The following is a 142,320-nucleotide window of genomic DNA, read 5'->3' on the forward strand; positions in this document are numbered from 1 at the left end:
AGAGGCAGGCCTTGGCCTGTATACCCTGCTGTGAGCCCTCCAGAGGAACTATTTGGCTGGTGTGTGAGAACAGATTCTGGTCTTTTGACCTCTATGCCCCATCATTGGCCACTGTGTGAGGCTTTCCCCACTACAGAAGGGAGCTAAGGTCGACTCGGTTCCCTTCAGTGGAGGGCGATTCCAGGCTGTCCCCACAGCAACTGAGTTGGCCCCCTGGAACCGAGCTAAGTGGGCGGGATCATCTTGGTGCCTGTTTCGCTCCTCGATCGTGATTGGCGCTTGTGTTACGGAGGGAAACGGGAGCGTTCTTTTTTTCTTCAGTTTTTACAGTTTACAGTTACATGCGCTTTCTGCCCGCCACGACTCTCCCGTTCTGCGCATGCCACAAAAGCGGCTCGTGATTGGTTGAACGGATGAGGTGTTGTTTCGATGCTTCCCCGCTTCGAAGCGGTATCGACCTTGTTCCGGCAGAAAAGTGTAGTTCATAACTGTGACATGGATGTCGCAGTTCTGAGGGGGGGAGGGGAGGAACTGAGACAAAACAATGTTGAGCTCGGTGGCAGTGGGGATTCACTGAGGCGAACCTAGGTAGAAACCAGTTCAACTCTGTCAGTGTGGAAAGCCCCTGTGTGAGAGGATGCTGGACTTGATGGACCTTCACTGGTCTGACCCAGCGGGGCTTTTCTTACAAAGGCTTGTCCCAGCTGACACCACTTTGCTGTAAGAGATTATAATGAATGTGGGTTGTGTGTTCCTGCATGGCAGGGGTTTGGACAGTGGCCTTATGGTCTTTTCCAACTCTATGGGACTTTCCCCACTGACAGACTCTGACAGGCACCAAGATGATCCCGCCCACTTAGCTCGGTTCCAGGGGGCCAACTCAGTTGCTGTGGGGACAGCCTGGAATCGCTTTCCACTGAAGGGAACTGAGTCGACCTTAGCTCCCTTCTGTAGTGGGGAAAGCCCCTATGGTTCCGTAATGGGAAGGTGACCTTATATTATTATTATTATTATTTTATTTATTATTATTTTATTAAACTTATAGGCCGCCTATCCCCGAAGGGCTCAAGGCGGCTTCCAACATGGCTGTTACATAGACAGCAATCAACAACATAAAATACTAAAATCATTAAAACCTAAGAACTAAGCAGCAGTTTACTACAGAACTATAGGTTAAGCAACCCAGTTCATAAATTAATTAAGACAGGCGCCCCGCCGAAGGCCATTAAAAGAAGAAAAAGGGGAGGGAGTAAGTAGGGCCTGGGATGGAATTTATAAGTAAGACAGGCCCAGCTTTAATAGAATGGAACGGCAGTCTCAGTTTTGATTTCAATTCCAGTGTCGATAGGGGGCAGTAGATCCACGGCCGGCCTCCCCGAAAGCCCGGTGGAAAAGCTCCGTCTTGCAGGCCCTGCGGAACTCATTAAGGTCCCGCAGGGCCCGCACAGCCGGAGGTAAGGCATTCCACCAGGCGGGGGCCAGAGCCGTAAAGGCTCTGGCCCGGGTTGAGGCCAGCCGTATCATTGCAGGACCAGGGGTCACCAGTAGATCTGCCGTTGCCGAGCGCAGCGACCTATGTGGGACATAGAGAAGCAACCAAGACTGATATTTCCATACTGAGGAGGTGGACAAAAATTCATTCCACAAAACGAGCAGATACCAAGGGGCGCGTCTGTTGGCGTTGGCGAACTGATTTGTGTTTGTATTTGAGCACCAATATTGGACATGCATTGTTTTCTTGCAGAACGTCCATGGCTGACTGTCATTGTGTACATGTCCATGTAGACATTAAATATACCGGCATGTTGTGCTGTCACTTTGCTATTCCTAAAAACACACCCAAGGTGTGGAATATTTTTGATGCTGGTTTGCTTTTACTTATCTGTACCCTGTTGGATCTTTTCTGTTTACCTTTCTGGCCCTTAAAACAGAATGATGGACAAGAGGGGCCTTCACCGGTCTGATCCAGCAGGGCTCTTTTGATGTTCTTTGGGCCGCTGTGCCCTGTTGTTGGCCCCCTCCCCTTCCCGAGGAACAAAATCAGCCACTGTGTGAGAGAGGCTGGCCACTGGTCCAACCCAGCATGCCTCTTTCTATGTTCTTACGCCACAATGGACCTCTGACTCCTGGAGAAGGGTTCCTATCTTCTCCTTCTCCCTGCCCCCACCACATTTGGGCCGAGTTGATGGAGATGAAAATAAGAGCATAGAACATAAGAACATAAGAACGAGCCTGCTGGATCAGACCAGAGTCCATCTAGTCCAGCACTCTGCTACTCGCAGCGGCCCACCAGGTGCCTTTGGGAGCTCACAGGCAGGAGGTGAAAGCAATGGCCTTAAGAACATAAGAACGAGCCTGCTGGATCAGACCAGAGTCCATCTAGTCCAGCTCTCTGCTACTCGCAGCGGCCCACCAGGTGCCTTGGGGAGCTCCCGTGCAGGAATTGAAAGCAAGGGCCTTCTGCTGCTGCTGCTGCTCCCGAGCACCTGGTCTGCTAAGGCATTTGCAATCTGAGATCAAGGAGGATCAAGATTGGTAGCCATACATCGACTTCTCCTCCATCAATCTGTCCAAGCCCCTTTTAAAGCTATCCAGGTGAGTGGCCATCACCACCTCCTGTGGCAGCATATTCCAAACACCAAGAAGTGTTTCCTTTTATTAGTCCTAATTCTTCCCCCCAGCATTTTCAATGAATGCCCTAATTCTTCCCCCCCCCCCCAGCATTTTCAATGAATAAGGGCATACGGCAGAGGACTGATGCCCTCTTTCAGTGATGGGACCCCCAGTCTAAATTGAGGCCATGGTGGTCTTGGGGCACCTGCTTCCTGAAGGGGCCTTGAGATCTCCCGGAATTATCGTTGATCTCCAGGCCCCAGAGGTCCATTCCACTGGAGAAAATGGCTATTGTGGAAGGTGGTCTCTACGGCACTATACTCCTCCCTGGATTCCACTCCCAAAATCTCCAGGGATTCCCCAGCCTGCAGCTGGTAACCCTACCGTGGCTGCTTCTAACCCTTTACAGAATTCAGCAGGGCATGAACGTGGCTCTCCCTGGCTCTCCTCAGTTCTTACTCTGAATATGGGAACGCCACAGGGCTGTGTGTTGAGTCCTTTATTGTCCACCCTTTATACATATGATTGTACCACTGTCTATCCTAGTAACACCATTATCAAATTTGCCGATGACACAACGGTGGTGGGGCTCATCTCTGGAGGGGATGAGTCTGCCTATCGGAGTGAGGTGGACCGACTGCTCTCATGGTGCAGGGGAAATAACCTGGTTCTTAATACCAACAAGACAAAGGAGCTTATAGTGGACTATAGAAGGAATAGGTCAGAAATTCAGCCCTTGACTATAAATGGAGATCAAGTAGAGCGGGTGGCTAGTTTTAAATTTCTGGGCGTCATGATTAAAGAGGACTTGACCTGGGGCGTTCAGACTGCCGCGGTGGTTAAGAAGGCCCAGCAAAGACTGTACTATCTGAGACTGTTAAGGAAACAACAACTGAATGGAAAACTCCTGGTGTCCTTTTACCGCTGTGCTATAGAGAGTGTCTTCACCTACTGCATCTGCGTATGGTTCTCCAGTTGCACAGTGGCAGATAGGAAGGCGCTCCAAAGGGTGATCGCTCCTGCACAGAGGATCATCGGCTGCCCTCTCCCCTCCTTGGAAGAACTCTATAATTCCCGAAGCCTAAAGGAAGCCCAACATATTCTGAGAGACCCGTCTCATCCAGCACACTCTCTTTTTGAACTGTTACCATCCGGCAGATGATACAGGTCTATCAAAACCAGGACAAAGAGGCTGAGAGACAGCTTCTACTCTAGAGCTGTGGCGATGCTGAACTCCGCGGCTTCGTGTGGATGTGTTTGGGGCTGTGTAGGGATGGGTGGAGGAAGGGGAAAGTGAGGACGGGGTATGAGTCTGAAATTGTGTGCATCGAGGAATGCTGCTGTAAATTTTTGTTGTGCATGCACAATGACAATACAATGCTTATGCTTATGCTTTTCCCTTAGCTTCCTCTTCAGTTCTAGAAGATTACCGTTAATTTTAACCGAGACTAGAATCCACCCAGTGGAAGGGTTTTTCCCAGAACAGATCACAAAGTGTGCTTTGTGGGACCCACGTAGCAGCAGTCAACAAACAGCCTGCAAACGGTTTTTATGGCTAATGGATTTCTTCCACCCTTCCTTGTGACACCACATGTCTGAACACGCTGCTCACAGCCCCGCAGCTTCCCCCTTTGCTCTGCCTGCCTCCTGCAGACCCACCTTCTCTGCTCCTTGGACTTTGGGTTAGTCCGAGAAGCTGCCAAGAGTCAGTTGGGGTCACTGGTTTGCTGCAGTCTCAGGGTGTAACCCATGTGCTGTTGCAAAACTCGTCCCAAACTTGTACTTTCGTTTTTTCAGGCTCTCTGTGGATAGCCTCGTTGGTCTGCAGTAGAAGAGGGAGACGGTTGCACCTTAAAGCCCAAAATTTCCAGGGCAAAAGCTTTCACCACCATGGTGTAGTGTACTTGGATCCCATGTACTTGGATGGGATCCAAAAAATTATGCCTGGGGTAGAAAATGTGGACAGAGAGAGATGTTCACCTGTTATATATGTGTAGCCTTTATTGATTTACTTCATAGGTATCTCACCTTCCTCCCCAATGAGATGTGTATGAGCAGCAGTGGCGTAGGAGGTTAAGAGCTCGTGTATCTAATCTGGAGGAACCGGGTTTGATTCCCAGCTCTGCCGCCTGAGCTGTGGAGGCTTATCTGGGGAATTCAGATTAGCCTGTGCACTCCCACACACGCCAGCTGGGTGACCTTGGGCTAGTCACAGCTTCTCGGAGCTCTCTCAGCCCCACCTACCTCACAAGGTGTTTGTTGAGAGGGGGGAAGGGCAAGGAGATTATAAGCCCCTTTGAGTCTCCTGCAGGAGAGAAAGGGGGGATATAAATCCAAACTCCTCCTCCTCCTCCTCCTCCCCCTCCTCCTCCTCCTCCTCCTCCTCCTCCTCCTCCTCCTCCTCCTCCTCCTCCTCCTCTTCCTCTTCTTCTTCTTCTTCTTCTTCTTCTTCTTCTTCTTCTTCTTCTTCTTCTTCTTCTTCTTCTTCTTCTTCTTCTCCGCCGTTTTATCCACACTGCAACCCTGTAAGGTAGGCTAAGCCGAGACCCTGTGACTTTCCCATTGGTCACCCAGCGAGCTTCCGTGGTAGCGTTGGGATTCGAACTCGGCTGTCCCACATCCTAGCCCAACACTCTAATTGCTACGCCACGCCGGCTGCTCTTTCACGCCTCACCTGCCGCATCCCCTCTCTAATAAAATTACCTGTCTGCGAGGCTAAAAAGCGCTGTATCGTCTGCATATCTGTGGATGAAATATTACGACTAAACATTCACAATTCTGCTCCGTAACTTGATCGATATTTTGCACTCTGCGGTGATAAAAAAGCTTTGACGGATTTCACTGTGATGATTAAATGGATTACAGCCGGGGTGGTATTCCGCAGTCGGGATTTTGGGGAAGAGGGCAGAGAGGAAGCCGGGCCCGTTCGGCGCTCTGTCCAAATGGCTCCTTCCACTAACACGCACCCGTGCACTTGCACGGATTCCCGTGCAAGAGAACGTTCCAGTGGATTGTGGTCCATCGGCAGATTGTGGCCACCACATGCTCTTAACAGTGTGCCAGTTGTCGGGGTAGCCTCCTCGTCCTTCTGCAAGGCTTGGCTTCCGATCCGGAAGAAAGGCACGAATCTGTCCAAGCCTTCGCAGTCATGTTGACGAAAGAGCCACACACAAAAAATCCCACGATGAAGACACGTTGGACTTCCCCTTTCGGCTTCTCAGGAAGGAGGTTTGGTTAAGAAATCCTGCTTTCATTTTCCTTTCGCTGCGCTGCAAATGGCTTGCTGGGAATCCCATGCACTTGGGGGTAACTTCCCCCTGAACGCCGCAGTCGCTGCGGCCGTTGAGCAACCGCACGCGTTTCCTCCTCGCTTTAATTCTGCTGCTCCAGCAAAGCTGTAGGCGAATGGTTTGCCTTTCGCCTTTTTGCATCCCTCCCTCCCCCATGTTGATTTCACTTACGGGTTTCTGAAGAATTGTGCCGAGTTTTCGGAAGAGGCGATGTGGCAATATAACAAGGAGTCTGTTCTGTAAAGCAGGAAGTCCTGAGTTCAAACTTGGCCGCAAACTAGGGTTGCATCTGCCAGCTGGGGGCTGGAGATATCTCTGAATCACTGCTGATCTGCATATGGCAGAGATTACCGTGTTTCCCCAAAAATAATAATAATAATAATAATAAGAGTTTGGATTTATATCCCCCCTTTCTCTCCTGCAGGAGACTCAAAGGGGCTTACAATCTCCTTGCCCTTCCCCCCTCACAACAAACACCCTGTGAGGTAGGTGGGGCTGAGAGAGTTCTGAGAAGCTGTGACTAGCCCAAGGTCACCCAGTTGGCGTGTGTGGGAGTGCACAGGCTAATCTGAATCCCCCAGAGAAGCCTCCACAGCTCAGGCGGCAGAGCTGGGAATCAAACCCGGTTCCTCCAGATTAGATACATGAGCTCTTAACCTCCTACGCCACTGCTGCTAATATAAGACAGTGTCTTATATTAATTTTTGTTCCTAAAGATGTGCTATGTCTTATTTGCAGGGGATGTCTTATTGTTCTGTTCGTCGGGCATGCTTCCAAACAAAAACTTTGCTACGTCTTACTTTTGGGGAATGCCTTATATTTAGCACTTCAGCAAAACCTCTACTACGTCTTATTTTCAGGGGATGTCTTATTTTCGGGGAAACAGGGTAGTTCTCCTAGAGAAAATGGCTCCTTTCGAGGGTACACCGATAGCATGATGCTCGGCCCCAGGAATTTCTCAACGTGGAGTCGGCAACCCGACCGGAAACACGCCATGTTAGCACCAACTTGATCCGCCACCCAGTTAAAACAGAATTCATGCCAAAGTGGTTGATCGAGGGACCCCCTCCGTGCGCCCGCCCCACAACGCCCCTGCTAAGATCTGTAAGACTGAACACTCGAGATGGTTTTATGCAAATCGGACCGTCTTCATGTAATGATTCTTAACAGAGATAATGCCTCACATTTGGGGAGCGTGCTTTCAAGTCTTGAAAGTGCTTTGCATGCATTATCTCGTCGTCGGGCCTATAATAACAATCCATTTCTCTGCTAAGGAGCACTGAAACCATCTCGTGAGTTCCTGCAAAAGACGAGACTCGAATCCAGAGCACTGTGGGTTCCTAGCTGTCTCTTTTGGTGCTCTCTGCTTACTTGCCGGCTGAGAGCGCTTCAGGGTTTGTCCTACATTTCCCGGGGCGTTTGCCGAACAGTCCTGCAGTGTAGATCGGCGTAGTTGTGGAGAAGGGATCGGAACTGAGAACACAGCCTGTGGATTTTGTGGCAGAGGTGTGGTTGGGAAGCGGGGGTTTCCACTTGAGGGCGTTTCCTAACAAAGAAGGGTATTTCCATAAGACGTGGGCATCTCTCCTGCTCCCATAAAACGTAGTCTTCATGTAGTGCTTTAGAAGGTTCGTGCATTTCGCGTGTATTACCGGCTCGGTAGTTTTTGCAAAGATCCCACGAAGTGCATTGCGATTATCAGCATTTGTAATAGCTTCCCCAATGCGTGTGTGTATGTGTAGGGGGGAGATTAACCCTTTCACCCCTACACAGTCCTGTTAATTGATTCCTCCCCCCATTATTAGCCTGGGAAACAAAAAGTGTGTGTGTGTGTGTGGGGGGGAGTTCAATTAGAACAACCATGTGGGCGTAAAAAGGCTAAACCCTTTACCTTGGCCATGTTGAGGCCCTGATCCAAATTTGAGACTACCGAGAACAGCTCTTAAGCCTGTGTGTGTGTGTGAGTGAGTGTGTGTGTGTGAGAGAGAGAGAGAGAGAGAGAGAGAGAGAGTGTGAAGATGTATACATCTCTGTGAAGATGGTTCTCCTGGGCTTGTTTTGGCTGTTTATTTATTTTTTTTATTTTATTAAACGTGTTACCCTGCACTTCTCAGCCAAAAGTCAGGCTCAGAGCGGCTTCCACGCATTATTAAAATATGCAAGAATACAGTGCACCAGTCAGCATGAAAATAACCACAAGCGAGCCCAATATTAGAAATTGCATTGGTTGTTTATCCAGCGATGGCGCCAGACGGAGGTCACCTCGTGAGTCAAGGTAATTGGCTATTGTCTAGCTGCCGAAGGCCATCTCACGAATCAGGGTGACTGGCTATTGTTGGGCTGCCGAAGGTCACCTCGTGTGTCGGAGATTGTGCTCAAGGATTCCCTGATTGGCGAGGCTTACTTGTAATTGCTGTGCGGTCTGTGTTCTCCTTGCCGTGGGGAATCCGGAGTATTTGCTCAAGCCGATTTCTTCTTGCGATGGAGGCATTGTCTTTTCCTCACCCAGGGATATTTTGTGATTGGGAAATGGACTCAGCAAATTGTTGTGCATTATCGAAGGCTTTCACGGCCGGAATCACTGGGGTGCTGTGTGGTTTCCGGGCTGTATGGCCATGTTCTAGCAGCATTCTCTCCTGACTTGGGTGCTGTGTGGTTTCCAGGCTGTATGGCCGTGTTCTAGCAGCATTCTCTCCTGATGTTTCGGCTGCATCTGTGGCTGGCATCTTCAGAGGATCTTCAGATGCAGGCGAAACGTCAGGAGAGAATGCTGCTGCTAGAACTCAAGCATTTTCAATGTATGCCCCCTGGTTCTAGTATTGTGAGAAAGAGAGAAACATTTCTCTCTGTCAACATTTTCTACCCTATGCATAATTTTATAGACTTCAATCATATCCCCCCTCAGACATCTCCTCTCCAAACTAAAGAGTCCCAAACGCTGCAGCCTCTCCTCATAAGGAAGGGGCTCCAGTCCCTCTATCATCCTCGTTGCCCTTCTCTGCACTTTTTCTATCTCTTTGATCTCCTTTTTGAGATGTGGCGACCAGAACTGAACACAGTACTCCAAGTGCGGTCGCACCACGGCTTTATATAAGGGCAACCAGCCGTAGATTTGAGAGCCAAACTTTATATAAGTTCTACCAGCTATAGATTTGAGAGCCAAACAACTTGACGCCTCTGCAGACTTTTCAGACCCGATAGAAAATCCAGGCAACGCGCTGCCACTCCCTCGTGGCGTGCGCACGTTGCTAGGTGCTGCTGTTTTACTCTCCCGGGGGAATTCCTCGCACACAAATAGTTGTTCTACCTGAGCGTGTGTTTGGAATCCTTGAACGCCAAAGACAAGAAACGGGGGCCAGAAACAGGAAGAGCCGGTCTCAGAAGTGGTCTGAGCTCCCGACGTGACCTTTTTCCCAGGAAAGCGGAGAATAAACGTGTATGAATGCAGTGGCTCGTTCTGAGAGTTGCAACAACCCCACTTATGGAAACAGGAAGGTGGCTGGTACTGTGTCACGCCCTGAGTCAGTATTGCCCGCTCAGACTGGCAGCTGCTGTCCAGGGTTATCAGAGCGAGCTCTTTCCTGTCACTTGCAGTCTGGCCTTTTCAACTGGAGAAGCTGGGAATTGAACTCACGGCCTTCTGCGTGCAAAGCAGACGGCCTGCCACTGAGCCACAGCTCTTCCCCACCACCTTGTTAAAGTCGAAGAAAGAGCGTGGGGATACTGTGCAGCTGTGCGTTTTAGAGGCACGTCGGCCGAGGCCGTCCTTGTGGCTCACGGCAAGCGATGTTTCCCTGGCCGCCTGCCTGGGCCGCTTCCCGTCGGTCTAGTTCGCCTGCATTCTGTCACCCGAGGTCAAGGAACAAAAGCACGGGGGCGGGGGAATGCCACGCCGTGGCGCTTGCAGGTATCTTGGGATTGCTTCCTTCTCAGGTTGCTTGCAGGAGCTGGTGCACGGCCAACCACCCCGGCTCTCTGCCGGCTGCCGCTGCTTCCTGTTTCCTGGAAAGGCCCGCAGGGGTTTTCCCCAGATTGTCCTGTTGAGGAACAAAGCGTGGTGCAGGGGGGCGCATCAAGTGGAGAGCTGTTCCCTAGGGCCGAATCCCCTCCACACCTTCCTCTCACAGGAGTGTGCATCCATGCGCACACAATAGAAAGGCCTGCCAACCGCCAGGGGTGGAATGGAGGTCTCCCAGTATTACTTCCTCTAGAGCAGGGGTAGGGAACCTGCGGCTCTCCAGATGTTCAGGAACTACAATTCCCATCAGCCTCTGTCAGCATGGCCAATTGGCCATGCTGGAAGGGGCTGATGGGAATTGTAGTTCCTGAACATCTGGAGAGCCGCAGGTTCCCTACCCCTGCTCTAGAGCAAACGACTGCTTTGGAGGGTAAACTCTATGTCATTGTGCCCTGCTTAGGTCCTTCCCAGATTCCACTCTTCTGCCCCTTCCCAGACTCCACTCTTAAAATATCCAAGTATTTCCCCACCCAGAACTGGCAATCCTGTCCCAGATACCCCATAACAATAAAAATTGGTGCATGTTCAAAGTTCTTCACAGACCCGAGCTTGGTCATCTTTGCATCATCCCTGCAGGGTAGGAAGACCAGCGTTAACGATCTCCATGTTATGAAAAACAGTGCCCTGCCTAAAGGTAACTAGAAATTTGGTGCCAGAGGCGGAGTTTGATTTTCTGGATTGCTGCTCTCAAATTTGACTCACCGTGCCATGCTGTGTCAGATAAATGAGCCAAGATTCAATGCAGTTCAATGTAGCAAAATGTAAAGTGATGCACATAGGGGCAAAAAATCCAAACTTCACATGCACCCTACAGGGGTCAGTGCTATCAGTCACAGACCAGGAAAGGGATTTGGGCGTCTTAGTTGATAGTTCCATGGGAATGTCCACTCAATGCCTGGCAGCTGTGAAAAAGGCAAACTCTATGCTGCGGATCATTAGGAAAGGAGTTGATAATAAAACTGCAAAGATTGTCATGCCCTTATATAAAGCAGTGGTGCGACCGCACTTGGAGTCCTGTGTTCAGTTCTGGTCGCCACATCTCAAAAAGGATCTCGAAGAGATAGAAAAAGTGCAGAGAAGGGCAACTCATACTCTCTCTCTCTCTCTCTCTCTCTCTCCCCTCCCCCCCCCCAATTTCTGTCCCTTTCCTAACCCTTTTCTGCAATTAGGTTTGGGATGGATCCACCACCATGATTACTCACATGGCTAAGAAGGATAAAGTCATGGGACACTCAGGGGCATCTGCTACCCTTCAAGTGATTCTCTCTCTCTCTCTTTTGCTTTGTTGGCAGGATTTGTGGTGGGCCAGGCAGGACTATACCAGTCCCTGGCGATGTTCCTGGTCGCCTATTTCATCATTGGCATGACGGTCCTCTCGGTGTGCGCCATCTCGACCAACGGGGCTTTGGATGCCGGCGGTGCCTACTGTATCCTTACTATTTGTGTTTGTTCAACTTTTTAAGAAACAGAAATAAAATAAAGGTGCCAGTGCTCGGCTATAAGGTTGGCCTGATTTCCACCAATTTCCCACTCTGGACTTGGGAAAGCCATTAAAGAAAGGTGCTGATACTCAGCAGGGGCGTAGGGGGAGAAAATGGCGCCCGGGCCAAAATGGTGCCTGGGCGCTACCCCCCTGTGGCTGGCAGCCCCCACAACTTTTTCTGAACGGGCCAGGCTGGTAGGGTGGGGCCAGGCCGCGTGGGGTGGGGTGAGGGGAGGGGAGGGGGAAGGGCGGGGGGCGATTTCCCACCACCACTGGCGCACCCCCTTGTCCCCTTATAGCTCCGCCACTGGTACTCAGTACTATCTGGCGAAGCACTGAGCAGCCGATCATTCAATCATTTGTTAGTTTGTAATTTGATTGATTGGCCCCCACAGCAGGCTCAGGGTGGCTTACAACAATAGGTCCGCAGTGAAAATTAAACCATCAATACAACACCATACAATAGTACATCATACAAAAATCAATCCCTAACTAAGAGGAATGAATAAACCAATCCAGAAGAAAAACAATCTATAGGAAAACAACGCAGTACGAAGAGTAGGCTTCAGGCATGCAAGCCCCCTACAAATCCCAGAGGTCTGCCCCCCCCCCCCCCGGCTGCAATTTCTGCTATCTCCCTGCCCCCAAGCCAAACAAAACCTTGATTCTTTTTGAATTGCTGCAAACCCTACACTGACCCCACTGATCTCCCAGAAACTGGAATGCCACCATGGCAGAATGAGACGGGTCCTCTTCTTCAGGCCTTGCAGGGTAGAAGGAGGAGGAGGAGGAGGAGGAGGAGGAGGAGGAGAAGAAGAAGAGGAGGAAGAGGAGGAGGGGGTGGGGGAGGAGGAGGAGGAGGAGGAGGAGGAGGAGTTTGGATTTATATCCCCCCTTTCTCTCCTGCAGGAGACTCAAAGGGGCTGACAATCTCCTTGCCCTTCCCCCCTCACAACAAACACCCTGTGAGGTGGGTGGGGCTGAGAGAGCTCCGAGAAGCTGTGACTAGCCCAAGGTCACCCAGCTGGCGTGTGTGGGAGTGCACAGGCTACTCTGAATTCCCCAGATAAGCCTCCACAGCTCAGGCGGCAGAGCTGGGAATCCAACCCGGTTCCTCCAGATGAGAGTGCACCTGCTCTTAGCCACTACGCCACTGCAGTGTTGTCTCTGTGCCTCCTTGACCCTGCTTGGCGCAGATATGATCAGCAGGGCGCTGGGACCCGAGTTCGGGGGCAGCATCGGGATCATGTTCTTCTTGGCCAACGTTTGTGGCAGTGCCCTCTACGTCCTGGGGCTAGTGGAAGCTGTCGTGGATGACTTCGGGGTCCTAGCAGGTGAGTGCGATCCCCCTGCACCGGTTAGCCCAACGTGTCCATTAGCCCACAGAGCTTATTCCCACCTTGGCTGAGGCTGAGCCGGGGCGTTGTGCTTGTTGCTTCCGGGTTTTCCAGACTGCTCCTAACATTTGCTCCTAACATTTCTACGGCTGGCATCTTCAGAGATATGTCACTTTGGTCGATTCCACACTTGCGTTATCGACCTAAGTTCGAGCTGCGTTCGACCTAAGTGCTCCGCACAGCCACCGGGATCGGCGTGGTTTTGTACCCGCTTCGCCCCGTGTAACGGTCAAATTTCCGACTCCAGTTGGGAACTACTTCTTTTTCAGGGAACCACGCTCAAACTCAGCTCGATTCCAGTAAAGTGCGGAATCTCTGGTGCCAGGAGTCCCCCATTCAGCCAATCCCAGCTGAGTGTTTCGGGCATGCGTACAGCTGGCCAATCAAAAAATGCTGCCTTCCTCCCTCCATTCCTGTGGCAGTTCTTTTTTATAACGTGTGTGGGGATAGATGGAACATGGCCGTAGAACAGCAGCCAATCGGAACGGAGCGGCGAAGAGGCACAGGATGATTCCGCCCTCCAAGCTGGGATCAAGCTGGTTTCAGTGGGGAGCAACAATGGCTTCGACCTAGGCTAGTACCCTTCTCAGGGAACTGGGTCGAACCTATTTTACTCATGTGCGGAATCGCCCCAAGATGTGTTTCTCTGTGCCACAGAGAGAAACACATCTCTCTGTAACAGGCCTCTGAAGATACCACTGGGCAAAAAGTTGGGAGCAAAAACGATCAGGGGACGGCCACACGACCTGGAAAGCCCACAACAGCTACTCCAGGAATGTCCCAATCCAGACTTGCCCGGGCATATTTAGGGTGGGGCAAGCCAGGGTATGAGTCCCGGGGGCTACTCGCTTAGGGGTGGCGAGGCTGTCCCAAAGCAGAAAGCCACGACACTTGTAGGGCTGGTCTACCTGCCATTAAAAAGCAGTGGGTAGATAGTCTACCAATTCATGAGAGGCTAAGGGAGCTGGGGATGTTTCGCCTGGAGAACCAAAGGTTAAGGAGAGACATGATAGCTATGTTTAAATATAGAAGAGAGAGGGAAGAGATGCAGGAAAAGAGATTCCACCTAAACATCAGGAAGAACTTCCTGACCGTCAGGGCTGTTCAACAGTGGGATTCACTGCCTCGGAGGGTGGCGGAGTCTCCTTCTTGGGAGGTTTTTAAACAGAGGCTGGCTGGCCATCTGTCAGGAGTGCCTTGATTGTGTCTTCCTGCATTGCAGGGGGTTGGACTGGATGGCCCTTTGGGGTCTGTTCCAACTCTATGATTCTATGATTCAATTCTTTGTAATGGCAGGTAGACCAGGCCTCTGGAGAGCTGCTGTTCCTACGGTTGAAAGAAATGGGTAGACCTGGCCACCAGAGAGCTGGTCTTCCAGGATGGGGAAGACCTGTTGGATTTGGGGGGGGGGGGGGGGGGGGGGGGCGCAATTTTAGTGCTTGCCTTGGGTGCCATTTCTTGTAGATACACCCCTGCGGAGTTGTGAACCCCATGCCCCTCCTCCCAGAGTTTGATAACCACAGTGGGGTCCCCCTTTATTTTTATTTATTTATTTATTTTGAGTTTTTTATACCGCCCTACCCCCGCAGGGCTCTGGGCGGTGAACAGCAGTTTAAAACGTACAATCAAGTGACCGGAGAGGGGGACACTTATAGAAGATTCCATTTTTGACTGGCAACAGAGGTGGGATCCAGCAGGTTCTCACAGGTTCCCGAGAGTAGGTTACTCATCATTTGTGTGTGCCGAGAGGGGGTTACTCATGGGTGGTTTTGCCACGTGATTTTTGCCTTAGTTACGCCCCCTTTCTCAGCAGTAGCGCGCAAAACTTGAAGCAGTCTAGCAGGAGGACACCGGCGTGCGTGGCAGCCTGCGCCTGCGTGCATTCGTTTCCCGCCCAAGGACCGGCGCAGCGGCTGCGTCCTTGCCACAGCCCCGCCCAGGAATGCCCCGCCCAGGAATGCCCGGCCACGCCCCCGTCGTGCCCCACCCAGCCCCATTGGCGCTACGCCACAGTTTGAATCCCACCCCCAAGGGAACCTGTTACTAAAATGTTTGGATCCCACCACTGACTGGCAACCTAACCTTCCATTGGTTCTCATAGCAGACGGCAGTGTGGGTAATGGCGTTCACGTCCTGAAGACAGGATACTGGTATGAGCTGCTGTATGGGACGGTTATCTTGCTCCTGTGCCTCCTCGTGTGCCTGGTGGGCGCCGGCATCTACGCTAAGGCCACCTTCCTCATCTTCGTCATCGTCATGGGAGTCCTGGGAACCGTCTGCCTCAGTTTCTTCTTGGTGGGTCCTCGCACGGTGCTGCTGCCGGGCGGCAACGCCACGGGCCTCATAAACGCATCCTTCACCGGCTTCAGGCTCCACACCCTTCGGTCGAACCTCGCAGGTAAGTCGCGCGGCCGTCCAATTCTTTCCCTTCCGTCCTCCCACGACCGTTGTTGCCTCCCTTTGTTATGCTGCCGACTAGACATCTTGAGCAGCAGTGGCGTAGGAGGTTAAGAGCTCGTGTATCTAATCTGGAGGAACCGGGTTTGATTCCCCGCTCTGCTGCTTGAGCTGTGGAGGCTTCTCTGGGGAATTCAGATTAGCCTGTACACTCCCACACACGCCAGCTGGGTGACCTTGGGCTAGTCACAGCTTCTCGGAGCTCTCTCAGCCCCACCCACCTCACAGGGTGTTTGTTGTGAGGGGGGAAGGGCAAGGAGATTGTAAGCCCCTTTGAGTCTCCTGCAGGAGAGAAAGGGAGGATATAAATCCAAACTCCTCCTCCTCTTCCTCCTCCTCCTCCTCCTCCTCCTCCTCCTCCTCCTCCTCCTCCTCTCTGGCAGTCTGTAAGCAGCAGTTGGACAAACACTTGTCAGGGATGCTCTAGGCCAGCAGGGGCTGATGGGAATTGTAGTCCGTGAACATCTGAAGCACCAGAGTTGGACACCCCTGATCTAGGCCGATCTTACATGGAGCAGATGGTTGGACTGGGTGGCCCGTTTGGCCCCTTCCAACTCTATGATTTTTATTGCTTCGGCTCTGGGGAGGTTGAGCTAAAGACTGGAGCTCAGTGTGACTTCCAGGCACCTCTGGGTCCCAACGCCTCATCTCTTGCGATGCTCATGCCAGGACTTTGGAGGGATAATGCCTCAGGGTAGGGCAAGTCTGATTGGCTACAGTAGTTGATACCTCTTCCTGTGCCTTCAATAGGTGCACAGAAGAAGCGGGGAATCTTAGCAGGTGCCGCTTTTCTCCCCTTTGTGGCCTCTGACAGGAGAGGCTGCTCCGGCTGAAAATTCCCCATCTTTTGCAGAACTGTTGACAGAACTGGGCCTGTCTTCTGGTCCTCCCTATGTCGTGGAGGGTGGGGCTTTCTTCTCCCCGGTTCTGCCTGCCGCCTGACCTGTCTTATTCCCCTGCAGCTGACTACACTGTGGATTACACCACCGGGGTCCTGATGAGCTTCAGTACCGTCTTTGCCGTCATGTTCAACGGCTGCACGGGCATCATGGCTGGGTCCAACATGTCTGGTGAGTGTAGTATTATGGGTCCAGCCGGGGAAGCCCCAGATGGGAGCATGCACTAAGGGAGGTGCTCTCGGTATGCGCATGCAGAGGTGGGATCCAGCAGGTTCTCACCAGTTCCCGAGAGTGGGTTACTAATTATTTGTGTGTGCCGAGAGGGGGTTACTAATTGGGTCTGCTTTTCTGTTAGAAATTCCATTAGGTCCAAAAAGCATAAAGTCCTGTTGTCTCCTATGTGGCTGGTTAGCGAAGGTAGAAAACGGGATCATTCTCCCTGTTGGGCTGTTTTAAAAACATGTTTTAGAACTATGGTAAAGTTCCTTGTTGAAGGAAAGTCTCCTTCTTTTGATTTCTAGAAACAAAATTAAGTATTTGAAAGTATTAAGTATTTGACAGGCAGTCAATTAGAGGAGAAGTAGTTGTTTCTGTTGGCAGTAGACGATAGGACTTGCTATCATGAGTTTAAATTATGGACAGAAAGAGACCAGCTGGAAATTAGGAACTTTTTTTTTACAGTAAGAGTTTTTTACAGTAACAGAGAAATTATTAATGCCCCGCCCCCGGAATGCCAGGCCACGCCCCCATCGTGCCCAGCCCAGCCCCATTGGCGCTACGCCACTGTTTGAATCCCACCACCATGGGAACCTGTTACTAAAAATTTTGGATCCCACCACTGTGCGCATGGGTAGGTGTGTGTGGGGGGTCTTTGGATTTATAAATTAGTGAGTGAGAGAGAGAGAGAGAGAGAGAGAGAGAGAGAGAGAGAGAGAGAGAGAGAGAGAGTACTTCATTTTGTTTGTTTCTACTCTGTTGATTTTCTATTTGGATGCCTAATAAAGGTTTCTGCTCTGATCTGAAATTAACGTAGATTTGATCATTGAATAAAGAGTTAGAAGTCTTCATTAATAGATATTGACTGGTTAGAGGAAGAAAACCAGTTCTGAAGAGAACTGGCGAGAGTGTTTCAAATATGGAAGTTAGAGTGGGTTTAGTGAGAACTGGCTTAATGTTAAGTTTTGGATTTATAAATTAATGTAGATTTGATCATTGTAGAGTTAGAAGTTTTTATTGTTAGATATTGGCTGGTTAGAGGAAGAAAACCAGTTCTGAAGGGAGCTAGCTAGACTCAGGCGCTCCAGGTGTCATTGGACTACAATTCCCATCAGCACATGCCAGCAGGGCCAACTGGCCATGCTAGCAGGGGCTGCTGGGAATCGTAGTCCTTGAACATCTGGAGGGCCTGAGTTCGACGCCTCTGGGCTATAGTATTTTAGATACAGTCATTTTTCCTTGCCCTCCCCCCTTCCATTTTTATATTTTTATTTTAAGTTAATTAAAGTAATTTAGAAAGGAATGCGAGACAGACTTAAGGCCGAGGAAAGGAGAGGCGAGGCGCCTCCTGGCCCCGGGTATCCATATTTTGTTATATTAGGTAAGATTGAAAGTGATTATCTATTATTATAACCTGCGCTCCTCAGAATAGCCTTGTTCGATGTCAGGCCCCGACCTGATCCTTGGGGGGCTCTGACCTCTGTCTCCTCCCACAGGGGACTTGAAGCGGCCCAGCTACTCCATCCCGAGGGGAACCATCATCGCCGTCATCTTCACCTACATCGTCTACAATTTGCTGGCTGTCCTGTTGAGCTGCACCTGTGACAGGTATGTGCCGAGCTGGCCACCAGGGGGAGCTCCCTTCCCACCTTATTTTGCCAATACTTCTCTCGGCTTCCTTTTGGCATTCTGGCCTGCTTCTTCCCCCTAGGTAGAGAATTGCAGTTGTTCCCATTTTGCAGGCTGGGAAACTGAGGCACTTCATCCAAGGGCCTTTTTGGGTGGCAGGACGGGGAGGGAGGGTGCCCGAACAGAGCCCTTCTCTTGACTCCTGCCGCCTCCATGGTTTTCAGACAACGGCTCAGATATGCGTGAGAATGAATGGTAAACCTCTTCCTGGATTGTACCAGTTCAGCATGATGATGGGGGTTTCTGTTTTTGAATGAGTTCCTGTAGCAAATGGGTGAAACATCCCCCCCCCCAAATGTTGACAATTGGGGGGGAGGAGGAGGACTTGTTGTTATTGTTTGGATTTATATCCCCCTTTCTCTTCTGTAATGAGACTCAAAGGGGCTGACAATCTCCTTTCCCTCCCCCCCAACAAACACCCTGTGAGGTAGGTGGGGCTGAGAGAGCTCCGAGAAGCTGTGACTAGCCCAAGGTCACCCAGCTGGCGTGTGTGGGAGTGCACAAGCTAATCTGAATTCCCCAGATAAGCCTCCACAGCTCAGGCGGAAGAGCTGGGAATCAAACCCAGTTCCTCCAGATTAGATACACGAGCTCTTAACCTCCTACGCCACTGCTTCTCTCGTCTTCATGCTCGATTAAAATAGGCTGCCCTTGATCCTGGCAAAGATGGCCAACTCTGGGTTAAGAAATTCTTGGAGCTTTGGGGATAGAGTCTGGGGAAAGTAGGGTTCAGTGAAGGGAAGGACTACAGCGTGGTGTAATACCAGTTCAGCTGACAATCTCCTTTCCCTCCCCCCCCCCCAACAAACACCCTGTGAGGTGGGTGGGGCTGAGAGAGCTCCAAGAAGCTGTGACTCGCCCAAGGTCACCCAGCTGGCGTGTTTGGGAGTGCACAGGCTAATCTAGTTCCCCAGATAAGCCTCCACAGCTCAAGTGGCAGAGCGAGGAATCAGACCTGGTTCTCCGGATTAAAATGCACCTGCTCTTAACCACTACATCATGCTGGCTCTCTAACTGGGGTTGCTAACCTCCAGGTGTGGCCTGGAGATCTGTAGACTGCAGAGATCAGTTTCCATGGGAAAACAGGCTGCTTTGGAGGATGAGGTGTCTAGCATAAATGCCCTGATGACGTCTCTCTCCTCCCCCCACCCTGCTCTTCCCCAGCCCCCCCCCCCCCAGCTCTAAAGGCATTTCCCAGCTTCGCACTGCAACCTTCGTGCTAGCCCCCCTTTCTCCCTGACATGCTGGTTTTCTGTGCAAATTAGGATTTGTAAAGTGAGGAAGCGTTGAAATTTACAGACCCCCCTCCCTGAAATCGTGCCATCTGCAAAGGTCCAATGATCCAAGATGAATTGTCGAAGGCTTTCACGGCCGGAATCACTGGGGTGCTGTGTGGTTTCCGGGCTACATGGCCGTGTTCTAGCAGCATTCTCTCCTGACGTTTCGCCTGCATCTGTGGCTGGCATAACAACTTCATTGTTACTCACTTGCCAGGCGACTTCTATTCAGATGCCCTCACCTACTGACCTTTACTCACAGGCATATATACTCCACTTGCTTTCCTTTCCTACTATCAGATCCTCTGAAGCTGCCAGCCACAGATGCAGGCGAAACATCAGGAGAGAATGCTGCTAGAACACGGCCATACAGCCCAGAAACCACACAGCACCCCAGATCCAAGATGGGCTTGACGTGGGCTTTCATGGCTGTTCTGTGTGGCCTGTAAGCTGCTAGGCGCCATTCTGACGACTTGCAGAGGTTTTATTGACACTTTCGTTTGTGTCAATAAACCTTTGTTTGTGCCAACCAGGAAGGAGTTTGTAAGCTGCTTTGAAACTCCTTACAGGACAGAAAGGTGGGATATAAATCCAAACTTTTCCACTCTTCTTCACGGTCACGATTGTGTATTTACAGTCGCAGTGGCTCTCCACGGTTTTAGGTAGAAGTTTTTCACATCGCCTGATCCCTTTAAATGGAGATACCGGGGACTGAACCAAGAACTTTCTGGCTGGGATATAAAAAATGGGGAACCTCAGTTCCTATTTGCATCTGACGAAGGGAGTTTTGCCTCTCGAAAGCTCACACTCGCAAAATCTTCTTCATCTAAGAACATAAGAACTAGCCTGCTGGATCAGACCAGAGTCCATCTAGTCCAGCTCTCTGCTACTCGCAGTGGCCCACCAGGTGCCTTTGGGAGCTCACATGCAGGACGTGAAAGCAATAGCCTTCTGCTGCTGCTGCTGCTCCTGAGCACCTGGTCTGCTAAGGCATTTGCAATCTCAGATCAAAGAGGATCAAGATTGGTAGCCATAAATCGACTTCTCCTCCATAAATCTGTCCAAGCCCCTTTTAAAGCTATCCAGGTTAGTGGCCATCACCACCTCCTGTGGCAGCATATTCCAAACACCGATCACGCATTGCGTGAAGAAGTGTTTCCTTTTATTAGTCCTAATTCTTCCCCCCAGCATTTTCAATGGATGCCCCCTGGTTCTAGTATTGTGAGAAAGAGAGAGAAATGTCTCTCTGTCAACATTTTCTACCCCATGCATAATTTTATAGACTTCAATCATATCCCCCCTCAGACGTCTCCTCTCCAAACTGAAGAGTCCCCAACGCTGCAGCCTCTCCTCATAAGGAAGGTGCTCCAATCCTTCAATCATCCTCGTTGCCCTTCTCTGCACTTTTTCTATCTCTTCGATGTCCTTTTTGAGATGTGGCGACCAGAACTGAACACAGGACTCCAAGTGCGGTCGCACCACGGCTTTATATAAGGGCATGACAATCCTTGCAGTTTTATTATCGACTCCTTCCCTAATGATCCCCAGCATAGAGTTTGCCTTTTTCACAGCTGCCATGCATTGAGCTGACATTCCCATGGAACTATCAACTAAGACGCCCAAATCCCTTTCCTGGTCTGTGACAGATAGCACTGACCCCTGTAGCGTGTATGTGAAGTTTGGATTTTTTGCCCCTACGTGCATCACTTTACATTTCGCTACATTGAACTGCATTTGCCATTTCTTAGCCCACTCACCTAATTTATCAAGGTCCGATTGGAGCTCTTGGAGCTCTCCGGTACTCCTGGATTCGAATCTTACAGGCACAAACAAACTGCCGGAGACCTCTGGCCTGTGTTTGGTTGTGATGCTTGCTTTGTTAGAGACCCCCCCCCCCTTCCCCGCACACACTTCAGTTATTGCATCGTTATTGGAAACCTAGACATTTGGCCCCCTGCGAGCAGCTGGAGCGTTCGGAGCGGCTCAGATTGCATTGACCTGCCCTTGCAACCAATTCCAAGACGTTTTCCAGGTGGACAGCCCAGGTCAGGAATACATCGAAGAGGCCTCAAATCAGAACTGACACGCCAGAACGCCAGCCGGGCTAAGAAAAGAAGCTGTAGCCGCTTCGCCCTCTTCCCTCCTGCCCTGAATTCTGCCTTCCCCTCTGCACACACACAGAACCAATTTGCTAAAAAACTCATGATTACTTCCCCAGGTGAAGATCCAATTCTTTCACAAGTGTGTGGGTTGATTGATCATTTATACCTATTAGCTTCCCGCTCTACCCCTGGATACAAAGGGACTCTTTTGTCTCTTTAGTGTGTGGTTGTTTTTCTGCCGCTCCTGTTTATTTTATAGATTTTGCATGGGATCTGCCGGCTCCAGCAGGTTCAGACCCAGGATCCAGCTAATACAGAGTTCCCAACAAGGTGCCCACCGATACCATAGCACCTATGGCAGTGGTGGCGAACCTGTGGCACGGGTGCCAGAGGTGGCACTCAGAGCCCTCTCTGTGGGCACGCACAAACAGAGTCGCCCCCCTCCCCCCACAAATCTAGGCTGGCCTGGGCCGCTGGGTTCGATTATTAGCATTAAACCTAATTTTGGGGAAGCAGTGTAGGTAACCCTGTTAAGCGCTGTTAAACCCCACTGATTTTCATGCAAAGAACTAAAGCACGATGCTTTACCTAGGAGTAAGCTTGTTTGCTGGCAATGGGGCTTGCTTCTGAGTAAACCCTCCTAGGGTCGTGATTCACCCGTTGGAAGAGTGGCACGGTTGCTTCAAAGCCAAGCCACCCACTACCACCAAGCTTACTCCCGAGTAACGCACGCCTCGGAGCCAACTTTTTTTTTTCTAAACTAAAACCTCGGTATTCAGCTTCAATGGCCGTGTTGGCACTTGGCGATAAATAAGTGGGTTTTGGGTTGCAATTTGGGCACTCGGTCTCGAAAAGGTTCGCCATCACTGACCTGTGGACACCTTTTGTGGCACCCACCAAATGGTTTTAGAATTCCACCTGGGAATTTTGCCCAGGAAGCTTTCTTAGTGGCCACTGTGGATTTGATTGGAGGTGTACCGTATATACTCGTGTATAAGTCGACCCACATGTAAGTCGAGGCACCTAATTTTACCACAAAAAAACTGGGAAAACTTATTGACTCGCGTATAAGTCGAGGGTGGGAAATGCAGCAGCTACTGGAAAATTTCAAAAAAAAAATAGATATCAATAAAATTACATTAATTGAGGCATCAGTAAGTTAAATGTTTCTGTCAGGGGGAGGAATGTTTATGTTAGCAGTACCAACGTTTCAGAGTATCTTTAGGAGACCCTCCTGATGATACCACCCAGGTTCAGGGGGTCCAAAGTAATGGACCCTCTAAAGGGTAGCCCCATCTACTATTAGCTCCCATTGGAAACAATGGGGGATGGGGGCACCCCCTTTGGAGGTCCATAACTTTGGACCCCCTGAGCCAACCTTCACCAAACCTGGGTGGTCTCAGCAAGAGATTATCCTGATGATACCACCCAGGTTTAGTGGAGTTTGGTTCAAGGGGTCCAAAGTTATGGACCCTCAAAATGTAGCCCCATCTACTATTATCTCCTATTGGAAACAATGGGGGATGGGGCACTCCCTTTGTGGGTCCATAACTTTGGACCCATTGAACCAAACTTTACCAGACTTGGCTGGTATCATCAGGAGTGTCACCTGAGGATACCCTGTAATTTTGGAGCCGCTAGCCCAGGGGTAGGGAACCTGCGGCTCTCCAGATGTTCAGGAACTACAATTCCCATCAGCCCCTACCAGCATGGACAATTGGCCATGCTGACAGAGGCTGATGGGAATTGTAGTTCCTGAACATCTGGAGAGCCGCAGGTTCCCTAACCCTGCGCTAGCCTAAAAACTGCTCCCCCTGGAGGCCAACAAAGTAAAAACCCTAAAATATTTTTTAAAATACACCTGACTCGCGTATAAGTCGAGGGGGGCTTTTTCAGCACAAAAAAATGTGCTGGAAAAATTTGACTTATACACGAATATATACGGTAGTTTTAAAAATATTGCTTTGTCCGTGGCAGCCAACACAGTAAAAGATTTTTTGCTGTGTGACTGAAGGTAAGCTGTGGCAGCTATTTTGTGGCTTGCTGTGCTTCCTGTGGCTTGTGCCCGTTGTGTGGCTGTGCCCAACATGTTGCGTCAGGATAAACAGGTGCCTGAAAGTCCAAGGTATACTGTCTCTCCACCAGGAGGTTCCATCAATCTATATATATAAAAAGCTAACAGTGTTTTTGTTGATGATAGTATAACTCAGTAACTGCTGGGCCAATTCCTCTGAAAATTCCCAGCCGCTATAATCAGTCAGGTGAGAGTGTTTTTAGATGTTCACATACCTGAAATTTCACACCTGGCCCAGGTAAAATGCCTTTTTCCTGGCACTCCATGGTGAAGGACATGCAGCTGCCTGTGTGTAACTGTCACCCTTAGAATGTTCGTGCTGTTTAGAATGTTCGCTCAGATGCCCAGATATTAGCAGTGGAAACAGTACATAGGCAATAACTCGAGTGGAAGTGAAACACATACACACACATACACACGAGGGAGAGGGAAGGGAGGGAGAGGGAGGGGTGGCATGCAAGGGAAGAGAAGAGAGAGAGGGGAGAGAGTGAGGGGTGGCATGCAAGGGAGGGGAGGCAGGGGGCCCAGCATCTTGATATGACCCACCCACCCTAGCGGAGGAAAAGGGAAGGGAAGAGAGTGAGGGGCGACATGCAAGGGAGGGGAGGCAGGGGGCCCAGCATCTTGATATGACCCACCCACCCTAGCGGAGGAAAAGGGAAGGGAAGAGAGTGAGGGGCGACATGCAAGGGAGGGGAGGCAGGGGGCCCAGCATCTTGATATGACCCACCCACCCTAGCGGAGGAAAAGGGAAGGGAAGAGAGTGAGGGGCGACATGCAAGGGACGGGAGGGAGGGGCCAGGCACCCTACATTCCCTGAATACTGCGATTACAGTTAAGAAAACCAGGCACACATTACTCAGGAGTAAGCTCGGTACAGCAACCGTGACATACTTTGAATGGCTGCGTCACGCCCCTCAGAGGGTTTCCTCAGAAGCGACACCCATTGCCACCAACCAAACTTACTCCCAGGTAAAGGATCATGACCAGCCAGCCTAGATGTGTGGAGGGGTGCCTTTCCATTCCCCCCCACCAGGAATGCGGACACACACATCAATGACATCACACAGTATCAGGCTGCGTGTTTGCATGAGCACGTACTGCTGGTCTCTGCAATTGATTTGCTGCTACTGTTCCTTTCCCATTTCACCATAATAAGCCACAGCAATGCGTGGCTGGGCCCCGCTAGTAGTTGATAAATGCATTCTCTGTTTGTAGCAAAAATCCCTTTATGGTCTCCCCCTCATCCATACAACAACAATAATGTAGGATTAGCATTTTTTGAGCACACAGGCAGCTTTGCAGGGGTTATGTTCCAACAGCCCTGTAAGGCAGGCCAGTATTGACTCCATGTTGCTCATGATACTGAGAATGACTGAGGTCACTTTGTGTGTTGGTGGTTGAGGTAAGATTCCAGTTGACCTTGCATGACATCTTTAAGTGCTTGGGTGGTGCCAGATTTTCCAGTATTCTCCTATATCCATGGTGGCGAAACTTTGGCCCTCCAGATGTTGTGGACTACAATTCCCATCAGCCCTTGCCAGCATGGGCAATTGGCCATGCTGCCAGGGGCTGATGGGAATTGTAGTCCATAATATCTGGAGTGCCAAAGGTTCGCCACCACTGTCCTGTATTATAGACAGAATCTGGATAGGGATGAGCACCATCTTTTTTTAATTCGGTAAAATTTCAGGATTCAGGAAATTTTCAGTAAAACCAAATAAAACCGCTAACCGTTGGCTTCATTCGGCTTTGCCGAAAATTTCCAGAATAAGGTTTACTGTGCTTTTGACCAACAACTTTCGGGTTTCTAAAACCTGAACTTGAATATTACCAAATAAAAAAGATTGGGCTTCCCCCCGCCCCACCTATCCCGCTTGCTTCCGTGGTCGATGTGGGGACTCAAACCCAGACTGCCCAGGGCTCTAATTCACCACTTTATTCACTACACCACACTGGCGCAGGGGTGTACCGCCTAGGGGGACATATGGGGTCCAATGTCCCCAACCTGCGGCCGTTTAGTCATGTGGGGGAGGGGTGGGAAATTGCCCCCAGGCCCCTTTTTATTTGCCCCAGGTTCATACATTGAGCAGCAGTGGCGTAGGAGGTTAAGAGCTCGTGTATCTAATCTGGAGGAACCGGGTTTGATTCCCAGCTCTGCCGCCTGAGCTGTGGAGGCTTATCCGGGGAATTCAGATTAGCCTGTGCACTCCCACACACGCCAGCTGGGTGACCTTGGGCTAGTCACAGCTTCTCGGAGCTCTCTCAGCCCCACCCACCTCACAGGGTGTTTGTTGTGAGGGGGGAAAGGGCAAGGAGATTGTCAGCCCCTTTGAGTCTCCTGCAGGAGAGAAAGGGGGGATATAAACCCAAAACTCTCTTCTCTTCTTCAAGACCTGGTGCAAAAAAACGTTGTTTGGTTGTAGCGGGGGAGGGCAGCAGCCCAAAAGGGGAGGGCCGGAAAACTCAGATTTCGCACCGAGTACATTTTAACCCTAGATACGCCTCTGCACTGGTGGCCTCAGTGGGCACTGGATCGGGACCAGTGTACGGGTGAGAGTAAAGGCTGCGGATTAACCTGTGCCTGCTGTTACTGGGGGGATGGGGAGGTGAATTTTCAGGTTGGGGGCTGGAAGCAGTTGCCGTCAGCCGTGCGCACGTGGGCAACTTGTTCTGGGAGAGCGCAGGCCTTTGTTAATTTTCTGCTCAGGAAAGTGCTGCCATAAATCCCCACCGTGCTGGGGCAGGCAGCGGGAATGGGCGAGAATTATAGCTGTCATGTTCTAATACCTTAATGCACAGCCATTGCTCATAACGACAGGGGATCGGGGCATCTGGTAAGGACCGTGCCTGACACGGAGCCGGCCCCTCTCCCTCCCTCGCCGCTCATCCCTCCTCTGCACAGAGACTGCACTGGACAGGGAAGCTGCCTGATACTGAGGCAGACCCTCGGTCCACCAAGGTCGGTATTGTCTGCTCAGACTGGCAGCCTCTCTCCGGGATCTCAGGCTGAACTCTGTCACAGCACCAACTACCCGATCTCAGGCTTGTACCCTGGGACTTTCTTCACCGTGGTGTAGTGGTTAAGAGCAGGTCCACTCTAATCTGGAGAACTGGGTTTTATTCCCTGCTCTGCCACTTGAGCTGTGGAGGCTTATCTGGGGAACCAGATTAGCTTGTGCACTCCAACATGTTCCAGCTGGGTGACCTGGGGCTAGTTACAGTTCTTCGGAACTCTCTCAGCGCAGTGGTGTTTCCTCACGTTTCTCTGTTTACATGCAAGGAGGCACCCCACAGCCTGCAGCACAGTTTGCCTGCTGAACTCTGCCGGCTCCCAGTTCCTGGTTCTCTTAACTCTGCCCATCAAATCAGCCTTAAAGGCACAGATCTCCTTCCCTCCCCTCTCCAGGGCAAATCTGTGCTCACGGGCAAATCTGTCCTGCTCTGACGGCAAAGCAAATTAAAGTTGTGGTTTTGCTTGCCATGGAGAGAATTAAAAGTGAAAGCGGGATCCGGAAAATACGTCCATACGAGAAATCTTGCTGCAACGGACATTCGCCCCCATTGCACAGCAGACACATTGTGCATAATCGGCATAGGTTTCAATCACTCCTTGCCGTGGAAGTTAACTGGGTGACCTTGGGCCTGTTGCATGCTCTCAGTCTGACCTACCCCATGGGGTTGTTGTGAGAATCAAATGGAGGAGAAAGAAATGATGTCATCCACTTCAGGTCTCCATTTTGAGGAACAGTGGTGTATACATGAAGCAAATAAAGAAAAGCAAATAAATAATACCTGATAGCCTTCCATATTGCAGATCTGGGAGTCTCCTAAGACTTCTATTTGTGAGAGTAACTTTGTGATTTTAAGCCATGATTGGCACTAAAAGTGTATCTACGTTTTACTTTGAGCAGGTAGCTAATTTCCATATTGCTTTTATTTTTTTAATCTGGTAAATAGCCCATCTCTTCCAAGTTACATTGCTGTAACTTAGCACAAATATTATACGATACAATATCCCAGGCTATTGTTAGTACTATCACCCCCCCACCCCCCGGTGTTCCCCTAGCAGTTTGCTGGGCTGCATTTAGAATGAAGGAGCGCTAGAAGAGCATGAGGAAAAAATGAAAAGAGATTCCACGTAAACATAAGGAAAAACTTTCTGACCGTCAGGGCTGTTCGATAGTGGAATGCGCTCCCTCGGAGTGTGGTGGAGTCTCCTTCCTTGGAGGGTTTTTAAAGAGAGGCTGGATGGCCATCTGTCAGGAGTGCTTTGATGGTGTTGGACTTGATGGCCCTTCTTGGGGTCTCTTCCAACTCTATGATTCTCTTCCTTACAGGAGAGAAAGGTGGGGTATAAATCCATCCTCCTTCCCCTTCTCCTCCTTCTTGTTCTCCTTGTTCTCCTCCTCCTCCTCCTTCTCCTCCTCCTCCTCCTTCTCTCCTCCTCCTCCTCCTTCTCTTCTCCTTCTCCTTCTTCTTTTTCTCCTCCTTCTCCTCCTTCTCCTCCTCCTCCTTCTCTTCTCCTCCTCCTCTTCCTCCTCTTCTCCTTTTTATCCTTCTCCTCCTCCTTCTCTTCTTCTCCTCCTCCTCCTTCTCTTCTCCTCCTCCTCCTCCTCCTCTTCTCCTTCTTTTTCTCCTTTTCTCCTTCTCCTTCTCCTCCTCTTTCTCTTCTCCTTCTCCTTCTCCTTCTCCTTCTCCTTCTCCTTCTCCTTCTCCTTCTCCTTCTCCTTCTCCTTCCTCCTCCTCTTCTTCCTCCTCCTCTTCTTCTTCCTCTTCTTCCTCCTCCTCCTCTTCTTCTTCTTCTTCTTCTTCTTCTTCTTCTTCTTCTTCTTCTTCTTCTTCTTCTTCTTCTTCTTCTTCTTCTTCTTCTTCTTCTTCTTCTTCTTCTTCTTCTTCTTCTTCTTCTTCTTCTTCTTCTTCTTCTTCTTCTTCTTCTTCTTCTTCTTCTTCTTCTTCTTCTTCTTCTTCTTCTTCTTCTTCTTCTTCTTCTTCTTCTTCTTCTTCTGGTCTGTTCTCAGGTCTGCCATAGAAAGATTCCTGTGCCAATTCTGAGACCCACAGGGTTACCTTAATTGCCCCCTCCATCCTCTGGTGATGCTAATGCATGGGAAATGTGCTGGTCCCAGGTGCAAACTTAATCTGAGCACCTCTTTCAAAGCTACCCAGGGCAGTATATCACAGGTGGGACCCCTCCATTGGGCCTGCACGCTGATTAGCCAGGCGATCAATTTGGAGGAGTAATTGGATATTAATTGCCCAAAGACACTGGCGTTGATAGCCCATGCAAATTTATCGCCCACCTGCTTGGTGCCTCTTGTTAAAATCCAATTAAGACCCGGCCATTTGTATGCTTTAATATGTTCGCAAAAGTTCTGTCTGTCCCCCCCTCCCCTCCCCTCTCCCCTTTTATCGTATTTTGGGCAGTTGACTCTTTGCAAGCCAAAAGCTCCTTCCGTGGCTGCCTCGCAAAACGGGGCCCTGTGACTTTGAAACGTGTTGCTCATGTCCTGTGCCACAATGCATGGCGTTCATTCCCTCTGCCCCCAAAATATTTTGTAGCTTGGCAAACAAACTGAAGAAGAAGAAGAAGAAGAAGAAGAAGAAGAAGAAGAAGAAGAAGAAAAGGAAGAAGAGGAAGAAGAGGAAGAAGAGGAAGTAGTAGTAGTAGTAGTAGTAGTAGTAGTAGTTTGGATTTATATCTCCCCTGTCTCTCCTGTAAGGAGACTCAAAAGGGCTTACAATCTCCTTTCCCTCCCCCCTCCCATAACAAGCACCCTGTGAGGTGTGTGGGGCTGAGAGAGCTCCGAAGAACTGTGGCTAGCCCAAGGTCACCCAGCTGCCATGTGTTGGAGAGCACAAGCTAATCTGTCTCACCAGGTAAGCCTCCAAGTGGCCAAGCAGAGAATCAAACCCGGTTCTCCAGATTAGAGTGCACCTGCTCTTTACCACTACACCACACTGACTCTCTCTGTCGCCTCCACCTGCCTCAATTCTCAAGGTGGGGGCACAGAGAGGCGGGTTCAAGAGGCAGATCTTAATAGCCAGGATGGAAGGGAGAGAGAAAGCAATCTTTCGGGTATGCTGGCTCCAAGCCGTTTAGGGCTTTACAGGTAAGAACCAGTGCTTTGAAATTGTGCCCAGAAACAGATGAATAACCAATACAGGGTGCTGTTCTCCTGAGCCTTCCATTCGTCCCTTTGTTGTGTCCCACTCTAGGGGGAGCTACCTATTCCTCTGGCAGGGATGTCAAACACCGCCTTAAAGATCCGGCCCTCTCTTGCCACCTTTGTAGCAAATCTGGCCCTCTTCCCTTGCCCCCTGGTTCTCCGCCTCATAAGAACATAAGAGCAAGCCAGCTGGGTCAGTCCAGAGTCCATCTAGTCCAGCTCTCTGCTACTCGCAGTGGCCCACCAGGTGCCTTTGGGAGCTCACAGGCAGGATGTGAAAGCAAGGGCCTTCTGTTGCTGCTGCTGCTCCTGAGCACCTGGTCTGCCGAGGCATTTGCAATCTCAGATCAAGGAGGATCAAGATTGGTAGCCAGAGATCGACTTCTCCTCCATAAATCTGTCCAAGCCCCTTTTAAAGCTATCCAGGTTAGTGGCCATCACCCCCTCCTGTGGCAGCATATTCCAAACACCAATCACACGTTGCGTGAAGAAGTGTTTCCTTTTATTAGTCCTAATTCTTCCCCCCAGCATTTTCAATGGATGCCCCCTGGTTCTAGTATTGTGGTTCTAGGAGCAGCAGTGGCGTAGGAGGTTAAGAGCTCGTGTATCTAATCTGGAGGAACCGGGTTTGATTCCCAGCTCTGCCCCCTGAGCTGTGGCGGCTTATGTGGGGAATTCAGATTAGCCTGTGCACTCCCACACACGCCAGCTGGGTGACCTTGGGCTAGTCACAGCTTCTCAGAGCTCTCTCAGCCCCACCTACCTCACAGGGTGTTTGTTGTGAGGGGGGAAGGGCAAGGAGATTGTAAGCCCCTTTGAGTCTCCTACAGGAGAGAAAGTGGGGATATAAATCCAAACTCCTCCTCCTCCTCCTCCTCCTCCTCTTCCTCTTCCTCTTCTTCTTCTTCTTCTTCTTCTTCTTCTAATGCCTCCTCTCCTTCTCTTCCCAGGCTCCTCCTCCAACGAGACTACGGCTTCCTGAAGGACATCAACATCTGGTCCCCCCTGGTCACCATCGGCATCTACTGCTCCACCCTGTCGGCAGCCATGAGCAACCTGATTGGCGCCTCTCGGATCCTCTACGCTTTGGCCAAGGACGACCTCTTTGGTGAGTTGCCGTGGGCTGGTCTGTCACACCCCTGCCTCGAAAGAACGGAGGGCTAACATAAGAACATAAGAACTAGCCTGCTGGATCAGACCAGAGTCCATCTAGTCCAGCACTCTGCTACTCGCAGTGGCCCACCAGGTGCCTTTGGGAGCTCACGTGCAGGATGAAGAGGAAGAAGAAGAGTTTGGATTTATATCCCCCCTTTCTCTCCTGAAGGAGACTCAAAGGGGCTTACAATCTCCTTGCCCTTCCCCCCTCACAACAAACACTCTGTGACGAGGTGGGGCTGAGAGAGCTCAGAAGAACTGTGACTAGCCCAAGGTCACCCAGGTGCCATGTGTGGGAGTGTACAGGCTAATCTGAATTCCCCAGATAAGCCTCCACAGCTCAGGCGGCAGAGCTGGGAATCAAACCCGGTTCCTCCAGATCAGAGTGCACCTGCTCTTAACCTCCTACGCCACTTTCACAGGATGTGAAAGCAATGGCCTTCTGCTGCTGCTGCTCCTCCTGAGCACCTGGTCTGCTGAGGCATTTGCAGTCTCAGATCAAGGAGGATCAAGATTGGTAGTCATAGATCGACTTCTCCTCCATAAATCTGTCCAAGCCCTTTAGTGGCCATCGCCACCTCCTGTGGCAGCATATTCCAAACTAAAGAGTCCCAAACGCTGCAGCTTCTCCTCATAAGGAAGGTTGGACGCAGTTCCGGAGGCCTCGGTTCAAAAGGGATGCGGACCAAACGGAGCAGGTGCGGAGGAGAGCGACGAGGCCGAGGGGAATGTTCCGTCCATAGAGGAGCTGATGAATGGGGGGCGGGGGGGGGGGGCGCTTAATTGCTCTCGAAGTATTTAAATGGCTGTCGCTTGGAAGAGGGCAGGGAGCACTTTCTCTTGGCAGCAGAGGACAGGACTCGCAAGAATGGGTTTAAATTATCCGCAGGAAAGTTCCAGCTGGATATTAGGAACGTTTTCTACAGCGAGGGCAGTTCGGCAGTAGAACAGGCTGCCTAGGGAGGGGGTGAGCTCCACCTCGTTGGCAGACTTCACACAGCGGCTGGACAATCCCTTGCCGAGGATGCTTTAGGACAGGTTGATTCTTGCATTGAGCAGGAAGTTGGACTAGATGGCCCGTACGCCCCCTTCCAACTCTGTGGTCCTATGATTCTCTTGCGGGGTACAGACAGTTGGGTGGGGCGGAGAGAGCTCCTGACAGGCTGTGACTAGCCCAAGGTCACCCAGCTGGCGTGTGTGGGAGTGCACGAGCTAATCTGGTTCACCAGAAAAGCCTCCACAGCACAAGTGGCAGAGCAGGGAATCAAACCTACTTCTCCAGATTAGAGTGCACCTGCTCGTAACCACTACGTCACACTTGGGAAAAATATAGGCGGGACCTCCTGATACAGCAGAAGAGGAGACTGTGGGGCAAAGATCCGTATCGACAATGGGCAAACAAAGGAAACACGCAGGCGGTTGTTCAAATACTGCCCTCATATTTGACACAATCTCTGTTCCTTGGCATTCACATAGTAGTTCCGAGTTGCAGTCACCAACCCCTGGGAGTCAGGACCTTCAGGTGGGCTACAGAGTCCCACCTGCTGGAACACCGGACCCTACAGAGCTACCTTTTCCTCCTGACCTTAGGATGGATCCGCAGTTCACGCGAGCAAAAGGACAGCCCTGCTGGATCAGATCAGTAGTCCAATGAAGCAGGAAGGCTCTTATCAGTAGTCCAATGAAGCAGGAAGGTGGGAGCAGCAGTGGCGTAGGAGGTTAAGAGCAGGTGCACTCTGATCTGGAGGAACCGGTTTGATTCCCCGCTCTGCCGCCTGAGCTGTGGAGGCTTACCTGGGGAACTCAGATTAGCCTGGGCACTCCCACACACGCCAGTGGGTGACCTTGGGCTAGTCACAGCTTCTCGGAGCTCTCTCAGCCCCACCAGCCTCACAGGGTGTTTGTTGTGAGGGGGGAAGGGCAAGGAGATTGTAAGCCCCTTTGAGTCTCCTGCAGGAGAGAAAGGGGGGATATAAATCCAAATTCTTCTTCTTCTTCTTCTTCTTCTTCTTCTTCTTCTTCTTCTTCTTCTTCTTCTTCTTCTTCTTCTTCTTCTTCTTCTTCTTCTTCTTCTTCTTCTTCTTGTCAGCAAATCTCTGAGACCCACAGGGTTACCTTTACCTGTCCAGCATGTCTTTAGATTGGGTGTCTTCATTAACAGTTGTGCAATTAACTACGGTGATATTCCTGCAAAGCAGATTGCCTTTGGAAACTAGGATTTCTGGTCACCACCCCCCCCCCCCCAAGCAAGAGCTTCCTTGCCAGGTGCGCCAAAAGGGGGCCTCTGGCCCGCAGCCTCCGTCCCCTGCGTCCTCTTCCTCTCCTCTGACTTGGCTCTCCGTCCGAGTCTCTCTTCGGCGGCTTTCCCCATTCCAGCGCTTGGCCGTCCTTTCGAAGTCCTCTCTCTTGCTGGCAGACGGCCCAGGCAAAGTGGCGTCCTGTTGGAAGCTCCCCGGGTTGCCGGCTCCGCCGCTCGGCAGAAGGTGACGGGGCTCGGCTCCGGAGTTGAGATTTAGACCTCTTGGAGGCGCTAGGAGTACTCCGCCCCCTTCTCGTGCGTTTTAGGAAACATTACTTTAAAGGAAAATCCCACTTTAACACCCTTTTTTCCCCTTCTGCCCCCTCCCAAGGCAAAGCTCTGGCCCCAGCAAAGAAGACATCCTGCAGTGGAAACCCGTGGGTGGCCGTGGTTCTCTCCTGGATGCTCGTGCAGGTGAGTGAGGGTGTCCAAGGAAGCCATTATGTTTTACCGGGGTTGTTGTGAGGATAAAGGAGGGTTGTCATAGCCTGACCTACCTTGTGGGGTTGTTGTGAGGACAAAGGAAGGTCGTGGTGACTCTGCCTTAACCTTTCCTACCTTGTGAGGATAAAGGAGGGTCGTCATAGCCTAAACCTACCTTGTGGGGTTGTTGTGAGGACAAAGGAGGGTCGTCGTGACTCTCTCTTAGCGTAAGCCTACCTTGTGGGGTTGTGAGCTGCTAGAAAAACCCGGGCAGGACTCTGCCTTAACCTTTCCTACCTTGTGAGGATAAAGGAGGGTCATCATAGCCTAAACCTACCTTGTGGGGTTGTTGTGAGGCTAAAGGAAAGTCATTGTGACTCTGCCTTAACCTTTCCTACCTTGTGAGGATAAAGGAGGGTCATCATAGCCTAAACCTACCTTGTGGGGTTGTTGTGAGGCTAAAGGAAAGTCATTGTGATTCTGCCTTAACCTTTCCTACCTTGTGAGGATAAAGGAGGGTCATCATAGTCTAAACCTACCTTGTGGGGTTGTTGTGAGGCTAAAGGAAAGTCATTGTGACTCTGCCTTAACCTTTCCTACCTTGTGAGGATACAGGAGGGTCGTCATAGCCTAAACCTACCTTGCGGGGTTGTTGTGAGCTGCTAGAAAAACCTGGGCAGGATAAAAAACGCACTCGACAGACTGGAGCCCAGAGTCCGCAGTGGTCTTCGGGGAGGCATCCTGACATAATTTGGTTTTTCCAAAATCTGTGTTTTTTTTCCAGCCGTGTTTTAAAATGTTTAATTATGTCTGCAGCTGTAATATTGCTGCTACATTTAAGAAGTCGACTGGGGTTTGTTGGAGTGTTGTTTAATGTCTCGATTTCTACATTTTATGTTTGTCATAAGCTGCCTTGAGGGCCCCGTTGTCTCCGAGCAGGCTGGGAGGTTTTTTTTTTCTTCCAAGCACATAAATGAATAAATGCATTAGATGGGAAAGATGGGAAATCTGCGTGTGAGAAGATGGATAGCTAGAGAAGCCGGGGGGGGGGGGGGGGGGGGCAGACAGCAGCAGTTCTGCTGCAAAGGGGGGGGGATGGAGACTTCTGATTGGGTTGCCAACCTCCAGGCAGAGCCTGGAGATCTCCCAGAATTACAAGTAATTTCAGACCACGGAGTTCAGTTGCCTTGGAGGAAACAGCCGCCCTGCAGGGTAGACCATGACGGATTCTCTTCTCTCCTCCAAACCCAACCTCCCCTGCTTTTTGATTTGGACTTGCTTGTAGGCCTGAGAGGAGTGGTCTGTGAGCATGTGCGGAGTGTTTTTCTCACAGCTCTATGTTATGTTGCCATCAGTGGTGGGATCCCAAAAATTTAGTAACAGGTTCCCATGGGGGTGGGATTCAAACAGTGGCGTAGCGCCAATGGGGCTGGGCGGGGCATGACGGGGGCGTGGCTGGGCATTCCGGGGGCGGGGCATTAATAATTTATCTGTTACTGTAAAAAACTCTTGCTGTAAAAAAAAGTTCCTAATTTCCAGCTGGTATCTTTCTGTCCATAATTTAAACTCATTATAGCAAGTCCTATAGTCAGAAACAACGACTTCTCCTCGAATTGACTGCCTGTCAAATACTTAATACTTTCAAATACTTAATTTTGTTTCTAGAAATCAAAAGAAGGAGACTTTCCTTAAACAAGGAACTTTGCCATATTTCCAAAACATGTTTTAAAAACAGCCCAACAGGGAGAATTATCCCGTTTTCTACCTTCGCTAACCAGCCACATAGGAAACAACAGGACTTTGTGATTTTTGGACCTAATGGGATTTCTAACGGAAAAGCGGACCCAATTAGTCACCCCCTCTCGGCACACACAAATAATTAGTAACCCACTCTCGGGAACTGGTGAGAACCTGCTGGATCCCACCTCTGGTCACCATGCATTCCTGCACTTTTGAGATTAGGGAGCCGGACGGCCAATTGGGTCACGCGACCTGAAAGGCAAATCCCCACCAGGGGGACATTTAGGGTCAAATGTTCTGGGCTGCAGCCATTTAGTCACACGGGGGTGGAAAATGCCCCCACCCCCACCCCTCCTCCTTCCCCGATGACCTGGTGCAAAAAAAGTTGTTTAATTGTGGCGGGGGAGGACAGCTGCCCTTCCCGGGGGTGGGGTGGGGACTCAGATTTTGCACCAGGCTACATTGTCCCTAGATGTGCCTCTGCCCCACCTCAACACCCAGACGATGGAGCAAGTCTTTCAAAGGCCCAATAATCACAGGCTAAATCAAGAGTACAGAGCCGGAACAGAAGGCGGCTGGAAGAAGAAGAAGAAGGGGAAGAAGAAGAGGAGGAGGAGAGGAGGAGGAGGGGAGGGGGAGGAGGAGGAGGAGGAGGAGGAGGGGGAGGAGGGGGAGGGGGAGGGGGGGGGGGGGGGAGGAGGAGGGGGAGGAGGAGGGGGAGAGGAGGAGGAGGGGAGGGGGAGGAGGAGGAGGAGGAGGAGGAGGAGGAGGAGGAGGAGGAGGAGGAGGGGGAGGAGGAGGAGGAGGAGGAGGAGGAGGGGAGGAGGAGGAGGAGGAGGAGGGGAGGAGGAGGAGGAGGAGGAGGAGGAGGAGGAGGGGAGGAGGAGGAGGAGGAGGAGGGGAGGAGGAGGAGGAGGAGGAGGGGAGGAGGAGGAGGAGGAGGAGGAGGAGGAGTTTGGATTTATATCCTCCCTTTCTCTCCTTTAAGGAGACTCAAACGGGCTTACAATCTCCTTTACCTCCCCCTCACAACAAACGTCCTGTGAGGTGGGTGGGACTAAGAGAGCTCCAAAGAACTGTGATTAGCCCGAGGTCACCCAGCTGGCATGTGTTGTACAAGCTAATCTGGTTCACCAGATAAGCCTCCGCAGCTCAAGGGGCAGAACAGGCAATCAAACCCAGTTCTCCAGATTAGAGTGCTCCTGTACCACTATGCCACGCTGGCTCTTGACCAGCAGTCTAGCCACAGCTTTCTTTACTTGGTGCAGACTCCGAACAGCCTTCTAGGGTGGCCCCAAGGGTAGCTCACAACTGTGTCGTGTGATCTCTCCCTGCTCCGGAGCATGCTAGGACCTCACTGGGTTTTCCGGGAGCTCCAGACAACCCTTCTGGTTGTTGTGTTTGGAGAGATGGGATCCACCTGGAAAGGCCCCCGCCCGAAAGGAGATCTTTTTCGAACACTGCCAGGGCCATCCCCGTTGCATTAAACCAGAGATGTCAAACTCGTGGCCCTCCAGATGTTAAGGACTACAGTTCCCATCACCCCCTGCCAGCATCATGTTGGCAGGGGATGATGGGAACTGTAGTCCATAACATCTGGAGGGCCGCAAGTTTGACATCTGTGCCTTAAACAGCCGGTCTGCCACCTCCCGCAAATGTATCAAAACGAGATGCGCCGCCATTCGGCCTCAGAGACGCCTCGGCGGCGCAGCCCCCCGGAGACTCCCCGTCAGCTCATCTGCAAGAGCCGCCATCCCTCGGCTCTCTCAGCCGTGCGCTCCGCTCCGCCAAATTGGACAAATACACGTAATGCAAAAAAAATTGCCCCATTAGCCGGCAAGGAACATTGCGGTGCGCTTGCAAAAGGCGGGGAGGGGAGGGGGGCGCCATTAGGTGCTTCAGCCCCGATTGAAGCCACCGTGGATCAAAATCAGCCTCTGACACAAGAGGAGTTGCTCATTGTGCAGAAGATCGAGAGAGCGCAGGAGGAGACTTCTCCCAGCCGGGCTGGCGGTGTTTTAATCTCACGAAGGTGTGGGATCAGCCGGCATCCGTGCCTCTCGGAGACAACTCCGTTAAACTCTCCCCTTAATATAATGTTTTCACGGGCAAGCTTCAGCAATCTTGGTTCCACCTCTTTATAAAATTGTGTCTTTTCATCTGGAGCAGACGTGCCCACTAACACAGTTTTAATTCCTGCAGTTGTGACCTCCACAGCTTAAAGTCTACTCGAGTCATCTTTAAATATCAGTCTTGGTTCAAATTGTGTTTTTACGTAGAAAACCTCCTCTTTCTAGCAGTGCCTCTTGGTGGTTTCCCCCCGTTACTTCTCAGAGGCCCCTTCCGCACATCAGCATAAGCATAAGCATTTATTGTCATTGTGCACGCACAACAAAATTTACAGCAGCATTCCTCGATGCACACCATTTCAGACTCATACCCCATCCTCACTTTCCCCTTCCTCCACCCATCCCTACACAGCCCCAAACACATCGACACGAAGCCGCGGAGTTCAGCATCGCCACAGCTCTAGAGGAGAAGCTGTCCCTAAGCCTCTTTGTCCTAGTTTTGATAGACCTGTCTCGTCCGCCGGATGGTGACAGTTCAAAAAGAGAGTGTGCTGGATGAGACGGGGCTCTCAGAATATGTTGGGCTTCCTTTAGGCTTCGGGCATTATAGAGTTCTTCCAAGGAGGGGAGAGGGCAGCTGATGATCCTCTGTGCAGGAGTGATCGCCCTTTGGAGCGCCTTCCTATCTGCCACTGCGCAACTGGAGAACCATACACAGATGCAGGAGGTGAAGACACTCTCTATAGCACCGCGGTAAAAGAACACCAGGAGTTTTCCATTCAGTTGTTGTTTCCTTAAAAGTCTCAGATAGTACAATCTTTGCTGGGCCTTCTTAACCACCGCGGCAGTCTGTACGCCCCAGGTCAAGTCCTCTTCAATCATACCGCCCAATAATACAGAATAATACTCTTTCAATCCACTTTCAATGTACATTGCAGCTGGATTTTACTGTGCAGAAGAGCAAAATCCACTTGCAAAGAGTTGTGAAAGTGGATTGAAAGTGCATTATTCTGCAGGTGCGGAAGAGGCCTGAGTGTCCCAGCCAACTCTCAATTCTGCTACACCACTCTCAAAACCTGCTTACCGCACACAGCTTCGGAATGTTGGACGCTGGGCTTGCCAAGAGTACCCCTGAGCATGGGCAGAGTGTTCCTTTCTGCTGGTCACCAGAACCCTGCATACAGCTGGGGATTGGAGAGTACGGCTTGCAAGCAGGCTTGTGTTTTTTTCCCTAAAGAGTCATCCACCATCTTCGTCCCATTCTTTCACACCGCACAGTGTTGTGCAGTGGTTAGGGTACAGAATGTGGAAGACGCGGGTTTGAATCTCTGCTGGGGCCATGGAACTGGCTGGAAGAACTCAGACCAGTCATATACTTTCAGATTAACCTACCTTGCAGGGTTATTGTGAGGATAAAATGAGAGACGGGGATAATGTGGGGAGCAGCTCTGGGCCCATACCTTGGAGAAAAGTTGGGTATAAATGAATGTTTCTGCACTCCTGCTGGGTGACCTTGGGTCCATCACAGTTCTCTCAGAACTCTCTCAGCCCCACCTGCCTGACAAGAAGAAGAAGAGAAGAGTTTGGATTTATATCCCCCCTTTCTCTCCTGCAGGAGACTCAAAGGGGCTGACAATCTCCTTGCCCTTCCCCCTTCACAACAAACACCCTGTGAGGTGGGTGGGGCTGAGAGAGCTCCGAGAAGCTGTGACTAGCCCAAGGTCACCCAGCTGGCGTGTGTGGGAGTGCACAGGCTAATCTGAATCCCCCAGATAAGCCTCCACAGCTCAGGCGGCAGAGCTGGGAATCAAACCCGGTTCCTCCAGATTAGATAGACGAGCTCTTAACCTCCTACGCCACTGCTGCTGCACAACAGACAAGTCTGTTGTGGGGAGAAGAAGGGAAAGGAGCTTGTAAGCCACCCTGAGGAATGTGGGATATAAATCCAAAAAACTCTATTCCCTCCATTAGCCATAAAAAATGCTTTCCTCACTTAAAAAAACCCCCAAAACAGGTTTTTTTAATTGGGACTGTGTATTTACAGACTATGACTGCTTCCCCGCAAAACCGGGGATGGAGAAATGTAAATTTGTAGGATTGTGTTTTGAAACGACATGGCCCTCTAGGTTGGCTCGGTGACTCAGGACAAAACCCCTTCCGTCAGACAGCTTCAAGAGTGTAACGGGCTAAAAGGTTGAAACGTACATTGTAGGGGCGTGATCAAAAAAACCAGCGTGTAAAAGTTTAACGTTTAACTGTTTAACTGTGCAAACAGTTAATCGTTACCTGTGCAAACCATTAACGATTCAAAGTTTGACTGTTTAATGTTTGCGTCCCCTTCTGCTGGCCAATCGCAAAAGCGGAAATGAAACCACGGAAAGGCTTGCGTGTGCATCGCAGTGCTGATTGGTTGCCCGAATTCCGCGTCACATTCTAGGGGAGGAAACGAGTCAGGGTTCCAACCCTCATCCCTCCCCTCAGATCAGCTCTGAATCGTGTTAATGGGGTCTGTGCCACTTGCAACCAGGTCCTGACGGAACACGGATTAATGAGGAGAACGAGCTCCAGAGACGGAATCTGCCACGCAAGCAATGGGGAGGTCGTCCCTCAAACCTGGTTAGTTTGTGTTCTGAAACCTGGCTAAGACGGTAGTGGGGATTCGACCTGGGAGCTAGCAAGTCTCAGTGCAAATCTCCAGTATCCAGTGCAAATCTCACCCTGGGGTGCAGACCCCATTGGTTTATCAACGGAAAGCCAGTACCTTTTTGTGCTCTCTGTGGCCCAATCTGTCCTATCGTTCTGTCTCCTTCCCTTCCTCCCCCACAACAGACACCTTGTGAGGCAGGTGGGGCCGAGAGAGTCCTGAGAGAACGGTGACTGGCCCAAGGTCACCCAGCAGGAACAGCAGTGGCGTAGGAGGTTAAGAGCTCGTGTATCTAATCTGGAGGGACCGGGTTTGATTCCCCGCTCTGCCACCTGAGCTGTGGAGGCTTATCTGGGGGATTCAGATTAGCCTGTACACTCCAACACAGGCCAGCTGGGTGACCTTGGGCTAGTCACAGCTTCTCGGAGCTCTCTCAGCCCCACCCACCTCACAGGGTGTTTGTTGTGAGGGGGGAAGGGCAAGGAGATTGTGAGCCCCTTTGAGTCTCCTACAGGTGAGAAAGGGGTGATATAAATCCAAACTCTTCTTCTTCTTCTTCTTCTTCATGTGGAGGAGCAGGGGAAACAAATCCTGTCCACCAGGTTAAAGTCTACCGCTCATCTGAAGGAGTGGGGAGTCAAACCTAGTTCTCCACAATAGAGTCCACCTGTTCACGTGGAGGAGAAGGGAATCTAACCCAGTTCTCCAGATTAGAGTCCATTGCTCTTTACTCACTACACTGTGCTGATTGGTAGTTGCAATTCCATCCTCTTTCTATGGCCGGGGGGGGGGGGGGGTGGGGGCGGGCAAAACATAACAGGCCAGTGGGTCAGAAGCCGTCGGGGTTCTGAACCCAGAGTCGATGGCTCCTTGTGCAAGCCCCCGAGCATGGAGCCGGCGAGGGAGAAGCGGCAGGGATTCTGCCCTCTGGCCCCAGTGCATACGCTTATCCTGCTGCCCGTTTTGTGATCTTTGTGAGCTGTACCTTTGCATAGACCAGGGGTAGGGAACCTGCGGCTCTCCAGATGTTCAGGAACTACAATTCCCATCAGCCTCTGTCAGCATGGCCAATTGGTCATGCTGGTAGGGGCTGATGGGAATTGTAGTTCCTGAACATCTGGAGAGCCGCAGGTTCCCTACCCCTGGCATAGACCATCCTTTCCCCGCTCTGCGCCGCCCTCTGACTTGAAAAACATCATTGGCACCTGGACCTTTCGCTCCTGCCATCTGCCGCCATTTGAAATGCCCGTCGATAGTGTTGGGATAAGTGCTCCTAGTAGTTGGAGATTATCCCTATTCGTAGTTAGCACAGCCTCACGGGTGGCTAGAACACAGCAGAAGCCCTTACCTCGTGTGCGTGCGTGCGCATGATGGATCCCAACGTGCAGCAAGCTTACACAAAAGAAAGTCGGAGTCAATTGTAGTTTCTAGTCTAATAAAAAGAGTATTTATTAGTGAACTCCATTCTGGATAGAAAGGGAGGTAGATTAGGATAGCATAGTCACTATGCTATCCTAATCTAGCTGGATGGAGATGGATGCGAGGAGCACCCATCCTCTCTCTAGGCATGGTAGGAATAAGAAGGGAGAAGGGGTCGAGGAAGAAGCTGGAAGGAAGGAAGTCCCCGAGAGTATCAGTCTAACATCAAAGGGATAGAACCAGCATGAAAAAGTAAAGGTGTCAAATCCCTAGGTCCCTATCTAGCCACTAGCTCTCTAGTAAAACCCCCTCTGTAGGTTGAGGCAGAAAACAGCGTAATAGTGTAAAGTCCAACAGATAGCAGCCTGGGGTTCCCGTCGGCTGGCTCGTGGGGGCTTCTCTGAAAAGTGCCCGCCCTGGCTGCCTAGTCTGGCTGTGCTTCCCAACCCCTCCCTGTCCCCCACATATACCTGCCCTCAATTTCTGTGTCCCCCTGACTACAGGGGGCAGAGTACCTTTCAGTGTTGCCTCCTTTTACCTCGACGAGCAGCTAAATGAATTATAAATCAAAAGCAGGCGTCTGGGGAGGGGGCGGAGGAGAGACTCCATTAGAGGGGCCGAGCACGATTGCTGCTCGGCGCACGCTATTAACTCGCGAGCGGCTAAAAATCCCCAATTGCTTAAGTGGGTCTGAATAATCTGCTCCACTCACTCCCCCCACCACCACCACCAACACCACCCTGAGCGATTCTGCTGGGTCGGGCTGCACTGCTAAGAAGTAGAAACAACAAAACCCCTCTCCGCTGGGGCAAGATGGAGCAGCAGGGAAGGGTTTGTGTGGCCAGCTATGCGCCAGAGGGCCACAGACTGATGGCAGAGCACACGATGCACGTACGGAAGGGAGAATGCTGTTCTCAAAGTGGGCCGTGCTGGAGCAGGTGGATCGGTAGTCTTATTCGATGCATGGGGGATGCCCTATTCTTGTTAGAATACGGGAGGGGGGGCGGGGGGGGTCAACTTCCTCACCTGCATATACGTGAATTGGTGGAAATGCATTCCTCCAGCGGGATTGGGCGTGCTCTTCCTGTGAACAGGGGCATAAAGAATCCTATATCTGATAAAGAGGGCTTTCATCTCTGATTTGAAAGGCCAGGAGATGGATTTCAAGTAAGTGCGAGGATAAGAATATATCGGCCTTAAAAACGCCACGTGGGCTGCTCCATTGACCCGCCCGGCCCAGTATTTTCTCCTTTGAAGGACAACTTGGTGGCCCCTGGGGGTCTCTTCCAACTCTATGAATCTATGATTCTATACCCAGTCCAAGTAGATAATTCTGACCTTGAGTGTCTGACAGACTTTCTCAGCACAAGGCCACTGCAAGCAAGTTATGGTCCCTCCTTCTGCTTTAAAGACCTGTTCTGCCATTTTTGCAAGAGGCCAGGGTGTTCCTTACAAGAAACACCAGGAGATAGACCTGCGTGATAACCCAGATGTCTGCGTTGTGAGTGAGCCCTCGGGGTGGGGAAGACATTGCAGCCGCTCATCGCTGAGGGAAAGCTACTTGGCGCATGCGCAGAGGCCTTGGTGAAATGGCACTGCATCATAGCAGCGAGAGAGAGGGGTGAGGCCACAGAGATGAGGAGATGGGGGGTGTTGTCAGAGGCGGGGGGGGCCGGAGTCTGTTGGCAATCATTGAAGGAGCAGCAGTGGCGTAGGAGGTTAAGAGCTCGTGTATCTAATCTGGAGGAACCGGGTTTGATTCCCAGCTCTGCCACCTGAGCTGTGGAGGCTTATCTGGGGAATTCAGATTAGCCTGTACACTCCCACACACGCCAGCTGGGTGACCTTGGGCTAGTCACAGCTTCTCGGAGCTCTCTCAGCCCCACCTACCTCACAGGGTGTTTGTTGTGAGGGGGGGAAGGGCAAGGAGATTGTCAGTCCCTTTGAGTCTCCTGCAGGAGAGAAAGGGGGGATATAAATCCAAACTCCTCCTCCTCCTCCTCCTCCTCCTCCTCCTCCTCTTCTTCTTCTTCTTCTTCTTCTTCTTCTTCTTCTTCTTCTTCTTCTTCTTCTTCTTCGGCTCACCAAACAGCAGGCATCTCCTGTGTCGAACTGCTTGGTGCTGATGCTCTTTCATGGTTATTTGTAACCCACGCCCATCCCTGTCTTCTCCCTCCCCGCAGCTGGTGCTGTTCTCCGGGAAGCTAAACACCATCGCCGCCATTGTGACCATCTTCTTCCTCTTGGTCTACGCCACCGTGGATTTGGCCTGCCTGGCGCTGGAGTGGGCGTCTGCTCCGAACTTCAGGTGCGTGGAGTGTTCTCGCAGGTGGTGGTGGTGGTGGTGGTGACGGAGAACAGGAAGAGGATTTATTGTCGAAGGCTTTCACGGCCGGAATCATTGGGGTGCTGTGTGGTTTCCGGGCTGTATGGCCGTGTTCCGGCAGCATTCTCTCCTGACGTTTCGCCTGCATCTGTGGCTGGCATCTTCAGAGGATCCGATAGTAGGAAAGGAAAGCAAGTGGAGTATATATACTGTGAGGTCAAAAGGTGAGGCCCTCTGAATAGAGTAGCCTGGCATGTGAGTCACAAAGAAGTCTGTAGCACGTGAGTAACAATGGAGATGGCAAGGTCAATAGGTGAATGTATACATACTCACAGTATATATACTCCACTTGCTTTCCATTCCTACTAGCAGATGCTCTGAAGATGCCAGCCACAGATGCAGGCGAAACGTCAGGAGAGAATGCTGCTGGAACACGGCCAGACAGCCCGGAAACCACACAGCACCCCAGGAAGAGGATTCTTTGCGCGGAGACCAAGCCCAGCGCCACACGGGCCAAGGAAGAGCATGGCGGTTCACAAATCTTGTGGAGCGGGAGGCAGATGCGGCAGTGGCAAAGGAAATGAGCTGTAATTTGGGAGATTCTGCCCGTCCCCTCTTAGTGGTACTCACCGGCTGGTCCTTTGGAGGAACTGGCCGCTGATGTGGTGCCCCCTTCCCTGTCTGGCCCTCGCCCGACCCGGACAATTGGGTCATGTCATCTAGCGAGACCACCACGCCTCCCTTGGGGTGGGGGGTGGGGAGGGAATCTTAAAATTAAGATGTTGGGCCCATTTACATTTATATTTTTACTCTTCTGATAACTGTGGTTAATCGTTGCTGCTTTTAATGTTTTATTTACCTGTATTATTGTTTTTACCTGTTGTACACCGCCCAGAGCCCTTCGGGGATGGGGCGGTATAAAAGTTCCAAAAATAAATAAATAAAATAAATAAATTAAGCAATCTGTTCTTACCTCATCCCGCCCCAAGTCTGTAATATCTGGAGGAGAATTAGAATACTGGTCTAACTTACAAGGTTGTTGTAAGGTTGATAACAAAATAATGCAGGAGAAGCACTTTGAAAAAGTTTGATATGTTGTGTGGGTTGAAAGGAGCAGAGATATCCTGAAGTTTAATATCTATGGCAGATTCCGCATGGGCCAAAAACAGCGGTGTGAAAATGGTGTGAAAAGGGTGTAAAAGGATTTAAAACGGTGTTAAAAGGTTTACACCATTTTCACACCATTTTCACACCGCTGTTTTTGGCCCATGCGGAATCAGCCTATGATTTTAATGCGTATTTGTATATACTTACTATATACTTACTATATGCGGGGCGCTATCTTACATGCCGCATAATGCACTTTCAATCTGGTTCCAAGGCATTTTAACGATTGTTTCCAAGTGAATGTTGCTGTTTCGCACAGTAAAACCTAGCTGCAAAGTGTATCAAAAGTGCATTATTCGGCATGTGCGGAACCTCCCAGGGACTTGTAGGAACTACGGAGGAAAGGAATGTGAAGTCGGCCCGCGAGGGTCGCAAGGAAGAGGTGAGATGCAGCGATATCATCCGGTGGAGAGAGCCAGCAGCAGGAAGCGTGATCCTTGGATCTGGCAACTCTGCCGTGTGCTAGTCCCTGGCACCTTTTATTAGGGTTTCAATGGGGGCGTATATCGGAGGCGGGAGAGCGGGAGAATATCATATGATACATGACATCATGAGGTCGCCTACGTGCGGGAGGAAACGTTCACGTCTGGGTCTAATCCATACCTGGGGGCAAGCGCCCCTTTGTCCCTTTGTCTGGGACACCTGGTGACCGTGAGTCAGGTAGTTCATGACCTGTGACTCACGGGGGGTCTGGGAGATGGGTGAGCGTGTGCGCCCAGAAGGACACAGATGGCACAGGCATTCCTGCGCTCTTTCTGAGGCTCTGCTGGGTTCGCGGGGCTCATCCCTACAGAATGGGTTCCTTTCCTTTCTGACATCTGTCAATGCACAGATGTTGCAAGTTTTTTTAAAAATTGAGGGTTTTAACCCTTAGATTTTTGGTCAACATTCCATACGTTTGTGCTAACCCACAGGTGATAACCCAGGTGTGTAGAAAGAGACACCCAAGTGCTCCCATCTCTGCCATCCCCACACTACACCTTGTAGGGCAGTGACGGCGAACCTTTTCGAGACCGAGTGCCCAAACTACAACCCAAAACCCGCTTATTTATCGCAAAGTGCCAACACGGCAGTTTAACTTGAATAGTGAGGTTTTAGTATGGAAAAAACGGTTGGCTCCAAGGCGTGCGTTACTCAGGAGTAAGCTTGGTGGTAGTCGGTGGCTTTGCTTTGAAGCAACTGTGCAACGCTTCGAACAGGTGAATCACGACCCTAGGAGGGTTTACTCAGAAGCAAGCCCCATTGCCAGCAACCGAGCTTGCTCCCAGGTAAAGGAGCACGCTTTCGTTCTTCCCATGAAAATCAGTAGGGTTTAACAGCGCTTAACAGGGTTACCGACACTGCTTCCCCAAAACTAGGTCTTAGGTTTAGTGCTAATAATCTCCCTGAAATAATTGCACGATTATCACATGATGAACTCTGTGCACGCGAGGGTTCTGAGTGCCACCTCTGGCACCCGTGCCATAGGTTCACCACCACTGTTGTAGGGTGTACATTTGTAAGCAAAGACCATCTTTCATGTGTAAGGAAGGACCAACTATCCCTGTTTAAAATGTTCTGTGCCTTCTCGGAGTGTGTGATGCTTTGTGAAATAACATCCAAGAAACGAGAACCTGCCCCGATAAGCTTACAATCAACAATTCTCCATGTTGGGATTAAGAAGCAGGGATGCATTTTTAAGGGCTTCTTTTCACACTGGGACAAGGACGATGTTTTGTTTTGTTTTAAAAGCGGGGATTTCCTACATGGCTTTCAGGTACCGTGGTCCACCCTGACTCCTTTCATGACACCTGTCACGAGAGCCAGCGTGGTGAAGTGGTTAAGAGCAGGTGGATTCTAATCTGGAGAACCAGGTTTGATTCCCCACTCCTCCATCTGAGCGGCAGAGGCTTATCTGGTGAACCAGATGCGTTTCCGAACTCCTACATTCCTGCTGGGTGACCTTGGGTTTGTCCCTGTTCTCTCAGAACTCTCTCAGCCCCACCTGCCTCACAAGGTGTCTGTTGAGGGGAGAGGAAGGGAAAGGAGCTTGTAAACCACCTTGAGTCTCCTTACAGGAGACTCTTCTTCTCTTTTCTTTCTCTGTCAGTTGTTTTTAGAACGTGGTTTGGTGGGGAAGAGGGTGGTATTGCCTTACAGGGTTTTCTGACTAGCCACTGGAGATCTAAGCGGCTGTCCAGAATTTTTAAAAGTCGCTTTGGCAGCAGCTGCCCCACAGCGCAAGGATCTTTACTTCATAAAGAAGTGCAGAGAAGGGCAATGAGGATGATTGAAGGATTGGAGCACCTTCCTTATGAGGAGAGGCTGCAGCATTTGGGACTCTTTAGTTTGGAGAGGAGACGTCTGAGGGGAGATATGATTGAAGTCTACAAAATTATGCACGGGGTAGAAAATGTTGACAGAGAGAAATTTTTCTCTCTTTCTCACAATGCTAGAACCAGGGGGCATTCATTGAAAATGCTGGGGGGAAGAATTAGGACTAATAAAAGGAAACACTTCTTCACTTCTTCTGATTGGTGTTTGGAATATGCTGCCACAGGAGGTGGTGATGGCCACTAACCTGGATAGCTTTAAAAAGGGCTTGGACAGATTTAAGGAGGAGAAGTCGATCTCTGGCTCCCAATCTTGATCCTCCTTGATCTCAGATTGCAAATGCCTTAGCAGACCAGGTGCTCGGGAGCAGCAGCAGCAGAAGGCCATTGCTCTCACATCCTGCCTGTGAGCTCCCCAAGGCACCTGGTGGGCCCCTGCGAGTAGCAGAGTGCTGGACTAGATGGACTCTGGTCTGATCCAGCAGGCTAGTTCTTATGTTCTTATGTTCATGATTGAAGGTAAGGTACATTTGTAAGAAGCTAATTTTAATGATTTCTTTTAAGCAGCCTGTTAAATAGAGCCACTGCCTCACTCAGTGACATTTTGTGTCTGGCTTCAACTCCCATGGCAGCTGTGCTGTGGATGCTTCCCCTCCCCTTGTGTCGGAATTCCTAAAAGTCTGCAGGCTGAAAATGGTTGGGGACCCCCCCCCCAGTCTTATGGGTCAGGTGTTTGTAGAAGACATTTGAAGCTGGAGAGAAGCAGCTTTGAGTGAGGCGTGGGGGGAATCGTGGGCCTTTTGACTGTTCCTGATTTCATCTCCGAGTTCTAAGCCAGCCTCCCAGCTCACTCGCGTGCGTTTTCGTGGCAGCCTTCCAAGCAATAAACAGACAAATTATGACACCCCAAAACCAAAACCCTCGAACGCAATCTGAAAAACACACAGCAGCCAATCATAAAATAATCTGTGCTCTAAAAAAAATCATCGTTCGCCATCTGTCTCCTCAGAAGCCTTCCCTAGACAAAATGTAAAACGAAAACACAACCAGAGGCAGGGCATTGATGTAGGGTTCCCAAACCAAACAGGGCCGGAGAAATCCCTGAAGGAAATTCCAGGAGGCTCTTCAGTTCACACTGCGATCCAGGTCTCTTACAAGCACTCCCGCGGCGTCAGAGCCCCGAAGTTTCTTTTGACTGTAGGCCTCCATCCCGATGCAGAGCACGTCCCCAAATAACGGGATGCGATTTCAAATCTCAGCAGAGATCCCCCTAACCCTCCCCAACAGCTGGCATGATGTAGCGGTTATAGCAGCGCGTAGGTGTCAAACAGGCGGCCCTGCAGATGTTATGGACTACAGTTCCCATCGTCCCCTGCCAGCATCATGTCGGCAGGGGACGATGGGAACTGTAGTCTATAACATCTGCAGGGCCGCGAGTTTGACACCTGTGGAGTAGTGGATCAGGATTTGGGAGATCCGGGTTCAAATCCCGCCCTTCGCTGTGGAATCTTGCTGGGTGACTTGGGCCAATCGCCCGCTGTTAGGTTAGGCTGAACACCCCCACGCAAGCTGCCTCGCAGGGTTGTTGTCAGGATGACACGGAGGAGAGGAGAACGATGCAGGCCGCCTGGGGACCCAAGAGGGAGAAAGGCAGGGTATCAATAGAGTAAATAAATAAATAAAGCCAGCAAACCTTCAGCTAGCCCTGGATCCCTTCTTGGCACTCCCCTGTCTCCGCCTTGCCTTTGAATTTCCCCACTCTAAGCCCCGCTCTAGGCCCAGTAGTAGCGTAGGAGGTTAAGAGCTCGTGTATCTAATCTGGAGGAACCGGGTTTGATTCTCCGCTCTGCCGCCTGAGCTGTGGAGGCTTATCTGGGAAATTCAGATTAGCCTGTACACTCCCACACACGCCAGCTGGGTGACCTTGGGCTAGTCACAGCTTCTCGGAGCTCTCTCAGCCCCACCCACCTCACAGGGTGTTTGTTGTGAGGGGGGAAGGGCAAGGAGATTGTAAGCCCCTTTGAGTCTCCTGCAGGAGAGAAAGGGGGGATATAAATCCAAACTCTTCTTCTTCTTCTTCTTCTTCTTCTTCTTCTTCTTCTTCTTCTTCTTCTTCTTCTTCTTCTTCTTCTTCTTCAACGTGTGCACGAAACAACCGTACTCGCTTAAACGTTAGCCTGTTTATTTCGCACCAAAAAAAAAGTTCCCACCCCAACACGGCAAGACAGCCAATCAGGACGAGGAAGGAGCAGCAGCTGAGCAGATTGTGCGTTCTATTGGGTGGTGGTGGGGATTGCTTCACTGTTTAAAAGAGTGATTGAGATGGGTGTCCTCATCACATATACACACGCCGCAGTGGGGAGGCTGAAACCTCGATGAAAAGGTGCCATTTCTTTTGAAACCGGGTTGTATCCATATTTAATTTTCAATGGGGATTCAGCCGGAGACTCGTGGTGGCCTACAAGCTCCTTTCCCTTCCTCTCCCCGCAACAGACACCTTGGAGGTAGGTGGGGCTGACAGAGTTCAGAGAGAACTGTGACTAGCCCAAGGTCACCCAGCAGGAATGTAGGAGAGCGGAAACGCATCTGGTTCATCAGATAAGCCTCTGCCACTCATGTGGAGGAGTGGGGAATCAAACCCGGCTCTCCAGATTAGAATCCACCTGCTCTAGAATCCACCTGCTCTTAAACACTACACCATTCTGACTCCAAACTGGCGATGGGGGTGTGTGAGCGGGAAGTCAGCAGTGCCCCCCCCCCCCCCGAAGCCACAGGGCTTGGCAGCTGCCCCACCTTGGGGTAAGCCAACCTGCCCCTGCATGGTTTCCTTGAGTGACATTGGTTGAAAAGTTCCAGGCTCTTGCCAACGTGCACCTCTGGATTGGGAGGCGGGAACGTCTCCCCCCACCCTCCTCTCCTTTGCTTGCAGAAAATCCCACCCGCCCGCCCGCTGACTCGGGGATCCCCTCCCTCTGCAGGCAAGCGTTCCTCTGCTCCGTGAGGGGGGGGGGAGACTAGTGATCAATTTCTCCCCCTTGCTAATCCCATCAAGCTGAGCACATCGCCCGTGTAATAAGCATTTATGATCCTGTTTAAAAAGCTTTTGCCCTTGAGCAAATACCGTTTTTAGCCAAGAAGGGAAAGGGAAGGCATGGGGGGGGGGGAAGGGGGGGGGGCTTCAGAGACAAGAAAAGACCCGGAGAGTGCATTTCAGCTCTTTGCAGTGAATTTATGGGACTTGTCCTGCTCGGTTCCCGGGGCAGTGTGCCAGCGGTTTTATGGAGCACAGTTTACATTAGTGGTAATTAAACGGAGGGGAGCAGGAGACGGTGGGGAGGGGGAGACAGCATTCCTGGAACGGCTCCCCGCCCCCCTTTTAGTGTTAACTCAGTTTCCACACTTGCCAGCAGCCGAGGCTTCAGGGTGAAGACAGACAGAACATTGGAAGTGCAGACTTCAGAGGCAATGTGCCGTTCTCTATCCCAAAGGGGCTCTGGGAAAAGAAAAAACCTTTTTGCACGGTTCGATCCTTTTGATCCGGGTTGTCAAAGGCTTTCACGGCCGGATTCAACTGGTTGTGGTGGGTTTTCCGGGCTGTGTGGCCGTGGTCTGGTGGATCTTGTTCTTAACATTTCGCCTGCATCTGTGGCTGGCATCTTCAGAGGTGTTTCTACAAATGAATGGCAAATGAATGAATAATTTTCCTGAAAGAATTGCTTCTCCTGAGGAAGACTACAGTGAAAACGTACTTATAAACGCGCGAGTCGTTTGGGAAGTACTTTCTATATGGAATTGAAATTGAATTGAAAAAACTGGATGTACAATTGTTGGATTCAGTACCTGGACAATTTAAATATACATAAATACATTCACTGAATATATTGATTCTCCGTCTTCAGTGTGTGACGCGCTGTTTTGTTCCTCTGTCATTTACGTTACACACCATTTGGCTTGTTTTCATCTTCAGAGGTGTATCACAGAGGGAAGTCTGTTAGTGATACACCTCTGAAGATGCCAGCCACAGATGCAGGCGAAATGTTAGGAACAAAATCTACCAGACCACAACCACTCAGCCCAGAAAACCCACAACAACCATTTTGATCTGGGTTCAAGCCAGCTGTGGAAAACACCGACTGGCTAGCAACCATTTCCACCACACCTCCACAGCTTTCCTGGCTACCTTTGCCGCTTTTTCCCCATAAGACGTTCTGCTTTGGAAACACTCCAGATCAGACAGCCTGTCAGAAGTGTGAGTCTAAGGAGCAAGATCAATAATAATAATAAGAAGAAGAGTTTGGATTTATATCCCCCCTTTCTCTCCTGTAGGAGACTCAAAGGGGCTGACAATCTCCTTGCCCTTCCCCCTCACAACAAACACGCTGTGAGGTAGGTGGGGCTGAGAGAGCTCCGAGAAGCTGTGACTAGCCCAAGGTCACCCAGCTGGCGTGCGTGGGAGTGCACAGACTAATCTGAATTCCCTAGATAAGCCTCCACAGCTCAAGCGGCAGAGCTGGGAATCAAACCCGGTTCTTCCAGATCAGAGTGCACCTGCTCTTAGCCACTGCTCTTAGCCACTACGCCACCGCTGCTCCCGTAACAGAACAGGCAAGTGACCTGTTGATGTATTTGCCAAGCATTGAAAAACCAAGGTCACACTGTGGATGAACAGTTCTGTTCTGTTCCTTCTTTGGCACAGTCTTGCTTCCAACGTGTCTTGAGCTCACAAATAGGGGCGTGTTTTCGACAAAGATGAACCGAAAACACCTTGTCGGTATTTTTTACGTTTTTTTTTTCTCTCCCCGCCACCCAAAATGGAAGTAATAGAAGAGTCTATGAGTCAGCGAAAGACAAACGGAAGGCAGAGATGGGAGCGGGCAACTCTTAACAGAGAGCCAATATACCCATTAGAAGCCTCAAAGAACTGATGGAAGTTGTTTGAACATATTGGCATACTGAGGAAGACGCACGAAAAACGTTCTATACGCATGAGACGTTTCTATGTAGAACCTACAGAATTTATATATGGACTATATGGAACTGAAGTTTTGTTTCTGAACAAAGAATTGAATGGACTAAGTGATTATTTATGTTTAGTTATAAGAGTTGGAAGACTTATGCTGTATCTTTAAGAACTTTGTCAGAGAAATAAGGAAATGTAAATACAAATAGAAGTGTTAAGTTGTTCAATTATATATAAGATTAATATATAAGATTAGACACAGCCAGAGTGCAACGTGTGTATTTTTGAGTTTATTTGGGCTAATGTTGACATTGCACTCTTAAAGATAGGAGTAATAGAAGAGGACCAAAAAGTGAACTCTCAAAAATGTCATTTTTTCCAGCATTTTCCAGGCCACTTTGGCCTTGCGCCCATTAAAAAAAAACGATGGGGGGAGACTCTCTTCTCTCTCCCTTGCTTATTACTGACTGACTGCCTCCAAAGTCCAAACAGGCTCAGCACTACCTTCAGAGATGGCTTGGAAATTTCCGGAATCAAGTTCAATAAAATGAAGGGGGAAAAAAGAATTTCTGGAAAAAAACGGGGAGACAGTGTGGTTAAGAGCAGGTGGATTCCGATCTGGAGAACCGGGTTGGGTTCCCCACTCCTCCACCTGAGTGGCGGAGGCTTATCTGGTGAACCGGATGTGTTTCCACACTCCTACATTCCTGCTGGGTGACCTTGGGCTAGTCCCATGTCTCTCTGAACTCTCTCAGCCCCACCTGCCTCACTGTAAGGTGTCTGTTGTGGGGAGAGGAAGGGAAAGGAGCTTGTAAGCCACCTGTAAGCCACCTTACAGGAGAGAAAGCTGGGAAATAAATCCAGACTCTTCTTCTTCTTCTCTACTAGTAAAAGGGTTCAGTTCAGCAGTGGCGTAGTGGCTAAGAGCAATGGCTAAGAGCAGATGCACTCTGATCTGGAGGAACTGGGTTTGATTCCCAGCTCTGCCACTTGAGTTGTGGAGGCTTATCTGGGGAATTCAGATCCGCCTGTGCACTCCCACACACGCCAGCTGGGTGACCTTGGGCTAGTCACAGTTCTTCTGAGCTCTCTCAGCCCCACCCACCTCACAGGGTGTTTGTTGTGAGGGGGGAAGGGCAAGGAGATTGTCAGCCCCTTTGAGTCTCCTGCAGGAGAGAAAGGGGGGATCTAAATCCACACTCTTCTTCTTCTTCTTTGAATTTTTCAAAACATTTCCAGGTCTTTAAAACCCAATCCTAAGAAATACCAGACAAAACGGTGCACCCCCCTGCCCAAATTCCAGATTCTTAAAGCCCCAAGTGTTGCTCCAGTGGATTCAGGTCTGTGCTCCTCTACAGATTTCCTTGGCAGCCCTGGCGAGTCATTACGGAGCGAGGAAAGGGCATCTTCCCACTGGGGGGGGGGGCTTTCCTGCTTCTCCTTGCTTGCTGTCCGTGAAGCTGAAAAAGGCCCCAATCTCGCCCTGCTGATTGAGGTCACAAGGTCCCGGCCTCTCTCTCGCACTCATTAGTTATCCCAGGATAATATTTCCCTGTTTACGATCCGTCAGCACGGCGTGAACATATTTGCTGCTTACGCTCCGGTAAGCTTCTCTCGCTCTCGTATATCAGGGGTTTTGTAAAGGTGAGAAAGAGGATTCTTGGGGGAATGCTGTAAAGGTGTGACTGAACACTAAATGGGGCTACTAGGTGCAGAAGAGCAGTGCGGATAAAAAGAGATGTCTTTGCCTCCCGTGCACACGCCGGAGGCAGCACGATTGACATAGTACTTTTTGGCGGGGATGGAAAGTTCCATCAAGTCAAAGTGGTAGAAGAAGAGAGTTTTGGATTTATACCCCACCTTTCTCTCCTGTATGGAGACTCAAGGTGGCTTACAAGCTCCTTTCTCTTCCTCTCCCCACAACAGACACCTTGTGAGGCAGGTGGGGCTGAGACCGCTACACCACACTGGTATTAGACTTACTGCGACCCTGTAGTGTAGGACTATCAAGGCAAGAAACAAATCAACGGTGATTTGCCAATTGCCTGCTTCGGAATGTTCTTGGAGCAGCAGTGGCGTAGGAGGTTAAGAGCTCGTGTATCTAATCTGGAGGAACCGGGTTTGATTCCCAGCTCTGCCGCCTGAGCTGTGGAGGCTTTTCTGGGGAATTCAGATTAGCCTGTGCGCTCCCACACTCGCCAGCTGGGTGACCTTGGGCTAGTCACAGCTTCTCGGAGCTCTCTCAGCCCCACCTACCTCACAGGGTGTTTGTTGTGAGGGGGGAAGGGCAAGGAGATTGTAAGCCCCTCTGAGTCTCCTGCAGGAGAGAAAGGGGGGATATAAATCCAAACTCTTCTTCTTCTTCTTCTTCTTCTTCTTCTTCTTGGTGGTCTGCTTAGCTTCTGAGATAGGTTGAAGTTTATACCCTGAAAATCCTGTTGGGCTCCAAGGTACGACTGGACTTGAATCTAGCTCAGCAGAGCCAGGTGAGGCCTTTGCCAAGGAGGGCTTTTGATTGGCCCTTGGAGATACGAGTTTTGCCTCTGGAAAGCTTATACCCCAAAATCTTGTTGACCTCGAAGGAGGAGGAGGAGGTGGAGGAGTTTGGATTTATACCCCCCTTTTCTCTCCTGTAAGGAGACTCAAAGGGGCTGACAATCTTCTTTCCCTCCCGCCCCCCCCCCCCACAAACACCCTGTGAGGTGGGTGGGGCTGAGAGAGCTCCAAAGAACTGTGACTAGCCCAAGGTCACCCAGCAGGCGTGTGTTGGAGAGCACAAGCTAATCTGGCTCACCAGATAAGCCTCCACAGCTCAAGTGGCCAAGTGGAGAATCAAACCCGGTTCTCCAGATTAGAGTGCACCTGCTCTTTACCATTACACCACACTGACTCTCTCTGTCACCTCCACCTGCCTCAATTCTCAAGGTGGGGGCACACAGAGGAGGGTTCAAGAGGCAGATCTTAATAGCCAGGATGGAAGGGAGAGAGAAAGCAATCTTTCGGGTATCCTGGTTCCAAGCCGTTTAGGGCTTTACAGGTAAGAACCAGTGCTTTGAAATTGTGCCCAGAAACAGATGAATAACCAATACAGGGTGCTGTTCTCCTGAGAGAGCTCAGAAGGACTGTGACTAGCCCAAGGTCACCCAGCTGGCGTCTGCTGGAGTTCACAAGCTAATCTGATTCCCCAGATAAGCCTCCGCAGCTCAAGTGGCAGAGCGGGGAATCAAACCCGGTTGTCCCGATTAGAGTGGACCTGCTCTTAACCTCTATGCCACTCCTTCTCCCTCTGCTGCTACTGGACTCAAATCGAGTTGTTCTGCCCGCTTTGTTGTAAACAGTTGTTAGACACCGAGAGAGGTGTTGTCGAGGTACAGGCACTCAGGGGCACCGACTTCGAAACACAGGAAAAGCCCATCTGTAGACAAGTTGGCTTCTCTCGGTTTTGCAATTTGGAGCTGGACATTGGTGCTGCAATTGAGCGAAGTCGGCCAAAGAGGTCCGCTTTGAGGGATCTGGGTTGGTTTGATTTGGATTCTTAGGACTGGCTTTACAGTCCACAGCCATGTTGGTAGCCGAATCTGACTTCTGAGAGCCAGCGTGGATTCCCCGCTCTGCCACTTGAGCTGTGGAGGCTTATCTGGCGAACCAGATTAGCTTGTGCACACCAACACACGCCAGCTGGGTGACCTTGGGCTAGCAGTCACAGTTCTTCGGAGCTCTCTCAGCCCCACCCACCTCACAGGGTGTTTGTTGTGGGGGGGGGGGGGGAGGAAAGGAGATTGTCAGCCCCTTTGAGTCTCCTTACAGGAGAGAAAGGGGGGGATATAAATCTTCTTCTTCAGGGAATCAAACCCAGTTCTCCAAATTAGTCCACTGCTCTTAACTACTACTCTATGTTGAGGAGCAGCATGGCGTAGGACAGTGATGGTGAACCTTTTTGAGACCGGGTGCCCAAATTGCAACCCAAAACCCACTTATTTATCGCAAAGTGCCAACACGGCAATTTAACCCCGATACTGAGGTTTTAGCTTAGAAAAAATGGTTGGCTCTGAGGCATGCGTTACTCAGGAGTAAGCTTGGTGGTAGTCGGTGGCTTTGCTTTGAAGCAACTATACAACTCTTCCAATGGGTGAATCACGACCCTAGGAGGGTTTACTCAGAAGCAAGCCCCATTGCCAGCAGCCAAGCTTACTCTCAGGTAAAGGATCATGCTTTAGTTCTTTGCATGAAAATCAGCGGGGTTTAACAGCGCTTAACAGGGTTACCTACACTGCTTCCCCAAAACTAGGTCTTAGGTTTAATGCTAATAATCAAGCCCAGCGGCCCAGGCCACCCTAGATGGGGGGGGGGGGGGCTATTTCCCCTCCACATGATAAACTCTTTGTGCGTGCCCACAGAGAGGCCTCTGAGTGCCACCTCTGGCACCCGTGCCATAGGTTCGCCATCACTGGCGTAGGAGGTTAAGAGCTCGTGTATCTAATCTGGAGGAACCGGGTTTGATTCCCAGCTCTGCCGCCTGAGCTGTGGAGGCTTATCTGGGGAATTCAGATTAGCCTGTAACTCCCACACACGCCAGCTGGGTGACCTTGGGCTAGTCACAGCTTCTGGGAGCTCTCTCAGCCCCGCCCACCTCACAGGGTGCTTGTTGTGAGGGGGGAAGGGCAAGGAGATTGTAAGCCCCTTTGAGTCTCCTACAGGAGAGAAAGGGGGGATATAAATCCAAACTCTTCTTCTTCTTCTTCTTCTTCCTGTGACCTTTATTAGTATGGTGTAGTGGTTAAGAGCAGGTGCACTCTAATCTGGAGACCTGGGTTTGATTCCCCACTCTGCCACTTGAGCTGTGGAGGCTTATCTGGTGAACCAGATTAGCTTGTGCACGCCAACACACGCCAGCTGGGTGACCTTGGGCTAGTAGTCACAGTTCTTCGGAGCTCTCTCAGCCCCACCCACCTCACAAGGTGTTTGTTGTGGGGGCGGGGGAGGGAAAGGAGATTGTCAGCCCCGTTGAGTCTCCTTACAGGAGAGAAAGGGGGGATATAAATCCAAACTCTTCTTCTTTTTCTGAATCCTTGTCTTTGGTTACCAGTTTTTCCCATCTTTAGGAGGCATCTAGGTAAACTGCAAGGTTACTGGTAACTGCAAGGATGTGGTATAATTATATGAGGGTCTTGATGGTAGCGCTCAGATGAGAAATCCCAGCTCTAACCACTGGACCTTCCAGCTGCGTAAGACCTTGTGAATGACAGGGCAGGAGCGTTCCCTTTCCCTCTGTGACCTTGAAGAGGTTCTGCCAGCCAGAGGAGATCACCAGAGGCTGGGTGTGTTGCTAGCCTGCCTCTGCGCCATTATCCCGATGCCGATTGTTGATTTGTCGAAGTGTCAGACTAATGTTAAACAAAAAAAAGAGAGATGTATTTCCATTCTTGCTGTAGAAGCAGAATCTCTATTTCGAGAGAAAGATGCGGGCTTTTAAGTTTAATGGAAAAAGTTTATTATCTCTGTAAAGCAGCCGAATTGATTGTAATATTTGGATGCGATAGCAGTGTACCTCCCGAGCAATTTCAATAAAATGCACCCGAGGTGTGCGAGGCGGAGTGGCCATGACATGCTTTTAATGCAGGGGGTCCTAGGTTTGGTGGTTGGATCCGGGCCCTTGCCTCAGGAATTGGAGAGTGGCTTCCAGTTAGACAGCATCAGGGCAGTACTGACCATTGGATAAACTAAGCCTAGCGTTCCAGATTTTGAAGAGCGTCAAAAACTCAAGAGGAGCCAGAGTGGCGTAGTGGTTGAGAATAAGAACAGAAGAACAGAAGAACTAGCCTGCTGGATCAGACCAGAGTCCATCTAGTCCAGCTCTCTGCTACTCGCAGCGGCCCACCAGGTGCCTTTGGGAGCTCACCTGCAGGAGGTGAAAGCAAGGGCCTGCTGCTGCTCCCGAGCACCTGGTCTGCTAAGGCATTTGCAATCTGAGATCAAGGAGGATCAAGATTGGGAGCCATAGATCGACTTCTCCTCCATCAATCTGTCCAAGCCCCTTTTACAGCTACCCAGGTTAGTGGCCATCACCACCTCCTGTGGCAGCATATTCCAAACACCAATCACACGTTGCGTGAAGAAGTGTTTCCTTTTATTAGTCCTAATTCTTCCCCCCAGCATTTTCAATGGATGCCCCCTGGTTCTAGTATTGTGAGAAAGAGAGAAAAAATTCTCTCTGTCAACATTTTCTACCCCATGCATAATTTTATAGACTTCAATCATATCCCCCCTCAGACGTCTCCTCTCCAAACTAAAGAGTCCCAAATGCTGCAGCCTCTCCTCATAAGGAAGGTGCTCCAGTCCCTCAATCATCCTCGTTGCCCTTCTCTGCACTTTTTCTATCTCTTCAATATCCTTTTTGAGATGTGGCGACCAGAACTGAGCACAGGACTCCAAGTGCGGCCGCACCACTGCTTTATATAAGGGCATGACAATCCTTGCAGTTGGTGGGCTGTAAACTGGGCTTTGCAGAATGGTGGGCTGTAAGCCGGAGAACTGGGTTTGATTCCCCGCTCCTCCACACAAGCAACAAATTCTAGTCTGGTGAACTGGATGTCCCCTCACTCCTGCACATGAAGCCTGCTGGGTGACCTTGGACCAATCACAATTTTTTCAGAACTCTCTTAGCCGCACCTAAATCACAAGGTGCTTGTTATGGGGAAAGGGAGGGATGGAGTTTGTAAGCCCCTTATGGTTGAGAAAAGCAGGGTATAAACCTAAACTACTCTTCGTCCTCTCTTCCTTCACCTCCAGTGGGGTGTAGTGGTTAAGAGCAGGAGCGCTCTAATCTGGAGAGCCTGGTTTGATTCCCCTGCTCTGCCGCTTGAGCTGTGGAGGCTTATCTGGGGAACTAGATTATCTCATGAACTCCCACACATGCCAGCTGGGTGACCTTGGGCTAGTCACAGTTCTTCGGAGCTCTCTCAGCCCCACCTGCCTCACAGGGTGTTTGTTGTGGGGGGGGGGGGAAGGGAAAGGAGATTGTCAGCCCTTTTGAGTCCCTTTACAGGAGAGAAAGGTGGATATAAATCTAAACTCTCCTCCTCCTCCTCCTCCTCCTCCTCCTTCCAGCTCCTAAGGGAACTTGGTAACTTCTGGAATCTCCAAAAATCTCCATATGTAGCGACTTCGTTCTATGGCTGCCCTGATGGGCCATGGAGGGTTTTTGAAATTGATCCCCCCCCCCCCCCCCATTCATTTCGAAAGCCCAGTAAGTAGAATGTTCACTCCAGACTTATAGATTTTCTCTTTATTGAAGGGGGGAGACACCAAAGTCACCGCTTGCCTGGGGCACGCAAAAACCTTGGGCTGCTGCACCTGGACAGCATTGGGGAGGCCAAGCTGGGCTCTGTGCAATAAGGCAGAGTGAAGGTGCGGACTTTAAAACATCCCCGCTGTAGCCACATTACGAACCGTGATTGAGACTCTGCCAGAATGCACTTTGCTGACAGAGTGAAAACCTTGGACGCTTACAGCTACTCAGTTCAGTGGGGAAAGTTCAGAGAGAGGGGGAAGGCCAGTGAGAGAGAGAGAGAGAGAGAGAGAGAGACTATCCACTTGCTACAGATATCCTCAAAGCGATTTCTCTCGATGTGATTCCTGAAAAACACTTTTCCCCAAAACAAATATACCTTTTCTTCCACCTCACCGGAGCTAGAAGGGCCTCAGAATGGCCCGAGAGGCAGCCCTTTCGAAGGAGAAATTAGTTTTTATACCCCGCTTTTCTCTACTGTGAGGCGTCATCAAGCGATTTACAATCACATTCCTCCTGCCCTCCTAACAGACACCTTGTGAGGTAAGTTAGGTTGAGAGCAGTGGTGGGATTCAGCAGGTTCGCACCACTTCGGCAGAACCGGTTGTTAAAATGGTGCTTGTAAACAACCAGTTGTTAAATTATTTGAATCCCACCACTGGTTGAGAGAGTCTGGAGAGAACTGTGACTGGCCCAAGGTCACCCAGCAGGCTTCATGTGGAGGAGTGGGGAAACAAACCCAGTTCTCCAGATTAGAGTTCAGTGCTGTTGATCGCTCTATCGTGCTGGGTTTACCTGGAGCAACTCTTCAGAAATGGCTGCCTCGACCTCTGCCCTTTGTGGCAGCCATTTTGCGGTCCCTTTTTTCAGAACTCCAGAAGTGCCCACCCGCTCATCCATGCCAGGACCCTTGACCTGTACAATAACAAGAGAGAGGTGGGACACGTGAGAGGACACAGGATCCTCTTGGGGTCCAGAACTCTCTCTTAAATAGCAGAGCTTAGCCCTGGAATTCCAGGAGTTAAGAGTTTGCACCTAGACATGCACGGAGGCCATTTGCTTTGCTGAATGGCTTCCCTGTGGTCCCAGCATATTTAGGATTATGGCTACCGTTTCCAAGCTTGTTTCCGCACGGCAAAATTGTACCTGCGTACCACTGGGTTTTTTTTAACCTGGGTCTATTTTATCCCGGTTTCTCCCTCCACACGGCTGCCCGTTTCCTAACAGGAGCCGAGTTAGGACTGGGAGGTAATACTCCAGTTTGTTCCGCACGAGTCGTGTCTTTTGTTTTTACATGGCAAGAGGCATGCGCAGAGGTGGGATCCAGCAGGTTCTCACAGGTACCCGAGAGTAGGTTACTAATTATTTGTGTGTGCCGAGAGGGGGTTACTAATGGGTGATTTTGCCATGTGATTTTTGCCTTAGTTACGCCCCTCCCCTCAGCAGTAGTGCGCAGAACTTGAATCAGTCTAGCAGGAGGTGCACCGGCGTGCGTGGCAGCCTGTGCCTGCGTGCATTCGTTTCCTGCCCAAGGACCAGCGCAGCAGCTGCGTCCTTGCCAGAGCCCCGCCCAGGAATGCCCCGCCCCCGGAATGCCCGGCCACGCCCCCGTTGTGCCCCGCCCAGCCCTATTGGCGCTACACCACAGTTTGAATCCCGCCACCATGGGAACCTGTTACTAAAATTTTTGGATCCCACCACTGGGCATGCGCCTCTTGACTGGTCGACCTAGAGTGGCGAGGTGAGAAAAATAGACCTCTTCTACTCCCATGGTGTTTGCATGGCAGCGGGGTCACGCCGGGATATTTGAAAAGAACCACCAATTTGGCGATTTTTGGAAATCCCGGGGCAAGGGAAATATGGTGGGGTAAAACCGGGGCAGGCGCACTTTAGCACCGGGAATCGTGTGGAATTCTCTGCTGCCCAGGGATATTTCTCTTGCTCAATCCAGGATATTTTGACCATTGCGGAAGTGGATCCTGAGCATTCCTTTCTGGATCAGCTTGGGCCCCGGCGTGTGAGTGCCCCCCCCCCCCGAAGTAACCCCTGCTCCTGTTCTTCATTTCATTTGAAATGCCCTCCCCATCACTGTCTCACCCCCCCCAACATACTTCAAAATGGCAATTCCATCCCTCCATCTCTCTCCTCTCCCACCCCCCCTCCCCGCTTGCAGCCGGCGCTGAGGTCTCCGACACACATGAAATAAAAAGGGATTTTAATTACCTTTCGGCAAAAACAACAATTAGAGAAAATCACAGCTTGTGGGCTCCCCGCCCCCGGGCTGGCTAATCACGCTCCGGGCGTTGAGTGCAGAATAAAGAGAGGGGGTGGGGCGAAGGGGGGGGGCAAAAAGGCGACCCCCCCACCCCGCATTTCACAGTCTGGTCTGTTGGCCACAGGTGGGCCTTTCACTTGTCCAACCGATTCCTCACACACACGTGCCCACCCGCCTACGCGGCCGGGATATTATTCTGCCTTCTCCATCTTGGCAGCCACGCCAGGTGCAGAAATAGGATATTTTCTTTTTTGTCCCAAGCCCCCCCCTTCCCCCCCCCCCCCCCACAGCTCGTCCTCTCTCTGCTCTGCCAGAAGCACAAAGGCATAATTGGCAGCCCTGCACCAGGAAGCGAGCCAGGTATGCTCAGAGGCTATCTAATTCTCCCAAGGGCCAGGACTGGCCTGACGCCATCCCGATAGATTGGAAGGGAACTGGGCCCCCCGCTTTAGGGTTTGGGACCTTTTCGAGCCCGTGGGCTCCTTCAGAACCCGCCTGGTGGGCGCAGCCACAAAATGGAGGCCAGCGGAGGCGGAACTTGGCGCAGAACAACGGCTGCTGCTTACCTGAAGTCACCGAGTGAATATCCTTCGGCAGCTGCTGCCAAAGAGACATTTGTAAAAATCTGTACAGCCAATCAGAAGCCTTGCCTCTGGCCCCACCCACTTTCTAAAAACTCCTGACGGGTGCCAGGAAAGATATCAGCAGCACCACCGGGCACCCTGTTGGGGGACCCTGTCCTACTTATTTGCTACCTTAAATGTTGTTCTACTTTGAGGAAGAGGGAAGAGTTCCCGGCTTTTCTCCAGCTCTTCACCCTCCCTCCTTCTCCATCACCTGTCTCCTTTTCCATGAAGAAGAAGAAGAGGAGGAGGAGGAGGAGGAGGAGGAGTTTGGATTTATATCCCCCCTTTCTCTCCTGCAGGAGACTGGGGAGCCGGGTTTGATTCCCCGCTCTGTCGCTTATGCTGCAGAGGTTTATCTGGTGACCTAGATTAGCTTGTGCACTCCGAGAAGAAGAAGAGGAAGAAGAGGAAGAAGAGGAGGAGGAGTTTGGATTTATATCCCCCCCTTTCTCTCCTGCAGGAGACTCAAAGGGGCAAACAATCTCCTTGCCCTTCCCCTCTCTCAACAAACACCCTGTGAGGTAGGTGGGGCTGAGAGAGCTCCGATAAGCTGTGACTAGCCCAAGGTCACCCAGCTGGCGTGTGTGGGAGTGTACAGGCTAATCTGAATTCCCCAGATAAGCCTCCACAGCTCAGGCAGCAGAGCTGGGAATCAAACCCGGTTCCTCCAGATTAGATACACGAGCTCTTAACCTCCTACGCCACTGCTGCTCAGAAAAGGATGATCTCAGGCTGGGGGTTTTTTTGCTTCTGTGTTCCGTTTCCATTCTTCCATAGGACTCATCCAGCGGCACTTTGGTCACCCTCACAAAGCCCACAAACTTTCCTTTCTCTGGTTGTGGTGGGTTTTCCGGGCTGTGTGGCCGAGGTCTGGTAGATCTCGTTCCTCACGTTTTGCCAGCCACAGATGCAGACGAAACGTTAGGAACAAGATCCACCGGACCACGGCCACACAGCCCGGAAAACCCACCAGAACCAGTTGAATCCGGCCGCGAAAGCCTTCGACAACACATCTTCCCTTCTCTGTTCTTTGACCTTAATGTTATGGGGTATGGAAGCGTACGTGAATCAAATCTCGTCCGTGGGTGAAACCCCAAACGTTCAGAGAGGGAGAAGATTGTCCGGTAGCAAGGTCTGACCCGGACTCTGAGCTAATGGGCTTCATTTGGGGGTTGTTTTTTGGCGGGGGAGAATTCCATCAATCTTTCTTATTGGCCGAATTGTCTCGCTCAGCCGACAAATCTCGAATCCGTCGCTGGCGACCCTTGGGATTTGAAGGCAATCTTGAGATTGAAACACTTATGGGGCTTTTTCGTTCCTTTGTTCCAGGGGGTTGCGTGCACGTGCGTCGTTCTGTTTTGGGGTTTTGGCCGGGGTTCGGCCGGAGGAGTTTAGGGAGAAGGGCAGGTTGCTTGAGACACAAAAGATCACACATTCTCGGGGCAGGTCTTGCTTGTCGCTCAATCCCCAAAATGTGCGGGGCGGGGGGCGGGCAGGCTGAGGAAGCCCCCTCCGTGTTGCCAAGGAAGCTGAGAGCCATTATCCCAGCTGGACGCATTAGTGCCGAGGAGGGGGAGAGCATTGCCATCCCAGATAGTAGTAATTGTAGCTGTTCGGCCCAGCTAATAGCTGTCATGATTAAGTCCTATTATGGAGCCCGAGTGGGTGGGTGGCTTTTTTTGTTGGGGAACCCAGCGGGGAAGGGGGGGGCATTGACAGGTTTTCAGATGGAGTGACGGAGCCCGCTGCTCCTCGGCCCCAAGGCCCCGCCCCGCCTACTCCGAGGAGGATCTGAATAGCAGCCCACGAAAAAAAATCCACGAGAGGAAACGGAGAGCGCCTGGGGCTGGGGGCGGGGCGGCTGGCAAGGCAATGTTTTTCTGTCCCTCTCTGCAAGGAGACGCTCGGCTCTTCGCAGGTTCGGTATTTGTGTGGACGCGCGCACGTGTGCATGCTGTGTGCCCTCCATCTACATCTCTTTCATTCTTCTCCCCTTTTCTCTCTCTCAGTGGAGAGAGCAAGAGCAGCAGTAGCGTAGTGGTTAAGAGCAGGTGCACTCTATTCTGGAGGAACCGGGTTTGATTCCCCGCTCTGCCGCTTGAGCTGTGGAGGCTTATCTGGTGAACCGGTTTAGCTTATGCACTCCAGCACGTGCCAGCTGGGTGACCTTGGGCTAGTCACAGTTCTTCGGAGCTCTCTCAGCTCCACCTGCCTCACAGGGTGTGTGTTGGGGCAGGGAGGGAAAGGAGGTTGTAAGCCCTTTTGAGTCTCCTGCAGGAGAGAAAGGGGGGGATATAAATCCAAACTCTTCTTCTCTTTCTCCTCCTCCTCCTCCTCCTCCTCCTCCTTCCAGCTCATAGGGGAACTTGGTAACTTCTGGAATCTCCATATGTAGCGTGCACTCTCATCTGGAGAACCGGGTTTGATTTCCCCACTCTACCACTTGAGCTGGTGAGGCTTATCTGGTGAACCGGTTTAGCTTATGCACTCCAGCACGTGCCAGTTGGGTGACCTTGGGCTAGTCACAGTTCTTTGGAGCTCTCTCAGCTCCACCGATCTCACAGGGTGTGTGTTGGGGCAGGGAGGGAAAGGAGATTGTAAACCCCTTTGAGTCTCCTTGCAGGAGAGATATAAATCCAAACTCTTCTCTTCTTCTAACCATTGGACAATGGGAGGAAGACAGGGCAGAAAGGATGGGATGTGGTCACAGAGAATCGCACGGCTTCCCCCAAAATGTTGGAATCCTCCTCCCCTGGAATCCTCTGCAACCGTGCCCCTCTTGGCGTCGTCGTTCTCAGCGATGGCCTCGGCCTGCCTGTTTATTGGCAACATGGTGGATAATGAATTGTTTACGACCCGCAGTTCTGTTTTTCAATGAGCTGAAACGTGCAGGATAATAAGTTGTTTATAAGCTGTAAATCTCGGCTTCCATAAACCCAAAGCACATCACTTAATGGTGAATTGCAAGCTCTGGCCCGCTTCGGGGCCGCGAGTCTCCGTCTCGCCGTCTCATTGGGCGGCAGATCGATGGGCAGCGGGCCGCCCTTCTCCCATTGGGCGGCACGCCGATGATGAAGCCGTGAGCTCTGGTCCCGTTGGACGGGGGAGTTGGAGATGAGTTGTGCGGTCCGTCCCCATTGGTTAGTAGATTGATGATGAGTTGCGAGCCGGGCGCCCCGTTGGGTAATGAATTACTCGGAGACATATTTGCTCAGGAGAAGTAAATCTGTTTGGTACATTGTTGCCGAGTTGTGATTATATTGTACCATGCTCTGTAAATCATGAAGAGGAGCTTTGATATACTGCTCGGGGAGTCGGCTGCTGCGGATGCAGCCACAGGAACTGTTGTCTGCCTGCCACGGTACCCACAGGCTGGTCCAATCGAGTTGCCATTGGACCACTCCAAGGGAGGCTGGAAGGTTTGACGCTTCCGTCGCCTCTTCCTTAGATGATGCCAACCTGGGTGCAAACTCACGGGGTTGGTTGCGCATCAGCTATATGCCAATCCCCAGCCAATCCCCAAGAGGCTAGGCTGGCAACCGTATGCGAAGAAAAGCCGCTGAGACAGTTTGCATGATAAACAGGGCTGTTTATACCTCCTGTAAAACAAAGTCTGATTTCTGCACTGAGGCAGAACTACAGCAAGTAACTGCAGCAAGTAAAAGTCTGTTTCCACATGATTTGCATATATTTGGCATCATTTATTTGCCCTCCCCCCCAGCCCAAGTGGGTCATGCTGTTTCCAGAGACTAACCTGGATAGCTTTAAAAAGGACCTGGACAGATTTATGGAGGAGAAGTCGATCTATGGCTACCAATCTTGATCCTCCTTGATCTGAGGTTGCAAATGCCTTAACAGACCAGGTGCTCAGGAGCAGCAGCAGCCTCAGAAGGCCATTGCTTTCACCTCCTGCATGTGAGCTCCCAAAGGCACCAGGTGGGCCACTGCGAGTAGCAGAGAGCTGGACTAGATGGACTCCGGTCTGATCCAGCAGGCTTGTTCTTATGTTCTTAGAAGCTGCGGGAAGGCTATGGCTCAGCGGAAGAGCTCTGCTGTGCAGGCATTAGGAGCCACTGCTGAAAAGGCCCCGTCCCTGGATGCTAACCGTCTGGCCGACACAGAGATGAGTGTGCATCAGAGTTGTATCTAGGGAAAATGAAGCCCAGGGCAAAATCTGACTTTTCAACCCCCCTTCCCCTCCCAGCGCCCAGGTCTACCTGCCCTGAGTTGGCAACAGTGCCCAGGTTTACCACCCAAAGCCAGTGAGGCGCTCAGGTCTACCGCCTGAAGCCCATGACAGTGCCCAGGTCTACCACCCGAAGCTGGCGAGGCACCCAGGTCTATCGCCCAGACCCGGCAAGGCGCCCAGGTATACCACTCGGAGCTGGCGATGGTGGCCAGGAGCAGCAGTAGCGTGGAAGGTTAAGAGCTCGTGTATCTAATCTGGAGGAACCAGGGTTTGATTCCCAGCTCTGCCGCCTGAGCTGTGGAGGCTTCTCTGGGGAATTCAGATTAGCCTGTGCACTCCCACACACGCCAGCTGGGTGACCTTGGGCTAGTCACAGCTTCTTGGAGCTCTCGCAGCCCCACCTACCTCACAGGGTGTTTGTTGTGAGGGGGGAAGGGCAAGGAGATTGTCAGCCCCTTTGAGTCTCCTGCAGGAGAGAAAGGGGGGATATAAATACAAACTCCTCCTCCTCCTCCTCCTCTTCTTCTTCTTCTTCTTCTTCTTCTTCTTCTTCTTCTTCTTCTTCTTCTTCTTCTTCTTCTTCTTCTTCTTCTTCTTCTTCTTCTTCTTCTTCTTCTTCTTCTTCTTCTTCTTCTTCTTCTTCTTCTTCTTCTTCTACTTCTTCTACTACTTCTTCTTCCAGGGGTGGGATGTCTAATTATCATACGTTCGGGTACAAGAGAGCCATTTTCTAAACTCTAGGAAGGTTCTGGCCCAAGCAGATTTTCCGTTTGCCTTACGAAGGTGGAGTGGTGGGGGGGAATGCAGCATGCCCTTTAAGCACCGTGTGTGCAAACAGCCTCCGAGTAGAGCAACAGCTCTCTAGAGCGGCCCTTCCACGGGCCAGCCGGGCACAGATCAGGGAATGCGGACTTCCGAGTGGGTCGGCACTGGCAATTATCCTCTTTGCAAGCCCTTGTGACTAACAGGGCTGGGGGTGGGAGAAGGAGAAATTTGAACCATCAACCATGCTTGGGAGTGAGAAGCGAACGGCTTCCAAATTGGGGGCGCGTTTGCCACAAAAGCCATCTCCGTAGGCAGCCTAGCCAGGGCTCTGCGCGTTCCCTGCTTGAAAAAGCGAAGCAACAAATAAAATCCGGCTCCCAGGCAATTTGCACCCAGCAAAGTGTCGGCGCTCCAGGAGGGGGGGCGGATTTGTGTAAACTGTTTGCATAATTGTATGCATTATGCAAATAGAGTAAATGTGTATGATTTACTTATGCATAATTTAGTCATGAGGAGGGGGGCGAGCGAGCTTCTCAGAGCCTCCCATCCGCTGGAAACCATTTTCAATCCCCTCTTTTGGAATTCAGCAGGTATCTCTCATGAGCTGTTAAGTGTACCTTTGTAGACATGGTAATAGAAACTATTTTTAAAAAATAAGATAACTGAGATGCTTGAATTTCATGCCCAGTACTGTATTCTCCACTCCCACGGATTCACTTGACGTACACAGCCATGGATATCGAGTCTGGCTTCAGATTTTGGTTTCTCCAAAGGGGGAAGGACTATGGGCCTTTCCCCACTTACCTTAAGCCCCGTGCTACTCTGCTCAAGTAGCGCAGGGTCCCACTGCACTCCCCACGACAGGGGCGGCGACAGCGCAGCTGCCCTGACGCTGCCGCTGTTGCGCCCCCTCAGCGCACGGCATCCCTGGGCAGCTGGAAGCAAACGGCGGCATACGGTGACTCCATGCTTGAAGCGCGGGGTGCGATGGGGATGGTCTCAGGGCCAGCTGCTCCAAGGAATACCAAGCAGCGCTGAAGGAAACTTGGCGTGCAGCGGCGGCATGACAGAGGAGGAAAGGAGTGGGGAAAGGCCCTATGCTGCCTGCAGGGGCATAGCTACAGAAAATAGTGCGTGGGGCAAGCTCTCAAACTGTGCCCCCCCCCCAACTTCTTGCGATCTGTATGTTCTGCCCCTATTCATACATTCCAAGATCACGTTAGCCTTTTTTGTCGCTGCATGACACTGCCTGCTCATATGTAACTTACTGTCCACCCGCACCCCAAGATCTTGTTCTCACACAACACTACTCAGTAGTGTATTCTCAGTGCAGGGGGGCAGCCAAGCAACTGACGCTTGGGGCACGATCCCTCCCTTACCCCGGTAGACTTTAATCTGGAGAGCCAGGTTTGAGTCCCCACTCCTCCACAGGTGCATCAGATTCTTATCTGCAGTGGAGCAGATAAGGAGCAGCAGTGGCGTACGAGGTTAAGAGCTCGTGTATCTAATCTGGAGGAACCGGGTTTGATTCCCAGCTCTGCCGCCTGAGCTGTGGAGGCTTATTAGATTAGATTAGCCTGTACACTCCCACACACGCCAGCTTGGGTGACCTTGGGCTAGTCACAGCTTCTTGGAGCTCTCTCAGCCCCACCTACCTCACAGGGTGTTTGTTGTGAGGGGGGAAGGGCAAGGAGATTGTAAGCCCCTTTGAGTATCCTACAGGAGGGAAAGGGGGGATATAAATCCAAACTCCTCCTCCTCCTCCTCCTCTTCTTCTTCTTCTTCTTCTTCTTCTTATTATTATTATTATTATTATTATTATCATCATCATCATCATCATCATCATCATCATCATCATCTAGTGAATGAGGTTTGGTTCCCCACTCCTGCATTCCTGCTGGGTGATCTTGGGCTAGTCACAGTTCTCTCAGAGCTCTTTCAAACCCACCTGCCTCACAAGGTGTCTGTTGTGGGGAGAGGAAGGGAAAGGAGTTTGTAAGTTGCCCTGAGTCTCCTTACAAGAGAGAAAGGCGGGGTATAAATCCAAATCGGCTGCTCCACTTCCACAAGCTAGCGCAGGGACAATCAACCACACTTTCTCCATCTCGAGCTGTCATGCTCATAGAATAGAGCGCTCACCCGCCGGTTCTCTCCCTTACTTCATTTCCGATCGCAAGACCAAACAGTAGTGTGTTTACAGAGATTGGCCTTCAAGCTTTCAAAAGATAAGGAGGTTTAATAAAGAAAAATAAAAAAAGAGTATCCACGCGCCGTTCATGCATCAGGCTGAGCAAGGATGCAAAGAAAAGGTGAAAGCACATAATCTCTTCCCCCGACACTTAGTGCTTAATCCTAAACCATGTTTAATTTGGACTTTCTTAAAGTTGCAGTACTTTAAAATTCAGTTTATTTTTTACTATGGGCCCTCCATTGTCCCTTGCCATGTGGACAGGATGGAGTCCCTGGGTGAAACTTTAGTCCTTTGTGGCTTGTCGTCCCTGGTCAGATAGTTTCAGAGAGTGTTGGTCTGCAAGGGAACAGTTAGATTTGCATCCTGTAGCATCTTAGAGATCATAAGAACTAGCCTGCTGGATCAGACCAGAGTCCATCTAGTCCAGCTCTCTGCTACTCGCAGTGGCCCACCAGGTGCCTTGGGGAGCTCACATGCAGGAGGTGAAAGCAAGGGCCTTCTGCGGCTGTTGCTCCCGAGCACCTGGTCTGTTAAGGCATTTGTAATCTCAGATCAAAGAGGATCAAGATTGGTAGCCATACATCGACTTCTCCTCCGTTAATCTGTCCAAGCCCCTTTTAAAGCTATCCGGGTTAGTGGCCATCACCCCCTCCTGTGGCCGCATATTCCAAACACCAATCACACGTTGCGTGAAGAAGTGTTTCCTTTTATTAGTCCTAATTCTTCCCCCCAGCATTTTCAATGAATCCCCCTGGTTCTAGTATTGTGAGAAAGAGAGAAAATTTCTCTCTGTCAACATTTTCTACCCCATGCATAATTTTATAGACTTCAATCATATCCCCCCCTCAGACGTCTCCTCTCCAAACTAAAGAGTCCCAAACGCTGCAGCCTCTCCTCATAAGAAAGATTCTCCAGTCCCTCAATCATCCTCGTTGCCCTTCTCTGCACCTTTTCAGCAAGATCTACAGCAGGGGTCTGCAACCTGTGGCTCTCCAGATGTTCATGGACTACAATTCCCAATTGGCCATGCTGGCAGGGGCTGATGGGAATTGTAGTCCGTGGACATCTGGAGAGCCACAGGTTGCAGACCCCTGATCTACAGGGTGTCAGATTTCAAGAGTCATAGCTGACAAAGGTCAATTTGACTCTCAGAACATTATGTTCGCAAACATTTGTTGGCTTCTAAGGTGCTACAGGACTCCAACCTTGCTTTTCCTCCGTGGTGGGACACTTTAACCTAGGAATTTAAAATCTCCCCTCAAAGAGCCCCTACCATTCCACACTTCCCATCTCAAGAGGTAGAGAGAACTTTCTAGTCCACTTGGCTGTCCACTTCTGTCCCCTTAGGGAATGACATTCCAGCAAAGTATGAGTTGGTAAATCCTTGTCCTGCCTTGGACATATGTCGGGAGTGCTTTGATTGTGTGTTCCTGCAAGGCAGGGGGTTGGACTTGATGGCCCTTGGGGGTCTCTTCCAACTCTATGATCCTTGGTCAGAAAAGCCTTAAACAACCCTGTGCTCAGGCCAAGACGATTTATCCCTGAGCCTCTGTGCCGACTACGGATTTGCGGAGGTTTATTCTCTGCCAGGGGTAGAGTTGTAGGTAATTTACAATATATTCAAAGAGATCCTTAAGTAGCAGAGATGCGCAGTGGTGAATAAAGACGTGCAGGGATGCAGAGTTGCTTTTCTATAAAAATACTTTACTAGTTTAACAACAAGAGTGTAACCGGAAGGCTGAATTATTGGGGCGAATTCTAGATTGGAGGGCATTTCTCCATACCTGCATTGTTCAGTCCTGTGAGAGAACGAGAGAAAAGAATAAAGCGTCTTCCACCATTCTCAGCCTCAGGGCTGCCTTATATTTGCAAACATTTGTTGGTTTCTGTGAGGTGGGTGGGCTGAGAGAGCCCCAAAGAACTGTGGCTAGCCCAAGATCACCCAGCTGGCGTGTGTTAGAGTGCACAAGCTAATTTAGGTCACCAGATAAGCCTCCACATCTCAAGTGGCAGAGCAGGGAATCAAACCCAGTTCTCCAGGTTAGAATGCACCTGCTTTTAACCACTACACCAACGCTGCATACTTATGCTACAACTTAGGGCTCTAACCACTGGGAAATCCTTCCCTCTCCTCTGGCATCAGAGGCCCAGACTCTGGGAAAGCAGGCTAGCAGCCGCCCCATGAGGGGGTTAAAACCCAAACGCTTCGGAGTGGCTATAACGTCAGCTCCAGCCTGCTGCAGGGTCCCAAGAGAGTTCCCCATTTATACACATCGATTACACACTTAACCACAATTTGCGTTTTCTCCCTCATCTTTTCTCCTCTCCAAAGATGCGCCTCCCCCCCCCCCCCACACACACACACGCACACCCTTCACCTCGCCATCTTTCTCTTGGCGTTCTTCTTGTTTGCGGGGTTTGATTATGCAAGACCGGTGGGGAAGGGGGGGGAATGGACAGCGGGGGTGATTAGCATTCCACTGCTTTTTTAAATCATCCCAAGCAATATAGATAAGACAGCGGGTTAGATGAGAACAATTTAATTAAGCCGTATTCACCCCAAAAGATATAAAAAGCCCTTAGCTGGCGCTGGCCAGCCTCTTGCTCGCTCGCAGCCAACCTCTTCTGCCTGTACGGTGGAGGCCGGCTTGGCTAAAGAGCCACGGCGCGGCCACGGCCCCCTCCGCGCGGGATTGATTGCCCCTCCGGCTCGTTCCCTCTCCTCCCCGCCACGAGCTGAAATTAAAAACCGAAACTGGAATTAAAAACAATCAAACACCTCGTTGGGTCCGGCCAGGCAGCGCGAGGCGTGCCAACGGCGTCCGTGGGCCGTGCCAGCCGTAAGCGGCCTTTATTGCTGCAGGAGATTTGAGTTCCTTTCTCCCAAGGGCTGGATAAACGACTTTGGGGGAACTGGGTCCATAAACCAATTTCGTATGAACCGTTTATTGGCACTGGTGTTGTCCTTGTTGCTCAAGGACTTTGCCCGAGAGCGTTCTGGGGAGGTTATCTTCCCCCCCCCACCCCACCTCGCACCCCAGATTTACCCAACAGTCATTTGGGGTCATTTAAGACTGATCTGAGGAACTAACCAGAGTCAGGCCTAGTTAGTGTTTGGATGGGAGACCACTGAGCAAGCCAGCTCTGTTAGTCTACTGCAATGATGGCGAACCTTTTCGAGACCGAGTGCCCAAACTGCAACCCAAAACCCACTTATTTATCGCAAAGTGCCAACACCGCAATTGAACCTGAATACTGAGGTTTTAGTTTAGACAAAACGGTGGGCTCCGAGGCGTGTGTTACTCAGGAGTAAGCTTGGTGGTAGTTGGTGGCTTTGCTTTGAAGCAACCGTGCAACTCTTCGAATTGGTGAATCACGACCCTAGGAGGGTTTACTCAGAAGCAAGCCCCATTGCCAGCAACCGAGCTTACTCCCAGGTAAAGGATTGCGCTTTAGTTCTTTGCATGAAGATCAGTGGGGTTTAACAGTGCTTACAGGGTTACCTACACTGCTTCCCCAAAACTAGGTTTTAGGTTTAATGCTAATAATTGAGCCCAGCGGCCCAGGCCAGCCTAGATGTGTGAGGGGGGGACTCTGTTTGCGCGTGCCCACAGAGAGGGCTCTGAGTGCCACCTCTGGCACCCGTGCCATAGGTTCGCCATCACTGGTCTACTGGGTGGCCATAAATGGGTGGCACACGGGAAAGAGCCATTTTGGTGATTCCCCCACAATTATGGAACAAGGTACACCCGGCCTCCTCATTTACAGTCTGTAGGAGGTAGTCAAAGGTCTTTTTGTGTACGATTGCTTTTGATTAAGTCTACTATAATCTGTCTCAGAAAAAGATGTTAGTAGGGTTATATATTCCTCTGCCACTGAACTCAACACGCTGGACCTTCTTTGTTGTAGAATGCTTTGCCTAGGTCCTAGTTCCTACCTAGCCCTTCTTCCCCATCCCCCACCCCCTCACCCTCCCATCCATTTGGGAGTATAAATATAAACTATAAATGCTCTTGTATTAAAGTACCATGTTCAATAACACACAAAATAGTGGTTCTGACAAAAGCAGCCCGTAAAAATGAATGATAATTTGTTTGGGAATATATTCTAATGCGGAAGGATACAATTTTCTCAACTGCTGCAGCTTATCTGGCTGTCCTACCCTGTTTCCCCGAATATAAGACATCCCCTGAAAATAAGACGTAGTAGAGGTTTTGCTGAAGTGCGAAATATAAGGCCTCCCCCAAAAGTAAGACATAGTAAAGTTTTTGTTTGGAAGCATGCCTGACGAACAGAACACAGAAAAATAAGACATCCCCTGAAAATAAGACATAGCGCATCTTTGGGAGCAAAAATTAAAATAAGACACTGAGGAGGAGGAGTAGTTTGGATTTATACCCCCCCCCCCTTTCTCTCCTATAGGAGACTCAAAGGGGCTTACAATCTCCTTTCCCTTCCCCCTCACAACAAACACCCTGTGAGGTGGGTGGGGCTGAGAGAGCTCCGAGAAGCTGTGACTAGCCCAAGGTCACCCAGCTGGCATGTGTTGGAGTGCACAAGCTAATCTGGTTCCCCAGATAAGCCTCCACAGCTCAGGCGGCAGAGCTGGGAATCAAACCCGGTTCCTCCAGATCAGAGTGCACCTGCTCTTAGCCACTTCGCCACTGCTGCTCCTCAAGTCAAGGTACTTCCTTGTATCAGAGTTGCGGCGTGAGTTTCTCGTTGCCACTGTCCTCCTGCCAAGACGAGAGCTCTGTACCTACAACACTTAAGAACATAAGAACATAAGAACTAGCCTGCTGGATCAGACCAGAGTCCATCTAGTCCAGCATTCTGCTACTCGCAGTGGCCCACGAGGTGCCTTTGGGAGCTCACACGCAGGATGTGAAAGCAATGGCCTTCTGTGGAAGGATACAACTTACATGTCAGGCAGGCTTTCAATTCATAAAGGTTTCCCCATCGCTCTCTGCTGGGGTGATCTGCACCTGTTGAATTTGCGTGAGGCAATGCCGTTCGGGCTGCAGAGGAGGTTGCTACTCGGAAGCGTGCGTGCCTCTGCCCTTTATATAAACCTTGGGCTGGCTGAGCCACTCTCGAGAGAGAGAGTATTGCCAGATTACTTATCCAGCCCAGCTTTTTGCGGTTGGAGATGGATGTTGGATTTTCGTAATGATACCTTTGGGACCCAAGTATTTTTATTACTCATTCATTGCCTTTAAATGTTTGCTAACCAGCCGTGAGACTCCAGGGACAAGGAAGGTTAAAACCGTATAAGGAGATTAATATAACCCTGACGGGAGTTCCATCACATAGCAGAAGGTTGCCAGACCTTCCCATATCCCGTGAGGCCTCTAGTTAGTTGCCATTGATCCCCACCACTGCCTGGGGCATTATCGAGAGCATCAGGGAGGGGAAAGGCCTAATCTGGAGAACCGGGTTTGATTCCCCACTCCTCCACCTGAGTGGCAGAGGCTTATCTGGTGAACCAGATGTGTTTCCACTCTCCTACATTCCTGCTGGGTGACCTTGGGTTAGTCACAGTTCTCTCTGACCTCTCCCAGCCCCGCCTACCTCACAAGGTGTCTGTTGTGGGGAGAGGAAGGGAAAGGAGTCTCATTACAGGAGAGGAAGGTGGGGTATAAATCCAAACTCCTCTTCTTCTTTTTCTTCTTCTCCTTCCCGGTACCCTCTAGAGCAGCGATGGCGAACCTATGGCACGGGTGCCAGAGGTGGCACTCAGAACTCTCTCTGTGGGCACGCACAGAGTTCATGTGGGGTGGAAATCAGATTATAGGAGACTTAATCAAAAGCAATCGTACACAAAAACACCTTTGACTACTTCCTATAGACTGTAAATGAGGAGGCCGGGTGTACCTCGTTCCATAATTGTGGGGGCATCACCAAAATGGCTCTTTCCCGTGTGCCACCCATTTATGGCCACCCAGTAGACCAGTGATGGCGAACCTATGGCACGGGTGCCAGAGGTGGCACTCAGAGCCCTCTCTGTGGGCACGCGCAAACAGAGTCACCCCCTCACACATCTAGGCCGGCCTGGGCCACTGGGCTCGATTATTAGCATTAAACCTAAAACCTAGTTTTGGGGAAGCAGTGTAGGTAACCCTGTAAGCGCTGTTAAACCCCACTGATTTTCATGTAAAGAACTAAAGCATGATCCTTTACCTGGGAGTAAGCTCAGTTGCTGGCAATGGGGCTTGCTTCTGAGTAAACCCTCCTAGGGTCATGATTCACCCGTTGGAAGAGTTGCACGGTTGCTTCAAAGCAAAGCCAACAACTACCACCAAGCTTACTCCCGAGTAATGCACGCCTCGGAGCCAACAGTTTTTTCTAAACTAAAACCTCGGTATTCAGGTTAAATGGCCGTGTTGGCACTTTGCGATAAATAAGTGGGTTTTGGGTTGCAGTTTGGGCGCTCGGTCTCGAAAAGGTTCGCCATCACTGCTCTAGAGCCTCTGTGCACCCACATTACTTCTGGGCTAAACAAGAAGAAACACGGGACGCTCTAGCATTCTGCAAAACTCTGTGGTGAAACCATAGACCTTCTTTTGTGGAATGTGGGAAACTCCCTGACAATCCACTTACATCACTTCTGGGTGCACGGGGAAGTGACGTCAGTGCATTGCAAGCAATGCAGTTCATCACCCCCCTGCCCCCCCCCCTCCCAGCAACTGTATGCTCCCTGTTCTCATTCACAAAATCTCAGCTGGGCCAGAGAGGTGAATGGGCCCCTTCGCAGCCAGCGTGGTGAATTGCTCAAGGGCAGGTGGACTCTAATCTGGATAACTGGGTTTTGATTCCCCGCTCCTGTACCTGAAGCCTGCTGGGTGACCTTGGGCCAGTCACAGTTCTCTCAGGACTCTCTCAGCCCCACCGACCTGATGAGGGGTCTCTTGTGGGGAGAGGAAGGGAAGGAGTTTGTAAACCACTTTGGGACTCCTTATGGTTGAGGTGAGTGTGGTATAAATCCAACCTCTTCTTCTAGTCTTGGAAGTGCTAGCTAGAGTGTGCAATGCCGGCCTCTTAACACCCCCGCTCTCCTCCCTCTCTCACCAGGCCCACCTTCCAGTACTTCACCTGGCACACCTGTATGCTGGGCATCGCGGGGTGCACAGTCATGGTCTTCCTCATCAGCCCCATCTACGCCTCGGCCAGCATCGCCTTCATGATCGTTCTCCTCCTGGCCCTCCACTACCTGTCCCCCAGCAGCAGCTGGGGCTACATCAGCCAAGCTCTCATTTTTCACCAGGTGAGTAGTCCCCGCCTCTCCCCGGGACGGTAGCAAAGGACGGCAAGTGAACCAGGAATGCCCCGCGCTGTTACCCAACCATTCATGCCCTCTCAAAAAAAAAACCTTGGCCTTTTCAGTGTTGTCCCCATAGAATCATAGAGTTGGAAGACACCCAGACTGTCACTTCCGGTTCTTCCCCCCCTAGTCTGCTTCTTCCCAGCTTTTGAGGACGTGGCTGGTGGATATTGTGGATAAAAGGAGCAAGGAATGTGGTCCTTTTTCACTGATGAGGGGACTCTGGGACAGGGGTCTGCAACCTGCAGCTCTCTAGATGTTCATGGACTACAATTCCCATCAGCCCTGCCTAGCATGGTTATGTCCATGAACATCTGGATAGCCGCAGGTTGCAGACCCCTGCTCTGGCGCAATCCAGGGGTTGGCCACTGAGGCAAGGAGCTGCCAGGAACGTTCAAGAAAGGTGCATGTCCTGAACAGAAGGCGTTCGGAGAAGGGAAGGAAGAAGTGGAATGTGAAACGAGACTTCCTTTGCCTTTCTGTGACATCACAGTTGCTCAACCAATCATTTCCAGAGTTTTACTTCCCTGGCAACTGTGTCACACAGCATGGATCATTTGGAGACATTTTAAGCCTTACCTTAGGATAGAAGAAGATGATTTTGGATTTATATCCCACCTTTCTTTCATGGGTCCCTAACATCATCGGGACTCATTATTCTCTCTTCATTTCTTTTTAGGAGGGTTATGTAAGGGTTTCGTGGGATGCTGTTTTAGGTTTTAATTGCGATTTATATTGTATTTATGTTTTTATATATGATGTTTTACACTGTGCACCGCCCTGAGCCCCCCGGGGATAGGGCGGTATATTAAATATTATTATTATTATTATTATTATTATTATTATTATTATTATTATTATTATTATTATTATTATTATTATTATTATTATTATTATTATTATTATTATTATTATTATTATTATTAATAATAATAATAATAATAATAATAATAATAATAATAATAATAATAATAATAAAAAGGAGACTCAAGGTGACCTACAAGCTCTTTTCCCCTCCTCTCCCCACAACAGACACCTTGTGAGGGAGGTGGGGCTGAGAGAGTTCTGAGAGAACTGTCACTAGCCCAAAGTCACCCAGCAGGAACGTAGGAGTGCGGAAACACATCTGGTTCACCAGATAAGCCTCTGCCCCTCAGGTGGAGGAGTGGGGAAGCAAACCTGGTTCTCCAGATTAGAATCCACCTGCCCTTAACCACTACACTACGCTGGCTCTCTTGAGTGCATTCTAATGTTTACCATCTACTGTGTGCTGTAGATTTCAAACCCAGCCCTTGATTCTCTATTTGAATAGATTTTCAAAAGATATTTGGAAACTTTGATGCCCCCAACCAGAAAAGATAGGATTCCCCATTAGGGGAAAATCAGCTCATCGTGCCTGGAGCCAGCGTGGAGAACCGTGTTTGATTCCTGGATCCTCTATGTGAGCGGTGGACTTTTATCTGGTGAACAAAATTTGTTTCCCTGCTCCTCCACATGAAGCCTGCTGGGTGACCTTGGGCCAGTCCCAGCTCTCTCAGGACTAATAAGAACATAAGAACAAGCCAGCTGGATCAGACCAGAGTCCATCTAGTCCAGCACTCTGCTACTCGCAGTGGCCCACCAGGTGCCTTTGGGAGCTCACATGCAGGAGGTGAAAGCAAGGGCCTTCTGCGGCTGTTGCTCCCGATCACCTGGTCCGTTAAGGTATTTGCAATCTCAGATCAAAGAGGATCAAGATTGGTAGCCGTACATCGATTTCTCCTCCATAAATCTGTCCAAGCCCCTTTCAAAGCTATCCAGGTGAGTGGCCATCACCACCTCCTGTGGCAGCGTATTCCAAACACCGATCACACGTTGCGTGAAGAAGTGTTTCCTTTTATGAGTCCTAATTCTTCCCCCCAGCATTTTCAATGGATGCCCCCTGGTTCTAGCATTGTAAGAAAGAGAGAAAAATTTCTCTTTGTCAACATTTTCTACCCCATGCATAATTTTATAGACTTCAATCATATCCCCCCTCAGCCGTCTCTCTCTCAGCCCCACCTGCCTCCCAAGGTGTCTGTTGTGGGGAGAGGAAGATAAAGGAGTTTGTCAGCCACCTTGAGTCTCCCTGAGGAGAGGAAGGCAGAGTATAAATTCAAACCCCTCTTCTTTTTGGACCGGGGAGAAATCTTCGCTGACATAAGAACTTCGTCTTGCCCTCTGGTTAGAGAATCTAGGTCTCCGTTACTTGTTTGCAAAACAGAGAGTCAGGTAGACGTGTCTGTTTAGTCCAGATCAATTTTTCCAGCATCGTAATTAATTTTGCAGCTTGCCTGGGCCTTCTACATGGGCGGGGGGCGGGGGGGGAGGAGGACACTTGCCCTTTTGAATCTCTCTGTAACAGCCGAGTTGTCCTTCTCGCTGGCACCGTCTCTGTGCCCCCCCCCCCCGCCACCGCCATGCCTCTTTTCCCTGGGACTCGTTCCCAGCCACAGTAAATTGGGCCCGCTGCCCAGCCCAGCCTTTTAATTGTGGTGTCATAAAACCAGCGCTTAAAAACTCCCTTTAGTGCTTAATGGAATATTCTTATTACTCAGCTGCTGTCTTGCTGGCCCACGCAGCCGAGCCGAGTCCTGCCATGCCGCGCCAGGGTCTGATCTCAGTGGCTTGGCCTAGAACTGTTCCCAGCACTCCACGCTATACGAGGGGCATGCTTGGGGTAGCGGTTAAGAGCAGGTGGACTCTAATCTGGAGAACCGGGTTTAATTCCCCAGCCCTCCACATGAGCCGCAGACTAATCTGGTGAACTGGATTTGTTTCCCTGCTCCTCCACACGAGTCCTGCTGGGTAACCTTGGGCCGGTCACAGTTCTCTCTGAACTCTCTCAGCTCCACCTACTTCACAAGGTGTCTGTTGTGGGGAGAAGAATGGAAGGGATTTGTAAGCCGCTTTGAGATTCCTTCCACAGAGAAAGGCAGGGTGTAAACCCAAACTAAGAGCAGCAGTGGCGTAGGAGGTTAAGAGCTCGTGTATCTAATCTGGAGGAACTGGGTTTGATTCCTCGCTCTGCCGCCTGAGCTGTGGAGGCTTCTCTGGGGAATTCAGATTAGCCTGTATACTCCCACACACGCCAGCTGGGTGACCTTGGGCTAGTCACATCTTCTCGGAGCTCTCTCAGCCCCACCTCCCTCGCAGGGTGTTTGTTGTGAGGGGGGAAGGGCAAGGAGATTGTAAGCCCCTTTGAGTCTCCTGCAGGAGAGAAAGGGGGGATATAAATCCAAACTCTTCTCCTTCTTTTTCTTCTTCTTCTTCAAACTCTTCTTCTTCAAACTCTTCTTCTTTCCTGCTCTTGGGGATGCATTATTGCAGGGGTCCCCAACGTGGTGCCTCTGGTCACCCTGCTACCAACCACTCTTTCTCTGGCACCCGCAAAATATTTTTAGAAAGTGTCTGGGGCCAGGTGTGGCTTTTGCCCAGCAAGGTTTGAGACTGGTCGAATCCCCACTTGAAATTTGCACGCAGATCCAAACCTGTTCATTGTGAAACTGTGTCCTCTTCATCAGAGTTTCTTCCTCCCCACCGCCGCGAGCACACAGCAGACACATCCGGTTGCAGAACTCTTAGCAATCCCCAATACCAGGCGAGCTCGCTTCGCCGGTCTCCCCTGATTGGCTGGCGTGCCTTGATGGGGAGGGACCTTTTCCCACGGCGGAAAGGTACATTGTAGGGGCGTGATCAAAAAAAACCAGCGTGTAAAAGTTTAACGTTTAACTGTGCAAACAGTTAATCGTTACCTGTGTAAATCATGAACGATTCAAAGTTGCGCGTTTGACTGTTTAATATTTACGTCCCCTTCTGCTGGCCAATTGCAAAAGCGGAAACGAAACCAAGGAAAGGCTGTGCGGGCATCGCAGCGCTGATTGGTTGCCCGAATTCCGTGTCACACTCTAGGGCAGGAAACGAGTCAGGGTTTCAACCCTCATCCCTCCCCTCGGATCAGCTCTGAACCGTGTTAATGGGGTCTATGCCACTTGCAACCAGGTCCTGCCGGAACGCAGGTTAACGGGGGGAACGAGCACCAGAAATGGAATCTGCCACGCAAGCAATGGGGAGGTCGTCCCTCAAACCTGGTTAGTTTGTGTTCTGAAACCTGGCTAAGACGGTAGTGGGGATTCGACCACTGACTTCCATTTCAGACTCCAAAATATCCTGGAAGGAGTGGTGTAATGCATGGGTTAAGGATGCTATATAGCAAAAGATCTGGGTCAGTGCCTCTCTGTCATCCTGATCTACCTTGCAGGGCTGTTGTTAGGATACAACAGGGGAGCTAAGATCTACACTTACCATTTTGGGCTCCGTGGAGTTTTATAGGTGAACTGACCCTATCAGAAAGAAAGATTAAGTTGCAGCTCTGGAGTTGGGAGACTTTTGGCAAGTTGGGCATGGTGTGGGGAAGAACTTTAATAGGATATAGAGTCCATCCTTCAAAGCAGGCATTAGCTCCAAACGAACTGATCTCTGGGGTGTTGTGCCGTTTCCGGGCTGCATGGCCGTGTTCCAGTAGCATTTTCTCCTGACGTTTTGCCTGCATCTGTGGCTGGCAGCCCAGAAACCCCACAACACCCCAGTGATTCTGGCCGTGGAAGCCTTCAACAATACATTGAACTGATCTCTGTCGTCCAGGCAATCTCCAACTCCTACCTGGAAGTTGGCAACATAAAGAAAGGCAGTGGCGTAGGAGGTTAAGAACTCATGTATCTAATCTGGAGGAACTGGGTTTGATTCCCAGCTCTGCCACCAGGTTTGATTCCCAGCTCTGCCACCTGAGCTGTGGAGGCTTTTCTGGGGAATTCAGATTAGCCTGTGCACTCCCACACACGCCAGCTGGGTGACCTTGGGCTAGTCACAGCTTCTCGGAGCTCTCTCAGCCCCACCCACCTCACAGGGTGTTTGTTGTGAGGGGGGAAGGGCAAGGAGATTGTCAGCCCCTTTGAGTCTCCTGCAGGAGAGAAAGGGGGATATAAATCCAAACTCTCTTCTTCACTTCTCTTTTTCCCTGTTTCTCTCTCTCTCTCTCTCGTTTTCTCCTTCACCTCTTTTCCTGTTCAGCAGGGGTCGCAAAGGTGACCCACAACCGTCAGTCCTGCACAATTCATTTTGGCAGCTTACATATAGAAAAAAAGAGGCCCGGAGCTGGCGGATAAAAGCAGGCGTCGAAAACACCGTTTGGGGATTTTCTCTTTGCAACCTCTCATTCGCAACCCCGAGGAGCGCCGGGGTTTTGGCCGGAAGCCAGTGACAGATTGGATGCTGGGGGGGCGGGGGGTGCAGGTTGAGAACGGGAGAGAAAGAATGAGTTTCTCCGCCGCGCGTCTGGGGTAATAACATTTACTCACCGGGGTGATGTTACCCCGACGTCCGCTGATCAAATGCACATGTCCTCAGTAGTGAAGACAAATGCCGGCAGCTGAGAACATAAATGCATTAGCCTGCCCCGAGCCCTGGCTTGTCTGAGTGATGTGTGCGCGCGTACGCACACCACACACACACACACGGAGGCAGGCAGTGGCTGGTGCTCAGGACCAAGGGGAAAAAAGGGGGTGGCTGGGGGTTTTTTTTGTATGTTGTGCCCAGGGAGCCATTTTGAGCCAGAACGGCCCAAAGGCCGGGGCTGGGGCAAACATTTGTCCTGTGATTCTCTCAAGAGCGCGTGTCTTTCAGAGGACTGATCTGTTCGCAGCACCTTGAAAACCAAAGCATTGGATTGGGGCAGAGGTTTTTGTGGACTTGAGTGTGTTGAGTCTGATGTGTGAATCAGCAGCTGCGTCTGGGCTGCACTGGTGTGTTTTGCCATGCTCTGCCCGGCATGCTCACCCAAGGGGATGCTGCTTGTGAATAAAGCAACATTGGCAGGCGCATCTTATCTTCAGAGTGGAAAAAGCAAAAGGGGACAGGTCTCTGCCCTAGGGAATTTACAGTCCAAGTCAAGAGTCCCCAACATGGCTCCCTTGAGCACCATCACACCTGCTGACACCTTTCCTGACAGTAGCTGCCCCCACACAACAAGTTTTTTCCATGTGTCACAGAAGGTAACGTGTGGCAGCCATTTTGTGGTTGACTACACCTGTGGCAGCCATTTTGTGGTTAGTTACACTTTCTGTGGTAGCCATTTTGTGATTGGCTACGTCTCCTGTGGCAGCCATTTTGTGGTTAGTTACACTTTCTGTGGTAGCCATTTTGTGATTGGCTACGTCTCCTGTGGCAGCCATTTCGTGGTTATTTACACTTTCTGTGGTAGCCATTTTGTGATTGGCTACGTCTCCTGTGGCAGCCATTTTGTGGTTGGCTACATTTCCTGTGGCAGCCATTTTGGATATACCTCCTGTGGCAGTCGTTTTGTGGCTGTGCCCACCATGTGGTGCCAGAATTTCATATGTGTCCGCAGGCTTTAAAAAGTGGGGACTCCTTGTCTAAATTACGAGAGTGGAAGAAGTAACCATGAATGAATGAATCCAAGCCCTGGCAATTAGCTCTTGGTGTATATTCCATTTCATCTGTGTAGGAGGACTGAACTATTAACCAGTGTCGTGCCACAGTGAAATCCCTGAGCTAGGATCTAGGACCGTGGTAGCGAACCTATGGCACTCCAGATGTTCATGGACTACAATTCCCATCAGCCCCTGCCAGCATGGCCAATTGGCCATGAACATCTGGAGTGCCATAGGTTCGCCACCACTGAACTAGGAGACTGGTGTTCAAATCCCCATCTAGTTGGAAATTCTCAGGGTGATCTCGGGCCAGTCACGCTTTCTCAGCCCGGCCTACTTCGCTGGGTTGTTGTGAGGAGACGAGAACCGTGTAAGTTATCCCGAGCTCCTTGAGAAATAGCTTATCAACAACAATAGACCTTTATTGGCATAAGAAATAGCTTATCGTGACTGGCTTTCTGGAAAAGGTGAGATTTGAGGGGATTTGAAGAAAGAAAGAAAGAAAGAAAGAAAGAAAGAAAGAAAGAAAGAAAGAAAGAAAGAAAGAAAGAAAGAAAGAAAGAAAGAAAGAAAGAAAGAAAGAAAGAAACCCCTCTATAAATGGACATGAAGAGAATGGACAAGCAAGGCAGCATTTCAGGCATAAGAAAAGGCATTGTGGGATAGCAGTTAACGTTGCCCACAGACCTGGGGGAGCTCCCCATGCACCCCAGAAACTCTGCACCCCAGAAACCCCTAGCCTACCTCATATGTTCGTTGCAAACTGGAAGAAGTTGTAATGGCACATGCTACTCTAAGGAGAAGTGGAATTTTAAGAAGTCAATGGGCAGCACTGTTGTAAACTGGGGACCATTTTGGCAACTGAGGGCCAATTTGCTGGTGGTTCCTGGCCCCTCAATGATCTGACTGTGGCACTCCACACCGCAGACAGAGCGCTTCACGGCCCTGGCCCCAGCAGTGGAACACTCTTCCTCCAGCTGTCCAGACCCTGCTTGGGACCTTAATGAATTCCATGGGAGCCTGCTAGAGACTGAGTTGTTCCACCGAGACGCTGGAGTGTCCAATGCAAGCTGATTAAGAGGCGCCCCAGCTTTACTCATTTACCTTAACCATTCTTTTGTTTACATCTACGTTACCCTCCTAAGGAGGGAGTCCAATACATTCCCTCGCTTTTGGGGAGGCTTTTTAATTAATTGGGTTATGGGTCGCCTGTTATTATCGTATTACACGCTGTTTTAATGGTTTTAATGGATTTTAATGTATGTAATAATTGTTTATTTTATGATGAACTGGATATATGTTGATGTTGTTGTACACCGCCCAGAGCCCCTAGGGCCGTGGTGGCGAACCTTTGGCACTCCAGATGTTATGGACTACAATTCCCACCAGCCCCTGCCAGCATGGCCTGGGGCTGATGGGAATTGTAGTCCATAGCATCTGGAGTGCCAAAGGTTCGCCACCACGGCCCTAGGGGATGGGGCGGTGTACAAATCTAAACAATAAATAAAATAAAATAAATAGCACAGAGTGAAGTGGCTATAGTGGCAAATGAAGGCCAAAGACGGCATGAGGTGAGGGTATGGGAAGTTTAAAATCAACGGCTAGATTTAGAAATGGTCTTCGCTGCTGTTGCTACTTTGACACACCCTACATTGTACGGGGCCTGTGTGCGAAACATGCGTGAACGAAAAATACAGGTGCGCAGACTCGCCCTGAATTGAACGGGACCACCTGGGTGCTTGGCCGGCACACCCAGCCTTCCTCATGCCCACTGAGGCGCTCACAGTCTGGCTCAAACTGGCAGTCGCGTGGCGCTACGCCCGCCCATCGAGGCAGAACCACCAACATATGGTCCCGTCAGTGGCTGTGAGCCCTCGTTATCCCCTCAGCGCCAGCACGGGCAACGGGGCGCTCAGGTGGAACCCTCCTCCTGCCAATCCCCGGTTTGACAAGCTGGTGCCACGTTACCCTCACGCTCCCCATCTGCCTCTGCTCACGCTGCCCCCCCCGCTCATCATCACTGGCTGCGGCAGAATGGAGGGAAGCTTGCCGGGGGGGGAGGGGGGCAGTTGGTGACGGGAAACAGGTAACATTTTGCCTCCCACAAAATTTGAACCTCATTTTGCCCATTCCGGAGCTGAAACGTTTGTGTGATCGCATGAGCTGCCAGGATGGTTTTGAGAAAATTCAGGCTTTGAATCCAGCGGCACCATAAAGACTGACGGGATTTGCAGGGTACAAACTTTCGGGAGTCACAACTGCCTTCGTCAGATTGAGGAAGTTTGTGAAACAGGGGCCCTTTCCTAGGCTGACCAGCCGTCCCGCTTTTGGCGGGACCGTCACGCCTTTAAACAATTTGTCCCGCGTCCCACGGGTTCTGCAAATTGTCCCGATTTTTTGGGAGGCTGCTGCACTGCCTTCTGGGGCGCAAGGCAGTGCGGCAGCCTCCCGTGCGCCCAGCCGCAGGAGCGCATGGCCTTCTGGGGCTTGCCCTTTGCCGCTCTGTGACAGGGCGGTAAACGGCAAGCCCCAGAAGGCCGTGTGCTCCTGCGGCTGCGCGCGCGCCCGGCCGCTTCCCCCGTCCCGGATCACAAAGGTGACCATCTGGTCACCTTACCCTTTCCCCACTTCAAAAGTGAAAGCGGGGGGGGGACCCCCTACTCCGTGTTCGGCACGCGGTTTCAAAAAGGTGCACTTCCGACCAGGATCCGAAATGACGCGCGCTGAGGGGTGGGAGGAGCGGCAGAATCGGGGTGACTGCGTTGTCGCTGTGTTGTCACCGCTGGTGTAGTGGGGAGTTCTGCAGGACCCCGGGGTATTTGCCGTGAGGATCGCGTGTCTAATGGTGGGTGGGGAATCGACCTTCTTCAGGAAGCTGCCCGTGTTTTCCTAGTTGTCCCAGGCTTTCAGTAGAAGGGAGATATGTAACTTAACCAGTAGTGTCTCCATAGGACCATTTCAGCTCTGCAAAGGGAGCAGCTGTGGCGTAGGAGGTTAAGAGCTCGTGTATCTAATCTGGAGGAACCGGGTTTGATTCCCAGCTCTGCCGCCTGAGCTGTGGAGGCTTCTCTGGGGAATTCAGATTAGCCTGTGCATTCCCACACACGCCAGCTGGGTGACCTTGGGCTAGTCACAGCTTCTCGGAGCTCTCTCAGCCCCACCCACCTCACAGGGTGTTTGTTGTGAGGGGGGAAGGGCAAGGAGATTGTCAGCCCCTTTGAGTCTCCTGCAGGAGAGAAAGGGGGGATATAAATCCAAACTCTTCTTCTTCTAAAAGTGCAAGGGGGTGGGGGACTGAAGCCCCCTTTTTATTCACCACTGTCTTGATCCAAATTGGGATCCCCCAATATACCTGGGAATTGAGTTTCTAGCTGGGGGTTCTTGGCAGGGAGGTGGGCTTGATTTTCCTTGTGGTCTCTTCCAACTTTGTGATTCTATGTCGCACTCTCTGTCTATACCAGCGGTTCTCAACCTGGGGGTCGGGACCCCTTTGGGAGTCGAACGGCCCTTTCACAGGGGTCGCCTAAGACTCTCTGCATCAGTGGTCTCCATCTGTAAAATGGATAAATGTTAGGGTTAGGGGTCACCGCAACACGAGGAACTGTGTTAAAGGGTCGTGGCATTAGGAAGGTTGAGAACCACTGGTCTATACCATGCTTTTCATAGAATCATAGAATTGGAAGAGACCTCAAGGGCCACCAAGTCTAACCCCCTACAATGCAGGAACACCCAATCAAAGCACTCCTGACGGATGGCCACCCAGCCTCTCTTTAGAACCCTCCAAAGAAGGAGACTCCGCCACACTCCTAGGTGGTGAATTCCACTGTCGAACAGCTCTCACTGTCAGGAAGGTTTTCCTGATGTTTAGGTGGAATCTCTTTTCCTTCACCTTGAACCCATGACTCCTGGTCCTAGTCTCTGGAGCCGCAGAAAACAAGCTCGCTCCCTCACCAACATGACATCAAATATCTAAACATGGCTGCCATGTCACCTCTTAACCTTCTCTTCACCAAACTAAACATCCCCAACTCCCTAAGTCTCTCCTTGTAGGGCAGGGATTCCAGACCTTTGACCAATTTGGTTGCCTTTTATTCCTTTCAGTCAGCCTCTGCAACACTCGCTTTTAACTCAAGCCATCTCTCACCATTCATGTGACTTCCCCAAAACTCTGGTTTGTGCTTCCTTTCCCAGCCAGGAATGAGCCTGATATTTGATCCCGGCATCCTTCGATTACAGCCACTTGTTCCCGCCATGCCAAGCCACCGTGCAGTGTGATGTCTGAACCGTCCCACAGTCCCCTTCCTTGCTTTTTACCTTCTCCATTCTTACCTGACCCTTCACTCCTGACATTCACAGCCTTGGGCTTTGCCATAGTCCCAGGTCTAAGCTGCTTCTCGTGGCAATTGCCTCCGAGTTGCAAGCGAGATGAACCTCGTGTCCACGTCTCCACCAGCGAGCGAATCCCTGGATCCACTTTTGATGCTGTAAAAACGTGCACGCGCGCGCACGCACACACACACACACACGTACATGTGGCTGACGGGCATCCTGCTTCTTTCCCTGCCAGGTGCGCAAATACCTGCTGATGCTGGACATCCGTAAAGAGCACGTCAAGTTCTGGCGCCCCCAAGTACTGCTGATGGTGCGGAACCCACGGTCTTCTCTACAGCTGATCAGCTTCATTAATGACTTGAAGAAAAGCGGTTTGTACGTGCTTGGCCATGTGGAGCTGGATAATTTAGGTGCGGTGTGTGTGCAGGGGGGGTGGGCAGTGGGCGGAACAGTGGGGCATTCATTATTGTATCTGTTTATTCATTAACCAGTTTTAAACCCCTGCCTTTTTTGTCCGTGTCAGGAGCAGCGAACTGGGGCAAGTTTTAACGCACCCAAGTCATGAAATTCTTCCTTGGTTTTCCCCTTAAAGCAGGGATCTGCAACCCGCAGCTCTCCAGATGTTCATGGACTACAATTCCCATCAGCCCTGCCACTTGGCCATGAGAAGGGCAACGAGAGATGATTGAGGGACTGGAGCACCTTCCTTATGAGGAGAGGCTGCAGCGTTTGGGACTCTTTAGTTTGGAGAGGAGACGTCTGAGGGGGGAGATGATTGAAGTCTATAAAATTATGCCTGGGGTAGAAAATGTTGACAGAGAGACATTTTTCTCTCTTTCTCACAAACCAGGGGGCATCCATTGAAAATGCTGGGGGGAAGAATTAGGAGTAATAAAGGGAAACACTTCTTCACGCAACGTGTGATTGGTGTTTGGAATATGCTGCCACAGGAGGTGGTGATGGCCACTAACCTGGATAGCTTTAAAAGGGGCTTGGACAGATTGATGGAGGAGAAGTCGATCTATGGCTACCAATCTTGATCCTCCTTGATCTGAGGTTGCAAATGCCTTAGCAGACCAGGTGCTCAGGAGCAGCAGCAGCAGAAGGCCATTGCTCTCACCTCCTGCCTGTGAGCTCCCAAAGGCACCTGGTGGGCCACTGCGAGTAGCAGAGAGCTGGACTAGATGGACTCTGGTCTGATCCAGCTGGCTTGTTCTTATGTTCTTATGTAGTCCATGAACATCTGGAGAGCCGCAGGTTGCAGACCCCTGCCTTAAAGTAAATCCAAACAACTGGATTAGTTACCCAGCTGTCTTCTTGGGCCCTTCCCCACTTACCTTTTCCCGAGGGCTGCTGCCCGCAATTCCGAGCGCGCAGCATCCCTGGCGCGCGCTCGGGCTTCCCCACGACCCCGCGCTCTGCACGGGGTCATCAAAAGGCGCCCTTTGAAAGAGCGCCAGGGATACCGCGCGCTAAGGGGCGCGACAGCAGCAGCGTCGGGGCGGCTGCGCTGTCGCCGCCCCTCTCAGTGGGGAGCGCCGAGGGACCCCGCGCTACTCTCCTCGAGTAGCGCGGGGCTTAGGGTAAGTGGGGAAGGGCCCCTTGACGCCTGGAAGTCTAATCCAGACTTTTGATTTGGCCCTGGCCCCAGAGGAGGGCCTTTGCTTTGTGTAGTGTCGTGGTTAAGAGCGACGGACTCTAATCTGTAGAACTGGGTTTGGTTCCCCACTCCTCCACACGAAGTTTTCTGGGTGATCTTTTTTATATATATGTATTAATTATTTTTCAACTTACATTAAACAAACCAAAAAAGAAGCAAGAGAAGTAATTGAAAACAGACAAGATTGCATCAAAGAAGAAATCTACCCATCATTATATTAAGCACATATTACATAATGGATCCCAATATAACATTTTCTATTTATTAGAGAGACTTTATAACAGTGGTGGCGAACCTATGGCACTCCAGATGTTCATGGACTACAATTCCCATCAGCCCCTACCAGAATGGCCAATTGGCCAATTCCCATCAGCCCCTACCAGAATGGCCAATTGGCCATGCTGGCGAGAGCTGATAAGAATATGGAGTTCATAATAGGCATCTGGAGTGCACTAAAATGCACTTTCCCTACTAACACGGCTTTATAAGGTTTTAGAATCTTTATCATTTGTGTACTCCTAGGCATTTTTACTAGCTCATTTATTATATCTTAAACATTATTGAGTTTCCGTCTTCATGTTGTTTTGTTTTTACATGATCAGATCAGATTGGTATAAAAAAATAAGGACTCCGTTTCTCCTCAAATTCGTCTTGTGGACATCGATTTATAAGATTAATTAGTTTGGCCGTAATGGCACCAAGCCTTCTGGGCGATCTTGGGCCGGTCACAGTTCTCTTAGAAATCTCTCAGCCCTGCTTACCTCACATGGTGTCTGTTGCAGGGAGGGGAAGGGAAGATGACTGTAAGTCGCTTTGAGAGGCCTTCAAGATGGAGAAAAGTGGGGTGTAAAAACCTAGGTTCGTCTCCAAGACCAAGTAGCAGGAGATGTGGAAAACTTTCACCTGAGACCCTGGAGAGATGTTACTTATCAGAGGAAACAAGACCGACATTGATGGTGGGTAGCTATGCTGATCTGTAGTGGGAAAACAAGAGTCAAGTCTCATGGCACAGAGGAAACAACATTACCTGAAAAAATGGAGAGGTATAAGCCAAAGAATAAAAGGAAACACTTCTTCACGCAACGTGTGATTGGTGTTTGGAATATGCTGCCACAGGAGGTGGTGATGGCCACTAACCTGGATAGCTTTAAAAGGGGCTTGGACAGATTTATGGAGGAGAAGTCGATCTATGGCTACCAATCTTGATCCTCTTTGATCTCAGATTGCAAATGCCTTAACAGACCAGGTGATCGGGAGCAGCAGCAGCAGAAGGCCATTGCTTTCACAGCCTGCATGTGAGATCCCAAAGGCACCTGGTGGACCACTGTGAGTAGCAGAGAGCTGGACTAGATGGACTCTGGTCTGATCCAGCTGGCTTGTTCTTATGTTCTTTTGTTCTTAATCTAACAAAGAAAAACAAAACAATGTATTGTCAAAGGCTTTCATGGCTAGATTCAACTGGTTGTTGTGGGTTATCCGGGTTGTGTGTCCGTGATCACACACCTCTGAAGATGCCGGCCACAGATGCAGGCGAAACTTTAGGTACAAGATCTACCAGATCATGGCCACACAACCCGGAAAACCCACAACAACAAAAAACAAAACACTCTCCAGTGGCCAATGTTGTGGTTATGCTATTATTTATAATGTGATGCAAAGTGCAGCAATGTAATACAAATATGCAAACTCACAAACAGCCCAAAGCCTTCTAATATTGGGCTGTTTGTTTGTGAGTTTGCACATTTGTATTACAGTGTTAACTTTGCATCGATATAAATAATAACCTCTTTCTAACTTTTATTAACCACTGAAGAAAGAATATTTCCTCCTCTGACAGGAAACAACATTTCCATGTTGTGCTTTTGAGAGTCAAAGCCCTATAATTCCGGTCAGAAGACAGGATAGCTGCTGCATTGTCTCTTTGCATCCTGACTCTGTTCTCCACAATACCCCTCCTGCCTTCTGACCGGGCTACAAGGGCTCAGGAATCTCAATCCCTCCTTCTATCTGACAAAGGGAGTACTGACTGATGAAAGCTTATACCCAAATCCTATTTGGTCTCTAAGCTGCTACTGGACTTCCTCTTGATAGACCAAGGGTCTGATGCAGTGGAAAGCAATATGTGGTCAATGTTGCCCTTATGGCTTCATCAAAACTGTGCATGTATCTATGTTATGTTGTCTATCAGCAGAGATGTCTCTATAGGAAACAGTGCCTAGGGCAAGCACTGAACACCCCCCGCCGCCGCCCTCGGCCTGGCTGGGTCTCGTGTTAATCTGCATGCACTGACCCCATGAACTTTGGAGGCTGAGCCCACAGTTTAAATCTGGACCTGTCTGGGGCAGAGTGGAATTCTTGGCGGTGAGGGGCTGGACGGCCAAGGGAGCCCCCTTCAAGAAATGCCCAGGGCACGTACCTTGACTGCCCCACCCTAGTTGCTGTGCCGAAGAAGAAGAAGAAGAAGAAGAAGAAGAAGAAGAAGAAGAAGAAGAAGAAGAAGAAGAAGAAGAAGAAGAAGAAGAAGAAGAAGAAGAAGAAGAAGAAGAAGAAGAAGAAGAAGAAGAAGAAGAAGAAGAAGAAGAAGAAGAAGAAGAAGAAGAAGAAGAAGAAGAAGCAGCAGCAGCAGCAGCAGCAGCAGCAGCAGCAGCAGCAGCAGCAGCAGGACGAGGACGAGGACGAAGTAGTAGTAGTAGTTGTTGTTTGGATTTATATCCCTCCTTACTCTCCTGTAGAAGACTCAAAGGGGCTTACAATCTCCTTGCCCTTCTCCCCTCACAACAAACACCATGTGAGGTGGGTGGGGCTGAGAGATCTCCGAAAAGCTGTGACTAGCCCAAGGTCACCCAGCTGGCAGATGTGGGAGTGCACAGGCTAATCTGAATTCCCCAGATAAGCCCCCCACAGCTCAAGCTGCAGAGCGGGGAATCAAACCCGGTTCCTCCCAATTAGAATGCACCTGCTCTTAACCACTACGCCACTGCTGCAGGGGGTCTGCTGGTAGTTTCAGATGTCACAGTGAGCACACAAGGGCTAGGAAGTGTCTTGCACTCCGGGTTACAAATTCTATGTTGGCAGATTCATCATCAACTCCGGAAACGTGCTGGACACAAACTTGAGACGTCAGTTAGGGAGAAGTTTCTCAAGCCGCCCAGCTGTGGCCTCTGTGATGTCAGGCAGATTTGGACACTGGCCAGTCAGTCCTGAGCCTGGGCTTCATTCGCTTGTGTCCTGCCGCGCTTGAGCCTTTCAGAGCGAACATGCTCACGGACGCGCCAATGGCAGATGCGCATACGCCAACCAAATGCACGCAACATGCACCGTTACTCGCTTTTGCCTAACGCCTGTCCTTTGTACTCCCAAATTGATTTCGTAGCCGCTTTTGTGAAGGCCACGAACGGGCCCCTCCTGGAGCCTTTCTAGTTTCCATGGTGACTAATGGATTTTTCTGAAAGGGGGAGACGAACGAGGATTGTTAATTTCATTTTTCAACCACACCAAAAGAGAGAGAGAGATCCAAATCCTAAGCGATTATTGTACGCAGATGTCCGGAGAATGTTGTACGTCGAGACGAAATTTACCACAAGAGCGATGTCTGCCGCACGAGACATGTTGTGAACCTTTTGCACAGAGGAGGGGGTGACTTAATACCAGTTGCAAACCAGTTGCAAACCTTCTCTGCAAATGGCCCATTGGCCACAAAGTGCCGTTTGGGGATGCTGTCGGACAGCCCTCATTGGGGAAATTCGGTCAAAGTTTTTGTGGGTATGACAGAGCAAGAAGCCGATATCGCAGCACAAGAACACTCTGTGCTGATCTTTAAATAGGCCTGCGGAAAAATAATGGTTTTGCCAATCAGATAAATGTAACAAAAGGATGAAAACCCGATTCAAAGACGTTCCGCAGTCTGTGTCGTCTGTTGTGAGTGTCTGTGTCGCTTCTGGCTACAGTAGGTGGATTTGGGCCCCCCGCTGGCCATTGTCTTTGGCGCTGCAGTTACGGGATGCTTATGAACTTTCCAACAGGTGGTGCTGTTGTTTGGGAGGGTGGGGCAGAGGTGGGAAATGGCAGCAATACCAACCTGTCATATCTTTGGTAGATGTGTGAGTTTGTCTGAAATGTGGGGTATTTGAGTTTTATAGATACATCTTTGAATAAGGGAAAGGCTGCAACTCAGTGGTAGAACATCTTCTTGGCATGCAGAAGAAGAGTTTGGATTTATATCCCCCCTTTCCTCTTCTGTAAGGAGACTCAACGGGGCTTACAATCTCCTTTCCCTTCCCTTTCCCCCCACAACAAACACCCTGTGAGGTGGGTGGGGCTGAGAGAGTTCCATAGAGCTGTGACTAGCCCAAGGTCACCCATCAGGCATGTGTTGGAGTGCACAAGATAATCTGGTTCATTCGATAAGCCTCCACAGCTCAAGTGGCATAGTGGGGAATCAAACCCGGTTGCCTCACTTCTTTCTCCCAGAGAGATTCTGGGGGCACTTCTAATAGCACCCAATTGCCTGCGAGGGTGAAGCTTATAACTTTTAAAGCAGCTTGGCCATTGCTAGGATCTTTTCCTGGTGGCGTGTGAATTCGAGGTTCCCCATATGAACTCTCTCTGTCATGGCACGCACCCCTCTCTGCTGGTTCCACTTAGCTTAACTGCAGTGGTGTGAATGTCTAACGGGCTGCCTGCTCAGTCTCCTCTCCTCTCTTGCCAACAGGAGGCCCAGAAGAAGAGTTTAGATTTATATCCCCCCTTTCTCTCCTGCAGGAGACTCAAAGGGGCTGACGAGAATCCTCCTTGCCCACTTCCCCCTCACAACAAGCACCCTGTGAGGTGGAGTGCAGAGGAGCTGAGAGAAACTCCGAGAAGCTGTAATGACTAGCCCAAGGTCACCCAAGCTGAAGCGTGTGTGGGAGTGTACAGGCTAATCCTGAATTCCCCAGATAAGCCTCCACAGCTCAGGCAGCAGAGCTGGGAATCAAACCCGGTTCCTCCAGATTAGATACACGAGCTCTTAACCTCCTACGCCACTGAAGAGGAGGAGTTTGGATTTATGTCCCCCCTTTCTCTCCCGTAAGGAGACTCAAAGGGACTTACAATCTCCTTTCCCTTCCCTTTCCCCCCAAAGCAAACACCCTGTGAGGTGGGTGGGACTGAGAGAGTTCCATAGAGCTGTGACTAGCCCAAGGTCACCCATCAGGCATGTGTTGGAGTGCACAAGATAATCTGGTTCATTCGATAAGCCTCCACAGCTCAAGTGGCATAGTGGGGAATCAAACCCGGTTCTCCAGGTCAGAGTGCACCTGCTCTTGAACACTACACAACGCTGGCTCTCTGGAGGCAGGGTGTGCGTGTGCGTGTGTGATCTTTAAATTGGCATGCAGAAGAAGAGTTTGGATTTATATCCCCCCTTTCCTCTTTTGTAAGGAGACTCAACGGGGCTTACAATCTCCTTTTCCTTTCCTCCCTCCACAACAAATGTGTGTAAGGCGGGTGGGGCTGAGAGAGCTCCAAAGAACTGTGGCTAGCCCAAGGTCACCCAGCTGGCATGTGTTGGAGTGCACAAGCTAACCTGGTTCCCCAGATAAGCTTCCACAGCCCAAGTGGCAGAGCAGGGAATCAAACCTGGTTCTGCAGATTAGAGTGCACCTGCTCTTAACCACTCGGGCTCTCTCCCATGTTCAATACCTGTCGTTTCCATTTTCCATTTACACCACACGTCTCCCCATTGGAGACACAGAGCCACTTCAAACAATCTACCCTACTTCAGTTGACCCTCACAACAACCCCTTGAGGTAGAGCAGGCTAAGAGAATGTTACTGGCTCAGGGTCACCCAGTGAACTTCCCTGGCAGAGCAACAATTCGAACCCGGCTTTAGTCTCCCTGACTCTAATTTGGTTCTCTAACCTCTGTACCATACAGCCTCTCCTTTTGCAAGTTACTTCTCCCTACCCAAGTGTTTGCCCCCCCCCCCCAGTGGATGGTTTAGCACATAGGTGTCAAACTCACAGCCCTCCAGATATTATGGACTACAGTTCCCATCATCCCCTGCCAGCATCATGCTGGCAGGGGATGATGGGAACTTTATGAATCCTGCTATCTGGAGAGGAGTTCGCAGACTGACACCCCTGGTTTATCACAACTCCTGCAGAGCTGCCTAGATTTCACCAATTCCCCATCTTTCCCCTCTCCTTATCCATCCCTGTGCATTCAAAGTTTAGTCCAGGCTTCCTGCATGTGTTTCTTTTGCCAATAAGTCCCAAGAGGCAATAGCTAACCCTCTACCCTTCCTCTTAGATTCTCTGCCCGCGGATCCCCTGCCGCCCCAATACGATTCGTGGTTGCAGCTCGTGGACAGGCTGAACATCAAGGCATTTGTTAACCTGAACCTGTCCGACTCTGTCCGACACGGCACACAACAACTGCTCTTCATCTCTGGCCTAGGTGAGTAGTAGTAGTAGAAGAAGAAGAGTTTGGATTTATATCCCCCCTTTCTCTCCTGTAGGAGACTCAAAGGGGCTGACAATCTCCTTGCCCTTCACAACAAACACCCTATGAGGTAGGTGGGGCTGAGAGAGCTCCAAGAAGCTGTGACTAGCCCAAGGTCACCCAGCTGGCGTGTGTGGGAGTGCCCAGGCTAATCTGAATCCCCCAGATAAGCCTCCACAGCTCAGGCGGCAGAGCAGGGAATCAAACCCGGTTCCTCCAGATTAGATACACGAGCTCTTAACCTCCTACGCCACTGCTGCTCCTGATGTCTCACCCGTAGACTTTTGTCCTGATGTCTCACCCGTAGACTTTTGGGGGTTCTGATGTCTCACCCGTAGACTTTTGGGGGTCAGGGAGTTGGGTGTGTCTGCGCCCCAGCTGCTTTCTTCTAGTTGCTGGGGTGCATGCTCGTAAAGACCTTGGTCAGCAGTCCTGTCGTAGTCTTTGGAGAAGAGAGGATCCGTGGTTCCGTGGTGGACCACCTGTAGACTATCCCAGTTTTCTTCCCCAGTTTAAAAGAGGTCTCCACTGAGCAGAACCAACCCAAGAATTTTCTTCTAGGAGATATTGCAGAGCAGCACCTTGCCCCAGTTAGAGGATTAGCTAAATTAGAGGGGCTAAATAGATACACAATTGGTGGAGACCCAGCTTGTATCGAGATGGGACTGTCTTCTCCCATATGAAGGCCTGCTTGCCCTCTGGGCCATCTTCAGAGACCCTTAGCTTGGGACACCCTACCCCATGGGTGTCAGAGCTCGCTGACCCTCCAGATGTTATGGACTACAGTCCCAGCATCATCCCCTGCACCAGCATCATGCTGGCATGGGATGATGGGAACTGCTCAATCCATAACATCTGGAGAACACAAAGATGGGCTAGATTTTACCTGTGCCCTACCCCTCTGAGTCTGGAGGCGAGGTGGTAATCCAAGAAAAAACACTTTCAGTTACTGATTTTTGCGAGCACTTGGGCTCCACTCCCTCCCTCGATTAGTCTGTCTCCCCTTACCGTTGTCTTCCACCCATGGCCGAAGACTTTTGATTCCTTGACGGTATATTCCCACAACAGTTATTGGCTCTCCTCCTTGGTTTTGGTGTTGATGTCTTTTTATGTTTTGAGATTATTTTAAAAAACACTGTTTTAATTTTTTTTAAAAAAAAAATAAGCATACGTTTAGCGATGGAAATGTTTTAACAGGTGCTGCCCTGAAGGGAAATCCCTATTTGGATAGCAAGGTGAGGCTGATGAAAACGTTTTAAATAAATATAAAATGATACATGGATCGTTTTGGATGTGACTTGGTAGAGGCGCTGTTCCGTGTTATTCGTGCCCACCTGAAGCCGTTAGGACTTTGGACCCACATCTTGGTAGTAGACAGAGAAGGCATATATAGGGAAAATGCTTAGCCGATTGCAAAATCTGGAAGGTTTTTTCCAGCTGGTGGAAGCTGCCCACTATGAAACGCAACTGCCCTCCCCACCACAACCAAGCAACTTTTGCACCAAGAGGGAGGGACAATTTTCCACCCCGCGTGACTAAATGGCCCTCAGCCCAGGACATTTGTTATATGTCCCCTGAGCAATGCGCCCTGGTGAGTCAGAGCATCTGTATGCTGGTTCAGTTTCCAGTTAGAACACAGAACATAAGAGAACAAAGACCTGCTGGATCAGGACCAGAGTCCATCTAGTCCAGCTCTCTGCTACTGCATAGTGGCCCACCAAGGTGCCTTTGAGACTCACAGTCAGGAGGAGGTGAAAGCAATGGCCTTCTGCTGCTGTTGCTGCTCCTGAGGCACCCTGGTCTGCTAAAACATTGCAATCTCAGATCAAAGAGGATCAAGATTGAGAGTATGCCATAAATCGACTTCTCCTCCATCAATCTGTCCAAGCCCCTTTTAAAGAAGCTATCCAGGTGAGTGGCCATCACCACCTCCCGTGGCAGCATATTCCAAACACCAACCACCGTTGCGTGAAGAAGTGTTTCCTTTTATTAGTCCTAATTCTTCCCCAGCATTTTCAATGGATGCCCTGGTTCAGTATTGTGAGAAAGAGAAAATTTCTCTGTCCATTTTCTACCCATGCATAATTTTATGGACTTCAATCATATCCCCCCCCTCAGACGTCTCCTCTCCAAACTAAAGAGTCCCAAACTCTGCAGCCTCTCCTCATAGGGAAGGTGCTCCAGTCCCTCAATCATCCTTGTTGCCCTTCTCTGCACTTTTTCTATCTCCTCAATATCCTTTTTGAGATGCGGCGACCAGAACTGGACACAGGACTCCAAGTGCGGTCACACCACTGCTTTATATAAGGCATGACAATCTTTGCAGTTTTATTATCAATTCCTTTCCTAATGATCCCCAGCATAGAGTTTGCCTTTTTCACAGCTGCCATGCTTTTCACAGGTTCCATATAGCAATGAGACTAATAATGTAACTCCCTGAACTGGGTTAATCCCTTTCAGGTACCATTATATACTCATGTGTATAAGTCGACCCACATATAAGTTGAGGCACTTAATTTTACCACAAAAGCTGGGAAAACTTATTGACTCGCATTATATAAGTCGAGGGTGGGAATGCAGCAGCTACTGGTAAATGTCAAAATAAAATAGATACCAATAAAATTACATTAATTGAGGCATCAGTAGGTTAAAATGTTTTTGGATATTTATTTCAAGAAAAAACAATAAATTAGCTCTGTAAGTGGAAAGAGGGTCAACAAGAACAATATGGTATCAACAATAACTTTAAAAGTACAAAAACCTTAGCTCAATCAGCAACCTTAGCTAAAACACAAAGGTTAAAATCCTTCAAGAACTGGATTCCTCATCATCATCTGTATGTCCAAATGTAACCCAACTTAGATTTTAAGAGGGATATTATCAGAAATTGAAAATCTACTATTAGCTTCCATTGTAAACAATGGGGATGGGGCACCCTTTGGGAATCAATAACTTTGGATCCCCTGAGCCCAAACTTCACCAAACCTGGCTGGTTTCATAAAGAGACTCTCCTGATGAGACCAGCCAGGTTGGTGAAAAGACTGATTCAGAAGGAGTCCAAAGTTATGGACCCTCAAAGGGTAACCCCATCTACTAACTCCCATTGAAAACAATGGGGAATGGGGGCACCCTCCGTTGGGGGGTCCCGCTAACTGGACCCCTGAACAAACTTTACCAAACTTGGCTGGTATCATCAGGAGTGTCTTCTGAGGGGTACCCTGAAATTTAATTGTTGCTAGCATAAAAACTACTTCTGCTGGCCAGCAAAGTAGAAACACACAAAAAATTTAATGACCATATAAATTCGGGGAGCTTTTCAGCATTAAAATGTGCTGAAAAAATTAGACTTATACATGAGTATATACAATGGTACTGCAATTCATGGATTCTCAGCCTTTACGTACCTTTTATCTCACCAGTCTCTATCAAAACCTGTGGTGTTTCACCATTGCTGTGTTCAGATTTGTGAGATGGGGCATTTTCTACAATGTGATGATGATTTAGAAATGACCTGGTGCAAAAAAAAAATTTGGGGGTCGTGGTGGAGAATTGGCTTCCCATGGGGAGACATCCAACTTAGGTTTTGTCCAGGGCTCAGGTTTGCCTAGGTGCAGCCTCTGCCCCTTGCTGAGGGGGGGGGGGTTGGCCGAGGAACCTGTTATTACTAAATTTTGGATCCACCACTGCCCTAGACTCCACAGGGGAGTTCAGGGGCTGGAGGCACAATTACAGGGGGGGGGGCACTGCTCTGCAATGCGCCCCCCAAGATAGTGGTGCTAGGGCTCCATCTCATCCCACACCCTACTCGCTATGCCATTGCCAAAAGAGACTCCATAGGTTCTGCAGAGATGCGGGGAAACATTTCTTTCTACCAGGCTTTTAATGGAATTTTTTTTGTATTGTTGTGGTTTTAGAAAGTCATTTTATCTCAGTGTGTGTGTATTTATTTGTTTTAAACCATTTCTGTTCTACCTTTCCATTCAGAGAGGGACCCCCCGAAGGCAGCAAGCATCCAAGCATTAGAACATTTCAAACATTCAAACAGCATTTAAAATGTATGTAGAAATACTTAAGAATGCAGTAAAACATATGGATGTACAGATAACACAATTGCGGAGGTGGGCCAATAAGCATTTACTGGGGGGGGTACAAAGTATCTTGATTCAAATATGATTGTGAGCTGCCTCATGAACCCAGGAGGGTAGAAAGCGAAGTGAACAGTATATAGGTAACTAGCAGTTGCAATTCTAATGTATGTTACTCCAGCATGGTGTAGTAGGTAAGAGCAGGTGGATTCTAATCTGGAGAACCAGGTTTGATTCCCCCCTCCTCCATCTGAGTGGCAGAGGCTTATCTGGTGAACCAGATGTGTTTCCGTGCCTCTTACATTCCTGCTAGGTGACCTTGGGCTAGTTACAGTTCTCTCAGAGCTCTCTCAGCCCTACCTAGAAAGAAGAAGAGTTTGGATTTATATCCCCCCTTTCTCTCCACCCGGGGAGACTCAAAGGAGCTGACAATCTCCTTGCTCTTCCCCCTCACAACAAACACCCTGTGAGGCCAGGTGGGGCCTGAGAGAGCTCGAGAAACTGTGACCCAACCAAGGTCACCCAGCTGGCGTGTGTGGGAATGCACAGGCTAATCTGAATTCCCCAGAGAAGCCTCCACAGCTCAGGCTGACAGAGCTGGGAATCAAACCCCGGTTCCTCCAGATTAGATACATGAGCTCTTAACCTCCTATGCCACTGCTGCTCCTATGCCACTGCTGTAGGCTCCCTCTCCCCAAATCTCCAGGAGCGTCCCAAACCAGAGTTGGCAACCCCTAAAGGTGGACAGTAGTAGTAGTAGTAGTAGTAGTAGTAGTAGTAGAAGAAAGAAGAAGAAGAAGAAGAAGAAGAAGAAGAGAGGAGGAGGAGGAGGAGGAGGAGGAGGAGGAGGAGGAGGTTGGAGTTATATCCCCCTTTCTCTCCTGCAGGAGACTCAAAGGAGCTTACAATCTCCTTGCTCTTCCCCAAACAAAGCATCCTGTGAGGGTGGGTGAGGCTGAAGGAGCTCCCGAAGCTGTGACCCAGGTCACCCAGCTGGCGTGTGGGAGTGCCCAGGCTAATCTGAATTCCCTCAGATAAGCCTCCACAGCTCAGGCGGCAGAGCTGGGAATCAAACCCGGGTTCCTCCAGATTAGATACCACGAATATACCTTAACCTCCCTACGCCACTGTTGCTACCTACCTCACAAGGTGCCTGTTGTGGGAGAGAGAGGAAGGGAAGGGAGTTTATAGGAGTCACCTTGAGTCTCCCTTACAGGACAGAAAGGTGGGGTATAAATCAAACTCTTCTTCAATCTAGAATCCATTCATTTCAATGGACTTAGAGGTGGAATAATCTGCCTACTAATTGCACTGTAAATAATAAAATGTTTGTGTGATCTGCAGAGTTAGGGAGTCGGGTCAGCAGCAGGGCCTCCAAAGGGAAAGAGGAAGCACGCTGGGTGCCCATTCATCTTAGTTTTCGGTTCTGGCCAATGAGGGGCAGCTACTGTTGGTCCGAGGGGAACCGGGGAGGCTGGGGCCAATCAAAATACAGCAATGCTGCCACTGCTGGTGGCAACCATTTTGGAGGAACTAAATCTATTAAACATATTCGTGTGATAGTTTCAGAGGGGTAGCTGTGTTGGATCTATGAGGTGGAAGAGCTAGATTTGAAGTACAGCAACATCTTAAGGGACCACCAAGATTTTCGGATTGGTTAATGCGGCTTTTCGAGAGTTAACGCTTCCTCAGTCAGCTTCCTCTCAAGCTTTCACTCTTAAAAAACTCCCTGCTTGTCTCTAAGGTACTCCTGGTCTTGAAGCTAGCTGTGGATTTGAGAGAGAAATCTAGTCAACCTGTCTCCAGTTTCTTTTGGGGGAAACCCGATAAGTCTGTGGGGAGCAACTATTCACTTGACAAGAATCAGCGTGGGTGAATTTTGACCACGCTTAGCTCCCTATTTCTAACACCTGTATTTAGCATGTGTATGTGAAGTTTGGATTTTTAGCATGTATGTGAAGATTGGATTTATTCCTGGCTGCTCTGTCCCTCTCTCACAGGAGGTATCGCATTAACACCGTAGCTCACAGGTTTCTTTGGCGACTTACACCGCCACTGGGCTGCTCTGTCCCAACACCCTCGCCTTTAGTGACAGCAAGGATGCAGCATTGGCTCAATTTCCCACCCGTGTGGGTTTCGGAAAGCCATAGCGCCAGTTACTGTCCCCAGCGAGAATGCAGTACGCGGGCGCCATCGCAGACGCCGTGGAAGATGCAGCGCAATAGCGTGATGCTGGCCGCTTCCTTCCCATGACCTGAAGCGCTGCAGGAGCTTCGGGTGGGCGGGCCCAACCCCTCGCCAGCGAATTCTGGCCCATCAACCTGCTGCGGCCGGGACGGCGGAGGCGCTTACGTGGACACCTGCAAAGCCTCTTCCTGCTCCCAGATGGCTTGCATCCTGGCCATGACCCAGCGCCTGGCGCCCGAGACCCGCTGCCGGCTCTTCTTCCTCTGGCGTGGAGAGGCGGCACCGCCCCGCAGCCAGAGGGACAAGCTGCAGCAGCTCCTGAAGGACCTGCGCGCAAAGATCGTGGGTCCCCATCCACACTGATTACTTGATGGGACAACGTGGTGGCCACTCCGCACTGGCACAGTTTCGAGAAGGAGAGCCCGCGAGCGAGAGCGACCTCAACTTCCCCGGCAAGCGTCGCTATGCGTCTCGGACTGACTTACTGCAAGAGCGCCCGTCAATCGGGCTGATTCAAGCGAAAGCAGAGCAGACTTCGGCTCCCCACCCGTCCGCTTTTCTCTACCTGCCCGGCCCCCTGCCCGATACCAGCCTTTACCAGCGGTACCTGGAACAAGTGGAGGTGCTCACCCGGTGGACTGGGCCCCACCCTCTATGGTGCAGGGGCGGCGCCGTCACCAGCACAGAGACTTTGTAGCTCTGCCGCCATGAAGACACAGTCTGTGGACTGTGGTGACTGACTTGCTTGTCACCCGTTGTGACCTAAGGGTGGTAAGTAGCCACTGGGCCACTAAATCAGCTGGAAACAAGCCAAGCTTCGGCTCCCTGATTGGCTTTGCTCAAGTTTGGTCTTTTCCCCCTGATGGACCACGTTAGCAGTGGAAGACCGACTTGGAGAGGAGGTCATACCTGCGTGGCAAAACGCTCATTCGCGGCCAAAGGTGTTTTATCACAAAGATGTCTTTAACTTGCTGTGTCCCTTGGAGCTGGGATTCTCTGCCCTCCTCCCACAGAGGCGAAGTCCTGGGAAGACCAGAGGAGCTCCAAGAATTTAACCTTGTCACAAGATGGAGACTGCTTGGGGTTGGGGGTGGGGTGGGTGGGCGGCTTGGACACTTTTCAGCGGCTCCTTGTGGAAATGAAAGAGTAAAAGATTAAGGTGGCACAGTTGGATCCAAGTGGTCTTTCCCAGTAAGCTTTGGGGTATCCCGAATGGCACGATTAGCGGCAGCCTGCTAACGGCGCCTGTGTTTTATGGCACAATCATTGTTGCATTCACAGCATAGCCTGGTCGGCCCGAAGAGATTCGCCCGCGACCGGTTCCAGTTTGTTTCCACGCAGTAGGATGACAGCAAGCAATAAACCCGAAAACGCTTTCTACACTTTTTTTTAACCCGGGCTGGTTGCCTTACTTCTTTTCTCCCAGAGAAGTTAAGGGCACTTCTAATAACGCACCCAATTGCCGAGGTGAAGCATAACTTTTAAGCAGCCAGCCCGCGCTAGGATCTTTTTCTCACAGATAGCGTGTGAATTGAGGTTCCCCATATGAACTCTCTCTGTCACAGCGCACGCCCTCTGTGGTTCCATAGCAACTGCAGTGGTGTGAAAGTCTAACGAGGGCTGCCTACTCAGGTCTCACTCTCCTCTCTTTGCCAACAGGAGGCCCAGAAGAAGCAAGAAGAGGGAGGGAGGAGTTTGGATTTATATCCCTCCTTTCTCTCTCCATTAAGGAGACTCAAAGAGGGCTTACAATTTCCCTTCCCTTCTCCCCACAAACAAAATGCACCCTGTGGGGGTCGGGTGGGGCTGAGAGGAGTTCCCACAGAGCTGTGACCAGCCCAAAGTCACCCATCAGGCATGTGTTAAGAACCATAAGAACATAAGAATCCCAACCTGCTGGATCAGACCAGAAGTCCATCTAGTCCCAAGCTTCTCTGCTACTCGCAGTAAGGCCCACCAGAGTTGCCTTTGGGATCTCACTCAATGCAGGATGTGAAAGCAATGGCCTTCTGCTGCTTTCGCTGCTCCCAAGCACCTGGTCTGCTAAGGCATTTGGCAATCTGAGATCAAGGAGGATCAAGATTTGGTAGCCATAGATTGACTCTCTCCTCCATAAATCTGTCTAAGCCCCTTTAAAAAGCTATCCAGGTGTGAGTGGCCATCACACACCTCCTGTGGCAGCATATTCCAAAACACCAATCCTGCGTTGTGTGAAGAAGTGTTTCCTTTTATTAGTCCTAATTGGAGTGCACAAAGATAATCTGGTTCATTAGATAAGCCTCCACAGCTCCAAGTGGCATAGTGGGGGAGTCAAACCCGGTTCTCCAGGTCAGAAGTGCACCTGCTCTTGGAAGAAGACACTACACAACGCTGGCTCTCTGGGAGGCAGTGTGTTGCGTGTCGCGTCGTGTGTATGTGTGTGTGTAGTACATATGGAAGCTGCCTTTTACTAGATCGAGATCCTTGGTCCATCGGTCTACTCAGACTGGCAGCCGCTTTCGGGGTCTTAGGTAAACATCTTTCACACACTCCTCTTGATCCTTTTTTTACTGGAAGCGCCGTAGTATTACGCCTGAGACCTTCCGTGCACCGAGCAGAAGTTCTCTTTGTAGAGCTACATCCCTTCCTCTACGGCTAATCATAGAGAGTTGCCTATATGGGTGTCTCTTAAGCCCAATGCTAAGGAGATGGTTGAAGAATCACCAAGGGTATAGCAGTTAAAGAACAGTAGACTCTAATCTGGTGAACTGGGTTTGATTCCCCTGCTTCTCCTCATGAGTAGGTTGACTTCTGGATCTGGAGAACCCAGGACTGATCCCCTGTTTGTCCCACCTGAGCCGGTGGACTCTAATCTGGAGAACGGGATTGATTTCCCACTTCGTCCACATGAGCAGCAGGTTTGATTCCTCTGGTCCTCCCAGGAAGCCTTTCCACTTGGGTGACCTTGGGCTAGTCACAGTTCTCTCAGAATTCTCTCCACCTGCCTCACAAGATTCATGTGTTGAGGGGTGTGGGGAAGGAAAGAGCTGACAGTAAAAGCAACTTTGGCGACTCCTAAAAGCAGTGGTGGCGAACCTTTTTTGAGGACCGAAGTGCCCAAATTGCAACCCAAAACCCGCTTATTTATCGCTTCAAAGTGCCAACCACGACAATTTAACCTATGAATACTGAGGTTTTAGTTTAGAAAAAAAGCGGTTGGCTCAGTGATGCGTTACTCGAGGTAAAAGCTTGGTGGTGAGCTCGGTGGCTTGGCTTTGAAGTAAGCAGCGCCCAACTCTTCCAACGGGTGAATCAGCGACCCTGGGAGGGGTTTTACTCAGAAGCAAGCCCCATGTGCCCAGCAACCCAGGCTTACTCCCAGGTAAAGGATCGAGTAGCTTTACACTGCGTTCCCCAAAACTAGGTCTTTAAGTAAGTTTGTAATGCCCAATAAGTGAGCCTAGCGTGCCCCAGGCCAGCCTAGATGTGTGGGGGGGGGGGCACTCTGTTTGCTGTGGCGTGCACACAGAGAGAGGCCTCTGAAGTGCCACCTCCTCTGGCACCTGTGCCATAGGTTCGCCACTTCCTGCCTTAAAAGGTAGAGAAAAAAGTGGATTATAAGAAACACCTATTCTTCTTCTAACAGGTGATGCAAAAGTCCTCTGCCGCCTGAGACACCTGGAGAATCACTGTAAGAAGTGAGGCGGCCATGGCAACCCGTGATGAGGCCCAAGGGTCTGAGTCGCCAAGTAATGACAGCACTGAGCCGTAAAAACCCAAACTATGCCTCGTTTCCCACCCACATATCTATCAAAGTGTCTCCCTGAATACTTACCTCCCGGATAGATCCTTTTCCCTCCCTCGGCTGTAGGGCTGGGAGCTGGAGCCAGCATAAGCTCGGCAGGATTCAATTGTTGACCATTGGTGTCATTGCCTGCTAGCGCCGCCTCTGCCCTGAGGGCTGTCCTCCCCGATCACCAAGCTTGTCACTTTCCTTGACAGGCCAAGCCGCGAGCTGTCACCGTGAAGCTACCTCTCGAAGCTCGCGACTTGCGCACACACCCCGATTGCAGCCTCGCGTGCGGCTCCAGTCCTTTTCTCAAGGAGAGGCCTTGCGGCGACAAATGCCAGTAAAGGGTTGTGAAGCGTCAGTAATAGGCACTGTGGAAGGGAACTGGGCGCCTACCTGGAAGTGTGTGGGGAGACACCATTTTACTTTTACTTTCCTTCCAGCCTCTGGAGCATCGGTGAAGTTAGATACAGGGGTCTTCAAACTCGGTCCTCCAGGAGGTTCATGGACTACAATTCCCATCAGCCCCTGGACAGCATAGCCAAGTGGGTAGGGCTCAATGGGAATTGTAGCAATCCTATAGGCTACCTCTGGAGAACCCATAGTTTGGGAAGACCCCTGCTAGAAATTAAGCTCAGGCTGAGCAACCTACGTCTGGCCGCGGTCTTGGGGAAAGCTTGGCTGCAAGCAGTGGCGTAGCAAGGGGTGTGAGGGGGGCTGGAGCCCTGGGCACCACTTCCTTGGGGAGTGCATTACAGGTTTGCTCCCGCCTCTTTGCCACCACTGTGACTCCAGCCCTGAACTCTCTGTGGAGTTTGGGACAGGGCGCAGTTGAACTTTGGAGAAGACTTTCCCGCCCCAAACACCATGTGGAGATTGACATGTCTCACCCTGTCTCCACGTGGAGATCAAGAACGGGCGCAGCCACCTGGCCCTGATCTCCAAGTGGAGATTAGAGGCAGGGCAAGCCAGACTAACCCACTTCTGAACTCTGTGTGTGTGGAGCTGGGGAGGGGGATTACAGCGCCCAGGGGTTAGCCTCATGCATCATTTATAAAGGTGCAACCCCTGGCTGTCACCTTCGGACTAGTCACAAGCTCTTTTTTCCTTTGGTACCATTTCAGATGGGTGGGAGAGTCTCAGTGGGAGAAAAGCGGTTGTCTACTTGGGCCGTTTTTTGTATTAGGCTGCAAGAACAGGAAACACACACATACCTACTTGCTTGCATGCTGCCCTTACTAAACCTCCCAATAGGTGGTTACCACCTCAAAAAAGCAGAAGTTAACCTATTGTGAAAGGCATGCTTCATGGTCCAATCCCCACTACCGTCTTAGCCAGGTTTCAGAACACAAACTGACCAGGTTTGCGGACGACCTCCCCATTGCTTGCGTGGCAGATTCCATTTCTGGCCTTTCGTTCTCCCGTTAATCTGCGTTCCGGCAGGACCTGGTTACAAGTGGCACAGACCCCATTAACACGGTTCAGAGCTGATCCGAGGGGAGGATGAGGGTTGAAACCCTGACCCGTTTCCTGCCCTGGAGTGTGGCCTTAAATTTGGGCAACCAATGAGCACTGCGATGCACACGCAGCCTTTCCTTAGTTTCATTTCGCTTTTCGCGACCACCGGCCAGCAGAAGGGGATGCAAACATGAAACAGTCAAAGCGTGTAACTTTGAATCGTTCATGGTTTACACAGGTAGCGCATTAACTGTTTGCACACAGTCAAACAGCTAAGCGTTAAAACTTTGCAGCTGGGTTTTGATCATACCTACAATATGCGTTTCGCAGTGGGAAAAGGTCCGCCCCACATCAAGGCACATGTCCAGCCAATCAGGGGTGACCCGTGGCGAACTCACCTGGTAGTGGGGATTGCTAAAGAGTTCTGCAACCGGGTGTGTCTGCTGTGTGCTTTCCTTTCGCGGTGGGAGGGAGAAACTCCGATGAAGGGACACGGTTTCACCACGAACAGGTTTGGATCTGCGTGCAAATTTCAAGTGGGGATTGACCCATGTGATGTTGGATTAATGACTGTCAACAGATGGCGCGGCCTTCGATGACTGTCTGGCACCTCTTTCCAGGTGACCCCGAGCCCGTCTCTCACCCTAATTCCTCTGCTGCCACTTTTGCCGATAAGGCTCTTCAATAAGCCCAGACCAGAACCGCCCCAATCTGCCAATGCGTAGAAGCTGGCAGAAGAGGCCGGATGGAAATCAGGTGGCAGCCCGAACGGCCCTGTCACTTAAGATGGCAATTTCCTCCTCCGATAGCCATGGGAGGACACTATTCATTTTCCTATTGAGCGTGGCTATTGATTATGGGGAGGGGAGGCGGCTGCCAGGACGGGCGGATAAATATATTAGCCGCTGCCTGCCGTGTGGGGGCGGGGCTCATCCTGAGATGATGGATGAGTTCTATTAGCCCTGGAGCAGGTGAAGGATTGCAGCTGATTGGGCTGGGGAGGACCCGGCGAGCAAACACGGGTATGCATGACTGAGTGAAATCATTTATGGGTGCCAATGAGGTTGGGGCATCATGCATCTCTGCCCCAGAAGTGGGATCCAGCAGGTTGTCACAGGTTCGAGTAGGTTACCAATTATTTGTGTGTGCGAGGGGTTACTAATTGGTGATTTTGCCAGGTGATTTTTGCCTTAATTACGCCTCCTCTCAGCAGTAGCGGCCCGGAGCGGCAGTCTAGCAGGAGGTGCACCGGCGGCGTGGCAGCCTGCGCCCTGCGTGCGTGGTTCCCGGCCAAGGATCGGTGGCGGCTGTGTCCTTGCCACAGCCCCACCCAGAATGCCCGCCCTGGAATGCCTGGCCACGCCCCTATAGGTGTCCCACCCAGCCCCATTGGCTACATACAGTTTGAATCCCACCCCCATGGGAACCTGTTACTAAAAGAATTTTGATCCCACCACTGCTCTGTCCCCTCACAGTGGCATCAAAGTGGGGATAATATATTATCTTCTGCAGAGGGGAATAAAAAAAGTTTGGATTTATACCCCCCCTTTCTTTCCTGTAGGAGACTCAAGAGGGCTTATAATCTCTTTTCCGTCCCCCCCTCCCCACAACAAACACCTTGTGCAGTGGGTGGGAATGAGAAGAGCTCCATTAGAGCTGTGACTATCCCAAGGTCACCCAGCTAGCTTGTGTTGGAGTGCACCAGATAAGCCTCCACAGCTCAAGTGGCAGAGCAGGGGAATCAAACTTGGCTCCAGATTAGTAGCCTGCTCTTAACCACTCGCCACTTCTGCTCTAAACTGCATCTCTCTTAAAACAAGGTGCTCCAGATTAGTCCTCCTCCTCTCAGAAGAAAGTAACTGCTCAAGGTGAAGAATCAGTGCTATAGTATCAGCTTTGCATGTGGGAAGTCAGCAGTTCGATCCTCGGCAACTCCAGATGAGCGGGTTTTTGTTTCCTTGCTCCAGCTCATGAAGCCTGCTGGGTGACCTTGGGCCAGTCCCAGTTCTCTCTGAACTCTCTCCCGTCCCACCTGCTTCACAAGGTGCCTGTTGGGAGGAAAAGGAAAGGAGTTTGTCAGCCGCTTTGAGGCTCCTTACAGGAGAGAAAGGCAGGGTACAAATCCAAACTCCTCTTCAAAACCAAAATAAAATTACCAAAACCTAAGTTTCTTCCCTCCTGAAAACATGCTTTCCAATTCAACCCCCACCCGCTCAAAGCCCTGGCAAACAGGCTGGCCTTGCAGTGTCTCTAGAAGATCTCAAAATGGTCCTCCTCTCCCACTCAAGGAAGTCCATTCCACAAATCTTAAGCAGCGATGGGGAAAAGCCCAGGCGTTGATTGATGCCAGTTTGGTGGAGTAGCGAACAGTCATAAGAACATAAGAACAAGCCAGCTGGATCAGACCAGAGTCCATCTAGTCCAGCTCTCTGCTACTCGCAGTGGCCCACCAGGTGCCTTGGGGAGCTCACAGGCAGGAGGTGAAAGCAATGGCCTTCTGCGGCTGTTGCCGATCACCTGGCTGTTAAGGCATTTGCAATCTCAGATCAAGGAGGATCAAGATTGGGAGCCATAGATTGACTTCTCCTCCATAAATCTGTCCAAGCCTTTTTAAAGCTATCCAGGGTGAGTGGCCGTCACCACCTCCTGTGGCAGCATATTCCAAACACCAATCCCACGTTGGTGTGAAGAAGTGTTTCGCTTTTATTAGTCCTAATTCTTCCCCAGCATTTTCAAGCGTGTGCCCCCTGGTTCTAGTATTGTGAAAGAGAGAAAAATTTCTCTCTGTCAACATTTTCTACCCATGCATAATTTTGTAGACTTCAAATCATATCCCCCCCTCAACCCAGGCTGATTAGCGGCCATAGTTGGTGTACAGGAACATATGGAAGAAGACAGTTCCTCAAATATTTATTCACTTTATTTATACCCGATGTTTATCCCAGTGGTGGGATCCAAAAATTTTAGTAACAGGTTCCCATGGTGGTGGGATTCAAACTGTGTACGTAGCGCCAAAGGGGAGCTGGGTGGGGCATTCTGAGGCGGGGCATTCCTGGATGGGGCTGTGGCAAGGACACAGCCGCTCGCCGGATCCTTGAAGTAGAGGGCTTGAATGCGCGCAGCGCGAACGCCCTGCGCCCGATTGCACCTCCTGCTAGACTGCTTCAAGAAGTTCTGCAGCTACTGCTGAGAGGTAACTAAGGCAAAAATCACGCGTGGCAAAATCACCAACTAGTAACCCCTCTCGGCACACACAAATGATTGGTCACCTCGAGGAACCTGTGAGAACCTGCTGGATCCCACCTCTGGTTTATCCCCAATAGTTACCCAAAGCGGTTTACGTCATTCTCCTCAGTTTTATCCTCCACGACAACCCTGCGAGATCGGATAAGCTCGCGACTCACTCAAGGTCTCCTCGCTGGCTTCTGTGGAAGAGTGGGGGATTCAAACCTGGATTTTCCAGATCCTAGTTGAACACTTTGTATTTACATCACTCTGGGATCCTAGTATTGAAAGGTCTTTTAAAGGTCACAAACAGCATCTCAAAGGTGGCGTTGATGTGGTATACCACCCCATGGCGCATGGCATGCCCAGATCTTCTCAAGCGTCCACAGGCGCGATATGCACACCAGGCTCAGAGGCACAGCATGGAACAGGCGTTTCCGGGCCCGACAGCGGTGGAATTTTCCATCCCAGCAGAAGTGTGGGTGGCTGGCTGAGCAGGTGCGGTGATTAATTTTATTTACAAACAGGGCTGGTAGCGGTGTTGAGTAATCAGGACCGAGGGTCGCATAATGTTAATTATCGCGATGTAATTAAAAGCACATAAAAGCCTCACAGTTCATTAAATTAACTTCCTGGGCTTTACTGTCGCGGGAAGGGTGGCGGATTAACCCCCGAGGCAGCAGCAAGCTAAAGAACGGAACCAAACAGCCTTGAAGTATGGGTGATGCCACCCTGTTTTCTGATCCCCATTCCTGATAAACTATTTTCCCTGTTTTCTTTCTGGGGATAAGTTTTAAAGCGCATAAGTCCTAACCTTTCCAGAGTTCACTAAGGACTCTGGCTGAGAACGGCATGCTTTCGGTGTGTGTGTGTGTGTGTGTGTATATATATATATGCATGGATGCAAAATGCCAGACTTTCCACGCATCTTTCCCCTGCCAAGTGGGTAACTGCTGTTAAATGTTAAATGTGTCTAAATGACAGCTAGTCCATAATAAGCACCATTGGGGAGGTGAAGATTTGCGCCTCCTCCACCTGCAAGCTTTGTTTTTTTAAGTAAAAACTAAATTTCCCTCTTATTTTTTTACACGCCTTGGCGGATGAGCGCCACCGAATAAAATCGCGTGGATCTCTGGTAATAGCATTTGGTCTCTGAACCAGAGATCTCTAACCACTGGTTCAGCTTGTACCCTACAGGTGTGCAATAATCCGAGACCTGGACGTTCGAGGGATCATTCATCTGCATTTGTAATTGTGGACAAAAAGACAACTGTATGTGTGCAGTTACGCCGAGGGGGATCTCCAATGTGGTGACTATGGGCACGCTGATCCCTGCTGCCACCCTTCTAGGTGCCTGTCCCAGAAAGGTTAGGACCAGGGAGGGTCAGCCCAGCAAGGCTTCCGGTGTGGCCAGCGGAGAGCTGATTGGCTGTGTAGATTTTAAAATATATTGCTTTTGTAGCTTGGCTGCCACCGCGCACAATAATCTTAACTGTGTGACTGAAAGTGGCAGCCATTTTGTGGCTGGCTGGCTCCCACCTCACCCAGGCAGCCATTTTGTGGTGGCTCATACCTCATGAAGCAGCTGCTTTGTGGCTGGTTCTGCCACATGAAGTAGGCACTCTTTGGCTGGCTCCACCTCATGAAGCAGCCATTTTGTGGTGGCTCCACCTCATGAAGCAGCTGCTTTGTGGCTGGCTCCGCCTCATAAAGCAGCCATTTTGTGGCTGGCTCTGCCTCATGAAGTAGGCACTCTTTGGCTGGCTCTGCCCCATGAAGCAGCCATTTTGTGGTGGCTCCACCTCATGAAGCAGTCATTTTGCTGTTGGATCTGCCTCATGAAGCGGCCATTTTGTGGTTGGATCTGCCTCATGAAGCAGCCATTTTGCGGTTGGATACACCTCATGAAGCAGCCATTTTGCAGTTGGATCTGCCTCATGAAGCAGCCATTTTGCGGTTGGATACACCTCATGAAGCAGCCATTTTGTGGTTGGATCTGCCTCATGAAGCAGCCATTTTGTGGTTGGATCTGCCTCATGAAGCAGCCATTTTGCGGTTGGATACACCTCATGAAGCAGCCATTTTGCTGTTGGATCTGCCTCATGAAGCGGCCATTTTGTGGTTGGATCTGCCTCATGAAGCAGCCATTTTGCGGTTGGATCTGCCTCATGAAGCAGCCATTTTGCAGTTGGATCTGCCTCATGAAGCAGCCATTTTGCGGTTGGATACACCTCATGAAGCAGCCATTTTGTGGTTGGATCTGCCTCATGAAGCAGCCATTTTGTGGTTGGATCTGCCTCATGAAGCAGCCATTTTGCGGTTGGATACACCTCATGAAGCAGCCATTTTGCTGTTGGATCTGCCTCATGAAGCGGCCATTTTGTGGTTGGATCTGCCTCATGAAGCAGCCATTTTGCGGTTGGATACACCTCATGAAGCAGCCATTTTGCTGTTGGATCTGCCTCATGAAGCGGCCATTTTGTGGTTGGATCTGCCTCATGAAGCAGCCATTTTGCGGTTGGATACACCTCATGAAGCAGCCATTTTGCGGTTGGATCTGCCTCATGAAGCAGCCATTTTGTGGCTGGATCCGCTTTACGAAACAGCCATTTTGGCTGCACACCCCACACTGTCAGCTTGGCAGAAGTGCCTGCTGGCTCAGAAATGTTCAGGACCCCCAGGTTTTATGCTGCTTTCTCACAGCTGACATCTCCCACAAAACTAACTGAAAGGCATCTGCTAAATAATGACCGAGGCATGATCTGGTAACCCATGCTGTTACCGCACAGAGACAATTTTGCTCGCCGCGGAGTTCAAGGTGAACACCTGCAGCCAGGCAATCCAGTGAGAAGGCTTAACTGGTATAAAAATGGAGTTTGATCCAGTATGCAGTGGTGTAGGAGGTTAAGAGCTCGTGTATCTAATCTGGAGGAACCGGGTTTGATTCCCCGCTCTGCCGCCTGAGCTGTGGAGGCTTATCTGGGGAATTCAGATTAGCCTGGGCACTCCCACACACGCCAGTTGGGTGACCTTGGGCTAGTCACAGCTTCTCGGAGCTCTCTCAGCCCCACCTCCCTCACAGGGTGTTTGTTGTGAGGGGGGAAGGGCAAGGAGATTGTCAGCCCCTTTGAGTCTCCTGCAGGAGAGAAAGGGGGGATATAAATCCAACCTCCTCCTCCTCCTCCTCCTCCTCCTCCTCCTCCTCCTCCTTCTTCTTCTTCTTCTTCTTCTTCTTCTTCTTCTTCTTCTTCTTCTTCTTCTTCTTCTTCTTCTTCTTCTTCTTCTTCTTCTTCTTCTTCATCTGTGCGCAGCTGGACATCATGTTTGCGTTCAAGTGTGCGGCACCCCCGGTCTGAACATCCACAGAGATGGGGTGAAACGGACTTCCTTGGAGAATGGAAAGAATATCGACATCTTAGTCACAAGACTCTCTGGAATTGGCCAGCTTTTTAGCATCGTTGCTGGGGGCTGACCTGAAGGATTTGGTGCTGGAGCTGGAAAATCTGAGTGGCATGCTTCCCGGAGCCGAACATCTAAAACGAAAGCATTAAATCTCGGACAATTATCCTCTTCTATAAATAGCACTTGAGCGCAGCCATCTGAGATGACCCCTCTCTCTCGCTTCCCCACACCCCCTCGGCTGGAGGCCAGCCCCTGCGATAACAGGTATGAAGTCAGTGCAGGGCAAAATACCTGTGTGCATAGTCAACCACGGGCCAGGCAGAAATCCAACAGGTGAATTTTTTAAAAAATGTAGTGCCTGTTGCATTTCTGACTGTTGTGCTGATGTTATGGCGGAGGGGACCTCACTCAAGAAGGGGGTGACAGTCTGAATGTGTAGTTTTGTGCGTGCGTGCACTAATATCATGGGAGCTCATTTCTGCTTGGGTTTTCCCTAAGATTGCCAGCTCTGGTTGGAAAATACCTGGAGATTTTGGGAACTGAGCTTGGAATGAGAGGGGCTTGGGGAAGGCCAGAATCCAAAGCAGTCATTACCTCTAGAACCGTGGTGGCGAACCTTTGGCACTCCAGATGTTATGGACTACAATTCCCATCAGCCTTTGCCAGCATGTTGGCAGGGGCTGATGGAAATTGTAGTCCATAACATCTGGAGTACCAAAGGTTCGCCCCACGGCTCTAGAAGAACTTACCGCACTCACCTGGAAATGAGTTCTAATTCTGAGAGATCTCCAGGCTCCACCTAGAGCACAGGTGTCAAACTCACAGCCCTCCTGATGTTATGGACTACAGTTCCCATCATCCCCTGATGTTATGGACTACAGTTCCCATCATCCCCTGATGTTATGGACTACAGTACCCATCAGCCCCTGCCAATTGGCCATGCTGGCAGTGGCTGATGGGAATTGTAGTCCATAACATCTGGAGTACCAAAGGTTCGCCACCATGGACCTAGAAGTTGGCAACCTTGGTTTTCCTGAATGGTTTGATTCGCCACAGCGAGTTGGAATTCATTAGCCACCACCTGAAAGAGAAGGACTTTTGAAAGTACACCCCAAAACACAGCTAGGGGTGAGAAAGACCCATTTTGTTTGGCTTGTTGTGGGCAAGAGGAGGCTGAAGAGCCACAGACAGAAACACATCACGATGTGCCTCTGAGGATGCCAGCCGTTGATGTGGGCAAAACGTTAGGAGTGAAAACTACCCGCCCACAGCCACACAGCTCAGAAGATCACAGCAGCCAACCGGCCAAAGAGCCTTGAACAGAAGGGCACCCGCTGCCACCAGCCAATGGGAAAGAGTGGTGGGATCCAAAAATTTTAGTAACAGGTTCACATAGTGGTGGGATTCAAACTGTGGCGTAGCGCCAATGGGGCTGGGCGGGGCACGACAGGGGCGTGGCATTCCTGGGCGGGGCTGGGGCAAGGACGCAGCCGCTGCGCCGGTCCTTGGGCGGGAAACGAATGCACGCAGGCGCAGGCTGCCACGCACGCCGGTGCACCTCCTGCTAGACTGCTTCAAGTTCTGTGCGCTACTGCTGAGAGGAGGGGCGTAACTAAGGCAAAAATCACGTGACAAAATCACCCATTAGTAACCCCCTCTCAGCACACACAAATAGTTAGTAACCTACTCTCGGGAACCTGTGAGAACCTGCTGGATCCCACCTCTGGGAAAGACTATCCGTGGCCACATGAATTTATACATCTAGCACTCTTTCTGTATTGTCATTTAGAGGCTCCGCAGCCTAGTTGCTGCGTCTCCTGCTATGCTCGAATAGGCATGGTGTGTTTACAGAGATCAGGCTTTTGAGCATTGAAAATAGAAGTGTAACAAAAATAAACACAGTCTGTTCATAAACAGGGCTGCCAATCTTTAGGTTGTAGCTGAAGATCTCCCACTATTATAGTTGATGTCCAGGCGACTAGCTTTAAAAAGGGGCTTGGACAGATTTATGGAGGAGAAGTCGATCTATGGCTACCAATCTTGATCCTCCTTGATCTGAGACTGCAAATGCCTCAGCAGGCCAGGTGCTCGGGAGCAGCAGCAGCAGCAGCAGAAGGCCATTGCTTTCACATTCTGCATGTGAGCTCCCAAAGGCATCAGGTGGGCCACTGCGAGTAGCAGAGTGTTGGACTAGATCCGTGGTGGCGAACCTTTGGCACTCCAGATGTTATGGACTACAATTCCCATCAGCCCCAGCCAAGCATGGCCAATTGGTCCATAACATCTGGAGTGCCAAAGGTTCGCCACCACGGAACTAGATGGACTCTGGTCTGATCCAGCAGAATAATGCACTTTCAAACTGCTTTCAGTGCTCTTTGAAGCTGTGCGGAATAGCAACATCCACTTGCAAACAGTTGTGAAAGTGGTTTGAAAACGCATTATTTTGCATGTGCGGAAGGGGCCTTAGATTCTTATGACAGAGATCAACAAACCTGAAGAAAATGGCTGTTTGGGGAGGTGGATTCTATGGCAGTGGTGGCGAACTTTTGGCACTCCAGATAAGCAGGATCATACTTATCATGCCCCTGCCAGCATGGCCAATTGGCCGTGCTGGCAGGGGCTGATGGGAATTGTAGTCCATAATATCTGGAGTGCCAAAGGTTCGCCACCACGGCTCTAAGGCATTATACCCCATTGAAGTCCCTCGCCTTCCCAAGCTTCACCCTGCTAAGCCCTGTTCCCCAAATCGCCAACCTAGAGATGGCAACCCTCTTTCTTAAAAACAGATTAAGGCCTAGGGTGTTGTGGGTTTTCCGGGTTGTACGGCCGTGTTCCAGTAGCCTTTTCTCCTGACGTTTTGCCTGCATCTGTGGCTGGCATCTTCAGAGGATCTGATATCAGTAAAGCAAGTGGAGTATAGATACCTGTGGAACGTCCAGGGTGGGAGAAAGAACCATTTGCATTGGTGAAAAGCGTTAAGGGTTCAATTTGCAAGTGTAGTTTGCATGTGTGAAGTGGAATCCACCCGTTTTAGCATATGGATGCAACACAGCGTATCAGTGGTGCGATTCAAATAATTTAACAACCGGTTCCGGTGGTGGGAAGGATTCAAATAATTTAACAACTGGTTGTTTACAAGCACCGTTTTAACAACCGGTTCTGCCGAAGTGGTGCGAACCTGTTGAATCTCCCCACTGCTGCATATGAACACATGCAAATTACACTTGCGAATTATACCCAACAGTTTTCTTTCTCCCACACATGCAAATTACATGCAAAGAGAGTATAAGAGACCTTCTTCCTCATGTCCTGAGAATTCGTAATCCCCCCCCCCACCTGTGATAAACCTGGTTCTACCTGCCCCAAGAGGAAAAAATTACCCATTCAGTTGCTGTATTTCGAATATGGTTGCATTTTCAGTTAGCATTTCCTGATCGTGACTGTGGCTGGCATCTTCAGAGGATCTGATAGTTGGAAAGGAAAGCAAGTGGAGTATATAGGATTCCTTTCCTACCATCAGATCCTCTGAAGATGCCAGCCACAGAAGCAGGTGAAACGTCAGGAGAGAATGCTGCTAGAACACGGCCGTACAGCCCGAAAACCACACAGCACCCCAGTGATTCCGGCTGTGTAAGCCTTCGACAATACATTACCCTCTGTCCTTTGGCTGTCCTACTTTCCTTCCCCTTTTGCTATGGACTTTTTATTCAGCCAAAGCTATTTGCACCCCGAAATGCCAGCCTGGCATACTGGGTTTGTTTCCCCGTTCCTCCACAGGATGCCTGCTGTCGGACCTTGGGTCGGTCACAGTTCTCTCAGAACTCTCTCAGCCTCACGTGTCTCCCAACGGGTCTGTTGTGAGAAGGGGAAGGTGACTGCGAGCCACTTTGAGACTCCTTAAACGTAGAGAACAGCAGGGTATAAAACCAGCTATGCTTCCTCTCTGTGATTAGGAAACAGATTACTCGCCTCCTGTAATTTCCCTTTTCTCAGTGTTTTACCAGCCTAGAAAGTTCTGAGGCATATGTAGAGAGCATACCAAATTACTAAAAGATTGAGGTGAATTCTAGATGGCAGGCATTGCTCCACAGTAGAAAGGAGCACCGATAAAAAATATCGGTAAATTTTGAGTTCGGGTTTTTTTAACCCAGAAATTATCGGTAAAGCCGAATAAGGCTGATGGTATTCGGGGTATTACTGAAAATATTCGGGTTGAAAACCCGAACCTGAAATTTTTCAGTTTTCTCCCCACCTCCCACATTTTCCAAGACTTTGGGGGCTTGGGAAACGGTTGCAGGGGAGAACTGCTTTCAAGTCCGGTGGGGCTTGAAGAGCATCAGAGAGGGATAGATCCTGCATGTAGGGATGGAGACCTTTCTCTCCCCCCCCCCCCCATCTCTGCTGGCTCCCAAGCCCACGTGGGCATGGGAAATGGCAGTGGAGGGGAGCGGAATAAATCTGGATATCATTCGGCTTTTTTGGCCCCAGGTGTATTTGGCTTCTCAAATTCGACAATGTACCACCTTAGAGTGTGGTGGAGTCTCCTTCTTTGAAGGTTTTTAAACAGAGGCTGGATGGCCATCTGTCGGGAGCGCTCTGATGATGTGTTCCTGCATTGTAGGGAGTTGGACTTGATGGCCCTTGGGGTCTCTTCCAACTCTACGATTCTTTGTCATGCTGGGTCTTCTTGGCTATCAGATCAGCAGCTCTTAAGAACAAGCTGCCCACTGTTTGCTCTTGCTCTGTAAGCGTGTGAAGATCGCTGTTTCTCAAAAGTTGAAAAGTATCTAAGAAAGGGGCAGATTACTGGGGGGGGGGGAGCTGTCACTTAGAGGAGGGACGGGAGCCGTTCCAGTTGGCAGCAGACAATAGGGCCCGCGATAATGGGTATAAATTACAGCCAGAAATATACCAGCTGGACATTCGGAAGAAATGTTTTACAGTAAAAGGAGTTCAGCGGCAGAATCGGCTGCCTTACCGGCAGTCTTCAAGCAATGTCTGGACAAACACTTGTCTGGGATGCTCTAGGCCAGTGATTCCTAACCTTTCTTCACCCGTGAACCTTTTGGCAACCCATTTCCCCAAAACTGTACCCCCATATTAGCAAGCCCACTCTGTAATTTTTTTCAGGGTGCAGCAGTGGCGTAGGAGGTTAAGAGCTCGTGTATCTAATCTGGAGGAACCGGGTTTGATTCCCAGCTCTGCCGCCTGAGCTGTGGAGGCTTATCTGGGGGATTCAGATTAGCCTGTGCATTCCCACACACGCCAGCTGGGTGACCTTGGGCTACGCTAGTCACAGCTTCTCGGAGCTCTCTCAGCCCCACCTACCTCACAGGGTGTTTGTTGAGAGGGGGGAAGGGCAAGGAGATTGTCAGCCCCTCTGAGTCTCCTTCTTCTTCTTCTTCATGCCCCCCAAATGCTCTGGCCTGTACGCATATCCCAGGTTGGAGTCTGGGGTGTGTGTGTGACCCCTTTCCAACTCCAGGATTCTGTGCTGCATCTCTTGATGCTTCTGGCGCACAGTTAACACAGACTTTCCCAGAGCCAGCCCCCACTTTCACCGCTCCCCATCTGTTCCTCTCTGCTCTGCCTTCCGACAGCTGGGAAATAACCACTGGAGATCCCATTGTGCGTGACCTCCATGCCACAGCGTGTGGGCAGCTGCCCTTCCCTGGGTTTTCGACAGCTGCCAAAGCGAAGGAGTTCGTCGGCGGGCCTCGGCCGCCCGCTGGCATCGGCATCTCCTTGGGGAGCCGGGGCCCCCCAGATCCACTGCAGAGCAGTGTCTGGTGGCCATGGGGGGAGGAAAAGCAATTGAGGCCCCCCCGAGGCAGAAAGCCCCAAGTGGCAGGCTGTTTTACAAGAAGAAGAAGAAGAAGAAGAAGAAGAAGAAGAAGAAGAAGAAGAAGAAGAAGAAGAAGAAGAAGAAGAAGAAGAGGAGGAGGAGGAGGAGGAGGAGGAGGGAGGAGGAGGAGGAGGAGGAGGAGGAGGAGGAGGAGGAGGGGAGAGGAGGAGGAGGAGGAGGAGTTTGGATTTATATCCCCCTTTCTCTCCTGCAGGAGACTCAAAGGGGCTGACAATCTCCTTGCCCTTCCCCCCTCACAACAAACACCCTGTGAGGTAGGTGGGGTTGAGAGAGCTCCGAGAAGCTGTGACTAGCCCAAGGTCACCCAGCTGGCATGTGTGGGAGTGCACAGGCTAATCTGAATTCCCCAGATAAGCCTCCACAGCTCAGGCGGCAGAGCGGGGAATCAAACCCGGTTCCTCCAGATTAGATACACAAGCTCTTAACCTCTCCTACGCCACTGCTGCTCAAGTTGCACATCACGGTGCAGGCTGAAGAGGGTCTTGCGCTGCCAGTATGCCTTTGCTATTTGGGGCGCTTCTCCAGGTGTGTGTGTTTGTTTTTAAGGAATCCCTGTATGCAGAAATCAAGCACCTCGGGGGGGGGGGGGAACGTGTTGGGTGTCATGGTGCCCATGAGCACCATTTGGGGACCTGTGATCTCCACTTATTGGCAGTGTGGAGAGCGGCAATGTGACGTTGCCTGATCTCATCAGATGCTAGCACAGGGGTCTTCAACCTGTGGCTCTCCAGATGTTCATGGACTACAATTCCCATCAGCCCCTGCCAGCATGGCCAATTGGACTGGGCCCCCCTTGGATTGCCAATTGGCCAATTGGCCATGCTGGCAGGGGCTGATGGGACTTCTTGCAGGAGAGAAAAGTGGGGTATAAATTCAAACTTCTCCTCTTCTCCTCCTCTTCCTCCTCAGTGGTCTTTGGGGGACATGTTGGGCTTTCTCCATCTCCTCCGTTGTTTCTGTCTCCATCGTGTATCCTCTCTCTTGTCTCTCTCTCCTTCTCTCTCTCGTTCTGTGAAATTAATCTGAGGTGGAGAGGCGGCATTATGTAAAGTGTGGTTATTGCAGATCGTCGGGGGGGGGGGGAAGCGCAGTTGATGGCAAAGTGTTTCTTTGTGTTTTTAATATGCATTTTTCTCCCCTCGCTCTCTCTCTCCCCGGCAGTGCATTTTCGGGTGTGTAATTTGCTGCCTTTTCAGGGCCCGATTGGTATCATTTCGCCAGCAATGACAGCTTTTATTTGCTCTGAAATGAATGCGGGGAAATTTCCAAGAAATAGCCAAACTCCGGCTATTGTCTCGTGGCCGTGGAGCCGTGGCGGGGGGAGGAGACGTTGGCTTCCTCTCGCAGTGAGAAAACGCCCGGTGCCTTCACCTCGCAGCTGGTCAGAGGTCCCCAATTTCACTCCCATCTCTGGCCCAATCTTGGGAAACAGCCGTCATTATTTAATCATTTCTGAAGCACTTCGGAGGCGCCATCTGCCTTGAAGCCTTTTGATCGCCTTTACCCTGACAACAACCTTGCGAGGTTGCTCATTATGTAGTTATCACCATTACACAGACATGGAGGAAAGACAGGTGAACAGGGAGGATGGCTCATGGGAACACACAAATTGTTTTGCTAAATCCGAACGTCGAGCCTAGCATCGTTTTTCCGTCCGTGACAGAGCCTCACATGGAGGAGGGGAGAATTGAACCTGGTACGCCAGGTTAGAGCCCACCACTCAGCCACTACGCCATGGCCCCTTCCGCACACACAAAATAATACGTTTTCAAACCACTTTCGCAACTGTTTGCAAGTGGATTTTGCCATTCCGCACAGCTTCAAAGAGCACTGAAAGCAGTTTGAAAGTGCATTATCCTGCATGTGCGGATTGAGACCACGTTGGCTCTCTTTTTGTCTGATACAAGCAGGCCCTTATGTCTCAGTCAGAACCCTAAATCATAAAGTTGGAAGGGACCACAAGGAAGAAGAAGAAGAAGAAGAGTGTGGATTTATATCCCCCCCCCCCCTTTCTCTCCTGCAGGAGACTCAAAGGGGCTGACAATCTCCTTGCCCTTCCCCCCTTCACAACAAACACCCTGTGAGGTGGGTGGGGCTGAGAGAGCTCCGAGAAGCTGTGACTAGCCCAAGGTCACCCACCTGGCGTGTGTGGGAGTGTACAGGCTAATCTGAATTCCCCAGAGAAGCCTCCACAGCTCAGGCGGCAGAGCTGGGAATCAAACCCGGTTCCTCCAGATTAGATACACGCGCTCTTAACCTCCTACGCCATGCTGCTCCTCAACATAGAGTAGTAGTTAAGAGCAGTGGACTAATTTGGAGAACTGGGTTTGATTCCCTGAAGAAGAAGATTTATATCCCCCCCCTTTCTCTCCTGTAAGGAGACTCAAAGGGGCTGACAATCTCCTTGCCCTTCCCCCCCCACAACAAACACCCTGCGAGGTGGGTGAGGCTGAGAGAGCTCCGAGAAGCTGTGACTAGCCCAAGGTCACCCAGCTGGCGTGTGTGGGAGTGGCCAGGCTAATCTGAATTCCCCAGAGAAGCCTCCACAGCTCAGGCGGCAGAGCGGGGAATCCAACCCGGTTCCTCCAGATTAGAGACACGAGCTCTTAACCTCCTGCGCCACTGCTGCCATCCAGTCCAACCCCCTGAGATGCAGGAAGACCCAATCAAAGCACCGGGGTGCCACCCAGCCTCTCTTTAAAAACCTCCAAAGGAGGAGACCCCACCACCCTCCAAGGCGGCATATTTCACTGTCAAACAGCCCGCACCGTCAGGAAGTTTTTCCTAATTTTAGGTGGAATCTCTTTTCCTGTACTTTGAACCCATGACTCCTGGTCCTGGTCTCCGGAGCAGCAGAAAACAGGCTTGCTCCCTCTTCGACACGACTTCCCTTCAAATATTGAAACATGGTTATCATGCCACCCCTTAACCTTCTCTTCTCCAGACCAAACATACCCAGCTCCCTTAGTCTCTTCTCGTATGGCATGGACTCCAGATCTTTGACCACCGGACCCATTTCGGCTTGTCAATATCCTTCTTGAATTATGAGGCCCAGAACTGGCCACGGTGTTCCAGACGAGGTCTGATCAATGTATAATAGAGTGGTACTATTAAATCCCTCGATCTAGACCAGTGGTGGCGAACCTATGGCACAGGTGCCAGAGGTGGCACTCAGAGCCCTCTCTGTGGGCACGCACAGAGTCACCCCCCCACACACACATCTAGGCTGGCCTGGGCTGCTGGGCTCGATTATTAGCATTAAACCTAAGACCTAATTTTGGGGAAGCAGTGTAGGTAACCCTGTTAAGTGCTGTTAAACCCCACAGATTTTCGTGTGAAGAACTAAAGCGCAATCCTTTACCTGGGAGTAAGCTCAGTTGCTGGCAATGGGGCTTGCTTCTGAATAAACCCTCCTAGGGTCGTGATTCACCTGTTGGAAGAGATGCACGGTTACTTCAAAGCAAAGCTATCGACTAGCACCAAGCTTACTCCTGAGTAATGCACGCCTTGGAGCCAACTGTTTTTTCTAAACTAAAACCTCAGTATTCAGGTTAAATTGCCATGTTGACACTCTGCAATAAATAAGTGGGTTTTGGGTTGCAATTTGGGCACTCGGTCTCAAAAAGGTTCCCCATCACTGATCTAGACACTACGCTTCTGTCAATGTAGTTCAGAATTGCATTGGCTCTTTTGGTCGCCGCATCACAATGCCGACTCATGTTCAGTTTGTGGTCTACTACGACTCCCAGATCCCTTTCGCATTGTCAAGCCAGGTATTGAAAAGCTGGGAGTCAGGATTCAAAGGTATAACAAAAAAACCGTGCCCACCTTCTGGCTAAGGGTTCAGGGATCCCCATTCCGACTCGTATCTGACAAAGGAAGTTTTGATTTTTGAAAGATTATAGCCTTGAAGCAGCAGTGGCGTAGGAGGTTAAGAGCTCGTGTATCTAATCTGGAAGAACCGGGTTTGATTCCCCGCTCTGCCGCCTGAGCTGTGGAGGCTTCTCTGGGGAATTCAGATTAGCCTGTGCACTCCCACACATGCCAGCTGGGTGACCTTGGGCTAGTCACAGTTTCTCAGAGCTCTCTCAGCCCCACCTACCTCACAGGGTGTTTGTTGTGAGGGGGGAAGGGCAAGGAGATTGTAAGCCCCTTTGAGTCTCCTGCAGGAGAGAAAGGGGGGATAGAAATCCAAACTCTTCTTCTTCTTGAAACCTTGTTTGTCTACTGAACTCTAGACAAATCCAGCCTTCCTGAACCTATAAAGGAATGGCCCTTTATTCCAAAGGCACTTAGAATGTCAAAGTAGTTGATGCCATGAACACCCTCAAAACTGCCCCTTGTTCTGAGAAAGATCATTGGTCTGTCCGCCGTGGCTGGCAACGGCTCTGCAGGGTCTCAAGCAAAGAAAGGTCTCACCTCCACAATTAAAATACTTAAAGAGGAAGCCGCTGGGGAATGAATCCAGGACTTTTTGTGTCCAAATCACACCTTCTGTCCTTGTGAGATGTCATCTCTGTGTGGGGAATGGGAAAGGGAAGACCGACAAAGAATGAATGACAGGTGCGGCTTGCCACTTTTTCTCTAGCTAGGCTTGTGGGGGATCTTGGCAATTACAGGGGAAGCAAAAATACAACAGGTTGCATTTGCTGAATTTCCCAGCGTTGGTTTTCAGGTCACCCCATGCCGAAAAGTCACCCCCAAGAAGAAATCTTGGCCCTCCAAATCTTTAGAGTGTCGCATTGGTGTCGTTCCTGTGGCTCACAAACAGCCCAGCCGGGCAGACTCCGGGCACATTTCCCAACCCAGCAGCCGCTCCACGGACGGCGGTCGTTTTGACTCGCGCGCAAGCCCCGCGCTCTCCATCTCTGGATGTTCTTGGCAGCCGGCTAAGAATAATCGCGGCCCTCTTGGCAGCCGCTCCAGCCTTGGTCCTTCAGTGGGGGAGCTGTGTTATGTGCGTGCCACGCCGTTCAGCAAGGTGACCCAGAAAATTATGAGCAAGGAAAATGCCAGTGCTCTTCGCAAGCCAAGTTCTTAAGTACTGCAGATGCTGGCCGGGGGACGGTCATTGTAATGGGATCAGCCAGAATCCTGCTGTCGATGGGGAGGGAAAGAGGGAGGGAACGCAAGAGCAGACAGCAAGCAGGATGTCTTGCAGAGGCAGGCGGGCAGCAACTGCATCCGATTAGGGCTGGGCCACAGAGGCAAGGACCTTACTGATGCTTACATGTTGACCACGGAGTTGCCAGCCTCCGGTGGGCCTAAAGACCTCCGGGAATTACAGCTGATGCCCAGACAACAGAGGTCAAAGCAACAGAAAAAGGCTGTGTTAGATATTGGACTCTATGGCATTATACCCTGCTGAGGTCTCTCCCCTTCCCAAACCCATAAGAACATAAGAACAAGCCAGCTGGATCAGAGCAGAGTCCATCTAGTCCAGCTCTCTGCTACTCGCAGTGGCCCACCAGGTGCCTTTGGGAGCTCACATGCAGGATGTGAAAGCAACGGCCTTCTGCGGCTGTTGCTCCTGAGCACCTGGTCTGCTAAGGCATTTGCAATCTCAGATCAAAGAGGATCAAGATTGGTAGCCATAAATCGACTTCTCCTCCATAAATCTGTCCAAGCCCCTTTTAAAGTTATCCAGGTTAGTGGCCATCACCACCTCCTGTGGCAGCATATTCCAAACACCAATCACACGTTGCGTGAAGAAGTGTTTCCTTTTATTAGTCCTAATTCTTCCCCCCAGCATTTTCAATGAATGCCCCCTGGTTCTAGTATTGTGAGAAAGAAAAAAATTTCTCTGTCCACATTTTCTACCCCATGCATCATTTTATAGACTTCAATCATATCCCCCCCTCAGACGTCTCCTCTCCAAACTAAAGAGTCCCAAACACTGCAGCCTCTCCTCATAAGGAAGGTGCTCCAGTCCCTCAATCATCCTCGTTGCCCTTCTCTGCACTTTTTCTATCTCTTCAATATCCTTTTTGAGATGTGGCGACCAGAACTGAACACAGTACTCCAAGTGCGGTCGCACCACTGCTTTATTTCAGGGCATGACAATCTTTGCAGTTTTATTCTCAATTCCTTTCCTAATTATCCCCTAATTAACCCCTCCCTCTTCATGCTTCACCTTCCAAATCTCCATGAATTTCCAAACCTGGAGTTGGCAACCCAAATCAGCGCTAGGGTGTTGTGGGTTTTTCCGGGTTGTATGGCCTTGTCCCAGTAGCATTTTGTCCTGACGTTTCGCCTGAATCTTCTGATGCCAGCCACCGATGCAGGCGAAACGTCAGGAGAAAATGCTACTGGAACACGGCCATACAACCCGGAAAAACCCACAACGCCCTAGCGATTCCGGTCGTCAAAGCCTTTGACTATACACGTCATTGCTATTGCAAAGCAAAGGAAGGACTTCCCATAACATTGTGGTACATTTGGGGGTTTCTCTGCATTGGTTCTGATCTATCTCAAATCTGTATTACTGCCTTAAAGGGTGGGGAAATTCCAATTTTTCCGCCGTGTTGGCAGCTGTCTCCTACTTTTTGCCACTGGGGGAGCCAGGGAGGGGCTTTTCATTGTTTTTAAAAAGACTGTCAGCTTCCAATCATGATATCAATGTATGTAACAATAGGTGTGAATATTTCTGCAGATATCCTCAGCTTTCCTTTTATTTCAAGTCTCCAGCTCCTTGCTTTGGAGAGACATAAGGAAAAACGGCACATCTTTGCAACAGAAAGGACTATTTATGTATTACTGGTCATGGTGGGTTTTCTGGGCTGCGTGGCCATGGTCTGGTGGATCTTGTTCGTAACGTTTCGCCTGCATCTGGGGCTGGCATCTTCAGAGGTGTATCACAGAGGGAAGTCTGTTACACACTGTGTAACTTCCCTCTGTGATACACCTCAGAAGATGCCGGCCACAGATGCAGGTGAAGCGTTACGAACAAGATCCACCAGACCACGGCCACACAGCCCGGAAAACCCACCAGAACCAGTTGAATCCGGCTGTGAAAGCCTTTGACAATACATTTATTTATTAGTTTATTTTGAGATTTGTACACTGCTCTTCCCAGTCAGCCTCAGGACTAGAGTAAGGTGACCAGATGGTCACCTTTGTGAACCAGGACGGGTAGATGACGGTCATGCACACGCAGTTCCACAGGGAGCCGCTAATTGCCTCTCTGGGGCTGTGACAGGGCGGGAAACGGCAGCACCCCAGAAGGCCGTGCTCCTGCGGCTGCGCGCGCAAGAGGCTGCCGCACTGCCTTGCGCCCCAGAAGGCAGTGCAGCAGCCTCCCAAAATCGAGACAATGGAAATAACCCGTGAGACGCGGGACAAATTGTGTGAAGGCGGGACTGTCCCGCCAAAAGCGGGACGTCTGGTCAGCCTAGACTAGAGACATGATTTCAGATCAGCTGTTGACCTATTGTTACAGCAATATACCAATATTTTAGGGCTTTTTTAATTCAGGAAGGTCTGATGTGGGGTGCTCACTGTTGGGGAATCCAAGTGGGGAAACTGTGTGTGTGTGTGTGTGTGTGTGTGTGTGTGTGTGTGTGTGTGTGTGTGTGTGTGTGTGTGTGTGTGTGTGTGTGTGTGTGTGTGTGTGAGCCACCCCTGCAGTGTTGACTTGATCCCCCCAGAAAAGAAAGGGGGTCAGCTCAGCTTTCTCCATGCCATTATGAGAGAGGCTGCAGCTCAGTGGTAAAATATTGGCTTTGCAACAGAAGGTCCCATTTCAATCCCGGGCATCTTGTTAGGATTTTACTAGTGGCTACTTTATTCAGTCAAGTAAGAGTGAAGTGTTAAAGTCACATGACTAGAATCGCATGAACTTCTGGAAAGATGGTGTAGTGGTTAAGAGCAGGTGCACTCTAATCTGGAGAACCGGGTTTGATTCCCCGCTCTGCCATGTAGTCGACCCACGTGGTCAGCGTAAGAACGAGACGAGACGCGGAGATAACATCTGGTGGAGATCGCCAGCAGCTGGAGCGCTGGAGCTCGTGGTTCCTAGCGTAGTCTCCCCGCGGCTGGTTCCTGGCAACCTTTATTATGATTCTAATGGGGCAGAGGGGCGGACGGAGAGTCCGGGAGAGAGCGGGAGAGCGGGAGGGCGGAGATCATCATGTGATGCATGATCTCACCTGGCTGCTACGCGGCGGAGAAGAGCGTAAGCCGCCTGGGCCTAATCCTCACCTGGGGCAGAGATCATTGTCCCTTTGTCTGGGGACTCGTGACTGAGCCAGATAGTTCATGACCCGTGACTCCATCACCGGGTTGAGGAGGCGCGGTGGCGACCAGAAGGTCAGAGGGTCCGCTTATGTTCCAACGTTCTACTCAATGCTGCTGGGTCAGCAGTGCATCAATACATCCTTTTTTTTACATTTTAGAAGGGGACCAAATGCTAGGGGTGATTTAAAGGACGCCTTCGTCTCCTCCACTGGCCTGGTCAAGCTGACCGAGCTGTTTGTGTAACATTAGAACTTGGTTGCGGGTAAGGGAAATTGAGGGGCTTCCTACACACGCTACAGGCAATATTAGACACACACTGAACGTAAACAAGATCCGAGCAGGCATACAATTAAACCAATGCAGAGCTGTGGTAATAATAGCACTCAACCATCCTCCGCAGCCAGCTCCAGAGGGCTGACCACCAATGGGGCAAAACATCATATTTCAGATTAGATACAACTTCTTGCAGCTCACGTACTTTCATATGAATCAATTGGGAATTGTCAGAGAGGTTAAAGCAACACATATTATGTACATTTTCACAACTCCGGTGATGCAATAACAACAAATAGTCAATGGCGGCACGATTATCTAAAGTCGCTTAACGAAGTTCTTGCTGCTCGGAGGCCAAGGCATCCAGGGCAATGGAGGTGGAGTTGATGTAATTTCGCATGGGCACAGGCCAGCTGGCCAATAGTCTTGGTGTTACAGGAAACAAGTCCTGGCCCGCAGGAAGTTGGCGAGGGAAACACACCGCTTCATAGAGGCTGCCGCCGTCACCGCAAAAGGGGGGGGGTCGAGGGGAGGCTGGAGCGCGGCTGTGCTTGGCTTCCGGGGTGAAGCCTGAGGCAGGACGATGGTGAGGCGGTAGCAGAGAGTCCCGGCAGACAGACAGGCGGAAAAGCAGCAATAACAACTAACATAACTTCTAACATTAAGGCATGCAACAAATTTAAACAATAAAACATGGTTAAATGATACTTAGGCTGGATGATATATCGGAAGGAAGGCAAACCCGTGGTTGCATAATTGTCCAAATGCATGGCTCTTTGCTGTTTGACTACTAAAACTACAGAGCCGAATAATAGAGTCCATGGATTTCAAGATCGTAGGGAGAGCTACTGATAGTCTTCGCATTGCAGGTTCAGTGATTCTCATGAGCAGGGCTGTGAGAGAAGGCGGTTCCAATGATATTCAAGCGGCTGAAAACAGCTGGAGAGTTCCAAGGGTTAACCTATCAGAGATGTTCCCGGCTGTAATTCAAATTCCAGCCCGGGGCGCGGGAGGAAGAGAGGATGGCGGTTGTAGATGAAGATCCTGCAGGGGTGACCGCATTGTCACCGGTGGGGGGGTAATTGCGTGAGTAGCTGCTGATGGCTGTGAAATCAGCGATAGCCGCAGAGGCTGCTTTCAGATTCTTTGGGTGTCTTGAGGGGGCCGCCGCCATGGAGTCTTCGGGTTAGGCTGATCGTAGCTCTGGCGCCTTTATGGATCCTCTGGATCTTCGGTCGCCCGATGTTGATTGTAAGTCTGCTGAAGCTATGGGCTGGTAATTCGGGGACCAGCTCCATCTTCGGTGGTGTGGCCTGGCTTCGCTCGGCATCGCTCCCTCGAGCTGGTCGGACATGTCGGCTGGAATCCATAGAGGACCTGTGGAAGAAGGACTGGAAGCATACCCCTTCCCCAGGTTATATGGAGGCCGGTCCCCAGGTTCGATCTGGGAGCTGGCGGTATGCAGACCTTGGCGCGGGGAGGGGGGTCTGACTGCCCTGAAGCGTCTTTCTACCGGGGTGATCTGTTGTCCTGATGGTAGGGGCTGAGTAGATTTAAATGATTGATAGTGAAGAGTACTTTTGATACTGTCTGTTGTATGTGGCCTAAAATGGGGGGGCCACTCCCCTTTCTTTAGTTTGTTTGGCTAGAATTTCTTTGAAGTTGGCGATTTGCTCTCCCAACCATTGCTTCGTCCGGGTGCTGTTGTAGGGAATTCTCTGTGTTAGCACCGATTCCCCAGTTGGTGCAGAACTGGAGCATGGCTGCGGAAGAATATGCGGTAGCGTTGTCCGCTTTTAGCGGAGGGGCGGCCCATAGGACGGCTATGCATGCAAAGAGGTGCTGGATGACGTGATTGGTTGTTTCGGCCGAGTAAAGTGGCCCAGACGTATCCCGGTGCAGGTATCTATAGTTATATGTAGGTGCTTCCAGGGGCTAGGGCAGGGACCAGGAGTTACGCCCATTTGCCACAAGTCATTTGCCAGGGCCCCCCTCGGTTTACCCCGGGTCTGACGAGGGGCCAAGTATGCGAGCATTGAGCACAAGATTTAACGATAGATTGTGCCTGGTTGAGGGGATGCTACAGGATCGGGCGGCGCTTTTGCCCCTGGTGGAAGAAATCGTGTGACTGGAAGGGGTCGGAAGAGGGTGGAGATGTGGGTAGCGTTGTTCGCGCTACTGGTTCCCCTCGCTGAGGGGCCTGGGAGCGGCGCGGGTGGCTGCCCACATATGGCCTACGGGCATTGGAGAGGTTCTGGATGCTAGTAGGTTCCGTAATGTCAGGGGAAGAGACTCATGAGGCTTCTAAGTCGGCCTGGGGGGCTTAATGAGGGTCTGGTAGGTGGCCATCACGTGCGCCCACGATTGGGAATCACCCAAAAGGTCAAGGTTGGGGAAGGTTTGAAAGGCCAGAAATGGCTGGCAAGCGGTAGCCCGGCCCGCTGGAGCCGGAGGCTTGGGCGGCGTGGTGTTGGTCTGCCACTGGACCATTTTGTTGAGGCCGCAATGCCGACTGTGCCGCTTGCCCCCAAGGTCGCCAAGATGGTGGGGGCTTGGGAGTGGGACAGAGGTCAGCTTAAAGGCCGGGACAGGGGTAGGAGTGGAGGAGAGTGAGGCGGTGGTCTGGGGAGGTGGAAGAGGATCTCCCTCGACTCCAAAACCCTCAGGGCCAGCTGGAGGGGTGAAGAGAAGCGTTCAAGAGATGCTGGAATTCCCACTCTGTTTAGAGGCAGCTGACGATCTTTCGGGGTCCCACCCCACCATTACCATAGTGCGCCTGACGCCTTTGGTTGATGAGATTCCTATGAAAGCTGGGTCTGGGTGGAGATTTCATGGGCACACAGGTAGGTAGAGCCATTACGACCAAGAAGGTTTGTGGCGGTCGTGGTGTACCCTAGGACTCCGGGTTGGGAGGGGTGTTCCAAGAGGCAGGGAGAGAGGTTGATCCTTGAGGGGACCCGGATCCACCCATCGTGTATGGCTAGGGACCTCCCACTGCCCTAAAGGCCCTTGTGCTTTGGGTGAGTTGGATCCTCCTGTCCCCTGGGTTTTGGCGCATGGGAGTAGCGAGAACAGGGCTGAAGGAGGTGGTGGAGGGCAAAGAAGGACGGACCCAGCTGAGGGTTCCCAGCAGCTGCTGCAGCTGGAGGAGTGTGGGCGCATCTGGGATTTGCATCTCTGGTATGACAGGGGCGGAGTAGGAGGAGGAGTTTATGCCCCAGATACAAGAATGGCTCGTTCTTTGCGGTAACTTTTCGAGCGATGTATAGGCCTGACTGTTTTAGTACCGCAAGTCGCCAGCAGCGTTATCCACTATGAAGCGGGGATGGTCGGCAGCGGTTATTGTCAGAGGATATCATCCATGTAATGGATGATTATGAAAGGTCTGGCGCCGGTTTGGCTAAACGGGGCTAGGAAGCGTGATGGACATAAAAAAACTCGACACAAGGTGGGGCTTCGTTGAGCATTCCACTGGGCAATAATTTTCCATTGGTATCTTGGGCCGTGGCAATAAGTTGATGACGATTAAGCACCGGCAACCGGGTGAAAGCGTAGAAGCTGTACTCGGTCCTCGGGAGAGAGGGGAATACAAAAAGAAAACAACTCTTCCAGGTCAACCAAACTGCAGGACCTGGTAGTCCGAGGGGATAAGGTTGGGGTTGGGTGGAAACCGCATTGAAGAGGGCCCATGGGTTGGATGCAGGCATTTACTGCTCTGAGATCCCAGCAATCGCCATCGGGCTACCCACTCTTCTTTTTATTACAAAGCACAGGCGCGCAGTTCCATGGGTGATGTTAGAGGTCTCTGCAACGTGGCCCCGCGAGGCCAGCTGTTCCCTCCACGAAGCTGGTGCATGGCAGTCAATTTTTTCTCTGGGCAGTGGCCACCTGTTCCCAACGGCATAACTGGGGTCTCTACGTGGTCCATGCGTGAGGGGAGGGCAGTGGGGGCGGGGCTTACTCAGCCTTCGAAAGCTCTCCCATGGCAATGGGAGGGCGGCTAGAGTTGCCGCCTCGGAAGTTCTGGGGGGAGCCTCGGTGCGGCCTGCCCCCCCTGCCTCCTTCCCAGAGTGCTGCCAGGTCGCCCTGCAGCCGGGCCAGACTGGATCAGGCCGCCCGGCCCGTCACTTCACCCGCTGGCGTCGCTGGTTGAGCTCTCTGCACCCTGGGGTTTTACGCTGGGCCTCTGGAACTGTGTGGAAGTGGGCGGCGGGATGCTCTTGGGGCTTAGGAGCCCTCAGACGCGGCGGCTGCCCTCGTGAGGCCGTTCCTGCAGGGATACCCGCCACATTGGGGTGTCACCTTGAACTGGCCCGGCAAGCTGGTGGTCAGTGGCCCCGGCCAATAGGGGATAGTTCTTGTTTAAAGGTGGAAGGCCGAAGGCCCGGGACGGCTCCTGGGGGTCCTCTCCCCCTGGGGAGACCCCCCCTCAGGTGCGGGTTGCAGGCCCCCCCTACTGGGCAGCCCTTGCAACCCCACGGAAGTGTCCCGGACTGGTGGCACTGGAAACATCCTGCCCTCGGGGGCTGTTTCCCAGCACGGAGAGGGCCAAGGCCAGGAGGGTCCGCTGTGAGTGGGCTTAAGGACCTGATATCCCGGGTGAAGCCTTAAGCATGTCGGCCAGTTCAGGGTTCCTACCTAGACCTGTGATTGCTTCGGCGGCACTCAGTGGAGGCGCTCTCCTTGGTAAGACGTGCTTTAAGGAGTTCTCCCCGGAGTTCCCTGCGCTGTCAACTCGCCTTTTGAGGAGCTTCCTGGAGCCCGCTCACAAACCTCGGCATAGGGTTCTTGGGGTTTTGCCGGGATGGCGGGAGAAGCTCTGTGTGGGCTGGCCAGAATTGGGGACCCTGGACAAAACTTCTGTAAGCTTAATTCAGAGGCTGCACCGTGGAAGGGTGGCCTCTTGCAGCAGACAATCTGATTGTTGGGGTTACTGAAGGCATCGCCCGTAAAGTTGTGGCGGGCGGTGTAGGCGCCCGCCGAGGCTGCTGTTCTGCTAAAGCATTGCTGGCGGAACTCGCTCTCCCAGATCACTGGGAAATTGCAGGGCTCAGGAGCAGCGGAAGGTGGTGCTTCCAGTCAGTCCGAACCATTAAGCGACTCCCCTCGCGATTGCCTCTAGCATGCTTCTCACATAGGGGCTGGTGACTCTACTGGCCCCTTTACCGGGCTTAAGCGGAGCCTCGGCGAGGATATTATAGCTCAAACATGCAGAATTCTCGACCAACCAGCGAGACTATGCCATCCTCCCCCACGGTATCTGTGGGGAGGAGTGGGCGGGGCACAAATGGCGAGAATAATCAGCATCGCTCTCTCCGCCAGGGTTCTTCGCTGCAGATCGTATGGCTATAATGCCTGGCGTTCGTTTAAAACCCGCCCACACGTATGGCGCTGATGGCGGTCTTGAATGGCTTCCGAAAAATGAAGGCAGAGCAGTGGGAGGGGGGCGGCTGAGCAGGAGAACTTGGAAAATGGGTGAGGGAGCAAGGGGCGGCATGGAGGACAGGCGCCCACCGAAGCGGATAGAGAAAATTCCGGGGTTGAAATTGGAAGGTAGAAAGATCGGGAAGGAGAGGCTGCCTACAGCAAGGGAGCCATGGAGTCTGCAGGCTGATGGCGCATATAACATTGTCTCCACGATCAGTAGCAGTGACATCGGCCATGAGGCCCTGTCAGCGAAATTGCAGCCCGATGTTTCCCAGTCCCAGATTCAATGTCCCCTCTCACAGGTACCATGGACACTGAGCTTCAACCCCCCCAACCAATTTGCGCTCCCATAGCCCTCACGGGACCCTGTCGCATTTAAGCTGGCAACGCCTTCGGTTCGTCCAACGCGTGCTTGTCATAAGCCCTGCTTTCTTTGCAAGTTCCCATACTCACCGGTGTCTGGCCGGACGACGAGAGTGTCCCCTAGGGATCAAGTAGCCCTGGATCGCGCGGGACCAGAAGGGACGAGGCTTATACCGGGGTAAACGGTGGGTCCCTGGATGCTGACCGATCCAGCTGGACTTCGTATCACCGCTGCCTCCCAGGCGTGACGTGAGCAGGGGTGGAGGGTTCGAGGATTCCCGGGTTTCGACACCAGCTTGTAGTCGCAATCTAATGGTCGGGGCGTAAGGAAACGTAGGACGACGCAGCGGAGATAACATCTGGTGGAGATCGCCAGCAGCGGGAGGCTGGAGCCGTGGTTCTAGCGAAGCCCCCCCCGCGGTTGGTTCCTGGCAACCTTTAAGTGATTCTAATGGGGCGCGCAGGAGGCTGAGACGGGAGAGTCCGGGAGAAGCGGGGAGAAGCCGGGAGGGGCGGGAGATCATCATGTGATGCATGATCTCACCTGGCTACAAGCACGCGAGAAGAAATGTAAGCTGCCTGGGCCTGGCATCCTCACCTGGGGGGGCAGATCATTTGTCCCGCTTTGTGCTGGGGACGCCCGGTGACTGAGCCAGATAGTTCATGACCCGTGACTCATACGGGGTTGAGGAGTGGGGGTGCGGTGCGACCAGAAGGCCGTAGGTCCGTTGGTGTTCCAACGTTCTACCACGGTGCTGCTGGGTCAGCAGTGCATCACTACACTGCCACTTGAGCTGTGGAGGCTTATCTGGTGAACCAGATTAACTTGTGCACTCCAACACATGCCAGCTGGGTGACCTTGGGCTAGTCACAGTTCTTCAGAGCTCTCTCAGCCCCACCCACCTCACAGGGTGTTTGTTGTGGGGGTAGAGGAAGGGAAAGGAAAGTGTAAACCCCTTTGAGTCGCCTTACAGGAGAGAAAGGGGAGGTATAAATCCAAACTCTTCTTCCAGCGAAAGAAAAGAGGCAGACACACAGGCACAGATAGACTGCGCAGACACCAGGCTGAGCACTTGCATAGATAGAGTTTGCTGTTCCTATATTTAGTGTTAATTATTTATTATCTGGTAAAGTTCTACAGAACAACTCACTCGCATCAGTGCCCTATTATTTACTCTGCTAATTCACTGCACTACGACACATCTCCCGTTAAAAGCTTGAGGTCATCAGTGATGTGAAAGACCTCGGCTTGATACCCTAGGGAGCAGCTGCCAGCCTGAGTAGGCAATACTCATCTTGATGGACTGATGGTTTGATTCAGTATAAGGCAGTATCGTATCTGTTCACGCATGTATTATCAGTCCTCCAGAGCAATGCCTCATCAGGAACTTTTCTTGGAAGTTAGGGGTCACTTACGCATGGACTGTTTACCCCACAGCTGTTTTATTTGCTGAGGGTTTTTCCGCTTTTGTTTGTTTGTTTGTTTACACAGGGATTTTCCCCTTGCAAAGTGTTCCTAGTCAAGCTGACCTGTCATTCTGCCTGCCTTCCTGGCCCCTCCCCCTCCGTGTCCTTTCCAATCGATTTCCATTTCAGGAGGTTGCCTGCAAACTTTTTTTAAAAAATGAAGTACTGCTAGGCCATGTCCATTTCATTTAATTAGGTATTGCTAGGGCATGTCAATTTCACAAAGGGAGGGAGGGAGGAAGGGTAGAAGGATGGAAGGGAGGGAGGGAGGGTGAAAGGGAGGGAGGGAGGGAGGGAGAGAGAGAGAGGAGGAGGGAGAGAGGGTGGGTGGGTGGATGGGTGAAAGGGAGGGAGGGAGGGAGAAAGAAAGAAAGAAAGAACGAAAGGGAGGGAGGGAGGGAGGGTGGGTGGGTGAAAGGGAGGGAGGGAGGGAGAGAGAAAAGAAGGGAGAGAGGGTGGGTGAAAGGGAGGAAGGGAGGGAGAAAGAAAGGGAGGGAGGGAGAGAGAGAGAGAGAAAAGAAGGGAGGGAGGAAGGGAGAGTGGGTGAAAGGGAGGAAGGGAGGGAGGGAGGAAGGGTGGTTGAAAGGGAGGGTGGGTGGGTGGGTGGGTGAAAGGGAGGGAGGGAGGGAGGGTGGGTGAAAGGGAGGGAGGGAGGAAGGGTGGGTGGGTGGGTGAAAGGGAGGGAGGAAGGAAGGAAGGAAGGAAGGAAGGAAGGAAGGAAGGAAGGAAGGAAGGAAGGAAGGAAGGAAGGGAGGGGAGGGAGGGAGGGAGGGAGGGAGGGAGGGAGGGAGGGAGGGAGAGAGGGAGGGAGGGAGGGAGGGGGGTAGGTGGGAGGGAGGGAGGGAGGGAGGGAGGGAGGAAGGAAGGAAGGAAGGAAGGAAGGAAGGAAGGAAGGAAGGAAGGAAGGAAGGAAGGAAGGAAGGAAGGAAGGAAGGAAGGAAGGAAGGAAGGAAGGAAGGAAGGAAGCCCTTCTGAAATAGTGGCCTGAAGAGTGAGAGAAAGTGAGGAGGCGTGAGAAAATCCAAAGAAAGGCTAATGAATATGGATCTCCTTCACTTTCCCTGCAAAGGGAGAGCAAAAGTCACTGAGAAGGCGGTGAGCTCCAAAGAGGGGGAAACGTGTGCATGACTGAGAATCCAGCCCGAATGGAACGTGTGCTCAATGCAAAGGAAATCACAAGGGCATAAATGGCCGAAGGGCCTGTTTTACGTTTGGAAGGGGAAAGGTTGTGTGTCCACTGGAAGAGCCTCTGCCTGGCGCACAGAAAGTCCCAGGTTCAAGCACCATCATCTTCAGATAATAGGTGATAATAAAATCCTCTACTTGAGACCCTGTAGAGCACCGGCCAGTTTGAGCAGGCAGTGCTGACCTTCACCACCTGGTGGTCTGATTCTGTGTAAGGCAGCTTCATACGGGCTCAAGTTCCGTCCTAAGGCTGGAGTCTAACCTGCGGTTCACGTGGAGCAACGTCTGAGCTGAATTGGGCCCGTTTGCCGCTCCGGGCTTTCAGCAGGGGGCGGAGTGATTGGGAGAGCACCAGTGGAGAGTTCCACTCCAGCCTCAAGTGGTTATTGTAATAATAATAACTGATTAAGCAGTGGCACAGAAAAGGGGGAGATCGTCTGCTACGCTTGGAGGGCCTGGAGGGCCGGGAAAATCTGTGTTTGTCGGAGACAGATTTCCATATGCAAACCAGATATGCTGAAAATGCCCCAGAAATCTCTCTGCCGAGGGAAGGGAATCATTTGCTCGTTCTAATAAATTGCAGAAAACCACACAGGTATCTGTCTCCTGAGGAAGTCTGAAAAAACCCCAACCAGGGACATCAAAGGGCGTTTCCCCACTTACCTTTGCTGCGCGCTACTCTCAGCGCATGGCATCTCTGGCGCCACGCCTGGCATCCCGAATGCACCCCTGTGCTCTGGGCGCTGGGTCATCAAAGGCCAAGCCAGGAGAGCTGCCCAGGGATGCTGCAGCTGAGGGAGCTGAGCGGGCAGCGTCGGGCGGCTGGGCGCTGTCACGCCCTGTAGTGGGGAGTGCCCCGGGACTCCGCGCTACTTGAGGAGAGTAGCGCGGGGCTTAAGGTAAGTGGGGAAAGGGCCAAAGATACTTACACCGAAATATGTTGCACAACAAAATATATTATCATATGCTTCATGGAGCAGCAGTGGCGTACGAGGTTAAGAGCTCGTGTATCTAATCTGGAGGAACCGGGTTTGATTCCCAGCTCTGCCACCTGAGCTGTGGAGGCTTATCTGGGGAATTCAGATTCGCCTGGGCACTCCCACACACGCCAGCTGGGTGACCTTGGGCTAGTCACAGCTGAGCTCTCAGCCCCACCTACCTCACAGGGTGTTTGTTGTGAGGGAAGGGCAAGGAGATTGTCAGCCCCTTTGAGTCTCCTGCAGGAGAGAAAGGGGGAATATAAATCCAAACTCTTCTTCTCCTCCTCCTCCTCCTCCTCTTACCTCTTGTGCATGTACTTCCAAATGCATGCACATTAAGTCATACTGCACAAAGTACATTTTGAACCGGGGTCACACATGCTATGATTCTGATCGGCCTCCCCTTGAAAGAACAAGCATCATCTTGGCTTTTAAAGCAACGAAGGAGCAGGAGGACTATGGTAGAGCAATAAATCACATGTAGACGAGGCAGACCTGAGCCTTCAGCAGTGTATAATAGGGAGAAGGGATCAAGGAGCGAATTTTCCCCAACAGGGCTGTTGGAACGCAGCCGCCTCTTCATCTTTGTCTGTGAAATGTGAGAGGGTCTGTAGCAGCAGTGGCGTAGGAGGTTAACAGCTCGTGTATCTAATCTGGAGGAACTGGGTTTGATTCCCAGCTCTGCCGCCTGAGCTGTGGAGGCTTTTCTGGGGAATTCAGATTAGCCTGGGCACTCCCACACACGCCTGCTGGGTGACCTTGGGCTAGTCACAGCTTCTGAGACTTCCTCTGTCTCCAATCACCTCACAGGGTGTTTGTTGTGAGGGGGGGAAGGGCAAGGAGATTATAAGCCCCTTTGAGTCTCCTGCAGGAGAGAAAGGGGGGGGGGATATAAATCCAAACTCTTCTTCTTCTTCTAATATGAAACGCATCCTGACAACATATTGGTCCATCGAGTCCAGCATCCTGTTTCCCACAGAGGCTGAACAGCTGCCCTGGGGGGCTCACAGAGCGGCCACAAAGGCCAAGCCCCGCCCTTCTTGCCCTGGGGTTGCTAACTTCCAGTTAAGGCCTGGAGATCTCCTGGAATGACAAGTGACCACCAGACTACGGATATCAGCTCCCCTCAAGGAAATGGCTTCTTTAAAAGGGGGGCGGGGCTTCAACTCTGCTGAGTCCCCTCCTCTCCATAAACCCCACCGTATTCAGGCTCCGCCCCCTCAAATTGCCGGGATTTGCCTCCAATGCAGAGTTGGCGACCCTGTTTTGTTCATTTATTTAAATTCATGTCCTGCCCTCCCACTGCTAATAAGTCCCTACTCTGCCTCTGCGTTCCACAGAGGCCAATTTGCTGGTGGTTCCTGGCCCCTCAATGATGCGACTGGCCTCCACATGGGCCAGGGCCTTCTCAGCCCTGGCCCCTGCCTGGTGGAACACTCTTCCTCCAGCTGTCCGGGCCCTGCGGGATCTTGGAGCAGCAGTGGCGTAGGGGGTTAAGAGCTCATGTATCTAATCTGGAGGAACCAGGTTTGGTTCCCCGCTCTGCCGCCTGAGCTGTGGAGGCTTATCTGGGGAATTCAGATTAGCCTGTGCACTCCCACACACAAGCTGGGTGACCTTGGGCTAGTCACAGCTTTTCGGAGCGATCTCAGCCGCTCTTACCTCCCAGGGTGGTTGTTGTGAGGGGAAGGGGCAAGGAGATTGTAAGCCCCTTTGAGTCTCCTGCAGGAGAGAAAGGGGGGATATAAATCCAAACTCCTCCTCTTCTTCTTCTTCTTCTTCTTCTTCTTCTTCTTCTTCTTCTTCTTCTTCTTCTTCTTCTTCTTCTTCTTCTTCTTCTTGGTGAATTCCACAGGGCCTGTAAGACTGAGTTGTTCCACCGGGCCTTTGGAATGACCAGCCGCTGATTGAAGTGCCCCCATTATTCTCCTGCATTCGGGGTCCCTTTAACATCTATGGGACCCTTCTTTCCCCCCTCGTTGGGAGGGTTTTAGTAAGGGTTTTATCCAGTGGTGGGATCCAAAAATTTTAATAACAGGTTCCGATGGTGGTGGGATTCAAGCAGTGGGGCCGCCGTACACACGCGCCTCCAGTCCCTATTGGGCAGGGAGGTTGCTTTAGTAACCCCTTCTCGGCACTCAGAAAAAATTAGTAACCACTTCTAGAGAAGTGGTGAGAACTGGTTGGATCCCACCTCTGGTTTTATCGCTGGACGCCGTTTTATTATATTGACCGCTGTGTTTTAATTGAATGGGTTTTAGTTGTTTGTTGTTGTGAAGTTATGGTGTACCGCCCAGAGCCCTTCGGGGGTAGGGCGGTATATAAAACCCAATAATAAATAAATTAAATAAATAAGTGGGGCTCAAAGTGGCTAACCCTCTTGATTCCCCCCGCCCCCGGCCACGAAAATCAAACTGTAATGGATGAACTACACATCTGTTTAATTCCCTTTTGAAATCAGTTCTTTTTATTTATCGCCATATTTATACCCCACTTTTCCTCTGGGCTCGAAGCAGCCGAGGGCCTCCGCCCCATCCAGTGGCTGCGAGTTCCACAAGTTAATTGCATGCTGGGCAAAGGAACACTTTCTCTCGTGACGTGTCTCGCGAGCCAATCACAGAGCTGATAACTTATTTTCATTGATTTATTCACCACCGTTCGATGCTGCTATTCCGCCCAGTTGCCATTCTGTTGGCGTGGATCTGTCAAAGCGCAGGTGATTCTGTGATGTCCTAGCTTGAATCTCACCTGGGACGGCAACTAAATGTAGTTACCTGAGCAGACTCGCTGACCCCTGCCTATTGAGACCACTGTTATACCTACCAGGGGTATTTTTTTTATTTGGATTTTTAAACTGCCACTTCCCTTAATGAGCTCAAGGCGATTTCCAACAGGTCCCAATACAACTACAGTTATGATAATATAATAAAATGCAGACTAGAATCCTCCTCTATATACAATTCATCACAGGAGATACAACCAGGTGTCACCTGCATACTGATGACACCAGTGGTGGGATCCAAAAATTTTAGTAACAGGTTCCCATGGTGGTGGGATTCAAACTGTGGTGTAGCACCAATGGGGCTGGGCGGGGCACAATGGGGGCGTGGCCGGGCATTCCGGGGGTGGGGCATTCCTGGGCAGGGCTGTGGCAAGGACGCAGCTGCGCCGGGTCCCATGGAAACGTAATGCACGCAGGCGCAGGCTGCTGCCACGCATCACGGGTGCACCTCCTGCTAGACTGCTTGCCCCAAGCACTACTGCTGAGAGGAGGCGAGTCTCTAGGCAAAAAAATCACATGGCAAAATCACCCATTAGTGACCCCCTCTCGGCCCACACAAATAATTAGTGACCTACTCTCGGGAACCTGTGAGAACCTGCTGGATCCCACCTCTGATGACAACCCAGTCCAAACCTCTGAATCGACCCAGCAGGAGGGCACATATAGATGTTAACTAATAATGATGAGAGAATCGCTCAATGAGAGACGCCACAAACCATCATGTTGGGTGGAGGTTCTCTCACCAATTACAAACCTCTGACCTCAGTCTTGAGCACAGCTACCAGATATCCCTGCACAGGTAAGGTGGTTGGCCGGAACAGGTCCAGAGGAGGGCAACCAAAATGGTACAAGGTTTGGAATCCATGCCCTACAAGGAGAGACTCAGGGAGCTAGATATGTTTAGTTTGGTGAAAAGAAGGTGAAGAGGTGACACGATAGCCATGTTTAGATATTAGAAGGGATGTTGTGTTGGTGAGGGAGCAAGCTTGTTTTCTGCTGCTCCAGAGACCAGGACCAGGAGTCATGGGTTCAAGAAAAAGAGATTCCACCTAAACATCAGGAAAAACCTCCTGACAGTCAGGGCTGTTTGACAGTGGGATGCGCTACCTCGGAGTGTGGTGGAGTCTCCTCCTTTGGAGGTTTTCAAAGAGAGGCTGGATGGCCATCTGTCAGGAGTGCTTTGATTTTGTGTTCCTGCATTTCAGGGGGTTGGACTTGATGGCCCTTCTTGGGGTCTCTTCCCACTCCATGATCCTATATGAACGTCATGACCAAGTCAACACACTGCTGTGAGATTTAGCAACAGCGCCAACCCGCCTCAGTGCAGATGTCTTTGGTGGTCATTGGTGAAGGGTGGTCAGATCCATTTCCAACCCCATGGCCAGGCCAGAAGACAGTCTGGAATGGGTCTGGTATTGATGAATCCTCTGGAGCTGCTTTCACAATTACTTTACCCAGGAAAGGTAGATTTGATGATGGGCAGTAATTGGCAAAGTCTGAAAGATCTAAAGATGGTTTCTTCAAGAGAGGACTCACTAGAGCAGAGGTGTCCAACTCTGGTGCCCCAGATGTTCATGGACTACGATTCCCATCTGCCCCTGCCAGCATGGCCAATTGGGACTGATGGGAATCGTAGTCCATAAACATCTGGAGCACCAGAGTTGGAAACCCTTGCACTAGAGCCTTCTTCAGGTTACTGGGAAAATTCCCAGTGCGGAGGGAAAGGTTGATCATTTCCTTCAAGGGGGGCCTGCATATAATCCATGCTGGCCTTTACCAACCAGGACTGGCAGAGTTCTCAGAACTCTGTCTACACCAT

General features: G+C 50.8%; 1 protein-coding gene across 2 annotated transcripts; it reads left to right on the plus strand.

Annotated features, from left to right (window-relative positions):
- Positions 1 to 6,769: 6,769 nt before the first annotated feature.
- Positions 6,770 to 101,941, plus strand: LOC125437893 (solute carrier family 12 member 9-like). Of its 2 annotated transcripts, none has more exons than XM_048505942.1 (13): positions 6,770 to 6,899; positions 11,214 to 11,348; positions 12,601 to 12,738; positions 14,903 to 15,199; positions 16,221 to 16,328; positions 17,870 to 17,981; positions 30,636 to 30,793; positions 33,471 to 33,553; positions 43,618 to 43,742; positions 76,605 to 76,797; positions 87,889 to 88,063; positions 95,606 to 95,752; positions 101,883 to 101,941. In XM_048505942.1, exons 2-13 carry the CDS (start codon positions 11,255 to 11,257, stop codon positions 101,903 to 101,905), a joined length of 1,653 nt encoding a protein of 550 aa, XP_048361899.1. In that variant the 5' UTR covers positions 6,770 to 6,899; positions 11,214 to 11,254; the 3' UTR covers positions 101,906 to 101,941. The 2 variants fall into 2 exon arrangements, with proteins under 2 accessions (XP_048361899.1, XP_048361900.1); XM_048505943.1 differs by having other exon boundaries at positions 14,906 to 15,199.
- The last annotated feature ends 40,379 nt before the right edge of the window (positions 101,942 to 142,320 follow it).

The sequence above is a fragment of the Sphaerodactylus townsendi genome, linkage group LG08 (genome assembly GCF_021028975.2).
Source record: "Sphaerodactylus townsendi isolate TG3544 linkage group LG08, MPM_Stown_v2.3, whole genome shotgun sequence".
NCBI lineage: Eukaryota > Metazoa > Chordata > Lepidosauria > Squamata > Sphaerodactylidae > Sphaerodactylus > Sphaerodactylus townsendi.

Coding starts and splice junctions, on each gene's coding strand:
- LOC125437893 (XM_048505942.1), top strand. CDS start 11,255: ATGTTCCTGGTCGCCTATTTCATCATTGGCATGACGGTCCTCTCGGTG. Junction 43,743..76,604: donor GCGTCTGCTCCGAACTTCAG/GTGCGTGGAGTG, acceptor CTCTCTCACCAG/GCCCACCTTCCAGTACTTCA. Junction 76,798..87,888: donor AAGCTCTCATTTTTCACCAG/GTGAGTAGTCCC, acceptor TTTCCCTGCCAG/GTGCGCAAATACCTGCTGAT.